This window comes from Sparus aurata, chromosome 24 (genome assembly GCF_900880675.1).
Source record: "Sparus aurata chromosome 24, fSpaAur1.1, whole genome shotgun sequence".
NCBI lineage: Eukaryota > Metazoa > Chordata > Actinopteri > Spariformes > Sparidae > Sparus > Sparus aurata.
Genome location: NC_044210.1, coordinates 20,865,228 through 21,009,406, shown reverse-complemented (window position 1 = coordinate 21,009,406; position 144,179 = coordinate 20,865,228). Strand labels below are relative to the sequence as shown.

General features: G+C 40.4%; 1 protein-coding gene and 1 long non-coding RNA gene across 7 annotated transcripts; one reads left to right on the top strand and one right to left on the bottom strand.

The window, feature by feature from the left end:
- The first annotated feature begins 25,903 nt into the window (after positions 1-25,903).
- On the top strand, positions 25,904-129,284 carry LOC115576612 (VPS10 domain-containing receptor SorCS1-like). 6 transcript variants are annotated; one of them, XR_003982897.1, is made up of 26 exons: positions 25,904-25,969; positions 36,952-37,051; positions 60,007-60,165; positions 69,666-69,739; positions 72,814-72,878; positions 75,101-75,219; positions 75,416-75,505; positions 77,464-77,643; positions 78,732-78,878; positions 80,579-80,681; positions 84,854-84,930; positions 87,355-87,446; positions 87,799-87,906; positions 91,687-91,804; positions 94,800-94,933; positions 97,767-97,880; positions 99,417-99,588; positions 102,899-103,085; positions 103,733-103,866; positions 105,572-105,698; positions 109,892-110,004; positions 112,556-112,690; positions 115,757-115,856; positions 116,325-116,430; positions 117,066-117,219; positions 124,694-129,284. XR_003982897.1 is itself a non-coding variant. In XM_030409151.1 (26 exons), exons 1-26 carry the CDS (start codon positions 25,911-25,913, stop codon positions 124,753-124,755), a joined length of 3,030 nt encoding a protein of 1,009 aa, XP_030265011.1. In that variant the 5' UTR covers positions 25,904-25,910; the 3' UTR covers positions 124,756-129,284. The 6 variants fall into 6 exon arrangements, 4 of the variants coding, with proteins under 4 accessions (XP_030265011.1, XP_030265010.1, XP_030265012.1 ...); XR_003982898.1 differs by lacking the exon at positions 124,694-129,284 and adding an exon at positions 117,348-118,404; XM_030409151.1 differs by having other exon boundaries at positions 105,575-105,698; positions 117,062-117,219.
- LOC115576722 (uncharacterized) lies at positions 42,933-44,215 on the bottom strand. Its single transcript, XR_003982929.1, has 3 exons — positions 44,015-44,215; positions 43,235-43,300; positions 42,933-43,145 (listed from the first exon to the last, which is right to left on the bottom strand). It is a non-coding gene; the product is annotated as an uncharacterized LOC115576722 (long non-coding RNA).
- Positions 129,285-144,179: the final 14,895 nt, after the last annotated feature.

Sequence of the window (144,179 nt, the reverse complement as noted above, 5' to 3'; positions counted from 1 at the left end):
GGATCGATCCAAAAGGATCAGTTTCAATTTCTCTCTTCTACTTTGTGCCCACATATTTAGATTTCATCAACTAGTAGAGCTGTCTAAAAACATTCCATTGTCTTGAACGCATGTAAGCCTTCTCTTTGTATCTCCATCTCTTAAAAAAAAAAAAAAAAAAATAGGAAAGAGAACTCAGAGCTGCAGCAGAGAAAAAGGGAGGAGGGGGAAGAGGGAAATGCTACGGCAACGAGGCCCCCCAGACAATTCGTTCTCTATCCAGGCATATACAGTGAAAAAAAAAATATCTTAATCAAACTGATTAAATATAGCACACTATAATATAGTTTGAAGTTTGATATCACAATATGTTTAGGCCATATCACAGTGTACCATAATATTTTGAAATCTTCTCAAAAGTTCTTCATGAATGTTAGGACTGGGTAACAAAATCAAACATCACAGTATTTTTGACCAAAAAGGCCTGACTTTGATATCGATATTGCAACAACATTATAGGGAAGACTATTTGTCTGTCTAACACTATAAGATAATAAGCCAATTTTTAATAGCAGAAGACAGTGAAGTTGGTTAGACAAAAGAACATCTGAGTACTTACAGGCACATTTGGTAAGAGAAGGGAAATAATTGTAATGTTGAGCCAGTCCCTTGCTCAAATGTAGGTTCTTGTGCATCATTTGCTTATCCCAATATCTCCCAATATATACACAACAGCAATTACATTACAACAGCAAGCAAACTGAAGCTAAAGTACAATAGAGTTGTTCACTCATTTTTCTCTAACCACAGAGAACATTTGAAAATGTCATTTCCATTTCAGAAATTTGCAGATTAACCATGGATTGTGAAAGCCTACAAATCAATCCGACCATAACAATTTCACAAATTAGTCAATGACCTTTCAAAGACTCATTTGATTTGATCGTTGCCTGGATATGTTCCTTTTCACCAAGTCTGTATTGAGAGCTCCACACCTGCAAATCCAGAGTATTAGTCAGACAAAGGCACACTGTCTTAATCAGAGTTTCCAGTCATTTTATTGAGAAGCCAGATTATTGTGGGCAACATACAGGTCTGCACTCTCTCCATATCCCTCCACTGTGTTGGTAAAACTGAAATCTCTGCAAGTTGTATCATGGATCTCAGACTTGATCGGTAAGTCAGTATTGATGTAAAACCAAAAACAACAACAACAACAAAAAAAACCCAAAACCTTGAAGCTGCTTATAAACATGTCAGTTGGTAATTCATCTCTTCCTAATCTGCATGTAGCCCTCTGAGGACTTATTCCCCGGTTTTAGCTGACCACAGAGAATGCCATTGGATCACACCACTGTTTTCTCGTGAACAGTGGTGAGCTCATCCTTTGTTTTGTGGCTATAGGAAGCCACAGTAAGCAATAAATATACTAGCAGATAACGGAGTGGAGAGTTATAGTTCACCAATAACTCTGCGGTTTATTGCTTTCTATGGTGGAGCTGTATTTAGAGTTTGCTACTGTGCCCAACACCCTGCAATAGACTCCACATCCCCCTCCCAGCCAGTCCTTTATTAATTTATGCATTAACTTGGAAAAGGTCCAGTTAGAAATTTCCAATGGCAACACTCATCGGTGCAAGCACAAATGATACCACAGTAAGTAATTGGGTGGTGTTAGGCATAACATTAAAAACTATAAAGCGGCTGGCAGAAGCAGGTTAACAATCAATCATTCTCGCACCACAACCAGCAGGCCTGTATCCAGACAATATCAAATTTAATTTCCTTTATGTTGTTTTTTTTTGTCAAAAAGTTCTCTCTGTTTGTTTCAAAGTCATGACTGTTAACAGTTTCTTAATTTCACATACCAGTTAAGCATTGCAAGTCCCATGAAGTCAAAATTGATGTTTTTATCAAATCTTGCTCTATATCTCACCTATACACCAGTGTCAGGCAAAAATAGCTGCAGAAAAAGTCATTTTGTAGGTATTCCTGGTGGTATTTTTAGAGTTTGAAACTTCCTGAAAAACAATAAATATTGTTGATGATTCATCCTGTACTCGGGGGCGTATACCGTTTTTTCATCCAAACTATGCTTACTCCACTTTTATGACACCGCCATGGCTGATTCAGAAGGAGGCTGCCAGGGCAGAGTCTTTTACAGGGCTGGCCTCTGTACAAAGATAAAAATGTGTAAGCAAAAAAACAAAACAACTCTACTTGTTGCTAAAGTAACTCCTGACTCTTTCCAATGAACACCTCCGGACTGGGACTGTATGCAGCCTCTGAAAAAGATGACGGAGGTCAGTTACAATACTGAGTTGATTTATGTAATTTTCTGATTGTTAAATACTGGTAACTTTGTTATTAACATGAACGCTAACTGCTACTTAATGTAGCTGCAGTTTGGTAGTTGGCTCTGTAAGCTGTGCAACATGGTCAGCGGTTCTATTTGCTGACTTAGACCTGGGGTGCCAGTAGTCAAGCCACCAAGTCCTCCTCGGTACTGGAGTCCCTGTTGTGTATTACTGTGATCAACATGGTTCAATCATTCCTGTGATAACATGAGAAGGAGCACAACGGTTAAAATCACAACGTAATTGCCTTCAGTATATTGTAGTGGTAGGCAAGGCCAGGATTTTACACACCCAAAGTATTGATACTTTGGGTGTGTAAAGGTTGAACTGATGTAAACTCTAAGACAACATACCGTAGCCAAAACAAAATAACAACCCAAACAGAATAACAAGCTAACACATGCTGTGACAGCTTTTAAATAATACGAGCAAGTAGTAAGCCACAAAAAACCAGGGGTCACAATATAATTCTCTGTTTTGTTTGTTTTGGCAACACCTGTGTTGATGATGGCCCAGGTTCCAATCAAAAATTCACATGTATGGGGGCGCTAAAGACACCTTCGTAATCTCCTCTCTAGTAAATGAAACAGAAGAAGAAAAACCTAATCCATGTAGTACACCCAGAGGAAAAAAAGAAAAATTAGGACAAGGATTACACAAGTCAAATCTTCTTTGTGTCATGTGACATCTTTGTCAAGTCGTTGTTATGTCTTTGTCATATCTTCATCTTATCTCTGTTACATCATTTGTCATGTCCTTATTATTGTCTTCATCATGATATGGCTGTCACATCTTTGTCCTATCCAATCATGTTAATTATTGAACCGAAGCAGTCAAAAAAAGAGTCTGTAACCATGTACATGATCTTCCACTTAACATGAACTGTGTGCATGTACAGGCTTTTGTCTTTCACATTATGCCCAGTACGTGGATGCGTCATTTCTTGTCAGTTCCTTGTGCATGGTAATTTGAAGAGCCATTCAGATTAAAATGTAGAAAGGTAACTGCAGAAAGCAAAAACTGCACATTTTAGCTGCTGTTGCAGAAAATTGCATGCTATAAATAAAATCAAACTAGGTTTTGATTTGATTGAAATCTTAAGCGTTATAACTTCAAAGACAACCTTGACAGGATAAGACCAATATGAAATCCCCCATATAATAACAGTAATGCCAAAGGGCCAGCAGTTCTATCGAACCAAGGTTCACATTAGCCCATTTCACACAGAGACACATGATGGCGGCAGCAAAGGCTCGCCTTTACGCCACCTTTCTTTTTTAACACCGAACCAAGCAGGGCTGGATTAAAGCCAATCCAGTGTGTGTCAGAGGCTTTTTCATGTATGGATGCAGTATTTTTTTCCTTATATAAGTTGCCAAAGACACTACCAGTTACCGCATTACTGTTGATTGGTCCTGTAACGTTGCTTTGTGGGTTGAAGTGTGGGATTTCAACATTTCTATTTTATCTGATGAGTGAAGATCTGTTTTGGTTGTCAGACTGTGAACACCATCAGACTGACACACCCCTGTTTCGCGCCTCCGGCTTTTCCATTCACACAGAAACTGCCTCGCCTCTGCTGCGGCTCTGACACTACCTCTGGAGGCGGATCAGAGCCACAGCTAAACTGTTCCCCCTCTATGCAGCTGTAACTTTCACACAGACGGCTAGGTGCATGATTACCGCACTGAAAGGGCAGTGTGAATGGGACTATTGAAGGCCACGGTCATCCACGTTGTTTTCATTGATAATGTTTACTCATGTCGTGTACTGTACATTAACCTGCAGGTAATGACTCTGAATAAGATCAGTGGTTCCGACTGCACAGTCTGCAGATGGATTCTGGTCAGCAGCTACTGAGCCTGTATGGATGATACTTGAAGAGAGAAATGAGACTCAATTCTTCTGATTTGCCTGTTTTCCTTTCACTTTCAGTCCTGCCAAGCTTGCTCGTTTGTCCTTGGATTTATTCCTCTAATAGGGGAGCCAGCATGCCTTCTTTCTCAGCTTGTACATACACATTGCAGCCAAAACCACGACTGGCCCAACAGCCTGGCCTTGAATGACTTCCTGGGTGGGCTGGGTTGAAGTCTTGGTCAGAATTGGTATCATGAGGAGACGGATCAAATGCCAACGGTAATTAGAGTAAAGTCTGACTTTTTTTGTCGACCTTTCTAACTAACAGGTGCAGGGCTGACCAAAATATTTCAAAGCTTCTACTGATGTCATTGACATCCAAATCCATGTTCCTGTACTTCAGGGTCTTTTGTTTTATTTTTTCAAAAGCCCTTTAAATCCTAGGAAAGTCATGCTGAATCTTCGAAGCCCTATAAATCGTATTAGGGACAGTCTTAAAAATGGTTTATAGACATTAGGTTATCCATGTTTTACTCTTTGCAGCATATGTTGTACAGTTTGAGTCTCTTAACAACTGTGTTGGTCTTGATACAGCTGTCTATGTTCATATGGAACAAAGGCTGCTTCCAGTCTTCTGGTGGACAACACTTGATCATCTCATTACCATGGCATTGACAAGGTCACTATCATTATGATCACAACTTACATTGATGTAGAATGCCTATGCCTTAAAAAAACATGACATAGAAAATCATATTTTGTGCAGTAAGCCAGAGACAAGAACAACTGGTTGTAACATTGTTCTGGCTTGAAATTTTCTGCCTTGGCCTTAGATCAAAAACTACTAGGTTGACAACTTGTCTTACACATCCAGAGATCAAACAAGTGAGAAAACACAAGCCTTAGCAAACTAACTGATACTACTTACTAGGCCGATAGCAACAAGGTCAGCTTGGTGTCTCTCTGCAGCCTGTTATTCTGCAAAGCTCTAGGCAAAGAGTAAAATCAAGTCTGAGATCTCGAGTTGTCTCTCACCTAGCTTCCTCTGTCATGCTGTCTATAGAAGCTGCTGAACTTCTATTGCCTGTTCCCACCTGGTTCTGTTTCTAGTGCCCATTCTGGCTCCGCACCTGAAATCCTCCTCCTCCCTGCGGTCCACAGCTTCTGTGATAACGATGTGAACACCAACACTCCGCGGTGGTGCTCCGAGCAGTCAGCTAGCAGAGCTAACTTGCTAGCTGACTGTTGAGGCAGAGCAGCTGGGGGACTTTAGAAGGATAACCAGAACATATTTTCTCCATAAAATATGATTCAGTTCCACCGCAATCACTGAAAGTTGGTGCTGTGTGTGATGTACTGTGATCTCACCCTCTCGGATAGTGCAGAAATAAGCAATGGGGGTTAAATGTGGATGTGAAACAAACCTGTTACAAGACACTGTGCCATCAAAATGATTTTGAGGCTGTTATTTTAAAGTGAATGAGTTACATAATGGTGCTTTAACTGCTGCTGCTGTTTGTCTTTTGTATTATCATCAATTGTATTTTGTATCTTCACTTTAAACACCGTCAGTATTTTTAGCACAGATATCACACTCAAATGAATTACATGTATAATGCTGGCATGTCAGAGTGTTATTTACACAGCGTCTGGATGATAAAAGGAGTGAGCAAATAACAAAAGAGGGTGAATGTCAGCTCTATATCGGTGTCTGTGTTGATTAAGACGTAGCTGAGGTAAGGTGAGCTGCTCTGGAGTGCTTCCTTTTTATCACAGTCTTGTCTAATCACCTTTAATATAATGCAAATGATGAGAATAGGGAATCTTTAATGCACAATAATGGGAACAAAGGGAGAGATGGAGGTAACATAAGAGCTTGTTAGTAACCACCTTTGGTTTGCTCTCCAGGCAGGTCCTAAGGGGACTTCTTTTAGTCTAGGCATTGCCTTGGGCAACAGTTACCCAGCCCTGAATTGTCTGAACTAGTTGAAATTAAGCACAATCAATGAGGCGTAATTCTCTTTGAGAAAGTTGACAAATTATTTTATTCCTCTGCCACAACAGCATCTTGGCTGGGGATGATGTTATTCTAAATCCTTTATAGGCATATTTAACAAGTAGCGAACCAGTGGTTTTCCAGACAATGCCAATTTGAATAATTATTCTACATTGGCAGTAAGATCCCTCTTGTTCAGTTCGTCACAGTCCTTATACTATACCTATAAGCTAACACTATTCAACGGAAGCTTAAATGATGACATGAGAGAGATCAATATAATATTCTACATTTATTTTGCAGCCTTTCCACAGCATGTGCCTTCTCCTCATTACATTAAACCACATTACATTGCTTGGCAATAAATGCATCTATCTCTGCCGTGAAGCAGTGCCTTCACCAGTTCTCACAAACTTCACAGAAGTGGATTGTCTTGCCAAGTGGCACTCGATTCATGCCTCTTATTTATCACAGCATATGAAAAACATCCTTGGGTAACAGCAAAATCAACACGTGATTAAAATGCATTTATTCCGTTTTTTTTGCTGAAATAATGCGACTAGGGAGACAATATTTCTCTCAAACATGATGGGTGAGTAACCCAGTTCTGCATTGTACCACAGGTTAGTTTTTCATTCAGTGTAGGAGATCATAACATACTTGGAGTGATGGTATGTGTTATCAGCAGGCGTGAAGTGTCCATGCATTTCTTTTCAATAACTGTGTTATTAACTATGTTATCTCCCCCCTGTGAAAAAGTGCTAAACAGTGATTCATTACCTAAATATGAATTGTATACAGGGATATCACTCTTTTAAAGCTGTAAGAGTATTTCACAGCAGTACGAAATAAACACATGAGAGACCTTTCACTCACTCTCAATTTAGGGAGCACGAGTGATTGTGAATCGAACGCTTTGGTGCAAATGAATGGTTCAGAGTGGAGAGGAAAAAGCAAGACAACCCTCCAGAAGGGAACCGTTTTGCATGTGGTGGCCACAAACAATTGCTCTCTCTCCTTACGCTTCCTGTTTGGTTCTTCTCTAGTTCTGTGTTATGAGAGTGTCCTTGTCGCTATTGAGTAGGCACATCCATACGTACGGACACAAAAAGGTTTGCTGTGTCTCCCAGCACAGTCTCAAGAGCATGGAGGAGATACCAGGAGACCTGTTGTTACTTGTACATTAGTTGGTATGTCAATATGTAATAGACTGTATGCATGTAAAAAAAGAATGACTATTTAAGTGAGAGGATAGTTTAAACAGACGACAAGCCATTTACCAAATTTTAATTGGTTGGAGAGCTGCTAAATGTTCATGTCGAGTTACTGTGCAGCATGGGAGGATGAGACAAAACATTGTTTACAGCATAACATAACATTGTAAGTAATTATTTGAAGGATTTTGAAAAACTGTATCAAGGTCTGTTGTGATGTCAAGAAAGATGAGAGCAACAGGGCATTCTGTCTGCTTTGTCTGCTTTCATAAGCATTCATCAAACAAATGACGAGATCCATACAAGGACCTCAGGCCTGTTATCCGAGTTCCCTTTTTTATTTGTATCCAATAGGTCTTGGTATTATCAGACATTCTGTAGCCCCCTGGTAGCTGAATGGTTATAGTCCATGCCACAAAACTCAACTCCTGTGGGCGATCTTTATTTCATGGTGTGCCCCTCTCTAGGTGCGTCACAATTATCTTATTCGTCCTTTCCTTGCTTGAACCGGAAGTGTCTGCTATCTTACAGACTGTCCAGATGCTCTTATTTGTGCTCCGAGCAGTGAGGATTGAGGAGCGATGTGCGAGAACACATGAGAGCAGCTTTCAAGGAGGTCTTTTCACCGGCCGACATGCCCCCTAAGACGCTGCAGCAGAATATCACTGAATACAGAGGGAAGTAATGAATAGATATATACATTCTGTCAGTTGAAATGGTTCATGTGCCTTGGGGCAGACACAATACACAGTATAAATACACAGTACACATTATAAATACACTGTACTCAGTATAGATACACAGTACATAGTATAGATACACAGGATAAATTCACAATGTATAAATCTGCAGCTGCAGCTTGTTCTTTATGCGCAGCTGTTTGTCAAACAGGTACCAGACACTAAATCGCAGGCGCATTTTGAAAAAATCCAGATAAAGTTTAATGAGTTTAACAGAAGCTTCATTTGCAGAAAATGAATAAGCAGGATAACAGCAGGTGTATCACATATCACATATCCTGACATGTCTGAGAAGAGATTAAATTGTGACAATGAAAACAAGAGCTGAACTCAAACAAACCACAAAACCAGACCGGAGAGCTGATACAAATACAAGCTGTTACAAGTGTCTCCAGAGATCAGCCTCTGAAAAAATAAAGTGAACGACATAAGCACGTCTCTCCTTTAAAAGAGCTGTGCGCAATTACGCTTGCGGTTCATCAGTTTGACTTAATTGATTATTTAAATCTCTCAACAGTTTTTAGGTCTTTGTTATTTACAATATGTATATAGAAAATAGCATGGCACAAATTCATCTAATGTCTTTACAGCTGTTAAAGCCAACTGATGTCATCAGAAACGAACACCGCTTTACACAACGCTACAGGTGAAAGGATGTCTTAATTTTTATTAAAACATATTGCCTAATTTCCTCTTTTCTCCTATGGTTTCCTCATGACTCTCCATGTATCCTTGATGGGGGGAGACACAAGAAAAAGACGCAAATGAAGGAATTGTGGATGCAGTTTTGGTGAAATGGGACATGCACTGCCTTACCTCTAATTCCAGTCTGCTGCTTTACTTCACTCTGTCAAGTCAAGATGGATAAATGGCAAAAAATTGGCAAAAAAATGCCAGTAATTCAGACAGTGAGTAGAATTATATATGTAAAGATTAAAATATGTGTATATGATGTTATAGTGCAGGGTTCAACAACCTTTCTGTCACTAATTGCAATTTTAGAAGGATCTTGTTAATCAGTCACATCAGCCTCAAGATTAACATTAAGTAGGATTATGAGAACCAAGTCAAAATTTAAATCTCCAGCACATCTGCACTTTTGTTTCATCAATATGACAGCCTGCAAAGCAACATAAAAAGAAAGCTACCATAATCAGGACATTGTAATTATATTTGAGAGCACCATAGGCTGCCATCCTTATCTAAACATCCACATCATCTTCAAATCACAAACCAGACAAACCTTCCATCAAAGCTGTTATCAGCAGTCTTTTACTTGCTGTGGTCACAATTTAAATGAACAGCTCACATGTCATCCGACTGCTTTCAGTGACTTTCTCTCATTTACAAAGTGTTGTACACTAAGCCAGCTTGGGCAGCTTCATATTTTTTTCTCCATCTGCTTTGTGCCAATCAGTAACGGAGTAGGGAGGATGGCCGTTAGGGGCAATCAAACTGCTGGAGGTAACAGACCGCACAACTGGCAATGGCTTAGAGAGAGTTAATTTGGCATGCTGATGAGAGGGCATATCAATATTTCCAAAAAAACTATCTTGCAGACTTATTGCTGGTGTGCCGCTGGCTAAGCGTGCCAAAGATTGCCTAGTGCTATTGTTGTGTATATTTATGAATGTCTAAATGATAGAGCTTTCACAATTCTCCTAATCAACAATTTATTTTGACTTGAGATATTAAGGTCAGGATCGGATTCAGATGGCCAAAGAGTACCCCGAGAGCTACAGAATATATATATATATATATATATATACATCTCTCTCTCTCTCTCTCTCTCTCTCGATCGATCGATGTATGTATATATATATATATATATATATATATATATATATATATATATATATATATATATACACACACACACACACACACTTGTAATGTACAGCATTTAATTCCAATAAATTCTTGTTTTTTCTTTGAATGAATGGAACACATGCTACTTTGTCACAAAAAACATTTATGAAATTTTGTTTATCATAGTACCTATGAAAATATGACGAAATCTGCTGGGTCAAAAATAGAAACACAGCAACTTCAATAATCAATTTAGGTGATTATAGAAAGTTGTGTGAATCAAATTTTCTTTGTAGCATGCGTCTTAACTTTTTCCTTATGATTGATAATGGCTGATTACTTTAAGACATTATCAATCATCAGCTGCTCTGGGATGGCTTTCTCTTTGGCTGTCTGGTTTGAAAAGTACTAGTGTAATCATCCAGATTTTAAATCATTAATATCAAACATGATTATCTGTGCCAAACACAAATCCCAGTTGGGCAGCCTACAGAAACAATGCCATTGGAACTCAAACTATGTAACTTTGCCAAACTATTGTATAACACTGATCACGTTACCGGCAAAATACCTTGGCTATTTAAAATCAAGTGTGGTGGTTATGCAAGCATCTAGTATGCCTTGAGGTTAATAACTTTGCTAACTGTATGCAGTTCACTTTAACAACTTGCAGTAATTTACTGAAGGTTAAATATAGGACATACACTGCCACTTGCGCGAAGAAAACATCATCTGAACGCACACTGCTCACCAAACTCAGATCCCGCTCTAGAGTTAGGCAGTGCTGATCAAGGCTTATTAAAGGTAACTGCATAGGCTCCCTATACTGCTACTGTTGCCTCAGATTTTTCAGAATCATATAAACAATATGTGTGTGTGCTGTTTGTCTGCAACGGAATGTTTATGACCAGATGGCCTCTTTGGCTGCTTTGCAACTTTCTCGGTGTTGTGTTGTTCAGGGGCTGATTACTGGAGTGTGGGCTCCAGGCAAATGTCTGGTCAAGGTGGATTCTAATGTCATGCTCAAGTTTAAGAAATAATAATGCATCATATGCTATATTCTTTAAAAAAGAATGTTGTGAACAGGCACTGCGCTGGTTTATGTTGAGGGATATGTAAATGTGAAAATAGTGTATGTGTGTGTGAAAGTCAAGATCATACACATAAATGGATGTGAATATATAGTCTGTGTGAATTCAAGTATGCGTTTGCTCATGTGGAAGTGGAATGACTTCTAATTTGCATGACCCTTTATACACATGGGCATATTTCACATGGACCATGCACTCACATATTTATACATTTCCATGCACATGTTCACAGATAAGTTTTTTAATGCACATGGATTATTAATAACAAAACGTGAAATGAAATAAAGAGCAGGGCTTCTAGCTCTGTCATACTGTGTCGTCATCACAAAAGAACTCACAATACACAATCACTATGTATAGTGAATCATCTCTCTGCATTTGTTCAGTGCATATTACCAGTAGGTACACCCTTAATGTCTTCCTTAAGCCTTTCAATGCATTCACGGCTCCACACTTGAAAGATCTGAGACTTAATTGCAACAATGTTAAACCCCTGAATCCCTCAAAGGTATGGCAGACAAAGACCTATACATTACAAAGTGGGTTAACAACCAATTAGGAGCAGCAAATAGGTAAAGATCAAGGAAAATTATGAGTCCTAAAACCACATCGGCATCAAAAAAAGAACAAAACAAAGGTGACAGGTACATGTGGATTAAACACTCAGCACTTGAAACTGCAGGCAGTCACAAACTCCTCCTCAGTATTCTTTGGGCATCTCTTCAAATATCCCATATCCAAAAATAATCTGCTGCAATGGAATCGAAAATAGCAAATGTATATGTTTCCTGTTATACTGGGAGAATATATTGGAGAAATTAGATTTGTATCGTTTGACAGCATAACACATCAGCTGCTAATGAAGACTGAAAGAAATCAGGCTAAATGGGCCACAGAAGGCTGATTATTTGCTGATTAATAAGCAGAGCCTGAACATTAGTATTCTATGGCATATACAGTATGGCATCCCAGAGCTATGCACCTCTGACAGGTCTTGATCAGTTTTGATGCCAATGAAGACATATTTTTAGATATGTGACAAGCACCTGAACACCCTGTTTCCAGCTATATTTCACTTTTATATTAGCAATAGGCACAAGTGGTGAATCTTCCAAAGGAACATGTGACAGACTAATCCACAGAGTGGAGCGCTCCTGGCTCAACGATCCCCCTTGAGTCTGACAGTTTGAAGTATTTGAAACTGTCGGCAGGTAAAACTTGTTTACATCAATGTCAGTGTGTATTGCAGTGTTTTCCCTCCCTGAATCTTCATTAATGAAGGAATATATTAACAAAGCTGCAAAACAGCTTTTGGTTTCATTAAATGAATCTGTGTGGCAAGAAACTTTATTTTTGTCCCTCTGATTACACATCATCTTCTGCGCTCACATCATTCCCCCCCCCCCGTAATGAAACAGTGCAAAAAGATCTGTCCCCTGGTGAAATCTGGTCTCACGTGATTACAAAAATGAGATGTGAGAAAAACAAATAGTTCATAATGCCCTGCAGACCATGAACCCAGCGCATTTTCCTGTTCTGGGAGTTTCAGAATGTGTGCCGATACGCATTTCATATTTGTTTATTTTGCCTCCATGTGCCCCAGGAAATGGTAATTGTTGTTTGCATATGCACGTTTGGGTATTTTGATCCATGATGATATTTTCTCTCCTCCATCCAAGGACAATTACCAAACAGTAAAGAAGATAACACTGTTTGCTAGCAGCAAAGGCATACTTTTGATTAAAAAGAAATAATGGGGACATATTTTAAACACCTAAAGCTTTGCACAGACACAGTTGTTACTGATCCCCACCCGGAGCTCAGGATTCCCTTTGCATGGCTAATATCACTGCACTTTTTCTTTAGACATTTGGAAACCTTGTCAAAGAACCTTCTGAGAAGCAAGTTCTTTCTTTGAACTGTTCTCTGTCTGCTCCAAAATCATGTCCAAAGTAGTGGGTAGCTTTAACAACGGATGATTTTGAAAGAAAGGATTATGTTCCAAAAAAGAAAGGGAAAAAAAGAAAAGTAGAGCTTCACCAAAGACATTCTTTAAAGGTACATTTTCTCTCTTTAAACTCATTCAGTTAGATGTATTAGCCTCTGCATAATCAGCAGCTTCATGTGTTTTTAACATACCAGACAGTTAGTTGGATCAGGCTCTTGTGTGGGTTGTGCTTACAAATACCACCATTAAAGTTGTAATGGTAATGCAATACTCCGCAAAGTGAATAAAGCACTCGGCTCACAGTGTACTAAAAAAGACCGTGATTGGTTCCTGAAGCATCCATAGTAAAGTCTGGTTGAAATGCCTCTGTGGGACTCAGGTGTCTTGGCTAGAACACAAGAACACAAAGTCAGAAGTGAGCCGAATGCAGTGATAGGACGTAATGCCGAGTTTACACATGCCCTCTGGACTTGACTTGAGTTGGATAGCATTTCGGAAAACTGAAGAAAGTTCCCACAGAGGTTTACGCTGTACCTGGAAGCTCTGGGCTACACTGAAAAAGAGGCTAAGGTACAGTCATCATTGCTCCTGCATGTGGCCTGTGAAGAAGCACAGGAATTTTTGCACGTTCTATTTTGCAAATGAGGAGGAACAACAACATTTGGCTGCCATAATGCAGAAGTTTGAAACATAACTCAATCTGAAAGAGAACTTGTCAAATGAATGATACATGTTTTTCATGTCTGTCCAGGGAGACTGAGACTGAAGTCTGTCAGTCCGTATGCAACTGAACTCAGAACAAAGGCAAAGTCTTTTGATTTCGGTGCTTTGGAGTCGTCCCCAATCAGAGACTGAATAGTGTGTGGGATTAATTCCAACTCCATGAGAGAGACATCGCTGAGAGAAGTTGACATATCTTTGGAGGAAACTAAGCATTTTTCAATCAGAAATGACCAAGGCACAGCTAAACAGATGCGTGGGGAAGATAAGCATGTCCAAAAGAGAAATTATGTTGATGCAGTAAAAGAAAGACACAAAGCACAAAGGAATGACAAAAGAAACATTTAAATGCCAAAGGTTTGGGAATAAACATGCACCATGAAGCTTTCCAGCTTCTGTGGAGAAATGAACTACTTTGCTCGGATGTGTAATGACAGTGATGAAGGAAAACAGCTTGCTATTGGAGCATTGCATTCAGAATAAGCAGATCAGAGTGACACAACATCAGAAACCAGAGGAGTGGACTGCAGATGTGACAACGGGGCTTTGACTGCCTAGCAGTAAAACACACCATAAGGCTTAGATAAACTCTGCATTGGAAATATACCATAGAGCACTGAAGGATGTTTCTAAAGGACTGAATGATGTAGAAACATACACTGATGGAGATTGGGATGACACTAAAGAACAATATGATAAGGGACTGAGGCCGTCTTTTGAATGAGCCAGGGTTCAGAACCTGAAACTAAATTGCAATGAATGCAAAGTAGGACTGGAGGAAAGCAAATATGTGGGATACATTCTTTTAGAAAATGGACCGAAACTAGATGATAGCAGCAAGCAGAAAAAGAATTATCTTTATCTGATCAAACATCATACAATGTTCAACAAGATGAAATTGGTACCCTGCATTTAACCCATCCTGAATGGGGAAATGCTTATACAAAGCTGATAACAATGCTCATAGAAGCACCTGTACTGAAAAACTGTGACCTCTGCCTACCTGTGTAACTGTCAGTTGATGTGTCTAAGAGTGGCTTTGGAGCAGTGCTTTGACAAGAAGAAAATAACAACAAATAAAGATAGTAACTTCCAAACACAGTTACCAAACCATTCAAGGACATACTGGAAAAAAACAAAAATAAGTTAAACAAAATCAGTATTATGTCGGTGGTGTAAAACTGCTGGACAAACACTCTACTGGAGACTGAGAAGGATTCTGGACTTTGGACTCTGGAAATGTGAAAGGACCTGCTGCACAACCAAGATCATACTCGGTACAGACTCCAAATGGACAAGTCTTCAGGAGGAACAGAGAATTCCTCTTGAATACAAGATAGCTGCAGGAAACATTGACACACAAATGCACACATGGGAGTCGAGATACTGACAAAGCGACACGTGTGTCACCTGTTAGGACATTGTAGTTTCTGGGCTGTCTTCATCAAAGGTGTTGGCGTGTAGTTTGTTAATTAAAGAATCTAAAAGGCTGGGTGGAATGATTGAGCAATCTTTTTTGAAACATATATCAAGCCTCCGTCCGAACCAGTGTGGCCACACTCTGGTATTCATAAATCTAGGGCAAAGTTATACTCAATGCTTTGCCCTCTGCTCCATCAAAAATCCACTGAAACCTTCAATATCAGAGATCTACAAGTAACCACCCCACTTTCTCTGCTTGTGCGGGCCTTTTTAGAGTCCCTTTGGTGGAGTGAACGTCCATCTATCCAATAAGCAAAATGAGAGTTGATCTATTTTCTCTATCCGGAATCGCTCATCTTCTATTAATAACCTACCCCTGCTGGTGTCACTTCTTACCCCCTAAAGTTGAACGTATCATCTTTCTGTCCCTCTATGGAAATGCATATGCATGAACATCTCCAACATCTGGCCTGAGGGCCAAACTCAGTTAACCTTTAAAGGAACTTAGGGCAGGATCAAGAAATAAGACTCAATAGCGACACGACGGCCGTTTGGGTAACTGCAGCCATCAGCCAAGCCGGCGCGGGAGCGTGCATGAACTGTTCACAGCAGTGCAGCTGATGCTGTGACACGGTTATTTGTTTGCTCGCTGTTCTCACAACCGTTTACTGCAAGACTTCCTCGCATACCTCCGCAACTACCTTGGTAGCCTACATCAGTGAACAGCATGATGTCAAGAGACGAAGTAAGTAAACTAAGTGTTTATTTTAGTGCAGCTTTAGTATATTTCTTTGACAACATTAGCGCATCAATTCAGCAAAATGACAGTTGTAATGTAAAGTACGCTTACCTTACACTAGCCAAATGGTTACTGAAGTTCAAATTTCACCAGCCACGGTGAATAACGAGCTAGCGAGAACCATTGTTTTGTGACTGAAGCTAATGTGACTGCTAACAATGTTATGGTGTTTGACGAGCATTTGGTTTGTGGCTGCAGCTAATTTCTGACTGTGGTAATTACCAACATAGCTAATATTTATAACATTGGATAAAGCTTGCTAACAAGCTGACATTAGTGTGCAGTCATTATCATGTAACAGCAATAGTATGATTCAATCTCTCAAGCCACGTGTTATGTGCCAGTGCCACTGAGATAATTTGTGAAATCATTTCCATTTTAAGACAATATAAATGGTATGAATAGCACTGCGCCATAACAATGTAAATTCAAGGAAAACACAAATGTCATTATGTCATAACTGGTATTATACTAAGTTGAATCAGAATAAAAATAACATCAAATAAAATCAAAACATCACTTTGAGGATTACTAAAGTTATTCTTAATAGTATTGTTCTCAATGTTTTTTGTTTCAGGATTTGGAATTGACTCTGGAAGGAGTGGCACACATGGAGATGTACTGCCTGGATGAGGGTACACTGCGTCTGGTAGGATGACGTGGAACAACATCTTTGCTCTGGAGGACAGCCAAGATGTGGGCAGCGATAACCGAGAGTTTCGGTTTGCTGCCTACCGGCGATTTACGATCTGGCAGGATGGGCGTCAGAGAAGAGGGAACTGAAGGCCAATACCGAGCTGCTGTGTTCTTCGTATCCGGTTAAACTTCCCTGACCCCTTTGCAAACTACACAGGTTACAAAGAAGCTCCATTTTGGGTGCCTGACTGATATTTTCTCCTGTTTTGTGTCCCTGTGACCACAATACCTTAAAAAAGATTCCACTTTCATCCAAAAATAAAAACTATTTATGTACATTATATATTTTTATATTTATTTTCAAAGTTTACAGTATTTTTCAAATTTGCAGTATGTACAACATTTTATTTTTACATGTTTATAATAAAATAAATGTGTGGTAAACAAGACGGTCTTGTCTTCTCTCTTTTCTTGCTCACATCTCTGGATCATGTAGCTGAGGCCTTTATGGAGAGAAGAGAACAGTAGCGTTAGAACACATACCAATGCTCCATAATCAAATCTGGTAATTATTATTTTATAACATTTTACAATGTTTTGTCTATATTCTGAAAAGATTGAAATTCCTAATGACCAAAACTTAGAAAGTGAAAACATACTAACCCCTCAGACACTGGTTCAATTGGTGATAACAGATGAGAGAGTTTTACAGCTGTTCGCTTGCTGGGTGTTGATGCTCTCATCTCCTTACTTCCCCCAGTAGCAGCTTCAGGAGTCTGCTTCTTCTGATAGCTGGAAAACAGCAATATTTTAAAAAGTTAGAGTCTCAGTCAGCAAGCTGGCTTTGACTTTGCTACCTTTGTGTCTTTTCTCTCTGTCAGAACAACTATGGCCATGCAATGTTTGCCTGTAACAATAATAATATCAAAATACATGTCTCAGTCAGTACATTTTTTCACTTTTACAAACAATTTCTTCTGCTTTACTTACAACGTAATGTATAATGTCTGGAGCAATCTTGTGTGGAAGGTACAACACAAGTTAAATTAGAAAAATAAAGGCTAAAAGCTCTAGTGATGGGTTGAGACCTCTCTTTTAGCTCAGCCCACCCCAAAGGACTCAACCACACAGACATGCTTCACAAGCAAGGTCGTAATAATAATAACAACAACAACAATAATAATAACTTTATCAGACCGGTAGACACGCACAATATCAATTATTATATAGCACCACCTGAGCTCGTTTACATTGTGCACTTCACGGTTAGCTCTAAACTGCCTTTTATTCAGCTACATCACAACAGTATCATCAACTCGTCAACACAATATCCCCCAACCCATAACCTGTAAATACCGTTACTGTACACCCCAAATACTGTATTTACCAGGGACAGGAACGAGGCGGGAGCCGGTGCTGTGTGTATGATATATTTCACTGTACAGATTGTAAAGCGCACTGAGGCAATGTGATTGTGATTTTGGGCTATATAAATAAAATTTATTTGATAGCCTTATCCCCTACACTCACGAAGCAGCCGGGAAGCCGGCTCGCTTTGTGTAGCTAGCGGCTAATATGACTACACAGACCCAAACAAACCGTTAGCCTGTTGCTACAGCCAGCTGCTAACGTCACCTCCCGGATAAAAGTTGGGCTTTCGGTCCCACATATAAAAGGGCATATTTCTAACTATTCGATTTCAGACTGAAGGACCGTGGAAAATGCGCAGACTAAGTTACATGTTAGCCGCTAGCCACGTTGCACGTTAGCGGCTAGCGCTACGTTAGAAGCTGATGCTACTTTGCACTTTAGCTCACTCCGAGTCCTCGGTGATCTCATGAGATTTTCAAATCAAGCTCTAAAAATGACCTGTAATGTATTCTTACCTGGTTACAGTAAAAATTAGCCATGTCAGCATCCGTTTTCAGTCCCAGTTCAAGCTGAAGCTGCCTCCATGAGTCGAAGGCATATCCAATGTATATTCGCGTGCCAGCCCGGCTTTGGTCATAACTTCTTTTAGACTAACGACTTGCCGCTGATAAAAAAAAAAAAAAAACCTTCGTTTTCTGCTTCGTATTACTTTTTAGAGGACTTTGTGTGGTGGTGGGTCGTTTTCTGGCCGTGGCAGAGTCCATAACACAAACAGTTTTTCCGGTCCACCGCGCTTGTCTTCTTCCGGTCTCCAAGCCGTCGAGGACGCGCATTCAGCGTCAAATAATGTCACATCCGCAGGGCTGCGCGGGAAATTCGGACCCCGAATAGCAGTACATCATGCAGCACACAGCCTGTTCAAGGCAATGGGAGATATGTGTGTGGGCTCATTCTTTTTGGTTTTGAACGTTTCATCACCCATTAGCATTAAAATACTTATAATGAATGTTTATTTTTTCACAAATCCTGCCCTAAGTTCCTTTAAAGCACACGCAGATCAGATTAATGGCTCCGAGGGCTCCTAGACGTGTAAACCCAAACATTGTCACAGTCCCACACTCACCATCAAGAAAACAACTTGTCACTATTAAATCATAGCACAGAAGGTGGAGCTGAACAGACACCTCAACATCAAGTGGGAGAATAGTTAAGAAACCAATAAGATATAGAGAGATCTATGTGTTTGAGATTACAGAATATAAGGGGGAAATGCTGTTTATCGGGCATTTTTTTTATTGTTATGTTGTAAAATGTACTGATGGACAATTGTCACATTTCTGTTTTGCCCTGAATGTAGGATGATGTGATTTATACTCCTTTGTAAGAAAGAGGAAAAGAGGCTGTCATGATAATGTAACAGCGAAGGGTCCTAAGTAAAGTTTAGTTGGAATGCATCTTTGGGACTCAGGTGTCTTGGCTAAAATAAGAACGCACAAATCACCCGCGTGCTGAACTAAGAAGTTGACTGGCTTTTGAGCTAAATCTAGACCTGTTTTCACCTTGTGTCAAAAAACTCACCCCAGCAACGGGTTTCCATGCAGTTTCCTAGTACAGTCAACTAATTTGGGATAAGGGTGTACAGTAAACTAGTTGAGCAACTTGTGTGCGAGTTAATCACACATGCATCAAAGGTTGTATTTTTTATCTTGATGTCTCTGGTTGATATGCTGTTGTCCATATGGAGAAATGTATAGCAGGATTGATGAAGCGATTGGGTCCAGATTTAAATGACAAACCAGACATGGAACAAACAAAAAGATCTTTCGCTTTTTTGGTTTCACCAGATCCTGAGAAAAAAAAAATGGATCCTGAGCTGTACTTTGCTATTCCCACCAGCTAATTGATACTGTAACTTTGTCTGTCTGTTTTTTGGTAAAAGTTAGGTGACAGAGGTGTGTTTATGAGAGCTTTTCTGAAGACAGGTGCCTACTCCAGTTTGATAAGGAGTCAATGCTAGCGCTTACCAATCCAAAACAGTAAGCTGAAAGACGCTAAAACACACTGCAGAGCTGAGGGGAGTTGGTGACAGTTCTCTGTGGGCTGGTCACTACAGTGACACCTTCCTTTGATCCATTGTCAACTTAAAAATATGATTTATTTATTTAGAATCACGGAGGTTGATGTAATGATAAGCTTGTGTGTGTGTGTGTGTGTGTGTGTGGGTGTGTGTGTGTGTAGAGCAGCATCTTATTCATTGTCACTTAGTGCATTTTTTTTGTATGAATTTTTCATTTGTTTTTCTTCACTTTTAAGGTTGTTATTACTTCTAAAGCCTTCCTAAAATGTCCTGACATTTGGCATAGATCTGACAGATACATCGGTAGACAGATGTTATCATGCCATATTGGCTTATCAGCCTATTGAGTTAATAACTATCAAATTTCCAATGAAATACACACTGTTTTAGTGTCATTTTAGACAGTAATGTTAAACTGTAAAATATCCTGATGCTATTAACTATCGTTTTGCACAAGTGTTTGATAAACATATTTGACAAACATTGTAAATAATATGGGCAATTTTGGTCTTTTTTAAATAAATGCTTCAGCTTTAGCCCCCAAATTGATCAGGCTTTATTTCATGTTAGCCTGTCAGTTAGTGACATTTTCACCACAGACCAACAACAACAAGGTGCAATCACACATGCAACACTAGCTGCTCTGTCATCTTAGCTGTAGTTTGAATGTGCAGAAAGTTGCACATTGTAGCATGAACTTTTTACTAAGCCAAGAAGATAACAATGTTCCTCCTGTCTGCCTGTCTTGTTATGTTGACTGTAGCAGGTAGGGATGACTGGCGAACCTGAAGCTACTGTTTTCACGTTGGATGTCTTTGACACTGTGGCACCACTGCTACAATAGCGGATTTCGACGGTTACTGTTTGGGGCATCAACATCAACAACATCATCTGCTCTCTTTTAATCAGTGCGGCCCTTATACAAACACACACAAATGCAGCTGCTCACAGGTCCAGTACAATCTTTTGAAAACCCAATACTGCATTCTTGTAACAGCAGTTTCTTTTTAAAACATCCGGTAATCACTGCATGTCTATTCTCGAACTGTTAAGCACAGCCACCAGTTATGTCCCATGTCAATCTGATGCCTTCATGCTCCTCTGCACACCCCTAAACTGTCAGAACCGAGTGTGTGTCTGTCCAGAGGCTGTGTCTGCTGGCCTTGGCAGAAGGGAATCTTGCCTCATCTTCGTATTTACAGTAGGATAAGCCCACAGGCCTAATTGGCATGGTCAGTGGTGAAGCATATGCACTTTCCAGTGGGAGCCCATCTGACAGGGCCACTTGCTGATGGTTGCCTACATAGTCTCCATATGTGGCAGACAGAAGGGCCAGTACGCACATTGCCCTTCAACTAGTGAATCCAAGGCCAGCTTATACCTCAGCCTTTTAAAGGACTTTTTCCATAATCTGAAGCCAAAGCAACACCTTTCACGCCATGCACAGAGACAAATATACACACAAAAACAGCCTTACGGGGCAACTCAGAGCTTTAAAAGCATAACTGCCCCCCCACCTTCACCTATATCCAGAGGGATACAGTGACACATAGGCAGAGGCACACACACACAGAGTGGAATGACTCAGTGATGCTAAAAACATAATTGTACCATTACCCTCACCTTCACCCCTCTCTCTCACACACACGCACACACACACACATGCAGCCTTGCAGTAGAAAATGGTGTTGCAATTTGACCAGAGAGAGAGAGAAACAAGGAGGGGAATGGGCAAAAACTGAGAAAGGGAGAAGCTGCGTGGTGCGAGTGTGAATTCAGCCTCCAGCTGGGCAGCTAAATGGACTTGGTCAGTCATTAGCATGCTAAGGTCTAGTCCGGACATTTAAGGTTATTCATTCCCCAGGCTAATCCTTCCTGAATTGCTCTTAATCAATGCCTTTTTGCTACTGGTTGTTGGCCTGCTGGTTATTTTCCACAACATCCCCAACAACACTCCAAAACCCTGCCAGCTACACCCTGGCTGAGTGCACCACACGTTTTCAGTGTTTTGGGGGCTGCAGATGTTAGTGCATACATAATAAGCTTGATCACAGGAGCCCCAACCTGGCAATGTAATTCCACTACCCAAGGTGCATCTGTTCTGCTTGTACTCACAGGAACCCCATGCTGGCGGAACTGTTTCACAAAGTCACACAAGTCATACAGAGGCTTGGTTGCTGCTGGAGTAACAGAAATCAAAAGGCAGATGGGCCAAGGGGAAACAGTTGGATATTGGCCGTGCACAGCGTGGCACATGACTTAAAGGCAGCAAATGAAAAGTAGACACGGTTGTTTATAGTACTCCATACACAGGGAATTAGTTTCAGTTTCCCCGATAGCAATGTTGGAGATAAGCATATTCCAGAGCACCACAAGTGTATGTGGATAGATGTGTCTCCATTGGCAGCATCTCCTCTTCGCCCACACCATGTCACCTGACCACTGTGCCGTGGGTTACCCACAATGCATAAGGGTCATCAGTTAACTGAGTCAGAATCAACACAATAATATCCTTGGGGATTTTCACAGTGTTATCAACATGAAACATCACTCGTGTGCTAGAGAGGTTAGAACACTACTGTTGAATATGACTACAGTCTAGGTCAAAAGACATACACTTGTAAAGAACATGTATACAATGGCAGTCCTGAGCTCTAGTGATTCCTACAGCTCTCATTTTTCCTGTGATAGAATGAGTGGAACACAACCTATTTTGTCACAAAAACATCCATGAAGTTTGGTTCAATAAATTATCTATTATAGGTCTTCTGAAAATGTGACCAAATCTGCTGGGTCAACAATACAGATACAATAATTTTAGTGTCTGGTTAAATGTCTCTTGGGCATTCACAGCTAATTAGGTGCTTTTGATTCACATCCACAATCTTCTGGTGGTCCTCTGGCTTAATTTTTAACCACTCCTCTTGAAAGACTCAGTGAAGTTCAACTGAATTTGTTAGCCTTCTGGTACAGACTTGTTTCTTTTTGCATAGTCCATATGATCTCAATGGGGTCTTTGGAAAGACCATTCTTATACCTCAATTCTAGCCTGAAGGCTTCACCATCTCTCCTCCAAACATATAGCTACTCATTGTGGGCAAACACCTCATTTTTAGTTTCATCCAACCAGTTTTCCTCCAGGTGTTTTTTGTGTGATCAGTAGCAAACTTCAGTCAAGCTTTAAGGCGCCACATCTGGAGCAAGGGCTTTGTGCATGGCAGCCTCTCAGCCCATGTTGTAAAACACACTTGACTTTATAAACTGACACTGGTCTTCCAGTAGCTTCTAATTCATTGCTTTTTGGTGGTTTTTGGTTGACTCTTGACCATCCTGACCAGTTTTATCTCAGCAGCAGGTGATTATTTGCATTTTCTTCCTGATGATTGCAGTGGCCAAACTGAGTCAACTCCAAGTGTCTTTTCCTGACTTGTTCAAATCAATAATGCACTCTTCCAGATCAGTGCTGAGGTCCTTAGACTTTCCCATTGTAGTGTTTGTTGATGAGTATAATGGATAATATCAAACAAGTCTTATTAACATGGGCCTTGAAAAGTCATCAACTGTTATCAAATCATAATCTTTCAGAAGAAGTTAAGTGGCCATGCTACAAGTAAAAGTTTGATTCCGGCAGCTTTTTAAAATCACCAAAATTGATCATTCAAGTTGCTGTATGTGTATTTTTAACGCAGCAGATTTGGTCACGTTTCCAGATGATCTTTAATAAATGTATCATTGAACCAAACTTCATGAGAGTTTTTGTGACAAGTAGCATGTGTTCCACTCATTCCATAAAAAAATGAGGGCCTGAGAAATTATTGGAACTCAAGATTGACATGATATGCAATCGGTACAAGTCTATGTTTTTAAACATGACTGTATATTAAACTGAAACTGCAGCATTCCCTGTAAAGACATTTTTGACTCCTCTGCTTCTTTGGAATTTTATCCATTTCAAATACACCTCCAGTCACAAAGTAAATAGATTGTGAGTTTCCGTGCTGCTTTACTTCTTTTATGCTCAGAGCAAAATGTGATGTTTCTGCCTCTGTTTTCCCCCCCAAGACTTTGGCTGACCCACTTTACCTCATCGCGTGCACCACAAGGGTGTTAACAGAATAAGGAATATTTACAGTGGAGTGTTTAGAATCAGTTTGATATGATTAAGTAATGCGTTTGAAGCAATTAGAGGAGATCACTCTAAGTAATGCAAAGTATATATGGTGGATGGTGTGGGTGGAGATCCCTGGTGTTGACTGAATGAGTTTTACTCTGGCAGAGACATTTTAGAAGAAGAATGTCTTGTCTGACATGGTGATGAGTGTCACAGAATTGAAACTAATCAAGATCCCTAAAAAAATAAATCCATGGTTTTAAAGACAGTGTAATGACAGTAGCCAAGTGCACCTTATATGATTGGTAGGGTATTGCTGGTTATTTGAAAATCCCACTTGATTGGATACATTTCTGTTAAGGAAATTTATTTTATGTTTCACAGAGACACACAATAACAAAATGTCTACTTTTTAGTCTACAGAGTCTACTTTTTATGCATATAGTCAGTGGTAAACATACCTCAAAACTACACGTCTGAACAAGTGCAAAATGAGCTGATGCGGACAGCCCCAAGGAAAATCTGATGCGATCCAACATGCGGTCAACCAGAGCAGCCAGCAGCATACTGTACGGACAGCTGCCATAAAGGGAAGCAGTATGCCATTTTGTCTGCTTTTCACTGGTCACACTCTCTCTCCCTCACATGAAAAACTGCATTTTTCTCCTGTGATATTTATTACATTTCACAGTCTAGTGAGTGTACTCTTTATATGTCAGTTCAGTCCTATTCAGTATAACGTTGTGAAACTTCTTAAATAGTAGAAGAAATACTGTGCCTTTGACTTTAGACCAGATTGTTGTCGATCTATGGCGTAATCACTTTCGGCTGCCTGAAGATGTGCTCATTTTAAAGACCTACTCACCCAGGGGTGCGCATATTGGTACATTTGCTAATTACACACTGTGGGTGCTGAAATTACAACTGCATCGGTGAGTCAATGACACTTGTGCTGCGTATTGACAATTTTTTTTTTCACTCAAGCGAAAAATAGCAGCAGATGGAAACCTCAGACCCATGTGCATCAATGAGAATACTGTAACCTCCATCAAATCAACACACAACCCACTTTCCTGCCCTCTTCTTCTGTAAAATTGAAAATGGCGATGGCAGCGGTTTATCTTGATACCCTCCTAATATTCATATAACAGCGCTGGATTGACACGCACATTTTCATTAGTAGTTTTTCAGAAAATCCTGTTGAGATTTGCATTACATTTGGTTGAAAACCTGATTATTTACACTCAGACTGGTAAAATGATAAAATAACACTATGTGGAACGACCTGGACTAAATTCGATGAGTCCCTTTACACTATATAACAGCAAAAAATGGGAAAAGCAAACTATTTTATACGATGCCATGTAGAGGAGGTGTTCAGGAGTCTCCAAGCCTGAGGAGTGAAGCTGCTCTGTAGTCTGGTGATACAGCTGAGGATATTCCTGTTTCTTTTTCCAGATGGCAGCAGGGGGAACAGACTGTGGCTTGGGTAGGTGTTGTCCTTCAGTGTCTTTCCGGCTCTGTCGAGACATCTCACCTTACAGTTGTCACTGATGATCTGTAGATGGGTACAAATGATGTTCCGGGCAGTTTTAATCACATTAATTGCATTTAAAAAAACAAAACAAAACAACGCTTCTACCATAATGGATACTCTGGTCTCTTGAATGATCGCTGTTTGTTGTCAGTTTTGCACTGATACTGTTTAACTTGCTAATGAGACATTTCATCAATAGGCCTTTATATTGATTGCAGTGCTTTTCTTGATCTGCAGGTGATTCTGATGCTGACCAAACTATTTGACTTCAACCTCAACAGCGTGACTGAAAGTTCATTATGGAGGTAAGCTTATCCCACTACATGAGCTCGTAACATTTCTAGAAAACCCTGGAGCAACCACGAGTCTGACAAAATAAATTGGTCAAAAGGGAGTGTAGAGTTTAGTTCTATATATTTCTTGTCTGATCTTTTCTTAATCCTGTGTTTGAACTGCTCCCAGCTCTGCTCTTGGAAATAAAGAATACCAATACTGACAAGGATCCCATAATGTGAATTAATGAGACATTTAAAGCTTGAGAAAGAGGCAACAGTCTAAAAAACATCTCTCATATGACAAGCCTGAATAGCCACCAGAAATCGCTCACATGAAAGTCACTAATCAACACCACTAGAGCTGCCAGTGTTATCCAGCAAATTACCTTGACCAGCCTTGAACACAGCGTAGCCTTGCTTGGAGCGCCGACCTCATTTCTGACTCGATTCTGATGTAACTTTTGTAGAAGCCATTTAGGAAGGAGTGGGCTACATTTAAACAAAAAAGCCATAACCAAAGCAGATAAAATGTGGTTTTCATCATTGTTCCCTGTGAAATATAGTAGCACAGACGTTTTCTCTCTAGGAAAGCAGAATTAATAAAGATTGACAACATCAATTAGTTTAAAGAAGTAAAGAGAGATCTTACTAAATATTTAAACTGAAACATTTATGAAATGCACAGATGCCCCCAGAGCTCAATACACTGGAGAAAACATAAACAAACAGCCAAAATGCAAGCAATTAAAAAAAAAAAAAAAACATTGTTGTCAGCTGAATAAAAACAAAAATCTTCTACTGACTGCAGAAAACATGCTGCAAATACAGAATACACCACCACATTCTTGAAGTCTGAAGTGACGGTATGTGGACCTTTGTGGAAGATCATTGAAAATGAGTTTCTGAAGACTTTGCAGACATTTTAGAACTAAACATTTTCATGTACCGTGGTCGAAGAGTCTAAGACCACATTGAAATTATGTAGTAATTAATTATTATTTAAATTAAAGATGGTCTTTCTCAGTGTCAAATCATGGCCAGACTCAAGGTTTCTCAGGGGGTACTGTCCAACACACTGTCGCAACTGGATTGTTGCATTAAAAGAACAATCCTGCTGACTCAAAGAGACCACACCTTGAGAGGATCAATAGATTAAGTTTGCTCCCTGAGAGATAGAACAGCAGCTTCATTACAGACACAGATTTTTCCAAAGATAAAAATGCAAGGCTCCAATCAGAAAAAGTCCTGTCAAGAAGGCTGTCTCGTAGCCTCTCAGGGGACGAGTAGCAGTTTCTAAACCGCATCTCAGAATGGAAACAAGACCTGATGCCTGAGGTTGGAGAAGAAATACCAGAATTACAGTGGGTCACTGTAGAAAATGCTATTTACTGATGAATCCCAGTTAATGATTAATAGCAGTAACAGAAGGTTTGTATGCAAGGAGAAGAACAAGAGAGAAAATGATACCACACTATTTCAAACCCACCGTGAAACATGTGGTGGGAATATATTCACGTCTGGGGCTGTTTTGTCTCATCTGGAAATAGACAGCTGCACATAATTGACTCTACCCTGACCAAGAAGGAGTACCACTCCATTCTTAAGACATATGCTACACTCTCAGGTTTGTAGAGAAGGATTCATACTGCAGCAGGATAATGAACAAACACACCTTGCACCTTACCTAGTCAGAACCACTTGAAGACCAAAGAAGGCCATGGGGTCCTGACTGTCATGGACTTCCCTCCACATTCACCTGAGATCATCCCCACTGAACATTTGAAGGAGCACTTGGAGACCGAGAAAACTAAGCATTCCATGACATTACAAGAGGGTTTGTGGGACACGGTCAAATCGTGCTTGGATAACATGAGTCAACAGATTTTGCATCAAACTTCTGGAGTCAGTATCGCCTCGAGTGCAACGCTGTCAGTAAAGCCAAACGGGGGACATATTTAAAACATCTAACTTCTCACTCAAACTGTATAGCTGATATTATCATTTCCAATGAAAAATAAAGTATTGCAATCAAAAATGAAAACAAATGAAGAAGTATATTGACTAGTGGTATCAGACTTTTGGATCCCACTGTATTCTGTGCAGCCCGTCTCGCTCCCAATGCATCAGTTACAGCAGCCTGGTTGCCCCTGGCTCTACTCTCCAAATGGATCAAACTCAGGACTTAACCCCTGGAGACTGTGGTTCTCGTCCCATGTGTGACCAAGACTCAAAATTGATTTGCTTTTAAGTTATGTTATGTAAGTAATTTAACTAGCAAGAATGACGTGATGACAGATGGGCCAGTTCGTTTTTTTTTTCTTTTTTTTTTCATGTGCCTGTGGTATGGCCTTCTTGTGGCTCAGATATGGCAAACAGTAGCAGACTGCCAAAGTGCCATCATTTCATGTGGTACGTGGGCTGGATGAACGTGCCCGGTACAATTTTGCTATGTGGGGAGCAGCTTCATGTTTATTGTGCTGTATTATATGCTATTCTGCGTTGCAGGGCTTATTAAAATCAGCTGAATAGGGTTGAAATTTTTGGGGAGATCACAAAGTTTGAAAATATCCGATATGTCAGACAGAAGTATGAGGGAGACACTTAAAAAAAAAAAAATCCTCAATACATCTAGATGAATTCTATTTGATGCAATGGTGCAGCTGAAAAGCGTGGCATCTAGACTTTGAGTGTATCACTTGGTATAAGCATCATGTAGCTTCAATAGAGTGACGAAAACAAGCTGATACTGATACTGCATATATGATGCTAAATATGGAAATGTATTTTTGTTCTTAAGATTTGAAAATGAGGGACGGGGTTATATGAAGGTAAAAACAAGAGTTTTAGAGTTTATACCAATTATCACTGGATATTTATATGTTGCCTATATGTTAAGAAATAGCTTATGAATATCAAATTCAGTGCATGGACCATTGGCAGTGTGGCCAAGGCAACCTGTAGCATTCCATTTACTTTCCATCAGTTTCACCAACTCTTTGAATAAGTCTGCTGTCAGAATGGATAAAGCAGTTCTGATTATATAAAATGTAAAATGTGTCGAAGAGCTCTTCCTGTGTACTGAGGTTTATACCTGTCAGCTTAATTTTTGACATTAATGTTTGAGGCAGTAGATTCCTTTTCAAGTTTGAACACTTAGTGCCCTGCTTCCAAGGGTATTTTTTAAGCTGGAGGGGCAGAAAAAAAGAAAGGAAAATCCTGTATGTGTGTTTTCACCCTGGCAGACTTATGACACATTTTACAGTATTTAAGATTAAAAGGAGCTAAAATACGGATACCTTCATCTTTTGATTGACAAGTTTTAGGCAGAATAAACATGGGGTGGGGGATCATATGAGTACTACCTTATACTAACTATTTAATGAGATGCTGCACAACAATCTGAAATACATCATGGATATAAAGTAAAAAATAATCACTCTATAAAGTCGATATGTGCGATCACATTTGCAACAGTAGCTCATTTGTTGCCTCATGTATTGGCAGCTGTGTTTGTGTCCACCTGTTAAATAGAAGTTTAATATCTATTCTTTTTCAGATTTGTTTTGGTCTTTACCTTAGCCGCTAAATGTTCCACTATTCTCATAATTTAATTGCTTACTTTGGCTGCTGTTGCTAAGCTTTTGGCAATGGTTGTTTAGTTTTTTTTCTTGCAGTTTGCCATACAGCATTTATTTAAAGCAGCCCTCCCTCTCATCAATACGTGTCATGTGTTTCCCACACATACACTTTGCTGTTTATGTACCTGGGCAGATTGCCCAAGTAAGTCATCATGGTGGACCGTTTTGACATGTTTGATTTAAATGATTTTTGTCAGTTCAAGAGTAAAATGCCATCCTCTATCGGCCACCTAGTGGAAAATCTCCCCTCTCTCTACCACTTTCGTCACTAAGAATTGTGCATGTGCCGCAGAGGAAGAGAGATATAATGTCCATCTGTAATACATAATATATAAAAGGTTTACTATTAGTACTGGTAGGAGATGGTAAGAGACAGGCTAGCTAGCTAGGCTGTTTCCTCCTGCTTCTAGGATTTTTTTTAGTGTGCCTAACATGCAAGAGTGGTATCAATCTCTCAATGACCGAGTGTATTTCCCAAAATGTCAAATTATGTCTTAAAAACATTATACACAACACAATATCAATAATAATATAATAAATATAAGTTCTAATAAAAAATACACATGTGCAATATATTGTATATTTTATATAGTATTTACATTTACACTTTTTATTTATTTATTTTTATGTAAATACATGCCGCTGTTTTTATCCTACAGTATGCTGCGCCATCTGCAGCAACATTTCGTTCCAATTGCACTGTAAATGGTAAATGGTAAATTCCACCTTACAATTGCATTGTAAGGTGAAATTAGAATGACAAATAAAGTTAGTCTAAGTCTAAGTCTTTTACTCTAAAAAGGAAATTGAGTTAAATCTAATATCTGAATACAATCATAATGCCTCTGGTGTAGCAATAAAAAGCACCTTTACCTTTCAAATTTTTGACTAATGGTGCCCCCACATTTTCCCTGTTGTTGTTTTGAAACTAGACAAAGCTTTGCTTGAGTTTTTGGAAACATAGGTATCGAGTTAGAGAGACAAAATGACATTTCATTATCAACAATTTTGTAAAGACTATGCTTTAATACATAATACATAAACCTTTGGGTTTTGGAACACATTAATATGATTGTTGTCCATCCCTCTATCTGTCTCTATATTTTCATTTAGCCCTGAAAGGTTAACAAATTATTTCCAGATTCCTTGCTCTCTGCTGTTTATATGGTAAAAAGACTTCAAGTTCACAGAGCAAACAACACACAGTTTTCCACAGAGGCTGCCTAAAGGCTTAAGCGCTCACCCAGAGCTATGGTAAATGTACCATTATATGACTGTTCTTACCTCATAGAGGCCCAAGTGAAGCTATTGCTCTGTGTCGCTGAAGTCATTACCCTCGTAATGGTGCATCTACTGATGATGTTTCACTCACATTATTATAAATCTGATGCCTTGAGAAAACAGAGCTTCTATTAATGGATGGATGATTGAAGGTGCACATGGCTAAGCTGATGTATTGACTGAAAGACAGAGGAATGAAGAGTTGATAGATATTTGAGAGAGCAAAGAGGATAATGACAGCACAGAACATTAGCAGGCAATACACAGGCACAAAGACAGAGCAGCAAAATTACAGATAACTGCGTTTAAGATAGCCAATTGGTCTGCCAGAAATGCAGCGCTCCTCAGGGAGAGTTTGAAGCTATACTAGGCATCTCTGCCTGTTGTGGCCCCAAATAGCAGCATGAGGTAACAGCTTGAAACTTTTATACAGAGAAATCACATGGCATTATGTGTGCAGGCAAAAGCTGTCTGTCATCGCTTAATGCCAAAGGACATATAAAGGAAAAGAGCTCACACAAACAAGCTTTGATACAATGTGTTTTTGTCAGCCTTCACCCCCTTTATTTACAGTACAAGAAAAAAAGGTTCATTTATCATTGTACAACACAGGATCATACAAAGGAATGCAAGGTGAAATCTGTTTAATTCTAAAGAATTCAAATATCATCAAAAATCATAATAGTGGATAGAACAGTTTTGCAGGGATGTAAGAACCACATTAATGGGACATTGTACACCTTATATTTGATGACCCGAGAATGAGACTCAAAGGTCATCTTTCTTTAGAATCACTGTATGAGTTTGACTGCATTAATCCCTCACAGTGTTGATTTATTTGCCCACCTTAATGAACGCACACTGGCTTGCCTTGACTTTCTGTTTTCTTTCCACCAGCAACGTTATCTGCGTACTTTGTCAACAGTTTCATAAAGCCCACCAAAAAACACATACCATGCTTAGGATTTGTTCCAGTGTCATGACGCGTGTTATGTAGCCGATCAAGACCAACGTGGTACTGAATGACATTGCAACAACCAGGTGCACTTACAAGCTGTATAGACAAGAAGTAGGCTTGCATTAAATAGGAGAGGTTGCCTCACATTCAGTGTGTTTACAGGAGGTAGGTATACCAGAGAGCGTCTCTCTCTGACAAGTCATGTACATGGTAGTCCACTAACACTCTGTAACCACCAAACAATCGACTCCATTACAGGAGAACAATTAATTGATGGCTGTGAGGCAAGAGACATTATAAGGGTTAATGGATGGTTATCCTCAATGGATGGTCTCAGTGGATCAGTGTGAAAGATAAGCTGATTACAGTAGTATGTGTATTAAATACCAACATGTTCAAAGTCCCATCGTTGGCCTTAAAGTTGCTCTTTGTACGAAAATGTATTTTGAGTCTCATTCCCAACTTGTCAAAAACTGACACTCAAAAATCAACTTTTCTTACAAATAGCACGTTTAAACTTTAAACAACCAACTACCTACCGCCATGTTTTGCATGTTAAGGGTTCCACAGTCAATTTAGCACTAATACATAATATGGAATGTTAATTTACACTTTCAAAATAAAGCTCGCTGTCAAACAGCTCACAAATACGACTTTTGGATTGCTATTCACATTGTGACGGTGGCGGTTCGGTTAGGTTAAGGCACCAAAACTACTAAAAAGAGAAAAAGATCTTTCTCTGGGTTAAAATATCTCAGTCTTGTCACGTCACATCACATGATGTAAGTTATATCACTAATATACATTAACTTACTTACATTATATAAATTAACAACAAATCCCTCTTTAGTCTTTTTCACAAACCAGACGTGAACCATCAGGGCCACTGATCATGCTGCTGTATGTGACACAAAGGGAAGTGAGAACAGGCTGGGCATACTGTATTTACCCTCAGAATGGATTGATTTATGAAACTCCAACAGAAAGTAGCTTGTTATTTCAGGCTGTTAGGATTCCCCTATTTCTTCTTTTCCGTTGTGAAACAAACTCCTCAGTAGTGTAGCACTTGCGATGCTGGCCCCGCTGCTGCACAGAGTAGACACCTCCGGTCATAGCGTCCATCGTTAGACTATCGATTTGTTAAAAAGCAAAACTACGGTGTGGGGGGGAGTAATGTAATTGGTTCAAGCTCGACTGCAGTGTAACAACGGGATAACAGACTATGACTGCAAGCCTAGTGCAAGGTTTAAATGAGTTCCTTATTAGGAAAAATTCAGTCAGATTTGCACTGTTAGAAACTAATGTGCATTCGTAGGTTACTTCTGTCTTCTAATTTTTCTTGTTAAATATGAAGAAAAGATGAGCACCGCTGCTACTATTGGAAAAACTAGTCATATACAAATTTATACAAACTGTTGTTTGCATTTTTGTATTAATATGTTAATAATGGATATAAAAAATACATTTCTAGAAGTATTGCACCTTCCTACAAGAAGACAGATACTACACTAGACGATACAAGATAATACTGTTATTTATCTATTAAGTGTCCTGCAGCATCAAATGGCACATCAACTGTCTAAGATACAAGGGGCACCAGCTAAAATCTTGCCAAGGGCACCAGATTGGTCAGTGCCGGCTCTGAGTGTAGCTTTGATAATAGAAGTTTGCCATGAAACCTGAAGGGCAGGGATTTGATGGAAAGGGATTGCGAATGTGGTGGAGAGAGAGGGGGAAAGGTATGATTTAGCCTGCTACTCAGGAGATATACTGTACTGTCTGAGTGAGCTAAGGGGTCCCATAAATTCATCCTGGAACACTCAGCTCGGCTGCCATTTGTCCACTGTCTCAAGCTGTTGGTGTTTTGTCAGTGCTCTAATGCAGTGAGTGACCTCATGTTAACTACCCTAAGATGTATGCAGCTCTCATCCTCCAAACCATGATTAATCCAACCCCTATGGAAAATGTGAAAAAGCTTTGTAGCAGGGGCCTATCAATGTATAGTAGACCCTTGAAATTATAATTGAAACTCTATCTAATAATGAGTGTTCATAGACATTATTTTAATCTATTTCAGAGAAAGTAAGAAGTGGGGTTGAATTAAGCAGGTTTTTTGATATCGTGTATGTGTGTGAAAAGAGTGTGTTTCATGGATGTAATTGGGAACAGCTCAATCATCCTCCGAGCATATACAGAATCAATTTTCCTCAGTGAGGCATATCTCTGTAATAGGACTCGGTCATTCTTTCATTTATTTCCTTCTTGTTTAATCCAACGTATGGACAGTGCGAGGCATTGGCTTACCTATAGTGCCTGTGGAGCCAACATCCTCACGACTGATGGAATCACGGCTGTGTGGTCGGAGTTGCATTTTATGCCCACGTATGAATAGCCTTTCAAGAGCCACTAACAAGGCAGAGAAGTTTCACTCTGAATGGTCGTCCTTGAGAAAGTATCATGTTCCATTTAATTTAACTTTTCATCTTTGTTGGATGTGCTGGGGTTGGACCTTTTTTTATTGGTCCATGTTGAAAGGTACTGTGGCACTAAAAATATGTCATTGTCCCCTAAATCAAGTAATTCCGTGACAGCGGCCTCAGAGGAGTCGATCAATAGCCTGATGATGTCATTGTCCGATGGTCCTAGCTGTTGATGGATTCGTATGAATTATGGTGGACTCATCCAGGAGAGTTCGCCTTGTGGCAAAGTATTTGCTCACCATGGAATCCAGCCCGTATTAAACCTCAAAGGGTTAGTTAAATGAGGGAAAATTGCCAGTGTTCCATAAATATTCCTGCATTTTCACAGTTGTTTGTAAACGTCAAGCGTGAAACTCAGAAAACTCTTCAAACAAGACTTTAGAGTGGATTTAACAGCTTCACGGAAAGAAAGTGAAGGGAATAAACACATCAGTCGATGTGAGTGATTGCTTCATTTGAAATCACACAAGGCATTCTGCGGTGTCTTTGCTGCATTTTAAAGATTTGCATGCTTTGGGCTTTTTATCTAACTTCATGTGAAATTTTAGTAGCCCCTTGATTGAGCCTCAAGCCTCTGAAAATAAATCAGACCTGACGACTCAAATAACTCGCTCAAACTTCCCAAGACAGACTGAAAGGCAAAGTTTCAACCGAACACAAATTTTGCATTTGCACTTTGAGTATAACATTTCAATATTTCAGCACCTATTCAAAGCTGCTCTTGATTTAACTGTTCAAATCTCAGTCTCTTTCTGTGGAAATAAACTCTGTCATGACAGCCAGCGTTGTGATCATGTCAACATAAAGTCTTTACATTTATTTTAAAAACCCACAGTTTCTGTGATTGTATTTATTTAATGACATTAAGGATCATTTCTCTTATCTATGTGTTTTATTATGTGTTTAGCTTTTATGGGGTTTAGCTTTGCAGGACTTTGTAACTGTGTCTTGAAATCTGACATGAGTACTCTTGGATCATAAACAATCGTGGACAAAATTTGATACGCTTGTAAAGAAAGAATAAATATCATGCAATCTTCAGATCCAATGATTTCTACAGCTCTCATTTGTCTGTGATGGAATGTGTGGAACACATAGTCGGCGTCTGAAAATATGACCAAATCTGCTGGGACCAAATATACATGAAACAAACTAAATTACCATTTTTGGTCAGTGTCCACAGTCAAGTGTGTTCTGCATCAACATGAGCTGAGAGGCTGCCGTACAAGAAAGATACCCCTGATCCAGACCTGGCACATTAAAGCTCGACTGAAGTTTGCTGCCTGTCATGTGGACAAAGAAAAAATCTTCTGGAGGAAAACTTTGTGGTCAGATGAAACAAAAACTGAGTTGTTTGGCCACAATGAGCAGCAATATGTTAGGAGAGAAGGTGAGGCCTTTAACCCCAAGAACACCACACCTACTGTCAAGCATGGTGCTGGTAGTGTTATGCTGTGGGGCTGTTTTGCTGCCAGTGGATCTGCTGTTTTAAAGAAAGTAAATGGAATAATAAAGAAGAAGGATTATCTCCAAATCCTAAAATCATCAGCCAGAAGATTGGGTCTTGGGTGCAGATGGGTGTTCCAACAGGACAGTGAACCCAAACATAAATCAAAAGTGGTAAATGAATGGCTAAATCAGGCTAAAGATGAGTTTTTGGAATGACTTTCTCAAAGTCCTGACTTGAACCCCATCGAGAACATGTGGACACGTTCTAAGTCAGATTAAAAATGACACTAAAAGGGGGGCTCTGTGTAACCATTTGTGGCATTCACTAATCACTTTTTTACTGGCAATAAATGTCCCTGTTGGTTGCCTTTATAAGCGTGTGTCTCTTTTTAGTGCCTCTCTCCACTCACCCCCTTTAAGTTGTATGCAGACTACTGAGTGATTGTTACAAGTAGCTGTCATACGCAGCTGTGTTTAATCTTAATGAAAGACTCTTTTAGCTCATTAAATCAGCTATCTGACAGATAGATGTGTTGTATCTGTTGCCTCTAATGGAAAACTTCGAGTCGCACGCAATGATCCATCATTATATCACAATCCAGACTGCTGTAAAATAACCACACAAACCTCTGTTTTTGCTTCACACTGGTCAGTCTAACAATATTCTCTCATGTTTCACAAGGCAAACAACTGGGTGTTGGATATGGTGACATCCCGTGAACACACTGGCACATTACCAGTATATCAAATAATACAATTTCTTTTGAGCCACACTGATATTGGACATTTGAGACAAAAAACACAAACGAAAAAAAAAAACAATACAATCATACAAAAAAACAAAACATACAATCTGTGTTTGTCTGTGGACGGCTGTTGACGTGTGTAGTGTGCCAAACAGCAGCTAAAAATGAACTTTCCTGAACTTTTTTTCATTTTTCACCTTTGTTACTCTGTGTAAACCGGGACATTTTTTTGTGTTAGGATGTGTTGTTTGTTTGCAGCTGCAACTCAAGTCACCACAGAGTGACTGTAATGAAGTGGCCCCTGTCTTCCCACCGGGCTTCATGTCGCTGTGTTGATCACAAAAGGGACTTAATTTACGTCTGTGCTTATTCGCCTCTCACACTGAATTCTTGAGGGGAACTTTTAATTGCAACAAGTAATTCATCAAGTGTTCATCAGACCTTTTTGATTAAATTTCAGGTCAACTGACTACGGAGCAACGTACCAGAAGCTGAATGACAAAGTAGGAGCAAAGACAATACTCAGCTATCTATATGTGAGCCCTAACAACAAAAGAAAGGTAATGTAATTCTTCTGTTATTTCTTTAAATTTGATATTTGTCTTGATTGTGTGAGTTTTGTTCCCTCCTCCGTTTTGGTCTGATACAGTGTGTAAAGTCAGGCTGGGGCAGACATATTGATGTCCTGCTCATTGTTTGATGTCTGTCTCTCGCCTTGTCACTTTCTACATACAGTGAATAAACATATGAACAAACATAGGGACAGATAGTTCATTCATTCAGATATCCATTCTCACAATTAATGTCATCATGTTCACGTGTGATTGCAAACATACTTAGTCCCTCTAGGGTCACATGTAGGGTTTAAAAGAAAAAAAAATTCCTCGTTGTCGCACATTCACCGATGGATTTTGCCCTGTTCTATTATTCAGACCCGCCCTGCATGGACAGTGATGACAATGTCCACCCAGTAAATTCAATTGCCAAATAAGCACAGTAATAAAACAAAAGCATTAAACCGAGGTTAGGAATTTGCCTTGTTTGACGGATGCAGTCGCCTTCAGAATGCTCCGTGGAGAATGCATGCATGTATGTTGGAAAAAACTAAATGGATTACAAAACCGTCCACAGGAATGTTTAAGAAGGACCATTCCAATTTAATGTTTTTCTGATTCCTTTCCTGATGATGTCTGCCAAATCATTTTGATAAATAACTCAAGTTGGTTCTCAAAGTTACACAATTGATCCTGGTTCTAGATTGGAGGGGCAATACGTAGTGTATGAGTCGTTGAGTGACAGAAAGAGAGAGATCATTGGTGGCTGTGCTCGGAGCAGGGGGAAAGTTAAGCAGTGAAGTTGTCAAGTTGTCTGTCTATAAACCACACCCCCATTCTCTGTTTAAGAAAAAACATTGACCGTTAGATGGGGAGAAGCATGCAAATATACACTATCATCATCATCATCATCATCATCATCATCATCATCATCATCATCATCACGCAAAGACATAATTGGGGACTGTACAGTTGTAGTTTAACTATCAATTATTCAATTATATCAATGAATCAGTTATGACCCTCAGTTTACTTGCTTTAATTTGAGAGTAAGTTCGGTATCAAGCCAGAGTATCAAGTATCTATAACATCCAGCTGTTTCAATGTCAAAACCGTGATATGGGCAGTAGGCTGGAGACCTGAAATGTTTCAGCAGCAGATTATAGATTCGTAATGGCCAAATGAAGAGAAGATCCAGTGGCATATAACTTCATTATATCATCTACGTCATCTGCATAAAGAATGTACTTAACAATTGTAGATGTCTGAGATGATATTGGTTATGTATATGGTGAATAAAAGAGGACAGCGAATGGACCCCGAGTTATACCTGAGAGATAGAACTGAACCCATTTTATGGACCGATCATCTTCTAGTCCAATCAAGCATAGCACTGATCAAGCAGCTTTTTCCCCAAAAATACCAGGATTAACCTAATAAAATGCTTTAAATGGGTCTGGAATGGAAAGTATAGCACATTGTAGATAATTGTCCAAGGTTTCAATAATATTGTAAAGTACACATAATGCAGTTGTTATTCTATGTCTTGATCTAAATCTTGTTGACTGTAATATGTTCACTTTATGTCAGAAACACATCAGATAATTTGTATGTGTGTCCATGATTTCTAAGGTAGTTAACTATTTGTTCAATATTTTGCCAGATTAGATTAAATGATGGTGAAGAGCCTGACACACATTTAATTTATCATGATTTGGTTTTCAAAACAGACTCCAGAAGGGATTCAGGCAGGGGAAATATTTCCCAGGGATTTGATAATGTTCCAAAACTTGGATGCATTGCCAGAGTTATTTGCAAGTGAGGACAAGTATAAGTCAGATTTGGCTTATACTAAGACAGTTAACTGGCAGCAAAGTATATACTGTACAATTTCTAAAACGAATGGCTTGGCTATAGTTTCATTTTTCCTTTCTGTCTTTCTAAAGCTAATTCAACATCCATTCCCTTAGGTGGTGACCTTGTATTTTCCTGGGTTTGGGTCAATTGATAGTTAGAACAATCTGGCAGGGTTGTTTTCCCTGAGTCAATTATTCTCTGATAATAAAGATGAAATGCAACCCCACCTACAGTCCAGTTAGTTGGTCTGTCAGTGACTGGGACATCCAAGAGGTCAGTTAAAGGTGCTAATATGGTCAATTAGGCCCTTGGCTACACACAGATGCTGGAATGTCTTTAAGTTTTTATCTGGGAAGGGATAAGATGCAGTCTAGCTAGCATGTCATTCTGTACCAAACCAATCTAACTGAATTTTACTTTTTTAAGACATATCCTCACGTGCATGATGTATTGTAGTCCAAGGTCTGAAGAATCAACCTTAAAGAAGAATCCCTCACACCAAGGTGAACCAGGGAAAATGTCTGTTTTGAATGTAATGTTTAACTGCCAATTGTTGAGGCATACTCAGGTATAAGTTCTTTGCTACCATTTGTTGTCATTGCTTGGAAGTTGGATAAACAGTGCATATTCTGTGGGACCTTGGCAAAGGCAGTGAAGACATTTGGAGGCTTTTCTAATGAGGCAGTACTTCATAGGAAACAACTGGAGAGAACAGTAGCCTTGGAGTCCAGGAAACCACTTAGCTTGACAACAGCAGGCCCTAGTTTAAACACACAGAACAGCAAGAAGTGAAGACCTGCAAACAACTTGGCGGGTTGTTAATATCCCTTCACACACGCAGGGGAAACAGAGATGGCTTAAAAACACTCTCTCACAGATTCACATGCACACCATCAGGCTCGCAGATAAACACATACATGTTGTATCTATTTTTGTATGCTATCCTCGTGTCTATCTCCTGTCACCTTCACTTACAGTCACATATTCTAATTATCTTTGTCTCACACATGTTCACACTGCCTCTCTGGGTCTTATTTCTCTCTCACACTGATAGTATTCCCATGTTGCCAAAGCATTGCATTAATTTAGAAAAGGTAAAGCAGACTCATAGTCTATAGCTACAGCAGCTGCCCCATGCAGTAAAACAATCATATGCAACTAAAAACTGAGAGACACGTGAAAATTGGACACAAATTTACTTTTCTCAGATCCCTGCCACACCTCTGATGAAAAATGTAACGCTGGCCTTGGAGTGCCAAAAAAGGAAGGGTTTAAGGTGTTGGGGTACATTTTAGCAATTCATAATTACATATAGTGACTATTGAAATTAATGATAAGCATTATTAATTTAAATCAATAAAATGGAGGACCACCCTAGAATCAGAGACCAATAACCAGACTGGAAAACTGTCTCAAAAGAAAGGAAGTAAATATTTGTAAAATATGTTAAATTAAGGGACCATGAAGATACTGAATCCAAGCACTAGCCATCACAAACAGCTGGTACCACAAAGCATAGGGCTGATCAATGGAGGTGAGCGTGTGAGGCTTGAACAAACAATGGCAGAACACTGTCTGTCGAACTAATACGTGCCTTTAATCACAGTGTGGTTTGGACAGAGCCAGACTATGATGTTCCGAATTTGCTGAATTTGCATGTCGCAGGTGTTTCTGCTGCGTCCATGTCCGGTGTTATAATGGGGTCATTAACAATTAGTTTTCAACAAGCTGCTCCTTAAACTATGTGTGTGTGTTTACCCGAACATACGCATGTTTGTACGCGTGTGTTAGAGGAAGAAGAGAAAGAGAAAAAGAGCTTGGAGCACAGCAAGGAGGGGGCAACAGCCATGGGGAGCAATACTCGCCTTTCTATCCCTAAAGGCTGATGAACGAACTCAGGCTTCGAATCACCTTCGGCTGGTCCTCAATAGAAATGCGGCTTATTGTACGAGCACATGACGGCAAAGATAATACTTAGCACCACAGAGTGGAGAGGCTCAAATCAGCTTGTGACAAGCACAAAGAAAGAGTACCAAGCACAGTGTTTTACAGTGTAAAACTAAAAGTGTCCACTTTTGGACTTCTCAGACTTGAGTCACTTGAGGATGGATCCAAAAGCAAGTCAGTCCCCATGAGACCCCGTGTTAAAATGCCAACATTTAGAGCTGAAATAAACAGCCTTGAACAAAAAATGATTTTGGTCTCGCTAATTTCCCTATTTATGACAACTGTATGAGGGTACAATTTTATATAGCCTAACTCACTCATTTACATTATATTAAAGCATAAAGTTATGCATGATTAAGAGAGTGGCAGCTTTGAGTGACAGCTAGCCGCATGCTGTCTGCTTGGTTTCACCCCAGTCAATTCCAGTGATTGATCCCGACCTCTCTGCTGTGTTTGTGGTGTTAATGTCTTTTGGAGGATTTTTCATGCAAATATCAGACAAATAATATGGCTTGATATGTCTATAACTACAGACCAGAATGGAGGGTAAGACGCTGGTGTTTCGGATTAATAAGAGCTCCTAAACCAGCAGGCAGCTGCTGGAGCTGGTGAGCTTTGGAGGAGACAGCCATGGGCAGGGTTTGGAGCTCTGTCGAGGAGAGCATTCCCTTTTTTTAAGCTATAGCATTCAAAAGTGGATTTATCTTCACTCTCGCTTCTCAACCTGTCTGCAGCAATGAGCCATAGAGGTGCTGATATAATAATAAAAACAACACACTAAAAACAGAATAAGGAGACACAAGTTATACATTAAAAGCAGTTTTAAAAAGGTGAGGATTGTGGAGCTTTGTGAGTGATGCGATGTGGTCACGGTTGCACGTGACCAGGCGAGCAGCAGAGTTCTGGACATACTGAAATTCATTAAAGAGTTTGGATGCCGTGCCGCAGAGGATGCTGTTGCAATAGTCAATCCTGGACATGATGAAGGCGTGGATCAGGGTTTCTGCAGCGGAAGAGCAATTGAAGAAACACAAATGATCCTGCAATCATCTCGAGTGAATAACGTGAGGTGAGAGTCAGTTTTCCTCGTGAACACAGAATGCCCGTTAGCCTTGGTTAGCTTGCTAGCTTTCAGCCGGTGGGTTTGTTTAATTAACCACGCTTGCTTCAGCTGTAACCACACTCTGCCTCTCTCCCATTTTTGATCAGCTGGGAGTTAGGCACTACCCACTGCGCAGAGACGTCCAAACGAAGTCTTTTCCAAGTCATTTTTGCACGTCTTATTTTGGTCACCTCAAGGTGCAGACTGTTACTCCAGATGACGTCTTTTTTTCACATATACTTTACGTCCATTTATGATGTCCACTCCACCTGCGCAGAGAGACGTCCAAACGACGTCTTTTCCAAGTAATTTTTGCACGTCTAATTTCGGTCACCTCAAGGTGCAGACTGTTACTCCAGACGACGTCTTTTTTTCGACGTACACTTAACGTCCATTTATGACATCCACAGTACCTCTGTACAGGAGCTATTTCTAGTCCAAATATGGTCTTTGTGGACGTCATTTTGACGTCAAATTAGAACTCATATTAGACATTGTTTTTATACTGTACTGCTTCTAGTTTCTATGCATAAATGTAGTCCCATTTCAGAAGGTGGCATGCTGTTAAAAATAATAAATCACAATCAAATCTCCAGGATTCAGTTGAGAAATACTAGGCTACTACTTCTTAACAGCAGGCAGCATAACCCTCAATTAAGTTTGAAAAAAACAAAGTGGTAAAATACAATAAATAAAATAAAAAAATACATATATATATTTTTATTCATGTATTTATTTATTTATTTTTTAAGTGTGAACACTTGGGTAAAAATCAAACTGAACACAAAAAAATTAAAGGGCTTACCAGATTCATCTTGTGAAAATAAACAAAAATCTGGCTTTTTTTTTCTCCACACATAAATGGTTAATTTTCAAACACACATTCCCTTTGTCTGTAGCCCAGTGTCTCAGGTCATCTTCAAGGCTGCTGATCACTTCGGCTTCATCATCATTTGGTTCAAATTCAGAGTCAGTGGACAAACAGTCCACATCAGTGTCAAAATCAAAACCATGTGATGTCTCAGGAACGCTGTCACTTGTTAAACTGCGTGGGGTCCCAGGCACACTGCTACAACTCCCAGCCACAACTTCGATATTAATGTCAATGCTCTGATGTCCATCTTCGCTGTCATAACGTAGAAGTTCATCCATGTCTCTTCGGTGTTTTCGCCATTCTCTCATTTTCATAGCCATCTGTAGACACAGATGCAGTATAAGTCAGTTTAGTCTTATAATTTATTTGACTGGGTGTGTGCAAAGGAGCATGAGGTCACAATCTGTACCTTGTTTAGGTGGCTTCCAAAGGGCAGGACACCCCACTCCACTTTCAAAAGAGGACCAAACACCATCTGACAAAAGGATAAGACTGATTTAGAAACACCCAACTAAAGCTTTACAATACTGAACTCAGAACTCCATTGCACTAAATTGTTATGCATTTGGCTGCGAACCCCCACGTGGTTGTGTCTGAAGCTCCCCCTCCTCCCGCCTGTATATTAGTATTTTGCTTTGTTTTGTTTTGTTGTGCTGCTAGCCCCATTAGCTGTCCCGGATGTTAGCAAGTGCAGGCACGTCTCTGTCAGCAGCAGCACCGCAAAGAAAAATAACTACAGTCTGAGTGAAGCGCTGGAGCCACGGACCCATACACGGCCGTCACCGACAAAAAAGCCTTGACCGGTAACTTAACAAGTATGATGGCCGTTGTGATGAGGTAGCTTTATGCTAACTTCGACGAGCGGTAGCGGTTAACATCCGCTGCTAACACCCGCTTCCCAGCTCACCACAATGGCCCTCCTGCTCGTTAACACTGGAGGCTCCTGTTGCCGATGATGGTTGGGTAACAGCCCACAACTCAAGCGCGTCACTCTATGTATTGATTTTTCGCCGGCTTCGTTGTAAACAAAGTTGGTTGTGTTCAAAAGCTAACATTAGCAGGTGTAATGCTAATTATAGCGACAACAGATTTGAAGTAGATTAACACAACAAAGCTAAAACGGCAAATGCTATAAATGCATAAATGAACATAAAATTAACTTATGGGTCTATGAGCTGACTGAACTTACCTGCAATTTAGTGGACGCTGATTTTCGGACTGCTGTAAGTTGTTGTATAGGTCAACGGTGCACAGAGCCGAGCGGCCAATTGCTTCAAACGAAGACAAACACCTGGGCCAATGGGAATGGCTATTAGGATGTACGTTGTAATGACGCAATGCCTCAGCCAATCAAAATGGCGTTGACTGTATGTATATATATATTTTTGTATTAAACAGAATTACACTGTTTTAGAAAAGAACAACAGGAAAATGTAAACAAACAAAAACATTACTTTTATTCAAAAAAAATGTTTAATCACAAAATAATCATGTCCATACTACTAGTACTACTCCTATAATAATAATAATGATAATAATAATATATAAATAAATTACTTACATCATGTCAATTCCCTGCACCTGTCTTAGACGTCCAAAAAAGTGACCTAGCCCGACGTTCAAATGTTCAACTGCATATTGACGTCCAAGTGGGGTCATGATTAGACGTCCAAATTGTGGACCTAGTTTGCACGTTGTGAAGAGGTCCAGAATTGGTCTTGGACTGATGGACGCAATATAGACATGATCTGCACGTCCATAAGACGTCTAATGTTTAGTTGGTAGAGTCAGGCACGGATGAGATGGCAACAGCCAGTAGCACCCATTGGGAGCTTTATTCCTGCTCTTCAGAAACCTATGTTGATGTCCTACTGGCTCTGTCCACTATCTGCTCCCACCCACTGACAAAGGACAGATCCATGATTCTTTTTGCAATATTTTATGTTCATTTCTAAGACATGGATGCATGGATCGTGATGAAAAAGGCCAGGTGTATTTAGGAGGCTAGTGTCTATGTGTGAGTTCTACAGTGGACTGTCGGGCCTTGTCAGAAGGAGCTTGCATGAAAAAAGCCTATTTCTCTGGAATACAGAGAAAAGTCAAAAATTGTTTGTACTTGTTCAGTATTGCACCCCGGAATATAGTGCTTAGATGGACAGGCATTGTCATCCATCCTGTTAGTGGGGCCAAAATATAATACAAGTACACATAATATAGAAAAACAGACTTTGGAACAAACATGGAGGGAGGAATTTTCTCACATACCCACACAAACACACACACACACACACACATACACATAATCTCTGTCTTTCCCATCCACATGTAGTCACCCACTCTCACATGCATGCTTGTAAGGGAGAGTAGCAGATACTGAAGGTTTGTCGGTCTTGCTGTCATCCCCGGCATGGTGCCATGTGACCACTGCTGGTAGTCGACAAAAGCCCCTTTCTTCAACCAGTAGTGGAAGTAAATCAGGCCTCTGTGGCTGCAGGGGATAGAGGGAGTAAAGCACTGAAGGATGGAGAGTTGGTTGGAGAGACAAATGGCACAGAGAGCAAAAGAAAAGACAGTGAGCAGGAGATAGGAGAGGGGGAAAGAGACAGCAAATAAACTGACAGAGAGCAATTGAGCATGGACGAGTGGAGAGGGGATGCAGAGGAAAAAAAAAAAAAAAGAATGACAGAGCAAAACAAAAAACGGAGAGATGGCCCAGGGGTCACCCATGGAGAAAACAGACTGACAACACAGCAATTACATCAATTTTCATATTGTGGCTTCATACTGAGCCTGTACATGAGAGAACACATCTCGAGGACACATTAGGGGAATGATTTTAGGGTTCTAGCCTGAGATTTTGTGAGAGCACATTATTACAGTAGATGGCAGGGGATGGTGAGTGCTGGTTAAAAAGAAAAAAAAAACAAAACACAGCCTCACAGATTGCACTCTCATACAAATGGGTAATGCCTCTAATGGTTTGAAAACAAAGAGGAATTTTTCGAGAGGAAGTGTCTGAGTGACAGATGGATTCAGTCTCTGCTACTTTACACTCAGTGTGCGTTGTCTTAAAGGAATACATGACCGCTTTTTTTCTATGAACGTATTGACTGAAACAACAATCGCTGGGCTCGGCGGTTTTCACAGCAAAAATCGCGTCTGTGTGTGTCTGCCGGCTTTGTGTGTGCATGCATGTGTTTGCATGCACAGCGTTCAAAAACAATTACGGCCTTGTGTGGCTCAGACGGCAACAACAGGCAGGTGGGTGGAATACGAATTCACCTCAGATGAGACCTCTCCCACTGTCAGGCTTCAAAGACTTTTGTTTATTGTCTCACTTTTGGATACAAGCTCAGACTTAAAAGTGAACTTTAATATTTCATATCCAATCCAGAAAAAAAAAAAAAAACAGGGAAAACGGGGGGTCCACAGACTAACTGTATGATGCAAAAAAACCTTAGAAGAATGTCATACATAAATACTCAGCGCTATTTAATATTTATGCATTTCTCTGCAGTAGCCATGAGTGTCACCTTACGTGATAGGTTATTCATGAAGTGTGAGAGCAAAAGAAACCACCCGAAAATCTCTATTCTTACTTTTTTAATTGACTTAACAATCGACAATACGATTTGACATGTTTGCCTTCGCCTGGAAAATGTCTGCATGTATGCATGTACAGATTATCATGTTACTCACTTGTAATTTATATCAAAAATAAATAAGGCCACGCCCACTAAGCACATTAGTCCGATGATAGGACATTTGGGTCATGGACAAGTCAGAATGGTTTAGCTGATGAGTTGTTTTAATGGTCTTGGAATGTAGACATGGGTAGGACCAAAAGCAGTAGCAGAGCAACAAATGGATATCAATGGTGGACGAAACAACAATCATAAAACACACAATAAATTCGAAACAAATAATGATAATAATGAATAATGCGCCTAATGAGCCAAAAAGAGAAAATAAAACATTAAAGCAACATCATGAAGCAATTACATTTTGTGAGAACACGGAGAGCACAGAATTCATTATTTACATGCTGTGGATTGTGAAAAGTAGATGTTTGGCACAAATAGAATTGCTGCCGTGTAAAGTGTGCACCGCACTGTATAACCGATACCACAACTGAAGAATTGAACAAAATGCAAATTGTGCACGTCATTTAATCTACTCACTGATGCCAACACGTTCATGTAGTTCTCTGGCTGAAAATTGAAGTAGTCCTATTATGCATTTTTCTGTTTTTTCCTTTCCTTTGTTCTTTTACAAAGGTTCTTGAGCACGTAAAAGATCTTGGAGTTGAAAAGACCAAAGTCCACACCAACAGGAGCTCCTCTCTCCCACAGACAGCACTGCTCCAGACAGAGGAGGAACACATGGCTGCAACACTAACCATGAGAAACATGATGTATTTTTTTTTGAGCATTAAAGCATGTAAAAACTATTCCAGTAGTAACCCAAAATACAATTGTGGACCTGAAAATGACCACAACATGTCTCCTTTAAATTAATAGCACATGATCGGATTCTCAGTCATTCACATACAGAGTGCTAACATTAGCATGCTGACAAGTCAGGCACAGATACATGATGAATTGTTTGTCCTTCAAAAGTAAGAGTGAAGAAATGAAAGTAATTACCTGGTATTTATTTTTTTATTGTCAGCCATGTAGAGAATGCAATATGAAACCTCGATCGTCTTTCAGATGTACAGTAGATTAAAGCTTGGCAGCCACACGCTGCTGGTGAAGATGACTGATGATTTTTGGCAGTGCTGTGTAAATGCTTTTTAGGGTAGTGAATATCAAATTCATATCATTTTGGCAACCGACATTCAGCCAGGTGTGAGGAGTGTGAAGGACGGACAGATCTCCCTTTGCTAGGAGAGAGAACTCTGAAATTATGTAAAGTTGATAATTTATTAAGTCCAGAAGCTGTGTTCTGCCAGTTAATTATATAGTAATGAATGAAACATTATTGTCACCTGCTTTGGTCTTTAATAAGCACAATGTTATAAAAGATCTGCATGAGTATGTCTGTCGAGAAAAGAACAACCCAGATTTCTCCGTTACATCAGCTAATGAATTACTTTATTCAGCTGAGATCTGTTCCAAACTGAACACATGTTACTGCTATTTCAATGGCAGCAAAAGAAGAGATTTCCTCCTTTCTGACTAAAGCCATCATAAGAGTTTCAGTTTATTTATAGAAAATAAAACGCAACAGATGCACATTTTTACATAAAACACAGCGTTAGCTTGTCCGCGGCAAACTTCGTGCTGCAGTGAAATCATGGAGATGTTCCTAATGAAACAGGTCAAGTGTCAGTACGACACATGCTTGCTTACACCAGACATACCTGGAGCAATACCACCTGGTACAGAGCAGCATACTCACATCTCCTTCAAATGCACATAGCGTCGAGATAAAGCAGGGGAAAAGGAAAGTGAAGTGTTTTTTTTTTCTGTCAACTGGCTTTTTAAGAACACAAAGCATGCCAAATGAATCACAGCAAATCAGCCTTCCTTTGCTGGCTGGAATGTCACGCATCCAGCGGTGGTAACGCAATCGAGTACAAGTTAACGGATGATGGTTTCGTTTGAGGTGGTGTGGTGGGGGTTGGTGGCGCTGGGAGGGAATGCAACATCTGTCAGCCCCGAGGCGCAATCTCCAAATGGCTGCGACGAGCGGAGAGGCGAGCGCTCTGGAGCCCCGCAAGACGACACAGAGACAGAAGAGGAGAGACAGGCTGAGAGACACAAATACAGATGGATGGAGAGACGGAGGGAGATGAAGACAGGTTGACTGTGCGCGAGACTCTCGGCAAGAGAAGAGGGAGAGAGAAGTGGAGTGGTAAAGAAGATGGGATGGGTAAATCTAGGTGAGCTGTGGTGTTCCATCAATATTGTTTTACTTCCCTTCACAGAACATTGCCCACTTTCTCAGCATGGGAGTGCAAAGCTTATTCAATGCACCTGACACTGCCGGGATAAGGGCCCTGGATTCCCCTCTAAAAGCTTTAACCCGTGCTAAGTGTGAACCAAATGCCACATGCTGTTGTGTTATCTATTAACGGCGACTGTGAAGAATTATATTATTTCAGCAGCTAAAAACAGATCAAGATGTCTTAAGCGCGTCTGCTGATGGTTAACCATCTAATCTGATTTTGTTTGTCAGCCCTCTCTCTGTTCATTCCCGCGTAATTAATCCGTAGCTCTGTGTTTCCACCAACTGCTCGCACGCCTCACAACTTATAAGGGGCAGATAGCTCGCTAGCCGCGAAGCAAGCCCAATTAAAGTGAAGGGCGGAAGCTGACATGTTACTGTTTGTCAGGTCTAGCGGAGGGTCTGGGGCAAGCTGAAATGTCAGGCAGTGTTCAATTAGTCCAGCCTTAAATGCCTCCGATCAAGAGACAGGAATTGCGCTTAATAAGATGGATCAAACACTTGAAAGCACCTGGTCGATGCAGCGGGGGAAGCAGAAGTAATAATTATGAATATGTGCACCAACTGTTTCTGCTTTCATGTCCTGCTCTTGGAGCCACGCAGTTCCTTGGAGTTTGATAGTGTCTGTCCAGAATTTTCATTAATAGATGTGGCAAGATTGATTGGTTCCACTACGTGCCGCAAAAGCAGACAGCTTGAGACGTTAGCGTGGTTTCACATGAGTACACAGAGGGCCCGTCGTTTACTTGAAAGGTAGAGTTCAACTCATTAGTGGGCTGTGCTCACCAGCCCACTATGGACACCTCTATAGCAGAGCTATAGGTGTCCATAGTGGGCTGTGCGGAGCACAGCCCACTATTGTTATTGCTCGCGCCTCTTTTTCTTATTATTATTCTTCCTCCCACTTTTTTCTGTCGCTAACTCGCCCCGCACCATTGGGCGCATACAGACAAAAAATACATCGAAACGTGCGGCTCGGGCGGACTCGGGTTGCTATTATTTTTCTCACCAAAATATAAATTTTTCGCGACATAAGTCGCGAAAAACTGCGACAAATTTCCCATAAGGAATGAATGGGACGAGGTCAAAAAACTCGCAAATCTGCGATGTTTTTCAAACATCTCCTGCTCGGGCATACGTTCACGTGGAAACACCATTCCAGCTTTAAAATGTAGGCACAAGTCCTGAGTATTTTTGTTGTATTTGAACTTTTTTCCTACGATGTGTAGTTTTTGAACTGTGACCCTTGAATGGCGGTGAGTGATTTTGGAGAAATTCAGGGTTTTCAATGAGTGTGTATGGCGGAATGTTCGTGCAGCACAGTGGAGAGGACCAACTGACAGAGTGAGCGAGATTCAAAAATTCGATCAGCGATTTTCTCTTTCCGTGACGATCCTGGCCACAAATCAGGCTCAAAAACAGTGATACTTTCCAGAGTTGTAGCCACACTTGTCTTCTTTCTCCCAATGTGTCCACTTTATCGGTAGGATTTACGGTTTTTGAATTATCGACCGCTAACCGACAAGAGTAGCTCTGAAATGCTCCATTTACTCCAATGTAAATCGGGAGAAGGATTTCCAAAACTGCACGCTTTTTTAATTCGCTGACATTTCCACATTTCTGAAGCTAGGACCACAAAACTTAATGAGTGTGTTCTTTAAGGCCTTTCTGGCTCGATCGTGAAAAAAAATTGTTGATATCATGTAAGATTTTGACCAAATAGCACTAGTTTGACGTCCTAGATGTGAGGCATAAATTGCTCTCAAATCAGCTCCCTCACAGGCCGTTGCTACGGCCCTTGCCAACGGTCACCTAGCAACCAAAAACAGCTGGGCCAAGAGAGAGAGTGACAGACAGACAGACACTAGACACACATCAGACAGACAGACAGACAGACAGACAGACACACAGGAGACACACATCAGACAGACAGAAAGACAGACAGGAGACACACATCAAACAGACAGACGGACAGACAGACAGAGCGACATGTAGACACACACATAGAGCTGCTTGAGCGTGCTCTCATATGCACACAGACGCACACACACAGTATATTTCCCAGCATTTAAACGACATTAAACGATCATTTTTTCACTCATTCAATGTGCGGCTTGATCGGATTCTGTATGCTCTAATTCAGTTCTCTAGAATATTAATCTTTCGCGTCGTAAGACGCGAACAGCTGCGAGACACTTCCCATAAGGAATGAATGGGATGAGGTCAAAAAACTCGGAAGTCTGCGATGTTTTTCAAACATCTCCTGCTCTGGCATACATTCAGCTAGAAACACCATTCCAGCTTTATGTAGGCACAGGTCTTGAGTAGTTTTGTTGTATTTGAACTTTTTTCCTATGATGTGTAGTTTTTGAACTGTGATCCTTGAACGATGGTGAGTGATTTTGGAGAAATTCTGGGTTTTCAATGATTGTGTAAGGGGGAATGTTCGTGCAGCAGAGTGGAGAGGGCCAACTGACTCCATCACAGTCCGTTGCTACGGCCCCTGCCAACTGTCACCTAGCAACCGAAATCAGCTGGGCAAAGAGAGAGAGTGACAGACATACAGACAGGAGACATACATCAGACAGACAGACAGACAGACAGACAGGAGACACACATCGGACAGACAGACAGACAGGAGACACACATGAGACAGACAGACAGGCAGAGAGACATGTACACACACACACACACACAGCCATGCTTAAGCTTGCACTCACATACATGCAAACGCACACACAGTATATTTCCCAACATTTAAACTACATTAATGATTATTTTTTCGCTCATTCAATGTGCGGCTCGATCGGACTCGGGTTGCCAATATTCAGCTTTACGAAATATTAATCTTTCGCGACATAAGTCGCGAAAAACTGCGATAAATTTCCCATAAGGAATGAATGGGGCGAGTTCAAAAAACTCGCAAATCTGCGACGTTTTTCAAACATCTCCTACTCTGGCATACGTTCACGTGGAAACACCATTTCAGCTTTAAAATGTAGGCACAAGTCCTGAGTATTTAAGTTGTATTTGAACTTTTTTCCTATGATGTGTAGTTTTTGAACTGTGATCCTTGAATGACAGTGAGTGATTTTGGAAAATTTCAGGGTTTTCGATGATTGTGTATGGCGGAATGTTCATGCAGCAGAGTGGAGAGGGCCAACTGACCGAGTGAGAGAGACTCAAAAATTTGCTCAGAAATGTTCTCTTTCCGTGACGATCCTGGCCACAAATTAGGCTCAAAAACAGTGATATTTTCCAGAGTTGTAGCCACACTTGTCTTCTTTCTCCCAGTGTGTCTACTTTATCGGTAGGATTTACTGTTTTTGAATTATCGACCGCTAACCAACAAGAGTAGCTCTCAAATGCTCCATTTACTCCAATGTAAATCGGGAGGAAGAATCTCAAAACAGCACCCTTTTTTTAACTTGCTGCCATTTCCACATTTCTGAAACTTGGACCAAAAAACTTGGTGTGTGTGTTCCTTAAGGCCTTTCCCGCTTGATGGTGAGGAAACTTTGCTGATGCCATGTTTGCTTTTTCTTCACGGGGCAAAGCGCACAGCCCACTCTCGCGATTTCCCGGCGGGGAATTGTCTAGTTAGTAATACTGCCAGTCTCCCCTTACTGTATGTCTGTTAGCATTAGCCTTGTAATAATTAACATCTTATTAAGTGGCAAGTGACAGTGAAGGGTAATCTACAGGTGTGCCACTGATTGACGATGTGTCATGAGAGTCTTCTGAAAAGGTTAAAATTCACATATTTATAGTCGCATTAAATACTTTTTAGTACAAATACTGTACTGAAAACAAAAAACTTCACTCAGTCCATCTACTCTTGTTGACTTCCAGTGAGTCTTACCTGAAAGTGCACGTATGTTTTTAAAGTCCCATTAAAAATGGACATGTCACAATTACAACAGTAAGTCCAGGATGATCTGGCATGAATCTCGGCTCACATTTAGTGCATGGGTATCAGAATGAATGGATAATTACTGCTACTTACCCTTTTAAAAGCTTGTAAGAGAAGGAAAGATGTCCTTGACAAGATTTTTCTGAAGAAAAAGTAGGTGAGCAGTACATTTTTAACATACTAAAAACGAACTAATGGGGGCGAGTCAGACAGTGAGGAAGGAAGTCTGCTAATGACACCAAATGTTACCTGAACAAAACTTTTAAACATCACCTCACCCATAAAACATTTCTGCCCTATCTTGGTTGTTTTTTTGGTGCGCGCACCACCAGCAAAGCAAATGTTTGCTGTGAAATAAACTCGATACTCGCTCGAGTTTGACCATGGGAATATTTTTGTTATTCAAATTACTTGCACAAGTGTTCATTTTGCCCCAGACACCCAGACCTCTTCACTCTATATTAACTTAAACGTTAAAAAGTCATCTCTGGGCTCTCGACCGGGTGGTAAAAAAGTGCATGCAATTTGGTTCCTGATTTTTTTTTTTCTTAGGAAATGATGGCTACAGAGCTACCACACCGAGACCACACAATCTGTGAGTGGTCAGCACAGGCTGCTCTTGTTTCCTCATGTTTGAAATCCTGGAGCAGACAGCCCATGAGTGCTGCCCATGCAGTCAGGTGCAGCCAGTAAGTGGGTGGTTCTGGACGGTGTAGCCTGTGTTGGTCAAGCATGCAAAACCGTAAGGCGGGACAAGCCCTCAAAAAAAAAACAAAAAAAAAAAACATGGACAGGTACTATAACAAATAAAACCACAGGCGACACAACCACCTCTCTCTCTCACCGTGAATGAATGTTTGGTTTGGTTTTTTGTGAGTGAAGTGTGTTTTTTTAAGTTTTCTCTGGGTTCTTGACTTGTTGCACTTTTGGCCAAAGGGGTTCGCAGTGATGGCAGGAGATGCTGAGACCTTTAGCCGCTCCAGCACATCTTTACAACTGACATTTATCAACCTCTTGTGAATACTTCACTCTCTCCTGGCTAGACCTGCTCCCCTTTCACTGCCCTTTGGCTTCAATTATCAGACTCAATACCTCTGGCTTATAAGTACAACCCGCAGCTAACGTTTCCCTTTTTCCCCCAGTCTGCGCTGATACGGATGTGAAATAATCCACAGCGGCTTCTGTTGCTTGGAGGAACATCCGTACAACCAGAGAATCCTCTCCCTTTTATAAATGCATTGTGCTTCAGCCCACCCGGTGAAGTGATAAGTAGGTTAAAGAAGTTTTGCAGTGATTTGTACTTGGTTCTTTGAAACAGAAGTGAATCAGAGTAGATTGGAACATTTAAGACAATCATAAAAACTAGAATAAGACAGGTGAAAGAACTGGTAGAAGTGTTATACTTACAGAGCATAGTGTGCAGAGGCTGACAAACACGGAGAAAGCACTTCTCAGATACCAGGATAGATGTGAACTGTCCTTGATCCCTCACCTCATTCCACAGGTGGAACATCCTGTTTCTACAAGTTGTTTTTCTGCTCCAAAAACAAGCCAGAATCGGGTGAAGTTCATTAAACTCTATTAAGTCACCCCCGACCACATCGCTGTCACTGTACAGCTAGAAAATTGACTTGCCCCAGAGCGACTCAAGCTCTGTCATTTGATCCCCTCTTTCACTGCTTTTCTAATCTGAACCCGATTAAAGTCTGACAGCAGCACAAAAACTATTTATTGCAGGGTATTGCGAGAAATTAGGCACATATTTGTAGAGAGGATTCACAATCCAATTAATAGATGACTGAGTGAAATACCAAATGAGAGGTTAATTTCAATAATAGTGTATCTCCGAGTATTTACAGTGCTGAGGTGATGGAATTAACTCAAGAATTCCTTACTAATATCTTAAATGTCCTCCAGCCAGCACATACACTTCATTAACCTTTGTCATTTTCAACCTTTTTGGCTTCATAATTTACAGTCTTTCATGCATAGACAGGCATGCACACACGCACACACACACACACACACGTGGATACGTGGATTCTTTTGAATTAAAGAGTTTGATTGCTAGCTAAGCTTCCAATTAAAGCATTTCTTTTTTAGCAAATTGTTGTGCTTCCATAAAGCATTTGTATTATTTTTTTTTCACTAAGGTTTATTCTTTTGGACCAAGAGTAATTTGGTGTTATGTAAAAGTTCAACCTGTATCAAAAGAGGCTGTTTTAGGTTAATTGATGAACAAACATTGGTCATGACAAACAGGCTGGCATCAACAGGAAGGGCTGTCACACCACCCCCTCTGTCAATTTGACTATTTGTCTTGGTCACTGGGCCGGCAGAAAGTGCATGTGAGCCCCTCTCACACGCTCTAACATGCAATATCCTGTAGTTGCACCCTATAAATGTTGAAACAACAAACCACTTATATTGGTCTGAGATGCTGGTGCTCCAGTGCGATATCAAGTTGCAGTGAAAATTTCATCAGTTGGGGGTAGAGAAAGTTCAAAACAAGCCCCAAAGCTTATAGCTCATAATGTGTTAGCAAACTACTGCCAACTCATCCAACGCGGAGCAACATTAGCATATAGTTCACATCTTGTCTGGCAATCTGAGGATTCTAAGTGCTATGTTTACTCTGCTTTTAGCTCTGTTTTTAGGCCTTTTATTTTGCTCCCTAAATATTTAACCAGCTAGTTACCAGCTTTCTCCATCTGTCGTTGGGTGCTATGCAGCTAGCTTATAGTGGGTGCATAGCAACGTTTTTACTGAAAAGGCCAGCCTGATGCTATAAAAACAGATTTAGAGTGGTTAAGCAGTGCGTGAAGCATTTAGTAAATGTCTTGAAAAGCAAACTTAAAAGGTTTAAAAGCATGTTGGTTTCCCTTTGTCATTATGACAAATATTACATAGAACAGCTTTATACACTTCTTTAAAAAAGTGAGGCTTAAAAATATTGAGAGGCTTTTTCATGAGATGGTGAACTACCATTAGTCAAGCCTGTTATATGTTTGTATTAGCATGCTGTGTAAACTGGGAGGAGCCCATGTAAAATCCAGTTATGGGATTTAATGTAAACATCAACATGCAAAAGTTTTATTATGAGCTAATTCTGAATGTGGGAAGGCTTTGTGTGGAGCAACTGAAGGAAAGGAATGACTGAAGAATGCAATCAAGGCAAAACCTCCATATTTTCACACCATCATAGGATTGAATAACATTATGCTACAGGACTCCTTTCTATACCGTGGCATTCATCCTCCAGTATTTCCCCCTATATAATTGAAAGGTTACCTAAGGTTCTCTATACAGAAGTAAAAAACAAAGCCTCTTCCATCAGAGCAGGTAATCTCCATATTCTATCTACACATCTCTCCAGGGTAAATTGATCTCCATATTCTGATGTATGCTTGTGGAATACACATTACTGTTAGCCCGCTAAATCTTAAAATGTTCTTGTAATCTCCTGTTTATTAGAATTACATCAGACAATTATGAAGTTGTCTATTAACTTTTAGTGAGCGAAAAGTTAATTGGGATTTGTAGTACAGACGGTGTTTGAGTACATTTGATCGGGTTGTTCATCATGAGGCTCACGTATGTGGCATTATACTGTATCCGCCTTGTGATTAATGAACCGGTGTTAGTGGGTCCGCCCACCATGCCTGCTGTTACCCCACTGGGTGCTGACAAATGACTCACCGGCATATGAACACAGAGTTTGGTGTACAGTGCCATACTGAGAAGGATATTGACTGTGAAAGCAGTGTGTATTCTCTTTCTCACTGCTGTCTGATGACATAATGGGCATAAAAAGATTGTCATGCCAAAGGCCACCTCTGCGAGAGACACAGGGACAGTGCCTTCCTTGCACTTACGTAACTATTATTGACCTGTTGGCGACAGGCTCATAGTGTGAACTTCAACAGGGTTCTGGTACTTGCTGCAGCCTTTGGCTTTGCAAAGACAAATCTCCATTTATAACATGGAAATGAACACGTTTATTTGTTGAAACATCAGTCAGTTTCTACTGCTGTGATGCCTTCGCAGTCAATTTTCACGTTAAGTCAACACCTGGGTGACGTGCATCATCCGTTATTATTTACTCAGATGCAAACTCGTAAAATATGCTGTGGGAATTGTATGATGTCATCAGCAGCAACATGACTGATCTGGATAGAATTTCCATTGTAGCACGTCCTCAGCCCTATCCGCTTCACCCTTCACCCTCCCACAAAGGCAACACCATCCTAAAGTTCGAGGACAACAACGCAGTGATAGGATGCGTCACTGGCAGGGGCGAAGTTGCCTACAGGAGGGAGGTGGCAGGTCTGGTGTCATGGTGTGAGGACAACAACCTCACCCTCAAACACGGATAAGACGAAGGAGATGATAGTGGACATGAGGAAGAAGAGTAGGCCTCCTCGGCCACTGTACATCCAGGAGCTTGAAGTAGAGAGGGTGAACAGCTTTAAATACCTGGGCATCTGCAACGCCTTCACTTGGTCACTCAACACAACACAGCTGCTAAAGAGGGCCCTACAGCAGCTGTATTGAGGAGGTTGAGGAAGTTTGGCATGTCGCCTGAGATCCTCAGCAACTTCTACAGCTGCATTGTTGAGAGCATCTGGACCGGCTGTATCACCATCTGGTACGGCAGCACTTCTGCTTTGCACCGCAAACACCTGCATCAAGAGGTAAAGTCTGCAGAGAAGATCACCAGAACTCCACTGCCCTCTCTGCAGAGCATCTACAACCGCAGAGTCCACAGGAGAGCTGCCTCCATCCTCAACGACCCCACCCACCCTCAGCACAGACTGTTCACGCTTCTACCCTCAGGCCGGAGGTGCAGGAGTGTCAAATCCAAGACAACCAGACTAAAGAAACCTAGAATCTTGAATCTTGACGTAAGAACTGTTTTGCTTTAATTCCAGTAGCATGTTCAGATCCTCACCAGCGGAAGAAATTTCCCAGACCATGTGTATCCCAATATTCCTGGCAGCTACAAAGACTTCCTATGTCCTCATTGTGGCCTATCAGATCAAATGTATCTGCCTTTTCTGCTCACTTACTCACAGTTTATAGTGACCTTCTATATCAACTCTTGATATAGTTTTATCCATCAGGTAAAACTGTGAAACTTGACAGATGAAGCTAAGCAGCCATAAAGGACACAGGCAAATGTTCAGTGATTTTATAACATCAGTCCCGAGGAATGTACACCTTCAGTGACATCATATATCAAGATATGTGTCGGTGACCTGATGATCATAAAGACAGTAAGATCATTTCCCAACCAGAATGAAGAGATGGGGGCTGTAAAAAAGAAAGCCTTCTGGTCAGGTGACAAGGAAGCATACAACACCACCAGAGCAAGACTGAAAGCTGGCATCAAAGGGACCAACAGCATTTAAGATATGTGCCAGGTGATCCAAAATGTCACGGGCTACAACAGTAGCTCATCATGTGTGAGGCCACTCCTGCTGAGGGTGAATATGAAGAAGGCTGCTGGTCCAGATAATTCTCACATGAGACTGTTCCCTCTCGCCTCAAGACAGCCACCATTGCTCCTGTACCTAAGAAGTCTACTGTGTCTTGTCTTAATGACTACCACCTTATGTCTCTCATCCCCATCCCCAGACTGTTTTGAGAAAATGGTTCTCCAGCACATCACAGACAACATCAGTGCTAACCTGGACCCTCACCAGTATGCTTTCAGAACCAACAGATCCACAGAGGATGCCATATCTACTGCCCTCCACGCAGTCTTCATGTACCTGGAGAATAAGAACAGTTACATTGGGACTGTATTTGTTGACTTCAGTTCATCACTCAACACAATCTCACCCATGAAGCTGATTGGAAAACTAAACACTCTGGCTTGAGTACAGCACTTTGCTACTGGATATTGGACGTCCTCGCAAGCACACCCCAGGGAGTGAAGATTGGCAGTCGCACCTCCTCCATGTTAGTGCTCAACGCCTGAGCCCACCAAGGCTGTGGGCTCAGCCCCCTCCTTTTCACACTGTACACCCACAACTGTACTACCAGACATGAAGAGAACCTTATTGTTAAGTATGTGGATATCGCCGCCATCATTGGCTGCATTAAAAACAACAATAGGAGTTAATATTGGGAGGAAATCAACAATCTTGCAGCACGGTTTCACGGAGAACAACTAAACGTCAGTGAATCCAAGGAGCTGATTGTTCATTTTAGAATAAATGAGGCAAAGACACACATCCCTGTCTACATCAATGGAGCTGAGGTGGAGCAGTGTTTGTTCCTTTGAAATACCATCATTGAGAACCTGCCTTCATCATCACACCTCACCAGCCTGATTGAAAAAGCCCAGAAAAAGGCTCGTTGTCTTTTGAATACTTAGGCGGGTTAAATTCCAGAGCCAGATTCTTGTCAACTTTTAGAAGCAATTAAAAACACATAGACATTTTTAATCAATGTTACACCAGGGGTGATTAACACTTATAGACTTGCAGAACCATATAGACTTACATGCACAAGCCCACACGTCCGCAAGTGTGCCCTTTCCAAACTCTCTGCTACTGTACACTCTAATAATGATGATGAGAATGCTTGGGTGTCTTCAGCTTCATTGATTCAATTATATTTGCATATGATATTCTCTGCGGATTTCTTTGTGATTTTTTTCCGGGGACCGTGCCAGAATGTGGCAAAAAAAACGTTGGACCTCTAAGAAAAGAGAGGCGCTCATGGGAAATTAGAGCTTTCAAGGCCTGACTGAGCATAGAGAGAGGCAACCAGCAGATATCTGAATGATGAGGCACACACAGTCACTCCACTTAAACAGAGAAAAAAAAATACACACACGCACACACACACGCACACACACACCTACACACACACACGCACGCACACACACAAACGTTTGCAGCGAGATGTATCATAGTGATTATATCATCAAGCTTAACGATGCAAATTATTATTTGAGATATGGCATCATCAGTGGAAAACTGACTGTAGATGACAAGTTTTTAACGTGCTCATCTGCAGCAGCACTTGCAATAATACACTTAATATGTCAGATATGGTAATCAGTCTTGATTGACAGACATTCTCCAGTTGATGAAGTGCGGACAAATGACAGGACTTCAGCAAATCAAAGAATGAGTGTCACATGCTCTTGCATATTTTTTTTCAAGTATATCTATTAGTTTATAGAGCTAGGTTTAGTGGCATTGTACCAGTGTTTGACATGGAACATGCCTTGCTGTGAATGCCATTTTCCCGCTTTTCTGTTCAAGCTGCTAACATTGTTCTCATCCATCTGTCGTCTACAGATCATGCTGCTAACTGATCCAGAGGTGGAGAGCAGTCTACTTATCAGCTCTGATGAAGGAGCCACCTACCAGAAGTACAGACTGAATTTCTACATCCTCAGCTTGCTCTTCCACCCTGAGCAGGAGGACTGGATTCTGGCATACAGCCACGACCAAAAGGTTAGAGAACAAGAAAGGCATGCTTAGCACTCGTTCAAAGTATGAAAGAAGCTGAGTGTTAAGTCAGATAAGAAACAATGGTCAAGGTTTTGAGTTGCTCACAGCATGAATGTAAGATCTTGTTATACAAGAGTTTGGCTCAAAGTGCACAGAAAGGTGATGAGCTCGGGTTGTATAATCCAGGTTTTTTTTTATTCACTGATGCCTATCTTTGACTTTCTACATCGACATTTTAAGATGAAAAAAAAAATCTCAACATTCAGAGATTATATTCAAGATATTTTGTATAATTTTGAGCCTTTAATTCAATGCTGAATGAAGGTGATGAAGTAAAGAATAGGAGGCAGTAAGTCAGTCGTCTCGGCACCTTTCACAGAGCAAAGTGCTTCACAGGTAAAATAACCCAAACATCAGACTATGAAAAAATTCAAACTAATAAGCAATGAAGCATAATTGTAATTCAATATGTCATATATTTTTAAGTTTCATATGAATTCAAAATTGTTTTGAAAGTGTTATTATCACATTTCTTGCTCTGCGTGTCACCTACAAGAGCATAGGTCTGGTTGCGATGTTGGTGAGGACAGAGGAAATCACAGATATTGCAATGGAAGTGTTTGCAAAGCGTGCCCTGCTGGGAGGTTTCTAGGTGTCTGTTGGCACCAGAAGAAGCAAAAAGAGAGCGAGGAGAGCAGTTACACAGGTTACATTACCAGCGGTGCAGTGCTATTTTTTTTTGTACTGGTGCGCAGCTAAGATGCGGTCATGTGCGCATACATACATACGCATGCATGTGCAGGCCACTGACATGCAATGTCAGAATTAACAATGTTAGAATTAACAATTCACAAAGACTACTAGCATCTTTTTAGGGTGGAACATTTTCTTGCATGCATGGTTGTCGCCATGAATACTGATGTCATGCATTCTACAAGGAGCAGCATTAAAATGGAATTAAACAATTACAATTTTGACATAATTCCTTTTACCCATGTCTTATAACTCAGATTTTTCATCTCATAATTTATACCGTTTATGTCAAGATTATGGATGCTTCTCTCATAATTTTGATTTACCATGGAAATATTTAATTCATCAAGCCTAGTTGTCATCTTAACCTTCTCTTTAATGGGTGCTAATGGGTACCTGCAGCAGGTAAGCTTGTTTATACAAAGCTGCTGCTGTGCACTGTAGCTTTTGTCATAATGATTGTCCCCCTGTAAATCTGTTTGCCACTGAAAATGTCAGAGTAGCAACTTGTAATTGACCTGGACATGTCACGTTTTAAATGAATATAGGTTCATAGTTTGGGTCAGGTACCAAATGCAGTTGCTGATGGTGTACTCTTAGTTAGCCGTTTTGACAGTGTAGGTCACTGAAATGCAGCCACTCGACCCTCACAAACAGAGAGAATGACAGGACAATACTACGTGTTAAGGTGAGGTTATATCTCAGGACCCAAATGCTGACACATGCACAGGAGGCAGAACATGGTGGAAACAAAAAGCAAGCTTTATTAACAAAAGCTGAACAAATACAAAACCAAAGGACCCTAGACACACAAGCAAACAAGACAAAATACAGTCTTGCTACAAGTAGCAACTGAAAGGCTCAAAAAACGTTCAAAAGTGCAAAGAAAAAGCAGTTCAAATGAAAACGAGAAGTAGGAAACCAAAAACATACCAAATGAGAGACACAAGGAACGAAAGACCAAGACGGGGTAACCAGGAACAGACAGACGGAGTAACGGGGAACATCACAGGGGACATCACAAAACAAACTAAAAAAGATAAGAGGGAGGACAAAGACTATATACAGACACACTTATGACAAGATGAGGAACAGGTGAGGTGAGTGAGGAGAGAAGATGACAGGTGAGGTAACAAAGGGAAAAACACAGATGGAAGAACACACAGGAGATACTGAAAAGGAAGAAGAGACACACCAGGGCCTGATTTCAAAATAAAACACGACAAAAAGACACTGAATCATAACATTATGTGTTAGATTGTTACATCTTTGTCACATACTGTAACAAGTTGGGCATGAAAAGCTGTTCAGCTTTGCTAATGAAAAGATGCCAACCTTGGTTGAAAGCATGCCATACAACCAAGTTAGTTTTAGCAACGTAATTTCCTCACTTGGTGATAGAACAAAGTGGTAGAGCGACGCTCTGGCAGCACTACACCTACGTACATTACCACTGTCACAAGCCAAGATTAACCAAGCTCAGAACGCACTTTCTCATCATGCCTTTAATTGCTTCAGATGTTCTTCTGATATCATTTATCCAGGATCACGAGCCAGCCTACCACACGTTAGCAAGAAAATGCATAGCCAGTCCTATTGTCGATATTGGTTAAGGGAGGGTGGACTAGTAGAGAACCGTTTGAGTACCATATTATTACCGGGGACGATTTATTACTCCCTGAATATTGGTGGAGGATATGTCTCTGGTGTCCATACCAAATCCTATGCCCATGGTCACCTAAACGCCACTATCAGGATGGCAACAATGGCAAGTTTTTTAAAAATTGCAGTTTTGTGGAAAATTATAATCAAAAATGTAAATGACTCTTCCTATTCCCTGGGGCGTATAGTAATTTTGCGTCCAATAGACACTTTACGTTTGTAAATCATGTTCATGCATGTATAAATTGAGGTACACCCTGGTGCGAAAGCCAGGCCTCATGCAGCGCGTTTACATGACACTCAATCTTTAAGATGCATGTATACACCTTAGTCTGATTAAAATCGGACCGGATCGGATTTCTCATAGTCGCATTAAAGCACCCAGATTATTCGATTGATAGTCGCATTACTCCTGCATGTATACGTTCCAGCAGATCGGATCGGATTTTGCGTTCTGCGCAGGTGCGAGATTTTTTCCCGGGGCCGGGAGCCGGAAGTAGACGGACGGCGACGGCAGCGTCTTATACTCGGATAATTGCAGTTGTATGATTGAGCAGCACAGTCGAACTATGGCTGTAATCCAACTAAACTGTGCATGTAAACGCACTGATGGATTACAGTATAAAGACACGACTTTATAACTTTATTCACTGATTTTGGTATCGAAATATTTTCTAGTTTTCCCTCTGCTGTCTTGCCTAAACTCAAGACAGATAGCCATGTTCTAAAAGCAACTAATGCTGACCAGCAGCCTCTCAAAGAACAGGGCCGTACACAGCCATAATAGAGGCCAGTTACAGTTAAGAGGTGGTTTATGGAGTTACCTCATTGACAGATACATTGATTATGGCTAGACTACTGTGACATGATTTTCAAAATGAAAGGTTTTTGGCATCATTTTTATTTCAATGAGTAACAATTATTAAGTATTTATTTCTTAAAAATTCTAAATCAGTATGACTCATGATTTTGACTTACTTCATATGATTATAGTCACATACTTTTCACTTGCGTATCTAAGTTATTCTGCCCTTCTTTTTTTGCCACTTTTTTTTACTCATTCCTAATATTTAATGTACGTCTTCACTTCTCCTGTGCTTCTGGGCACAGGGATCTGGGCTTCCTTACACCGTGGCTTTAGGCTTTTAGTTCACGGAGTGTTCCATGATAACTATCTCAGACGCTCAATAATACAATATCAGTAATTTAGAAGGTACTCTGAATATCCCAGCTCATGAATCAAGGCCTAGTGCTGCATAGTGAGGACGAAAAAATCTCAAAGCTTCTTGGCTGTTTGTGTGTTTCCTGCTCTAGATGTATTTTTACATTCGACAAGTACAATTGTCAGAAAAGGTTTTTTTCTTTCTGTACAAAACACACATTTTTGACATCCTATACATACAACCGGACGGCTTATTTTGTACTTTTTAATGTTTCAGTTTCAATAACCTTATGGAACTGACTGACCGACTGTGTCTGTTGCACTGGGTATTTAAAACTGTAATTTTGGGGATGCTGATACTGGACGTCTGGTCAGATTCATAATACTTTTTGTGCTAAATAATGATCAAATGAAGGAAGATAAGTGAGGGCACGGTATATGTGAACTTAAAATAACACTTTGCATTAATAAAATGCTTTTTTCTGAGGAGCAGCCCATTTGGTTTTAATGTTTCAGTCGAGATGAATAATGAAGGCATTCTCCTTTGCTGAGGAGACGTGGATATGTGAGAGCATGCCTCTCTCTCTGTCCCTGTCTCTCTGAGTCCCTTCTGGAACAAAAATCACACTTTTAATGTGCAGGGAGCACAATCCCTCATACACCCTCACACACATATACCCACCTTTAGCATAAATTTAGTCATACGAGTTGCTGTGATTCTGAAATGCCTGAAACACATAAACAACATGCCATTTTTAAAGAGTTCCGTTTGTACTCGATCTACCTGCACTGCCTCCAGAAAATAACCATACGCTTGCACTCTCAGTCCAACGCTGGCAAAATCTCTCGTCCTCTTACTGTGAGTGTTTTTTTCTGCTTTTTCACTAATGAAACACACACACATTTGGGAGGGGCAGTGTGGCAGGATTAATGCTTTATGAACATATATAGTTAGGTTTTTCAGTTATTGTGAACACTTTAGCATTTATTAACAATGGTTATCAAAATGTGTTATGATCTTATTTTTAAATGTTTGGTCCCATCCCAAAAAATTGAGGCAGGTGGTCTGTTAATATTAATAGCAAGGTTGGTGGTTCAGTCCCTGACTTCTCTTGTCTACATGTTGGAGACACTGACTATTGTGATTACATGTACATTTGCCTAGTTCAGTGGATAGGGCAATGTGTTGAGTCAATGTGATGTGTATGTTCACAACTCACACAAAATATATAACAACTAGTTGGTTTTAGACATTATAGAGCCACATTCTTACTCTTTTTTTAACTATTGCATTGTGATAAAATCGGGGGAAAAATCAGATGGTGAGCGAGAGAGACAAATTGCGAAGGACTTTGTTAAAAAGGGTGAGATAAGAGCGATCCATAATTTATTTTTTTATTTATTTTTTTCCTCTACAATGATATGCTCGCTTGTGTCAGTGTTTCTTTTTACTCTGTTAAACGGCTTGGCACGTAAAGCTACCTCACTTAGCTAATGTTTCAGTTAAAGACAATAACAAAGAAATGCTTAGAGCTGTTTCCTTACACTCTCAAGTAATCCAACATTCCTGCAAGCAGTATACAAGAAAGGCAGTGGTGCCCTGAGTACTTGTATTTCAAGCAACCCCTCCTATTCTAACTGGCTGTGCAAAAAGATCAAAGACTGACGGATTCTAACCAGCAACAACAGCCTTCAGATGACCTTAATCACCTACACATACGCCTTACACTGGTGGACCTTACAGAACCTTTAGGTCAGGGGTCTCAAACTCAAATTATCTCAGGGCCCCTGCCAGTATTGTTATCTTGTAGGAGGGCCACCACAGCATTCACGTATTAACAGAAATTGAAATATTTCGATACATTTTGCTTTTATTTCCATTTTTAACATAATAATACACATATGCAAACAGCAGTTTGTATGCATTTTTATCATTAGTTAAGCATCAGTAAGTACAAACCCTTTTTTCCCTAATACTTATTGAAACCTTGCACCTAACCAACAAATGAAATACAGTTGTATTTTATTTCTGGCCAGACACATGGCAGAACTTTTAGCTCATATTTTCTTCATGGTGACAGGATGCACATATAGAGAAATGAGAAGACAGAACAGATGTCATATTTAACATTTAGCGTGGAGAGAGTTAGGAGAGCTGATTGACAAGACGAGGATTGTTGTCAAATTGAAAGGCTAACGCGCCTGTCGGATTTCAACTCATAACAAGTAACCTGATAACATTAATGAGGGAAAAGGAGTTGCTACCGCTCTGATAAGTCGGATGTGTGCATCCTGTCACCTGCAGCTGTTCATCAAACAGCTCCTTCCTGTCCATTACTCCCACAGACTGAATAAAACTACTCCCAGACATATTTAAAATTGATCCGCTGTCAGCGGTGCTTACTGAAGCCATTGCATTTCCCGTGACTAGTCTACTTCAAAATTAAACGTCATTCGCATAAAAAAAAAATACAAATATAATTGTGTTTACATTTCAATTGCATATGAAGGTTTAGTTTAAATTAGTGTGACACACCTAAAACAAATTATTAAAATTAAGAAATGTTTTACATTTGACATCAGGTCACGGGCAGGATGGAGGGGGGGGGGGTGTGGGCCAGAAGTGGCCGGGGGACCGGCAGTTCGGGACCCCTGCTGTAGGTACTTGAGAAGCTTAATTCAGAGCAGCCCTTTGCAGAATATCTAAAATATCCAAACTTTTGAGCATGTTTTATTAATAATTATGCTACTATATTCATATATTCTGAATCTAAACACTTTAATTTTGTACAGAATACAATGTCATTAACACATGAACTACACTGATCACTATGTTTAATAAAACAGTTTTATTTAAATGTTACTTGATTTTTAAAGAAACAGAGACACTATACTATTTTAATGTAGGAAAACATTTAATTGAATGGTAATTAAGCCCTACATCAGTGATCACTGATCTTTTCCTATTGTGACCACTAAGAATATATCTTTCTCTATACCTTTAGTCTTGGCTAGTTTCCCTCTTAAATATATAATAATATCTGATGATATAATTATCCATGATAAATAACAAATGTTAATCTCAGCACACCCACAAATACACTTTATGTTTTGACCCTTTAGGGATCCAAGTCCCTAGGTTGGAGAACATAACCCTATGTGACATGATTAACAACGCAGATAACAATTTGTCAATGAAATAAAATGAACAATAGTTGTACATTTATTGGACTAAAGCAGTTGTTGTAGGGCCAGCTGAAACTGTTTGCAGGACACAATTTGACATATTCTTCGGACATCTTTAGGGGGTTTTGTTAAAGTTTGACTGAAACAGGCTGTGGTTCTTGGAGTGTGTTTGTGCTGTGTCTTCACTCCTCATGTGTCAGGTGCCGACTCGCTCGCCCACCCAATCCCTCACCCGTGCCCTAACTCGCACACATTGTCTCCACCCCAAAAACTGCTTCTCTTTCAGTTTCCTCACCTCCCTCTGGCAGTGTTGCTGCATTTGTTGATTGAGAGACCCTTGGAGGTTGTGAAGGCTGCGTCAATCCCTCCAACCCCTCCTCACTTTCTCCCGTCTCCTGCTCTCTGCCTCTTCACTGTCACTTGCTTGGCTACATACTAACTTGCTGTGGGAGGATAATTAGTCAAAGTGATTTCCCACATCCCCACCCCCACCTCCTCCCCGAACCACATCCCCTTTGCATCTGCTTAGCACAGCTTGGCAGGGGAGTCATGGAAATCTCAACACCGACGCTGTTTGCCTCTCCCTGTTTGGAATGAGAATATACACTCGCCAGATGCAGTAGTCACAGTGAATATATAGTTTGTGATACAATAAAATATCATGAAGCAAGTCAGGAATTGAAATAATAGCTCTCTTGTTAGCAGGGTGATAATCTGACGGTCCCCACGGACGCTTTTTAAATGCAGGCCCACACGCCACCCGTCAGGATAGAATAAATACATATAATTAGAAAATAAATTAATAAACAACAAACAGCGTCACATTTTTGTTATCCGCTAATAAATGATTGTTTACACATTATGCATGGCTGCCCATGCTTAAAATGGAAAAAAAAAGTTCAGCTTAAACCATTGAAATGACTTTCTGCGCCTCGTTAAATCCCAGCTGTAAGCTATAAAGTCAACGGATTTGCCATTGTGCTTTGTCAGAGGATGTAGGTGTGTTTGGAGACAAAAGGACTTTAGCGACTATATCAGCTTGATTGTTGACCTACTGAGCAACCAACAGAATACGTAGGCAGAATGCAAACTAAGAAATGCTTGTATGGGGCACAGGGGGCTAAGACACAGAGCATTTCCTGATGTCTCTCTACCGGCAGCTTAGTCTGTAGACATTTTTATCATTTCTTTCTGAATAAGAACATATGAATTATGCACCGCACCAAAAAAAAATGGTGCAGAGACATTTTACTACATTATTTAGTTTTCTGTTTGTTTGTGTGTTTGATGTCAGTTTGTAGCATAGCTGCAAACATGTTAACATGTAAAACATCCAGCGGTAAGAGAAACACTAACATTCATGTTGTTGGCCAGTTACCAATTATAAAAGTCCAATAACCGCTCTCTATTTGCTCTGTTTTGGCACCCACCAATTCCAGAGAAATATTACCATGTCGACATGCTCCACAATGTTCACCAGTGAGTCGCTAACTTGGACAAGCAGGTAGCATTTACTGAATAGTAAATTACATTTGTTTTAATATTTAACTGAAGTAAATCATCAAGCCCTTTGTCACTGAAAACATCTGCCCGTTGCATCTAGAAATGAGGTTGATAAAAGCATTTGAGTAATTTGCTGAAATACCAAAACAATGAGCTACAAGTGGCTCTATTCCAACTGCATATGAAAATATTGGTTGATGCAGTTAAAAAAAGACCTTCTTTTTTGTGGGAAGCAGGTCCATTAAAAAAAGGGAAAATCACTTCTGGAAAGACACTTAGCTGTATCAGTTATTAGATATAATTTTCAGCGTTGTGAGCTCCACAAATTAAATTCCTTTCACTTTCATTTGGAGGAAGACATCTCAGTTGGAAATAAAACCCCAAAAATATTCAGTAAATATCAAAATATGTTATTATACTGCGGATGGACCATTTAACGTTGACCTAATTCATTAGTCTGGTTAACAGAAATACTACTTTAACCAGCTAAAACAGCTACCTCTGAAATGGAACAATCACAGGAACAAATTAAGTTGCTGGAGGGTTCGTATTTCTACTCTATGTTAGTTCCATTACACAGAGATTTCACATGCATTCTCCACCCTTTCTGTGTAGCATGGGAAAATCTCAGCAGTCCAGTGATTTACTGACTAGTGAACAATGGCTGTATTGAGACCACCCGCAATGCTCGGTCTCCTCTCCCCATCTCCGATTTCCATTCACAGCCTTGTTACAGCAAGCTGCATTTCGTCAGTGCGAGTACCCTGTGCCAAGTACATTTTCTTTATAGAACCAATTTTAATTTGCAGTCCATCGTGCGTGTGGCAAAAATCTCTCATGCTGTGTTCTTTATCTGCAGGGTTCAAATCTTATGTAAATACTCATCTGATTTAGAGGATTCAAATAAAGAACTTGTATATACAGTAGGTTTGTGTGTGTGTGTGTAGGTGTGTGTGTGTGTGTGTGTGTGTGTGTGTGTGTGTGTGTGGCAGTGTGGCAGTGTGAGAGTTCATCTCCCACTTGTCGTTACATTGCTTCTATTATAAGGATCACTGAGCCACTTAGTAAATCAATGTGTGAAAACAAACCAAGAGAAAAATCATTTGCGAATGCACATCGTATTGAGGGCAAACACGGCATTTGATAGTAGTAAGGCTTGTGTTGCACAAAATTGGTGAATTTTGATGAAGATGGTATGTGTATAAACACTCACTGGTGCTCGGTTTTCTTGCTACAGCTCTACAGCTCGGTGGAGTTTGGGAGGAGATGGCAAGTCGTGCATGAAAGAGTGGCTCCCAATCGTTTCTACTGGTAAGTGCAGAGATCTGGATATTGTTAAACATGTTAAACAAGTATGAACACATTAAGAACTAGATCTGAAATCATCACCATCATATAGCGAGGTAGTTTGTTATTCAGGATTTATTGAAAAGATGGCTGCTTCACATCAACCTCTAAGCTACATCACAGCCACTCTACAAAAATTAAGGGAAGGCGAAAACAACACCAAGTCACATAAACTTCAGAGATAACAATCGGTTCATTTAGGATGCACAAAAGATTGTGAATCAATTTCACCTGGTTTGTTAAAGTGACATGACTGGGTGCATGATCCGATCCAATATCCAAATAATGCACCTTTGACTTCAGACCAGCTTTTTGTTGGTCTCTGGCACAGTCATTCTCCCCTACCTCGAGATAGCAATGCGCCTGGCCTCACCGCACTTTAAGACCAACACACCCAGATGAGCACAAGTACATTTGCAATTAACACAATCTTGGCACTGGGCATGAAAATGCCAACTGTGCCAGTCTGAAACCAGAAATATGACTGTGCTATTCTGTGCCCTGCGTCTTGATGTGGTTTGCGCCAAGTGTAAGATAGAGCCCCCTGTCTTTAGGAACAGCAAAACCACATTATCCACTCTCTACTTTTCAAAACATCAAAATGACTTAGTGATGTTTCCTTTCCTTTACTTGAGGAGACAATCTTTGTGCAATTTCAATGGAATTTAAAATGCTGCAGTGAGGACAGCCGACAGAAAGAATGTTCATCACAAGTTTTACACATTCAAAATTTTACTTTTCACAACTTGTTTAGTCTGTATGAAAATTAGCCTACATGAAGGCCGGTTGGGTCCCAACCCACAAGTGGCCCTAACAACTCTGAACCTCAGAGCTCACTGAAATCCTTAACAACTCTGTAAGGACACTCCCACACAGGTTTTAAAAGCCTGCAACTCCCCTCCAGTTAGTTAGAACTGTGAGAAGCCTCTTGGATGAGAGGTGAAACATCTTCAAGAAACTGAAACAAGTCCAGCTGCCTACGACTTAGCACTTATAATTACTATGGATGACTGAAAACCTTCATCAACATCTTCTAGCAAATCTATTGAATTGTAACAAACAGTTATTCTGTGATAATCAGCAAAATGTGAACTCAAAGTCATGTAAAGAGCAGTTATGGCTTTGTAAATGTCCTGGACAGACTATATCGTTGCCTGTCCACAAAGTGAAGAGCAGCGAGGAGCTAGAGAGGTTTTTAAGGTTTTCATTATTCATATGTCTGACATGCCTGATCATCCTCTGTCGCAGAGAGTTACATTATGTGACTGACAGTGTTCAGCTGTGGAGAGAGGCTTTGCAATCATATTTGGGTGCAATCAAAGCATTGCTATCCATTGAGATGAAATAAAATATAAGATTAAGTGGTTCCAGTCAGCAAAGCTTTTCACGCAAATTTTGAAATTCTGCGTCTGAAATTGTTGCATATTGATTGTTCAGGTTTCAGATGAATATTTAGCAGGCAATCTTTAATTGTTACATTTCACATTATCAATCCCTGGTCTCCCACTTTTTTCTTTAGTTCAATTGTCTCACTGTCACGACACAGCTGTCCAACTCAGTAGTATCTATCATGTCTGGCCTTTGTACGATAACTAACACCTAACAAAAAGCTTTCACCTTAACAAACTGTGGCGGAACTGTCAGGGCAGTAACAAGCTGGGCAGTCAGGAGTGAAGGGAGCCTAGAGGGCTGATGCTGCAGAAGCTGTCAGAGTTCTATTTTGGGACGCACACTGTTCGGTAGTTTCGGTGGTAGCCCTGGTAATGAGGCTGCCGAGGGAGCTTATGCCTGCTGTACATGGGACCAGACATGTTAAGAAGATGAAGAGTCATAAGCTCATTTGTGTGGGGCTTGCTCACACAGCACAGGTCGGGTGTGTACGGTGCAAACTTGAACAAACGGCACTCTAAATGCCACCGCTATAGTCAGCTAATCAGTTTGTGAGGTTTTTGAGTGCAGCAATTAAATGTGTTGCACATCTGCAGCTGCCTCTATGGGATATTTTGGCAGGCGGCAGCTCCATCTCATGACTATGTCCGTTTTTCTTCCACCTGTTCCGACATAAAAACTACTCAAAGAGCATGCAGCTTTCCAAACTGTTATCATTCAAACAACAACTGTGGGCCAGCAACTTAGAAGGTCTCATCGCAGAGTCTCGAATAAATACAAGTTAAAACAAACCACACAAGTCCTTTAAGTCAAAGACTTATTCTTACCTCGCACTGTTCTTGGGTACCTGAATGGATTATTCAATGAAAATGGAAATGCATTTTGGGTAAGTAGGCCAGCGTATTCACAGTTGTGATTCATCTGTGGAATCACCAATAATACCAATAATTATAATGGTTTGAAGCCATGGTGGCTTCTCATTCCCCTCACACACACAAACACACGCACACACACACACGCACTTGCACGCACAAGAACGCACGCACGCACACACCCACCCACCCACACACCTTTTATTTCTTTTTCCATTTAAGTGTGTCCTATGTGTCCACACATTTTCTCTTTCTCTTTCTCTTCCCCATCTCTCTCCAGCGCTCATTCTCTCTCCCTCCGTGTGTGCTGCCTTTGCCTCTCCTCTGATCCCCCAGTCTTTTTAATACATATTTAATGGCATAATGATTATACGCTATTCCATCTGCGGACATCCCTACAGTAGCAAGAAAATCAATGGCTTCTCCTCTCCTAATGATGTCAGGAAACGTCTTCCTCCATCCGTCCAGGGGAAAGAGGACCTTCTGGGGGCTCTAAACATTTAGATCACACAGTAAACCTGAAGTTCTTTTTCCCTTACACTTAAAACTGTCAACCACAATGAAGACAAATACACGGTTATTTCCTGTGGCCAAATCCTGTTCATGTTTACCACAACTGTCATATCGCTTTGCTTAACCTCTCTGTAGTAATAAATTTGTCTGACTTTGCAGCATACAATCTCTCAGGTCAGACAGCAGCTATACGGTAGGTGGCATCTGCCCAAAGGCAGAAAGACCAATGGTGATGTTCCTGAAACACATTTGTCTACCTTTCAGGTCGAAAATGGGTTTGGACAAAGAGCCGGGCCTAATTCACCTGGAAACCAGCATCTCTGAAGGACGTGAGTAATTGAATTCCAAGTTCAGCGCTCCATTTTTCTCGTGTCTTTGTAGTGTATCCGGAGCATTGTGTTAAAGTACAGAGGAATTGGGAGTTGTGTGGACAATTCTGCTGAAGGGTAATGCACAGGGACAGCAGAAATGGACAAGTCTGGGGACGCACAGTGACAATGGAGAGAAAAGTAATGCATATATTAGAATACTTTTAAAAGCAAGTGATTTTACTCAGTGATGCTGTTGTGGGTATGGAGAACTATCACTCATCCTCCTGATTGACACTGGGAAATTGTGGATTAATGTAGTATTTGACTTAACTTCCTCACTCAGTATGGAGTCGGTCAAGTCGGCAAGTCAATTATTTTCACATAATTTTTTCATTTTATTGCTTTAACATTATCTACCCAAGACATGACTTACTTGCATATATACCAATCAGCCACAACATTCAAACCACCTACTTAATATTGTGCAGGTTTCCCCTGTAAAGCCAGAACAGCTCTGATCCATAAATGGTATGGTCATAAGACTTTGGGGGTGTCCTCTGGTGTCAGGCACAGCACAGGGACGTTTGCAGTGGGACCTTCGGGTCCTGTTTGTTGGGGGGTGGGACCTCCATGGATTGGACTTGTTCGACATGTCCGACAGATGCTCAATGAGATTGGACATGAGGGAGTGATGTTGCCTATAGATAAATAGATAGATATATAGATAGATAGGTTGTAGCACATCTATCTATCTAACAGGCTGGACACACTGGATGCCTGTGTGCTGTGTGGCGGCTGTGTTACTGAGCTGCTGCTGCTCACTCACATTTTTTTTGTCTTCACATTAGGCTGTGTGGCAGCTGCTGCTAGATTGCCCGCCATTGTCTTTGATAATGATCGATAAATATGATCACGTGATTTTCCTTTACCCTGCTGAAAGAGTGAGAAACCTGGAGGGGAACAAGAATAACTTTTGCTGAGAACCCTGCATGTGCCGGCGAGTCTCTGAATCTCTAGATCATGTCACACAGCAGCCACGTTCGACACGTGCGTGAGAAGCATGTCCTATGCATCCGGCGTGAACAGTCTGACCTGTTGACATGGATGCTGAAATGAAAAGTGAGAGGTAATGCCACGCTGCAGCGCTGCACATGCATCCAGTTTGTCCAGCCTGGGAGGGAATGGAGTTTTAAAAACATGAATCTTAACAGGAAGAGTGGGCCTAAGGAATATTCAGTAGGTGCCCCAGTAGTTAGTCTGGAACAGCGTGAGCCCCCGTACAAAGGCCTTGTATAGCTCAGATTATCTGGCAATGTGTATGGGGTTTAAGGATCTAGTCTTAACTCTCCCAAACTGCTCAAGGACTCATCAGGCTGACCTGATGTTTGATATCTGGATGATCACATCGGTACCTTCCACGCAGGACCACAGTAGAAAATGAGAGAGACAACCTGAAACAGTCTTGCCAAAAAATATGATATCTATAAGAACATTCCAGCCCTTGAGGCTAACGTTAGCTAGCATATGACTGTTTGACATCTTCTATCTGAGTGGGATATAGATTTATATCACGCCTCCCTGACTTGTTTCTCCTGCTTTCTGCTTTCTTACTGAAAAGTATATACATAACTGTCGCAAGCTGTTGCACTTTTGTTAAGTCAGCTTCCACGTGAGTGTGTGCTGTGCCAATATTTTTAATTTGATCTTGCTCTGGTTGAGAGAGAAGAACATCTGTATTGATTCTCGTAATGACACGATATCAGAATAGGTACGCCTTTGAAACGTCTGTAGTCTGAGCCTAGCCTTAGGTTTCAAAAGACGCGTCAATGCCACCTTTCTGTCAGAGCGCTCTCTTTGAGGCCAACACAATAGAGAAAAGCCAATCATACAAGTACACATAGCAAAGATCAGTCGTGTCAGATGACTATTACTATTGATCAGATGCATATGGTGGAAGCTGACACATTTTGGCACTGGCTAACACGTGGAGACAGGCTCTCTCCCAGCGCTGCAATAGAAGGTAAAGAAAGCAATTCGCCTTGCTGGTCATCTGTCTTCCTCTCCGCACAGCTCTTCCCTTACTGGGACCACTTTACTGACACGAGTAATGTAGGAGGCCAAAAGAGGCTGTGTGGCCTGGTTGAAGGCTGCCTCTCTTCATTGGCTAATACCATCACTGATGCCATGGCCTGACGTGCTGGTATGTGTGTGTCTTTGTGTGTGTGTGTTTGTGGGAGCAGAGGCGCTGTATGTCACCTGCAAGCTGCAGAACTGCACAGATGCCAACAAGGGCAAACCATTCCCCGGCTACATTGACCCCAATTCTCTGGTGGTGCAAGATGAGTATGTTTTTGTCCAGGTAGGTAATTGTCCAGTTTTCTCACTGAAAAGCATCAGACACAGAAAGTGTGGCGATTTTGAAGGAATTGTTCAAGGTCATTCTTAGAAAGGTGCTATTAGTGCAGTTTTATTTCTCCCTGTAGTGGTGAAAAATGCTTTATCTGTTTTTTTATGTGACTCCAAAATGTTTTCACTAACGGTTTCGTCACCTTAAGGTGTCAACGGCAGGGAGGCCAATCTACTACGTGTCTGCTAAAAGAGATGTCTTCACACCCATGAAGCTGCCCAAGTACACTCTGCCTAAGGTGACAAGTATATTGTTGAATTTATTTAAATGGACATGAACAGATACTCATGAGCTCTTAAGGATTAACAAAAACTAAATTGACCCTTAGCAAGAGTCCGTAACTTATCATGTGTCAACAACAACAATAAGACAAATTTCAAATTTAGCTGGTATTGCAGCGATTCGTCAAACTGATCTGCATTCAATTACACAGAGTATGCTTCCAGCACTGTTTGGTATGTGGACTAAAGTTGCATTAAAGCAGAAGTTCATTGCTGGCTCTGCATGACACTCTCTTTGTTATTTATGGGCAAATCAAGGCCGAAAGTAACCCCTAACAGTGTTTCCAGAATTGTTATTCTGCGCTGCTCCGTGGGCTCATGGCCTCGCCTGTCACGTCCCCATTGACAATTAAACATGTTTTATTCAATCAAGCCCTAGGCGCTTCAGTTGCTGTCGGCTCACTGCAAGGTGTTATTGGCACAGTCAGAGGTAGATGAAGCACACAACCAAACAGCATGGCCTCAGCAGCATAATCTCTGCCCAATAGGCCTGGCATAGTGTAAATGATTGTAGTATCCTCTTAGTTCAAATAAGTGAATACAGAAGAGAAGTGAGACTGATTATTGAATATGATTAAACCCAGCAGGGGTGAATGAACAGTATACAGGGGAAAAGTTTTCACGACTCTCAATGAGACTTAAGAGATGTAAATTCAACACTTGTCAAATTAGTCAATTAATTTAGATGTTGGGACTTTCTTTTTTTTTTTAGGATGTGTATTCAAAGAGCATATTCAAGAGAAGGTTTTGCCTTGTATTCTAAATAACAATGAATGCTATAGTGAAAAATACAATACACTATGGAATTAAAGTTCATGTCATAGAGTTTCTTGAAAAAAATCGTGTTGAATCTTCTATTGTTCCACCTATCCATGGCTTTGTGCCACATACTTTTTTAGTTATGAGTTTTTGAAGTTTGGCCCTTCTTTGTGATTTAATGATTTTGTGATTGCTCTTACCATTTGACAATAGCTATTTAAATTAATGAATGTTGCCAAAATTCCTTAGGGTCTCTTGGATGTTCAGGACATTTTTTCCAGTGAACGATTATCGATTGGTGAGGCCGAGAATACACATACAACGAATCACAAAAATGCTGAAATTTGGCTCAAAGGGCCAAACTTCTAAAATTCAAAACTGAAAAGTATTTCATGACATGAACTGAGAAAAGCTCCGGATTTTGGGTGAGTTGGCTTGGAGTGGTCCCTTAATTAAACATTACATCATCCCCAAAAAAACCCCAAAAACATTACATTATCCATTAACATTTCGAATGAGTCACATCAGATAGACTTTATCAGCATAGTAGCTGTTTAAAGGTCAGTTTGACCTCTGTGTCATTTTATAATTATTTGAGAACACCCGACAATGGAGGTCACTTCCATGGATTGCTGCTGCAGTCAAGTTGATAAACAGGAGTGATGATAAAGCCACTATAGTCCCAGAAGTTAAAAAGTAACCTCTGAGCTCTCCTCTTGTCAGTAAACGGCCCTGGATCAGAGCAGAACCTGGGTGTTTACTTCTGCTCTGGTGTTTAGTCCTCCAGAATGTCTGGCTCTGCACCTGACTCTCCTCCAGAGCTGGCAGCTGAGCAGAGGTCTTGCCCTCCCACTATGCCACGCCCACTGAACACATTACTCTGCAAACTTCCTTTGTTCTGTTTTGAAAGATGAGTGTATTGCATGTTTGGCGAGAAACTTTTTTGACAAAATGTTGTGACACTACACATTACACCACAGCACAAAAGTAAGGTTAAATATAATCACACAAAGCAATAGCAAAATCAAAACAATGGATAAAAGATTATTATTAGAAATATAAATTCATATATTATAGAATATAATTTATATTAAAAAGCATCGCAAAACACTGGTAACCTGACATGATGTATCTTTGATATTTGCCTCTCTGCCAGAACTTGCATGTGATCAGTACGGATGAAAACCGTGTGGTTGCAGCTGTGCAGGAGTGGAACCAGAATGAAACCTACAACCTGTACGTGTCGGACACATCGGGGGTCTACTACACCCTGGCTCTGGAGAATGTGGTCAGCAGTATGGGCCCAGAGGGCAACGTTATGGTCGATCTCTACGAGGTAAACAAACATCGACCTGGCAGGAATTATATCAAATCTGTTCTTCATGTATCATGCGGAGCTGAAAGTGCTCTCCTCTCTTCTTTAGTTTGAGATTTGTACGCTGCGCATGAGGCCCATCCCCCAACAAGGCCTACCTCCCCCTGAGTCTGCAGCATTCATTTTATAAAAGCAGCATCACATAAAGGCCTGCCTGATGAGTGCCCAGCCTGAAAGTGTACAATAAACACTGATCAATATTTTAGAGCTGGAAGGGAGAGATGCTGAAATATACTTGTTTAGTCATTTTGTAAAGGAACTCTGCTGGTGTAGGCCTACAGTCTTCAGATCACATCATGTGAATACGAAGCAGCTTCCATGTGCTGACATCGACAAAGGGGATTGTGCGAGGGATATAGATTTTTGGGAGGCAGAGATTATTTCTTTCTTGGATGAATAATAGCAGATTACTTCACAAAATGCACCTAATCCAAAAAGGAAGCAAAAAGTGTGTCAAAGGCTATTGTTGAGGCTCGGGAATGCAGGCATGATTTTTAGACACATATGAACCCCAAACGTAGAATAGACATATATCTATGAATAAGATAATGAGGCTGCTGATGATGCTGTTCATGTCTTGCTGTGGCCTCGCTGATAGAATCAAATTTACTGTCTTGATTGAGGTCGCCACCCAAGACAAAGGATATACTAAATCTCCCCTTCAAACAGGATTGAGGTATCTGTCAATTACTAATAAGAGGCGTTTCATTGTCTTATGTGGCTGTCACTGGCTCAATTCAGTATGCCTGAGATATTCCTGGGGGCCTCGAACAAGGAGTCAGATTCATTTAAGACACACATTGATTACTCAGAAGTCCCCTGCCAGTCGATCATTTCCCACTCAGTGTGTGTAGCTGTGTCTGGTTTTGTTGGGAATACAGAAGAGGTAAGTGTGCGTGCCCAAGGGTATTTGATTTGCTTTGCAGTGCATTGATTCATTTTCTGCAATGTGACTTGAAGATATGGAACTGCCTAAAATCCTAAAGACATGTGAAGTGTGCTTCTGTTTTCATTAGGAGCTGTGAGTTGCTCTCTTTCTAATTTCCCAGGTGGCGGGAATAAAGGGGATGTTTCTAGCCAACAGAAAAACGGACAACCAAGTGAAGACGTACATCACCTACAACAGAGGCAGAGACTGGAGGCTACTGCAGGCCCCGGGCAAAGACCTGAGGGCCAACAGTATCCACTGTGAACTAGTGAGTGTCTGCATATCTGCAAACGAGCCACAGTCATATGTGTTTTTATATGTGTGCACTTCCATCAAAGAGAGGCCTTGACAGAGGTTGACTGATCTTTGCAGCCAAGAGAGGCCAAGCTCGGAAAGAGTAGCGCCCGTCAAAGCTGAGTGCTCTGAGGCTGCTGAGCTGAAAGGTCAGCCGTTTTGATTCAGTCCAATAAGCTGACCTCCCATTTAAGAAACACAGACAGAACGAGGTGTCAGACAGAAGCCGACGCTTCTTTTTTCTGTCTGTCTTCCAGAAAGCCTCTGTAAGTTGAGTGCTTCTTATGGTCCAGTCGTGTCGAGTTTACTGTCAAAAGCCAAAGTTGTGAAGTAAAAGTGAGGAAACTAGCAGCATGTGGTGCTCATCGATGAAGTGCACCCACGTCGGTCACCCTCCTCGAGATGTGTGCTTTATTGAAAAAGTACAATGACAGCGTAGATGTGATTGATTGTGTCAGGATCAGAATCGGAATCCGAATTCCTTCATTGTCACGCAAACAGTGACATTTCTTTGCCACAGCAGCCAAAGGACCGTAATATTACAAAAAAACAATAATTATATTAGTGAACAGTAAACAATATAATAAGAAGTTAAGAAATATAATAGACTTGTATAAACATATAAACATAATATTGTACAATATGAATATGTCATTATAAACACTACTGCATACTGCACATTGTCTGCATGGAACATGAGCAGATCTTCTCTTAATATTGCTTTACATCGAAAATAATTTGATGAACCACTTAGCAATGCAGATACGTCTCCCATCTCCTCTGCCCATAGTATACAGTCATTTGTCAGGAAACGTCTGAGGTTTTGATTAACCTCTAAATAGCCTGTCACAACATGGCCTGCACCACCGGCATTTTGCTGGATCATAATGAGAACTGTGTCGGTAAAGGTTATCCCAATCAAAATTAATGGTGGGAGCCGCCGATGGGGAAATGGTGTTTGTGATAAAACTTGTGAGTTGGGAGCGGGAGCGCCGCCATGAAAACATATCACATTGGGCCCCATCACCACTGCGAACCCTGCACAGCTTCTCTAACCACATCTCCAAGACCCAATGGACCCATTGAAAGCTTTACATCACTCTACCTTTGCACCTTACTTGTCTGTTGTAGACAATACTTATAGTATGTTTACTGTCAGTGAACTGTGCAAATATAACATTACTTGATGCGAGACTAATATGCTCTATAGGAAATGTGCTAAAGGCCATCTTTTACAGTCTAAATGGAATCTGTATTGTAGTATTATTAAATGGAAAAATTAGGTTTAAAATATTGTCATAACTGTGAACAAACAAATACAAAATAAAAACAATAGGTATCAGTACATCACATATAAAAAAAAAACATAAAAGGTAGAGTTACTTAGTATGACTGAACAAAAGACTCCTAACAATATGGATGTTTACTTTTTGCCAAAAAACAAGTAAAGACAAAGAGACAGTTATTTGTATGTTATATTGTATATTACATTAATTAGGATGGGTTAATGATTTAAAATGTTTTTTTAAACCTAATTTTTGGGGCCCGGTGTCAGTCATTCCGCAGGAGGGATATGCATCCAGTCACTTTATTCAGGAGATTCTTTTCAAGGATTTTTGGTGTTGGCTCAGTTTGAAAGTTGTGATAATTGAGTTTGTGATTTCTCTTCTGCAGCCATACTGTTCGTTACATCTCCATCTTCATGTGTCTGCAAATCCCTACACATCTGGAAACATAGCCAGCAGGGAGTCAGCGCCGGGGATCATTGTCGCATCAGGTGGGTGAGAGGGAATCTGCACTGAGTGACATGTTGTTTCTCTTTTCTCTTTCTTCTTGGAGTTCAGAGGAGTTGTCATGAAAAAAACAAAAAACAAAGTTCTTTTGAAACTCTTGGAGATTTTTTTTTTTTTTTTTGGTAATTAGAAAATAGTTCTACTCCATGTGTTTTCTGTCTTGTGGACTGAAACCTCTGCCAGTTTCTGAAATGTCTGTAGCACTGTTTCTTCTTGGAATTGTGAGGGGTTTTCTTGCCCCAGTTAGCATCCTTTATGTCATGACCATTCTGAACTGAAATGTTACCTCTGCCTCCTCCTAACAGTTCTTTCCTAAATAATTGTTAAAGCTACTGGATTAAAAAGAGTCACATGTTCTGTTCTGTTTAGTAAACTAACATGTATTGATGTATGTACATATGATAAATGATCAAATCAATTAGCTTGTAAGTATACAACTAGTTTATACTAGTAAGTATAAACAGACGGGCGGAGCTCTCCGTTGGTAGGTTGGTTTGTCAGCAGGAATACACAAACACTATTGAACAGATTTCAATGAAACATGGATGGAGGATGTCTGTCAGCCCAGAATAGACCCCATTAACTTATTTAGGGTTGTGTTTCTCAACATTTTCTTTATTTCTCAGGGAATAATGCATGTACTTGACGATAAAAATCAGGCATATTTAGGTGGATGGTATTTATGTGAGAGTATAATTTGATGCATTTGATGCATACTTTAATTTTAATTTGCATTTAGTCCTAATAAAAGTGCCATTCGGATTAAAATTTAAACCATTATTGAATGAATGAATGACTTTAGTTCAAACCAACAATTAAAACAACAAAATAAAAACAAACCTAGCAAAAGTAACAGTGTCCAAAAGGAGTCGGTAGAAGTAAAACAGATTTTATCTCATAGGATTTCAATAAATTCTTCAGTTTATTTATAATAAATACCCTAACAGCTATCCCCAGTTGAGTTCAGTTTAATAAATAAATAAAAATCCCAGTTTACTTGCAATCCAAATATCCACCCAGTGTTGCAAAATGATAAGAAAACCCCCTAACACAACCTTTCCTCTTCCATGTACCTGCCAACGATATATCTTTTGTGTTGTATGTTTAATTGGTTTATATTGGTTTTGCTTTGTTATTATTTAAACAAGTTTAAAAATGAACACTTGTTGGTGCGATTTCAAAAGCCATTTCAAAAATGAAACCTCCTCCAGTGTAATTTAAAGTTAATACTGGAGCACAGTTTAAATTGAATTTCAAAGTTTTTGTGCAACACAATTGAATTGAATATAGGTTTTAAAATAAAAAGTTTAAAAAGTTTTGTATTTGATATTTCTTAATTTAAGCTAGTTTTAACCTCAACCATGGTTTAATCAGACATGTGAAAGTTAACACTTGTTGGTTTAAGAGAATGCATCCGATTGAGATGGTGAAATGAATTCTGTATTGCATGATGTGTTTAAATTTCATTCGGCACAAGGCAACAAAGGAGAAATGAAACACCTGTCTGAGACTTTTTTGTACTTGTTTATTTCTTATTGGCATTCAAAATTGAGAAGCACATCTCCTGTTTCTGGGGTTTCTTTTTTCCATTACATAGTGTTATGCTAACTTGAAGAGACGAAGACCACGAAAGACAAAGCCCAAAGAAATGTGCCTCTTTCAGTTAGTTTAAAATCTTGGTTTCAGTTAAGTGATGATTCCAATATGGCAATGCAACTCCCAAAACCGTGCTCTTCTATTCATTGTTTTGACTGTTGATTTTTGCTCCACTGTTTCATGTTTTGTCCCTGTCAAGTATTAGTACAACATGCATGTGTCACCTCACCTTTGAAAAGGGCCAAATGACAGAGCAGAAAGCCAACACACTAGAAACTACATAATCCTCACGGTTCAGCCCTCAGAGCATTGTGTTCCCTGAGATCACAGGGGAGAAAGCATGCAGTCTCATTGACTCAGTGGGGAGAAAACAAAGAAATGGAGGAATATGACTTCAGCAGCCCCCCAGGTGAATTCACACCTCAGTGATATTTACTCCCGCATGGACCGGCACTGTCAATAACACATCGGCACACGCCTCAGGTGTCTGGAGAAGGCCAAGCTCGCACAAAAAGCATTGGTGTCTGAAACATTGTTTGTGTACGCAGAGTTTACTAAAAAGAAGGTTTTTGAACAACTCACGTTAGCAGTTGCTTGTTCTGCTAGCCGCCATCCTGCCAGCTGAGAAGTATCGATCTCAGAATGTGACGTAACATGGAGGACAGTTAAGGTGGAACGCTCCTAAAGCTTAGTTCCATTTAAATGCACGGATAATTTGTTGTTTTGTCATAAGCGAAAAAGGAGCCTCACTAAAAACAAATCAAAAGCCAGAAAAGTCACGTGAGATATCGTGTCGATAGTTGTTGCTGGAAGACAGTAGCGGCCCATCTTAACTCTCTCTCTGGACTGCAGTGTCTTTTTGGACATTTGTATGAAATGATATACATCCATGATGATAAATCTATCTGGACATCATCAATTTCCCTCATTGAAAGCCAAAACAGCTGTTGATATGTAATGAATTGCATACAAGTTGAGCTATGATGCATAGAATACTCAATATGAAACATCACCCCCTTCCATTTTATCTTGCCTGATTGTACTTATAAGCGTTCACTCTTGCGAAGCCCGTTCACGTTCATTAGTTGCTTTCAGTTCACCGTCCAAGAATATGTGCATGTTTAATGAACGTGCCCTTTCAGAGCGTTCATGCACAACACAGATAGGCAATTTTGGTGGATTGAGGACTCAACATTTTCACAAACTGAGATTGTGGGTGTTTATGTTTGTGTGTGTCTGCCCTCTCATAGACTGCATTTCTAACCTAATGTAAGCAGCTGTAAGCAGTTTTTCTATGTAATAAGTGGATGGACTTGACAGTTGCAGCTGCCACTCTGCACAGAATAAGCAGATGTAGATAATGGAAGAATGGGATGAACATTTCAACTTTTAACTTGGTAAAATGTTACTGTGACATAACAATGGGAATAGCCACTGGAACACAAACAGTGTTTGGTGAAGAAAGAATCATCAGCTCTGCCATCATGAAAGTGAAACCGAGACTTTTTTTTTTTTTTTACCCAACTCCCTCATTCATGTCTCCTTCTTTGTCCCTCTCCATTGCCTTTGCTGCAAGTGCTGAAGCCTCCCATGAGTAATTCAGACAAATTGCTCTCAATTTAGGTTGGATAAAAGACACAGAGCCATGAAGTGCAAGAAAATATGAGTTTGTATGAAGCTACCACTCAATGAAATTTGGCAAGGAGATATATTATATTTGCTAAGGGTAGACAGTCAGGGACGAAGAAGCTGGAGCAACCTTCTGACAGAGCTGTACAATGTTTTTGTCTTTGTTAAAGGGCTCTTCGGGCTCAAGCTGTTAGGTTGAGTCTCTCATTATAGACCACTTTAACACAAATCTGCAGAGCAATGTTTGACTGATGTCACCTGGTGGAAGGTTTGTTGGGCTTTAACCAAACCCAGCATTACTGTTGCGTCTTAGCTGAGTGGTACGTGTATACACACAGCACATGTCTGCATCACTGCAGCAAGATGAGAACATCAACCGGTGGAGGTCAGCAAAAATGTTAGGTTACACTACAGGGACTGTAAGCAATCCTTTCTCAAGGAGTGTTTCGACAAGGGGATAACCATAGCTCCGAAATGCTCACAGTACTTTACAGCCTTGTGTTTAACCACCTGGCACCAATTACAGGCTAAATTAAAGCAATTACAACAGTCTGCACACGCCTGGCATCAGGAAAGCTTGTCTTAATATGGCCAGAACTGCTGAAAGATGAATACAGTAATCTGGATTTATTGGTTAATTTAGGGGTGTGGGTAAATGTCGCACTGCAACATTTGCCCACACTCCTAAGAGATCTACAGTAACAGTAGATTTCATGGAGTGCTATAATTACTTCCCCAGTCTGCAGCTGCAGGCTCTAGCCCCCTTCTGTATCCCTATTGCTGGTCTAAAGGATCTTTATAGAATTTGGGTTCTTATTTGATTACAAATAGACTTCATTTCCTGTGTCTGCATTATGCAGTTCCCCCATTTCCAAACTACTTACTGAAGCTTGTCGTGTGTCTCTTCTGTGAATGGTGTCTGTCTTTCAAGGCTCCATTGGCTCGGAGCTGACCACCAGCAATTGTCAGCGTGTTTATCACCTCGGATGCAGGAACACATGGCGACAGGTGAGGGGACCCTTTTTTTTTTTTTAATGTAGTACTGTGAAAGTTCAGACTGAAACTGAAACTCAACCTCACTTTATTTGGGAAATATGGAAACTGTAATACCACTGCAGCTGCAAGTTTTGTCATATTTCATAAGATTATAAATAGCTAACTTCAAGTTCTGGGTGGATATATCCCATGAAAGCCGTTGAGAGACTTTAAAGGGGGCCGGTGATGTTAGGAGACACACTGTCAACTTCAGTGGTGCGCTACTGACTGACTGAACACATTGATACCAGCAGGGTTTTAATTGGGCCATGGCTGTCCAAGGCTTTGATTATGCACTTAATTAGTTAATCTTGCAAGCCACTTTGCCACACTGACTGGTAAAAATGTTGTACCGAAATACTCATGTGATGCAAAACTATGTGAAGAGTCTCTGCAGGGTTTTGGCGTAATTGTTCTGTTTATTCAACTTCATGGTGACCAGTGCACAGAAATGTATGAATAGGCACGAAGGTTGGGTCAGAGTATAAAAAAATCTAATTCTTCTTTCTTATTTGTTGAATACATATGCCTACATCTAGTATTAATGTCTTCTTTCACTACAGATTTTCAGATTAGATGCTAAAATCAGTAAGGTATCCCATTAATTTCTATATAGGCAGAATTTGAATTTTCTATTAAAAGCCAAACGTTCTCAGCAAACTCAACCATATTCTTGCTCCTTAAGTACATCTTTGATAAATGACAGTTGGAAAATAAAAAAAACACTATGTTTGAAACAATTTCGGGATGAGATGCAACAATCAGCTATCTTTCTCTAGAATGTTACATGTTGTTGCTTTAAATAATAAAGTAACTATGCATTATGTCGGAGAAAAAAATATTCTTGGCCAATCTCATCCAGTCTCCCTCTTCCAAGAAAGGTCCAGCTGTAGCCTTGCAGATGGTACAACCACGGCCCCTGCAAAACAATTGAAATAGGTATTTATTTGTATCTATTGAGCAGAAATAATGAGGGTAAACTATGATACTGATACTACATAACCTAACTGCTGAAAAATGTTATCCATAAATGTTGATATTGTAAGCTTTTTTATTTAGGGGTTTATTAGTAAAATGTTTTTTTTTTTTGTTTTATTTAATCTAATTTAATCTAAAAGTTAAATCCGCCACTGACAAACAGTTTTGAAATTTATATTGTAGGGCTTTTATTGTGAAATGTACAAAAACAGAAAAGAGTGTCTGCATTTGCTGGATCTGAAAGCACAATACAAGTTTGCCATCTTGGTTCAGACTGAGGAGCTTCATATTACTATTTATATCTCCATAAGTATAGGTGCAACCCTTTGCTACAGTATTTAGAAAAATTAGAATAGCATCCATATTTTTATAAACTGCCAGCGGATAACTGTTTAGATTAACAGGTGTAAACCAGTTACAGTAAACCAGTGGAAACACATTATCTCAAAGTTATGAAGTGTATTGCGATGCCTCATTTGGTTCTGCAATGCTGACAGACTGACAAAATGACACACTGGTGCAGCTTTATGCCGGAGCTGCTTTGTTCAGTCTGAAAACACAGTGTAGAAGCAAGCCTTTGTTTCAGCATTATTGCAGAATCTCTGTCCTAAAAAAGCTAATGTTTTGCCACTCTTCATAGCTCACATGGTGGTAGCTTTTAACAGTTAAGCGTTAGCTGTTTCTCTTTGATAAATGTGGTGATGGCAAGTAATCAGACTAAAGTGGGGAGTTCCCAAATCACAAACTGGATGAAGCAGTGGCTAATAATGCTGGCCACTAGCTTGTCAGCAGCATGTGTCAGTAACTGACAAAATCTTTACACGGATAATGCAAAAATACTGACTTTTGAAGTGACAGCTGTTGGCAGCAGCATATATATGTCATATTATGAATATCACAGACTCACACCTGGTAATTAATGTTTCCAATGAAGTGCCCAGTCTAATCACAGCATGCCATATGGAGCAGCATGGGTTTGACTGACCTTCTATCCTCTCATGGAAAATATCCTCCTCCTCCTCTTCCTCCTCCCCCTCCTCCTCCTCACTCGCTCACTCTGTGATTTTATCATATAGGCTTTTAATCTGCAAACACTAGCCAGTGTTCTTTTAAGATCCATCATCAAATGTAATCTTAAGGGTTATTTGAGTCCCTGCATTCAGTGCTGATGGGTGGGCCTTACCTCACTTGATCCTGATGATTTCAATTTATGGGGCCTGTTTTTGATTAAACACCGCAATGAAAAATAATCATTACAAGCGTATCCACATTGTATGCTGTGTGTGTGTGTGTGTGCGTGTGTGTGCGTGGTGTAATATTACTTTGCTCACTTGATTGAGACAGCGTGGGTGTGTTGGACATGCAAACGGGTAACAAGCCGCTGCAGAGGGAGCACTCTGTTTTTTTGTGTCCCTGCAGATCTTCAATGAGGAGTACGCAGTGCTGTATCTCGACCAAGGAGGTGCCTTAGTCGCAATAAGACACACGCCGCTTCCCATCCGGCACCTGTGGTGAGTCGTTATGACAGAGACACCGTTTGTCACAGCATGACTAATTCCCATCGGAGGAAGCAAGTCTTAAGTTAGTCAAACAAAGGTAAATTAGTTTGTCTTGGAACCGAGGGACGATATTGTTCTGTGCAGAAAACCCACCAGCCATGGAGAATTCTGCTTTGACAATTGTCATTCCATTTCACCATTCTGTGAAGCCATAATGAGTGTGGTATCTACTGATCAGTGACTCAGCCCCGTGCCAAATATGAAATAAAGTTGTCAGACAATTGTCTGGGTCATTTACTTTCGCATATAGTTGGGGCGAAGGGTGAGCAACGATGCGTTGTGCCACAGCTGTTTGTGTTCCCAGGTTGAGCTTTGATGAAGGACGGCAGTGGAACAAGTACAGCTTCACCAGCTCTCCTCTGTTTGTGGACGGGGTGCTGGGAGAGCCTGGGGAGGAGACGCTCATCATGACGTAAGTGACAGATTCGTCAAAACTTTAATTAAAGCAACAAAACAAAAAATAACCCTTTTATGTGTGTATGTATGTGTATGGGTATGATTTAGACTTTTTTCAGGGAAACATTTCACACTCCAGACCAGTTAATTTGGGATATCTAGTGTAAGAAACATTTAAGAAAATAGCTAAATTTGAGTCAGTAGTGAAGGTTAGGTAAATTTAACCCTAACCCTAACCCTACATTTAGATTGAGGTAGGGATCTATCATCAGCAATCTATGAGCGATGAATTTGTACTGGCTATTATCTATTGAGTGTTCTAGTGTTCTTTCTTGTACATTATTGGGCGTAATTCCCTATTACATTCAGGTTTGAGTTAGAAGGTAATCCTCAGGGTAAGGTGTTAATTTAATCTCAAATATTTACAATAGAGTTTGTAATATTATGATGCGTGTAATTATGGCAAGCAAACTATTGTTCTGAGTCAAAAGCCATTCAACAACATACACAAGGGCAACAAACTGCAGTCCAAATATTTGTAAAGTGACACAAAGTCATGTATAGTTGCTAGTTATTAGTGGTTTTATAAAAACACTATTAAATGTTGCACAGTAAAATATATATATATTGTCATTGATACGAAGAAATAGATTCGATACAAAATGAAATGTTGTGAAGCTGTAAACTTTAATGAAGAAAATGTAAATAGCTGTAACATTTAGAACACACATTTTGGACAAATTCTGTGTCTCAGTCTCTGACAGTAGTCTGATAAAAATGTACAAAAGTGTCTTTAACTGAAACTCAACGTACTTTTACCTTCAAACTGTATATTTACATTTGGCAGATGCCTTTTGTCCAAAGTGCCTTACAGTAATTTATACATACACTGATGGTGGTGGCTGCCATGCAAGGTGCTGACCAGCACATCAGGAGCAGTTTTTGGGGTTCAGTATGCCCAAGGACACTTGGACATGCAGACCAGGGAAATCGAACCATTGACCAAGGAGCTGGCTCTACCCCTGAGCCACAGCCACAAACTGTACTTATCAGTCATTCGGACACCCTAACCTATCAATACTGCACCTGCCCTCAATTCCTTAAACACACAGGATATTGAGGTTGTGAGTGCAGAGAGGTTTGTGTATTATATTTAGGATTAGTCAGGTAGTGGTTATAATTAGGGTCACGGTAAGTCTCCAGGCGAAATAAATTAAAACCTATATATTTTTACCTCCAAGTGGCTTAAGAAAGGTTTTTGTGCATGTGTGTGTGTGTCCGTGTGTGTATATATATACACACACACACACTAGTCTCTTCTGCTTTAACCCAAGTCAGTGCTGGTTGCATCTATATGCAAGCCTCCTCGATTCAGCATTCCTGACTGTCTGTTTTCCTTTTCATGAATAAGAAAGATTTCTCTCAAGGTCTACCCAACATCAAAACTGTCTGTCTCCAGATTATGATCACAGGAGATCAATGCTTGAGCGGCGAGCGACAGCGTGACTGTCCATTTGAAGAACATGAAGGAAAATGATCAAAATAATGAAAAAAAAAAAGAATTCCTGAGAAAACAGACCAGAAGCTTTATTTAAAAAAAAAATGTTTGAGCAGCATTTAAAATTGTGAAAGTGCACTGTATGAATTAGTGTGTCTTCAGAAACCTGATTTATGAAGATTCCTTCTGTGTTCTTTCACATCTCTTATTAGAATAGCCCAGAGCTGGAGTGCGTACATATGCTATGACACTGCACTATTCCCTTATTGCAGCAGAGATTTAGGTATTTGGCACATGTTACCAAAGGGTTTCCACAGCCACTTCATCAATGTTTCATGACACCTGCCATGAATGACAGACTGACAGTCGGCTCTGTTGTCGACTCTACAGGACAGAGATAGAGCACAGCTGGAGAGACAGAGAAGGAGAGAGAGAATAGGAAAGTGCAAAGCAATAGTCTCGACAAAAAGAAAAGATTTTGGATGGGAAAGGGACACTGCAAGGACAATACTCGAAGGTTTGCATTGAGAATAAGTTCCTGAGCACAAAGCCTCTCAGCTGGCAGACACACCATTAGTTTTCATAAGACCATCATACACCATTTTTTTTTTTACTTACTTACTTACTTATTTATTTATTCATTTATTTATTTATTTATTTTATCAATTTGTACTCATTTTAACAGTAAGTGCCTGTCATGGTCGGGTGCCCCCAGAGCTCATTGACAGATTGATTGTGATAAATATGTTGCGGTATGAATGGTGAGGGGAGTCACTGCATAGAAACACATCTGTTCAATTTCGTTTGAGATGGAATATTTATCTGGTTAGCTCCAAGTGCTATGTTGTAGGCAACTGGACTTGCCTGAACTTGTTTGAGTTTTTTTTTTAAACGTTTCACCTCTCACCCAAGAGGCTTCTTCGGTTCTAACTAACTGGAGGGAGTTGCAGGCTTTTAAACTTTGTGTGAGAGTGTCCTTACAGAGTCCTTAAGGACACGTGTGAGCTCTGTTGATAGGGCCACTGAAACAGGCCTTCATGTGGGATGTTAGGGCTAAGTGAACCGAGGTGTGAATGAATGTAAAGCTGTCTGGGGAGGGTACTGCATTGTAGGTGGGTGATGTAGGTCTGTTCAAAGACATCTTTCCAGTTTGATACAGATGGATTATTATACTCCTCTTTCACACCATCTGTGCAAACGATACAACACATAGAATTACCATGCCCTGGATCACTGAGAACCTTCATCCACATTATCTGGTTAGTCTTATAACCTTGGATTCTGTTTTGTTTTTGACCTTTTAAAAAATGTGGATATTCATCTGGCTTTCAGATGAAATACGCTGAGGTTTTCAACAACATCATCTGTGTATCATCAGTTGAACCGATTGCAGCAGACAGTAATAATAGTTTGTAAATCACTTTGCTAGCACTAGCTAGCTCGACAGGACGGGCAACTACACTGACATTTGTGTGCAGACTGACAGCCCATCCCTCGTCTCTCTCCATTGAAAATTAGGGGCTATTGGGAGCATATAGTACAACCATAACCAGATTTTACATTGCACACTTTAATGATAAATATATATTGATAACTATAACGTAATAATGTAATATATATGTAATACCTAATACGTTATCGAAACAGGGAGTATTACAACAATTTATTTTGTATTAAAGTAGACCTGCACTAGCTCTTACAATAAAACTGAATAAATCAAGTCAAATTAAAAGATTAAACCTCACAAATTCATACTTGGGGATTGCTTTAATCTCTGGTCTATTACAACGTTTTAAACATACAACCAACAAAACCCTTCACTACAGTGATCATGTAATGAGAAAGAAGAAGATAAGCAAATTGTAGTTACTGTCTGGTGCCAGCTGTGCCACTATTTATAATCTCCTGAAACAGCTGGACACTGTAGTTTGTGGCAAATGTGAACCAAACAGGAGTAAATAATGCACTTGTAGGGTTCAGTACCCATATGATGTGTGAAAGGTATGCTGCATGCATTCTATGTTGTAACTACAATGCCTGTGTTCATAGTAATAAAGGAACATGTCACTCAGTGCAACAGTGTGATTCACCAGTGTATTTCTAATGGTTTAACAATAGAGGTGTTTTGCAGAGAAGAATAAGACTCAATGTATCATTGCTTTTGGTCCTCTCATGGAATGTGTTGACAGTGAAGAAAACTCGGAATATCATCAGCTGAATGCTTTCACACCAGTTCTGCTGATCGTTATCTGCACCCTGTTTTGTCTGTAACGAACAACATGCTTGGCTATTTTCCAGGATATTCGGCCACGTCAGTCATCGCTCGGAGTGGCAGCTGGTAAAAATAGACTTCAGGTCCATCTTCAACAGGAGGTGTACGGAGGCGGATTATCAGACGTGGCACCTACACAACCAGGTACGCTCCATGCCAGCACAGAAATAAAGGCAGTTTTATCACACATCCTAAAAAAAAGTTGGTTGAGAAATGTAGATGCAGAAGGAACTACATTCATCCCTTAATATAGGATGATATTTGCAAATTGCCAAGAAAGCAAGTAAAGTATCAACATTTTTGTTATCTTTATTATTTTATCATGATTCGATTTCAAATTTAAAAGATAGTTCAGCTGAAAATATTATATAGTTACAACCTATCTAGAGTTGTGATATAGGTGGGTATATAGATATAAGAGTCAAATATTAAATTGTTACAAGATATTAAAAGTTACAAGAAATCATGATAAATCCAATTAAAAAAAAGGTTCACAAAAGAAAAATAATAACAAATGTGCACCATGATGGACATGGACGGGTTATGAGGCAGTGGTGAAAGTAATTACTGAAACAGCAGGCCCAGCCCCTAAAATGTGAATGTCCGTGAACAACACGGTTACGGGATTGTCAAGACAGTAGAGAAGCGTTAGCTTATTCACTATTGCTCATTTCTGTGCAAATGGTTATAACGTCTCCGGGAGCTTTTCCCACTCAGCTGCTGCACATAGGTCACAGTGCTGAGGCCCTCCCCTCCCCACACACAGAGGTTCACTGACCGTGAAAACATGAAGAGTGACCAAACTGGTAGAAATGAGATGGAGCTGGAAGATGATGCATTCTGTTATCATTGGTTTGTTTAGTTTAGAGGCATACTGTTCAGGATTTGTTGGTCCCCGTTCATTGAAGCTCTATTTGAATTTGGCACGACTCCCCACCTCAATGAGGGGGACAGCGAGAGACAGGGCAGCAGTGGTCGAGCAAGCTAGAGAATGAATGAAGGCGGCATAAAGGAATACAACATTATTGTCTGATTTAATGAAAACTCTGTGAAGGAAATGCCCAAACTGAAAGCATTTGTAAAGATGAAATTGTACATGGTTATGAAATAAGACAAGGCAAACATGAAATGTGTAAAATTCAGAACAGGGAATAGTTAAGCTTAAATGGAAATGTGTTATTTAAATTTGTCTTAATAATGAGTTACATATAAAGGGCTAAAAAAAAGGGATCAATTAATGTAAATTGTGAATGTAATAACAACTCAACTCATTCCTAAATTACCTTGTCTTCGCAAAGGAATATTCTGCAGTTTTTGAGCATTTCCAATCCAGGAAATAATATTAAAGCTCTACCACTGACTCCCCCAGGAATTAATTGGCGCATGTTTGCACCTTGACAACACATGGTCCAGCCAAACATTACATTTTAACCTAGTCTTGTTTGAATTTTAGCTTCCAGTGCTCAGTATCAGAACATCCAGATCAGGATGAGGAACATAAGAATGTGTCTACTTTGACCCCAGCCTGACTTTCAAACAACAGTCCAAAGAAAGGCTCTGGTTTAGGGGCCCCTCTGGGACCTACAGCCTGCACCCAATGCTAAATAACTTTTTAGCTGTCTCCGAAATGACTCCCTTGTTTACTTATTCTCATCTTCCACTAGATCAGACACTCAGTAGTTGAGGTGAATTTTGGCACGACTGTAATTTCTACATCTATAAAGAGTTTGCACTATATAGTACAACCAAAGTCATTTCAGATACAGCCTTTGATGTGCACCTCTATCAAAAGCATTATATTGTGGGAATGTTTCAGGGTGCACAAAGAATTTGGGACACTCAAATGCAACAGAGACAGAGAGAGTAAAACAGTGTCAAGGTAACATAGAGGAAGTGATTCCAAGCAGCTTATGTATCTTATGTCAGAACTCTGAGCCGATGGATGCAACTCTATTCTGCTGCATAAACAAAATCCCTAACGAGGATTCAAGTTTTGACTTAATGGGCCATTATTACAAAATAAGATGCCAATTACTTCATGGAAAATTCAATCTACAGCCTGTAGTCTGTTTGGTTGAAATGCAGGTTAGTTTGAGCGGGGCCACTTGATCAAATGCCAGTAATGTGAAATCAATTGCTGACCGTCTCTGCTTTTAGCTTGGCTGCGCAGTTAGTAGACTAAAGCCGGATGTCTCTCAGGTCCCAGAGCACTTATGCAGATTCCTGCTGATGCTCTGAGTGAACCAACCCTACCTCCCTACCCCCTGCATAGATTAAACCTGCCCGAAAAACCCCTCAACCTGGTCAGGCCTGATCCTGAGCCAGAGAGTTAGAGCACACCTTTATTTATGGCCCAGTTCTGTAATTGGTTTAGACACCCATATGCTCAGAGCAGGCTAATGATCAGAACTTATAGTATGGAAGTCGACGAGAGTCCAAGCCAATTACTGGGCTAACTGTCCTAAAATAGGTGCAGTAAGTCCGGGTCGGCTGCAAAACACTACCTAAAAACAGAGGACAATGTTTGTGTTTTCAGTCCATTGGGAAAGTTAAGGCCATTTTCAGGAGCTGGAAGTCTATTTGTGGATACAGCCTGAGTTTTTAAGCATCTCACTACTGACACCTAATGCACAAAGGCAGAATGTTCTGCTGAAAAAAAAACCCCACAAAAACTGAGGAGCAGTGTAGTGAAGGATGTAGTGAAACATTCTGGTGTTATCATATTTTTTGTACCCGGCCTGATTTTATATTCACTTCCTACGCATTGGTACGTGGCTAAAAATGGAACGGGTGCTGGCAGCTTTTTGCAACTGTAGCTGCTTCTTATTCGTTCATCTCAATATCACAAAAAAATAGAAAAAAAATCTCTAAAAAAAGAGCTCAAGCAGCACACTCACCAGTGTGACACATGCAAGGGGGAACAGTTGTTAAGTTAAGCACACCAAACAGCACAAGCCTGTAAAAATTCACTGAACAGGGATGCACAACACGCTCAAGTAAGGCACCAGTGCTTCTCACACACAGTGAGAGGCACACACGGTTGGCTGCACCGTGTAAATTATTTATGAAGGCAAGTTCCAAGAGTAGCTAATTTTTTAAACTCTCTCCTCTTGGTTCTCTCCTGGAATCGGGCCCACAGGGAGAGCCGTGCCTCATGGGAGTGAAAAGAATCTACCGAAAGCTGAAGCCCACATCCAGGTGTGTTATGGGAAAGACATACTCTGTGTCCATGACGTCGGGCCCCTGTGAATGCACGGAGGCTGATTTTGAATGGTGAGTGTACATTTCTTTTTTTTAACCATAATACTGTCCTATTTGTACTCCCTTCTGTGTTGTTGTTACAGGGGAACTCCACCACAGTCAATTTACTTACACAGGCTGTGAAAACATAATGTTTTCTTTGGCTAATGATGCCATCAGGGTTATTTTAGCTTGCAGGTGGAGACTACACATTTCGAACCTAAAGCCAGGGTTACAAATGAGGGCATGAAGTTTGAAGTATGTGGGTGTTGACAAGGCCTTAAAAGTCTTATATAAAGACTTATGGTGGCTGCATTCTGCAAAATGTGTTGTTTTGTATTTTCACGTGAAATTAAGCAAGGTCCAAAATGTCCAACTCCTTAATATGGAACTTAATATTCCACTAATAATCAGAACAAGAATGCTTCATGTAACCACCTCAATCTGAAGAGTCTGATCCAATCTTAATTGGTGGAAACCCTTGATAATCCATCCAATAGGAAAATATAAGTGCCTAATTACCATGCAAACGCTTAATCTGATTGTTTCTCTTAGGCTGAAATAAATCTATTCTCACTGGTTGAAAGACTTGTGGTTTTTTGATATCACATATATATATATATATATATATATATATATATATATATATATATATATATATATAGATATATATATAGATATAGATATAGATATAGATTTAATTTTTTTTCACACTTCTGTCTGTGGCACTCAAATCTGATCCTGTTGGTTCCTAATGAGTTTGTACTGGAAATCCTTATAAATAGCTCATAAATAAGTGGGCTAAATTATTTCCTACACAGCTGGGCAACGTAGTTTTTAATAAATGTTTCTCGAACAGGCAACAATAATACGCACATGTTTGGAACTACCTCCAACTGTGAATGTTTACCCATTTGTCACACTGGTAACAATCTAATTTGTGAGTTGCACTGCGGGACAATGTACAAGAACACAGTAAAGACTGTATTTGGTCTGCATACTGACATGTTGGTAACACTCTGTAATCATCGTTACACCCTGTTTGTGGAAACACTAATTCATTGTATTGAATACAAGCCTCAGAAGAAAGTAATAACAAAAAAGGTGCCTTTGGAGGCCAGATGTGAGAGCAACAAATAACAAAAGTTAAGTGTTAAAGGAACAGTTCACCCAAAAACATACACTCTGTCATTATGTACTCAACCTCATACAGATGGTAAATTGGGTTAAGTTTCACAGTATACAAAACATTTGGACTACTTAATACATTGCAACTCAAGTAAATGGGGGAAAAAAGGCTTCATCGAAGTCTCATCAAAAACCAAAGACCACGCTGTTGGAAAATGTATGATTTACACCCATTTTTAAGTTAAAATCTTCACTGTAGCTGCAAAGCTAAAACTGTCCAGTGTGGGTGCACAGGCTCAACCATTAGTCAAGTGTGTAAATAACGTATTATTAAATCAATACCTTGGGTATTCTGGAGTCTTTGATAACATCCGATGAGCTGTATGGACCCACTTTATTAAGATTAATTTTTTTTAAGGTGGTATTTGTTAAGTCCCCATCTACTTCAGTTGTTTAGGAGAATGCTGCAGTTCTGTTTTGCTGTAAAGCTCCAATAATGTACTGTGGACTACAAAACTTCACCCAACTTTCATCATAGCGGTGGGTAGATAATGACTGAACTTAGATTCTTGGGTGAATTTATCCTTTAAGGAAGCTATTTCTAATGCATTTGGCACTGAAAAACATCCTTATTAATAGTGTGAATACATACTGTCATATGTCCCCAGGTTTAAGGAAACTGGCTTTAAGTGATGGATTAAAAGATATGACATCAATGTCATGCATAACCTCCAGATTATAATTATAGAGGAGCTCTGGCTACTGCTGCTGCTATATGGAACCCATTCAACTGCCTAAACCTGTATCTGTAGATGTCTGTTTGTGTGTGGGCGTGTGTTTACGTATGTTTGGATGGTTACCTGAATGTGTGCCATCGTGCATGTGCCAAAGTGGTCGGAGGAAAAATAAAAATTCACAGCTGCTCTTGTAGCTACTGTAGTGACTCTACATCACAGCTACAGTCACACGGAATGTGTTCCCACAGCCTCACAACTGCCGTTCTTTGAACAATCAGCAGTATTAGTGTTGCTTTTTTTTCCTTTCACTTTGGTCCCAAATCAGCACGTCTCTTGAGTGAGGCAGCTCTTGGAATAAGCACCATCAAAATCATAAATCACCAAGCCTAATAGCTTTCATTAACAATCACAACACTTCTGCATCTGTGTGCATGTTGTACTAATTGGGGCAATTTGTCCCTATCATTTTGGGGACACAACGCTGCTCTGCCTTTTCATTTGTAGGACAAACAGCTCGTGGGCTGTGTTTATAAAGCGCCAAGGAGGCACACAGCAATTGCTGTAACTACTTTGAAGTCAATACTAAAACGACATCAAGTTTATACAATGTTTTTTTTTTTTTTTTTTACAATTGTGTCTTACAATTTTAATAAGACTCCAATAAACCTAAACTACAGCGCAGATTATGTTTTTTCAGCTTTGAATATTTAATTAATTTTTCATTGACTTTTTCCTGTGAGTAATATCAGTCATTTTGGGAGTGTTATTCTAACCTGAAATAATCTTTAATCAAATTTTCCAAACACAGCCTCAGGAATGAAAAAAAAAAAAATCAATATGCTGGCTCACACAGGCATTTGGTGGACCAGGAAACGTGTGGTTTTCATCTTGTTGTCTTTAATGGAAATGTAAATAGTGTCAATTGTATCCTGTGTGGGCTGGTATCTGAGGATAACTGCTTAACTTAACTGCTGTGCTTGTGTCTACTCGGATCATAACAGCGATTACGGCTATGAGAGACGGACGAACGGCAAGTGCACCCCCGCCTTTTGGTTCCATCCATCATCGATGTCCAGGAGTTGCACCATGGGGATGACATTCCTTAACAGCACTGGGTAAAAGCACAGACCTGAGAGCAGAGCAGAATCGACACACACATTCTTATGAATAGCTCAGGGTACATTAATTAGTTTCCGAGGGACAAAAAGGACAAGCTCACGAACATGTGGGCTATATGATCAAACGTTCACTTTTATAAAACAATCATTACCCACTGATGCAATCTAGTGTAGGAGAAAAATAGCTTGTGAGTCATGTCAAGGCTTTGAAAATAGTGTAAATGAAAGATTCAATACCCTCTTCAGTGTGAAATATGACTGTAAACAATCCAGATTAGGCCTTCATGGTCACATGGTTACCGTGGCAAAACAGTTGGCACAAAAACTACCTGGTTAGGTTAAGGAAAAGATCGAGGTTGGGGTGAAAATTTGCTAATGTGTCCAGACCACCAACCCAATTCTTCTCCTTGCACGAGCTCGTACACTTTTTTAAAGATTTTGTAAGCTCCTCGTTTACTCCAAACTGCAAAAGACAAAACCAAACATGTACAATAATACGTTGGGAAAAACCTAGATTTCCTGGGTGAACGACCTGTATAGCCACAAGAGCTTGCTCTGAAGTTGACTGTCACTTTTGCATAAGCTGCTGTTATGTCTCCTAGAGCAACAGGAACAACGCCAACACTGCGACATCAGCTGCACTGATGAGCTATAGAGCCATTTCTTCAGTTGAGCAATGGCTCATGGTAGTATTTAAACTTTTAAGAGGTGGGTAAGAGGTCTTTAAAGTGCTTGCAAAAAAGTAAAATTGAACATTTACATTTCACCGACAAATGCTTATGAAAACATTGTCCTTTGAACAAACACTACTTTCTGCAAGTAATGGATATGTTTTTGTCCTCTGACTGTGGAGTATTTGAGGGTGCCCTCGAGTACACACATTTCAGCACACAAATTTGGTTAATATAGTAAATATGGGGTCATTTCAGAAGCAACCGTTCTCTTACACAGTTTAGATTCCTTGCCAAATGGCACCCGGGTTATACTCCTGTTTATGCCCAGTCACCACGCTAACAACACTACAGACACGAAGTGAGTCAGACATTTTCAATTGTATGTGTTTGGTGTAGAGTCTACAGTGTATGGACTGTTTATGAAACACGGCAGACAGAGAAACATGCAGCTCTCTAGACTCACTTGTAACTTTGGTGGTCAGATTTTCTATTTGAAATGGTGCAGAATACATTTTTAAGGCGTGACCCTCCATCTCATCCATTTAGTCTTTTACTCCTCATGATTTGCAGCCATGCAGATAGCTGTTATTCGTCCAGCTTCTGAGATTTCCACCTTTATCTATCCGTGCCTCCATGCAGTCAAGTGATTCGCACAGCTTTGACAAACAAACATGTAATCAGCAGTGTCTCTTTCCAAACACAGTACCCCTGCTACTCTGGATAATTGAAATCAAAGCGCACTGCTGTTTTTTTTTTTTTTGTTCCTGCTACAATTGCTTTGTTTTATTCACATCAGGGTGACAGAGATTTTGCTCTCCTGCAGTCAGTCACACAAGCTTTTTGTGTTTTCCAACCCCAGCTACAGAAAAGTGGTGTCTAATAACTGTACAGCTGGAGTCAGCATGGAGTACACAGCCAGAAGGCAGCAGTGTCCCATCCAAGCACCCAGAGGTCTCCACCTGGTCACCAGTGAGGGCACGCTGACAGCCACACTGGGAACAAATGTCACCTTCCTTGTTTTTCTTGAGGAGGTAAGCTGTTTTATGTGCTTCTCAAAATGAACTGTCACCCCAAGAACATCTCATTATATTTACAATGTATAGACGGTTTAAGCAACATTAAGAAGCATTTTGTGCGATTTGGGACCCCCACAGATTCTGTGTGCAACAGCACTGTCATAAATACATAGCCCAGGGCTGTAACGATTTGTCATATATAAAGTAGGTGCTAACTACAACTGAAGCTCATTACATCATAACAGTGTTATGTGTCAAAACTTGTATCTTACCTTAAACATGTATGTAATGCTGTGAATATACCCTGTGTGAAGTGAGAGCAGAGCAGAAACAAGTGCTAAGGAGAGTGGCTGTGAAGGAGACACCATCCATACTATTACATGACACTGTACCATCAAAATGATTTTGAAGCTGTTATTTTATGGTAACAAAAAAATTGTTACATCAAGTCTGAGATATTTTCCACATAAGCCAACTTTACAAAGTGTAAGTTAGTACTCTAGGAAGCAGTATTCCCTTCAGACATACTGTATCAAAGCGGAAGTGACACTAGAAACACTTGTCATATTCTTGTTTATCTCTCCTGCCAAGTGACAACCACGTTTCACAGTCAAATTGTTAAAAATGTGGAGTAGGACTCGTAGTTGGCTGATGCTGGCAGCTGTGTTTCCTGCTTGCCACTACAGACAATATCCCCTGGCTGGATCGTTTCTATGGGGACAAAGAACTATGCTCAGCTCCGATCATGTCATGTCATCATCATCCTGTTACTGACTTGATTTGCATGATGAAATAAAACAAACACAGTGTTTTGTGTCAGTATCGAATACGAAGATTTAGGACACAGTTTACACTGTAAAGCCTTCACTAACAGCCCTAATAGCCTTTGCTGCTCTTCTCAACCAAAAGTGATTTGACATAGTGACACAGCCACACCGCCATAGAGCCATGAATGGATTAAGAGAGCTTGGAGCTGCCACTCAGTCTTGCTGCCAATTTGTGACAGGAGCTACTCGCAGTATTGCAGTGAAAAAATACCCTGTGGCCCAAAAAACATTTCCCCACAGAGCACCATTATAAAAGATATGTCTTTAAAACCCGGAGCTTTAAAACTGCATATCAAAACTCTTTGAACTGCGTGTGTGAGGGCTTCATCCATTATATCTGTGTACAAGTATGTGACATCCCAGTGTAAAGTAATGGGCTGTGCATGCTACACAACATGAAGATGGATGAACCCTTTTTTTGGTTTTTGCACTGGGTGAGCAATGAATGGAATTTTGTCCAGTTGAAATAACACATCCGTGCTCACCACTCTAGACCTTCACCTGGAGCTGGTTGTACCCCAAAAAGCTGCACCCAGACATTCTCAAAAATCTATATTTTTACAGCACACAGAATATTAACAGTACTGGTAAAATCATGAATGAATGAAATCAATGAAAGTACAGACATAAATGAATCAAACCATCATAAAAATATCCCCTTACACTATCATTTTTGGAGTTGCGCTAACTTGTGTTGTTACACCAGATGTCCCGTTTATATCGCCTATTGCTTTTAATCAAATGCAGTTACACACATCCTAGTAATCAACTTTTACATGACAAAAGTTTAAGTTAGCTTAGATATTTCTTGATTTCTTGCAATTTAGTAAATCACTCGTTTGAAACTAACTAGTATTACAGTAATTCACAAATTAATATACAGGGTACAGTGATAAACATCGATACAGATCTTCTTGGGCTAGGGTGAATAGACTGTCCCGAATTATGGTCAGTTGTCCAGAATCCTCAATGTTGTCTTTTCTTTCCTGAAAATTAAATTAAATGCAGGTTCTGATTGGTTATAGCCTTAGTAAGCATGTGAAGTATTCTTTTGGTGATGCCCACTGAAGGGCACTGTTGTGGCTCTCCATTGGCTACAGCAGGGACTCCAACTCCAATTGTTGTGCAATTGTCAAACTCCAAATGTTTGACAATTGCACAACAATTCATATAATAATTAGGACACAATTACACTAATGTCTAACAGGAAAAAATGAAGGTATGACATTTATATATCCAGAAGGTCAGCTTCACTGTGACATGCTGATGATCTGCAAAAAAAAAGTTCCGGTCATTATTAATTCTAGTTTTCTTCTCACGTAAAGTAGTTCTGCATGCAGTCAGGCAGTTATGTTACATGGACAGGTGTGATAGGCACCAGACTGCTTAAATTAAAAAAATACAAATAATTTTATGAAACAGATAATAATATACACACTGTTGCATAAAACACAGTCATTGTGCTTCTTTTTCCTCATGAAGGACAGTTGAGTTAATGAATAATAAGTTGTTTTTTTTGACTCATGGGTTTCACCCTAACCCTAATCTGGTAACCCTGACTATGGCTCTTAAAGCAAAACTCTCGCCAAAAAGCAACCGAGGCTTTATTTGGGAGTGAATATGAGTCAAACCTTCTCTACTCATGAACACGAGCATTGAGAACATTGTTTGTGTACACAGAGTTTATGAAAAGAAGGTTTTTGAACTACTCACATTAGCTGCTGCACCTCCTGCGCGTCGCCGTCATGGCAGACAAAAAGTGTCGATACCTGAGTGCGACCTAACAGGCAGGAGAGTAATGGTGAACCGCTCCTCAAGCGTGCCTGTCAGGTCGCACTAAGGGATCGACACTTTTTGTCTGGCATGACGGCGACGCGCAGGAGGTGCAGCAGCTAATGTGAGTAGTTCAAAAACCTTCTTTTTCATAAACTCTGTGTACACAAACAATGTTCTCAATGCTCGTGTTCATGAGTAGAGACCCTGGTAATGCTACGAGCAAAGTTTCATGTTGTGTCGAGCCTTCTTAGTGTTCTAAAAATAGCGATTTTGATGCTAGCATGTCTTGCCCCATGCACTCCCGTTCAAAATTAACGTGCCCAAAACCGAAACTACGGTAAATCTTAAAAGTCCCTCTTTTGTCGTAATTATGCTTTTACACAAAGGTTTGACTCATATTCAATCCCAAATAAAGCCTCGGTTGCTTTTTGGAGAGAGTTTCGCTTTAAGGGAGTAGCAATTCATCACACATTAATGTTCTACATGAGATACAGTAAACAATTCACAAGAATCCAAGATTTCAGACTACAGACACCCTTTGGTGTACCTTTACATCTAAAGTACGCAATGACCAGAACATAACTTTTTTGACCATTACGCACCTTTTTCCCAGAAGTCTTCTGTTTTAGTGAAGTGTGACACAACAAGTTAGTTGAAACCTGAGTGAATGCGTTGGCGATTAGGGGACCTGCGGATTCCCTGAGAATGTTTGTTCCCTGCAGGGCGACGGGGCGAGGACGAGCATCACGCTGGACTTTGGAGACGGCCACGCTGTGACCTACTCCAACGTGAGCTCCATTGAGGACGGAATCAAACACATCTACAAAACCGTGGGGATCTACCGTGTGACCGCCACCGGGGAGAACAGCCTCGGCTCTGAGACTACCATGCTCTACCTGCATGTAACATGTGAGCTACTGAGGAGTTTGTTTGAATACATGTGTATTTATTTAGATAGGAGTTTTTTGTCAGTTTTTTGCACTCACACTTTCGGCTCTCTCTGCTTCACACTTTTTATCACATTCTGTTGAAATGAGCCTTGTCAGCTTACACACACTAAACAGCACGTTCTGTGCTTTATTTCTGCACAGAACACACTCTCCTCCCATAACCAAACAAGCAAGCGAGATGGAACAAACCCCACTACATTTATACTCAAGGCAGCTTATGCTTCACAGACGCTCAGCCCATGGAAGCCTATGCAGCCTCACATGTAATGGCGCTGACCACCCCTGGTGTATTCAGGGGATGACAGATGTAACAGAGCTGACTTATTGATCAGGGAGCGACGCTGCCCCCGCCAATCTGTCAATTCTATGTGCCAGCCAAACAAATAGAGCCACCGCAGGCTCAGGAGTGCCACGGATGAAAAATAACACACAGATGGCATCCAACGGTCCCAGCGCAGGAGATAATTCTGCACAAACTCATCCACACCTATAAAGCCACTCTTTTTTTCTCCATTTGAAACGATAACGTTGTTTTTTCTTCCCCTTTTTGCACATTGCGCGCAGTGCATCGAGTTCACCATGTGATGTATATGTGTGCCTGAGTAGGTCAGCTGGAGTATATCCATCTCTCAGCTCCCTTTGTGGCGGTGAGGAATAAGGAAGTGAACCTGACTGCTGTTCTGTGGCCCAGCCAAGTGGGAACGGTCACCTACATATGGTGGATTGGAAATAACACAGAGGTACTGTGAACTCAAGACTTTACTTCTCTCTGAGCTTTTACTTTGTTACGCCTTTGCCCGATTGCAATTAAGTAGGATGCTGACTCTTCTGCTCCAAAACGTGAGAATCATTATTTTGTTAAGCTATTTTTGTGCAACTAGCTTGCAAGAACTGCGGCCTCGTTAATCAGGTTCAATATAAATTGTGGAGCATGCTGATGTAATAGAACTCAAAGCAGCTAAATCACTAATAGTCAGTGAAGTGTATCCATCCTTTATTTTTACTCTTAATTCCTTCAGCTAAGGTCTGAAAGTGCTTTGCAGAGCTGATCAATCCCACAGTTGAAGGGTCAGAAAAGACATATTTTTCTACTAATCCCTGGTGGCATCAAGCCATGCAGATAGTTCGATTTTTTTGCACACAGATTTTGAGATCTCTGCCTTTGAAATGTCTTCCCATTTACATAATGCAGGAAAGCGAGATTTCTTTTGTGCACATTAAAGCACAGAATGATTATATGTTAAAAGCAACCAAAAAAATAAGTCTCTCTTGAAAAATTGTCGCGGTTACTCAGAAGCAGCGGATATTTATAAAATGTAATTAATTTGTCATTTGATTACATACTGTAATTGCATTACTTAATTAATCACCTAACAGCAGAAGTCAAATTATGTATTATCATGTTTGAACAGAGAGGAAGTACAGTTTTCACACAAATTTACCTGCTAAATTATCTTTAGATACTAGCAGTAAGCTACGTGTGGCTTCTTCCCTCACACTTTGCCTGGGTCTTGTTCAGCCTGGACAAAATCTAGAAGAACATAGGTGCAATGAACACCTATATGGTGGGCTTTATGCCAATCCTGCTGATAGGCTATCCACCAGTACCAACGCAGCACAGCATTGATCTGTCTGGCTAAAGGTGCGTAATGGCTACGCACCCACCAAACATACCTCAAAGATATGATACCTGACGGGAATAAATGCATTTTTGTCACCGTTTATATTTAACTTGTGTAATACAATTATATGGAAAATTAACATGTACGTAATTGAAAAATTATATATTCTTTGTTGTGCAATCATGTGTTTCATGAAGTGGTGAACCAACCTCACCTGTTACCTGTGACCCTGTTTGAATATACAGTATTTCTTATTATTTTTGTGAACTAACACTTTAAATGTGTACATAGAAAATAGGCCAGCTTCTAAATTGTTGGTTGAATCTTAGTAAGATGTTATTTTCTTGGTAAGAAGAGACTAAGATGTCAAGTCGCTTAAAAGAGTGAACCTCCATCTCACTGCATGCTGGAAGCCCTGTATGGAGCAAAGCTCCCCTCTCATTATCTGTCTTCGTAATTGCAGCTATGTAAATGTGTTTGTTCGGCTCCATCAGGGGCCTTCCACAAGGACAGCCAGTTATGTCGGTTTGTATCAAAGCGCGGCAGGATTAGCATCTTATAGCTTTTTGAAGAACAAATGGAGACGTGAGTGATGACAGGAAGGAGCTGCTGGTGTCACACAGGGAACTCTCTGTGGACCCCGACACTGTGCGAGGCAGGGCACAGATTGTTGCAGCTCTCACAGTGTGCTTGTATGTGTGTGAACGTGTGTGTTTTCACAGTGCACTAGCAGGCTGACACCTCTATAGTGTAAATAACAGCAGTGTGAGACTCTCCTCATCTCCCCCTACCTCCTCTATGTCTCTCTCTCTCTCTCCCCCAGCAGCCAGTAATCACCCTAGAGGGAAGTGTGTCATGCACGTTCCCCCGGGAAGGCATCAGTACAGTTACTGTGCAGGTGTCTGTAGGGAATTCCATTCTGCAGGACAGGAAATCCATCGCCGTCCACGGTGAGGCAACTCTGTGACTGTGCTGCTCTGTAAACTCACAAATACATGTCTCACGATAGTTTACTGTATGATGATTATTTAGGGATAACTTGGGTCTCATTTTGTTGCTTTGGCTATGACCCTCATAGCTAATAATATTGTAATATTGTTCCCAAGAGTTGCCACCCTCCATCAAGTTGTCTTTTTATCACAATTGTATTTGATTTTTTATTTTTTTTTTAACTAGTGCAGTTCCCGTTCAAAACATTCTGTTCAACAATGTAACATATGAGGCATTATTATTCATTTAACTCTTCAGCATTACATCAAAATGAATGCTCCACCTTGAATAAACCGTTGCCTGGGGCCCACACTTTTATAATCGGCCCCTTAACAATCCACCCCAGAGAGTTACAAAGCAGCCAAAGTGGCTGGTCATAATCTGTTTTTAGAGTACGCTAAAATATCATCCAAAAAACATTTTAAAGGACAGCTGCAGTATAGTGAGGCTGTGTGTAACAAAATCTTTATTCATATTTGATCAGCACTGCCTACATTTAAAGTGTGATCAGAGTTAGTTGCGTGTCCGATGCTGTTTTCTTCTCCAGTGATTCGCCCCACATATTCACACTCGTAAATGTAATGTTGTTGAAGTGAACTGCATGCAGTAAGCAAAGCTATTCATTTCAAAACAGGCATATTAGTCGCTTGTGTTGACGTAAATACCGTGGTTATATATTAAAGCGTGGATTTAATTAGCAGAGGTAGTTTTCTGATAACATTATTATGATTTATAAGACAGCATGGCAACGTTAAATATTTTTCAACTCCAATGTTTGTGGTCCAGTTGTAATACTGGTACCGATAGTTCAGCACAGACTATATGGTGATGTGAGGGGTTTACAGATCCATTGTTGTGGTGTGTTCAGACCAAATGCTAAGAAATATTCACGTTGCATTGCTCATTTTGATTGTGGGGTTATTCATTTTTAAATCATGTCTACTCGCGTGACACCGTAAAAATGACTGCAAACGCGTTGGACGCAGCGCGCTGAAGTTCACCGCACCGTGTCTAGATGACTACAGATTCTGGAGCTGATGATAAGATGAGCTGCAGGTGTAGGCAGCCTCAGCTGTCAGGGAAGCCACATCCAGCCTCTGCAGAGCGACAATGAACTCCAAACAAAGGGATTTATCTGTGATCCGACTGCAATAAATGAATCAAAAGGACGTCAAATTAACAACATAATAATACAGTCTTGCATAAAGCCTGAACTCATGCTTGCTCAATGCTTCTTCCCTGTATGGAGTTCGAATCAATCAGAGCTATGATGTGCAAACATATTTCCAAAACTTACCAGGTAGTCTGAAAGGCAAATCCTTTCTTGTCCCATCTCTGTACGAGCAGATTTCTTATGGTACAGTTCTGGTTGTCCGCAAATGGCCCCCTCAGCGACATGAATAGGCTTTGTCTGATAGCCTGAAGTCTGATAGGCTTTTGCGACATAGCATCACGCAAAATTGATGCTTGAGTCAAATATGTTCAGCTCGCGTGACTGTCGCTTGACTTGAAAAATGTTGCGTCTTATCATTGACCTTGAACGCAATCCAATCACGAGAATGATTTGCGCCACATTTGGAGGGAACATGGCATTACACCTCCTGAACAGCAGCGGATAGTTCTGCCAAGCAAAGGTAAACATTCCAGCCCTTGGAGCTAACATAAGCTGGCGTACAACTGTTGACAGAATCTAGGAATCTCACGGCCAGTTCAAGCCGAAGAACAGAAGACCTGTGTTGCCCGCATCTCCCAACTCGTCTGAATTAACTTGATGCTTTTGTTTTTTCTCCCTGCAGCGTGTTTCTATAGCAAGTTGCTGCACCGTGCTAATTCCCATTTTGCTTACGTCTGCTCTCTCGCCATGAGATTACGTGTGAGCGCGGTTTCAGTATGCAGGGCCGTGAAGGCAGCGAGTGCTGTAGCTCTGCCCCCACCGACACACAGAGCAGTATTCGCTGTTTATTCCAAAAAATGTGTTAGTATTGAATTTGTTGCAGGTCCAGACTGCACCAGATATGACACTGCACTTCCTCAGCAACCGCTCAAGCGTAAAGCAGATCAGATGATATTGCTGTTTTGTTAGTGGAGCAGAGAGAGGCACTGAGATGAGGCACTCGAGAACGCGTATAAAGTCACATTCTTACGGACTGTAACGGAAGATTCAGCCTGAGTCCTTCACAAGAAAGCCGCATTCCAGCCGCGTTAAACTACTTAAACTAATCATCCACAGACTTGCATAGGCAACCAAGAGACAGGGAAGGGCAATCCACTCACATATGGCCATAATGTGTTTTAATTGTCACAAATTGTTACACAGAGCCCCTTTAATGAATCGGGTAGTTTCCATGTCTGCCAGCTGTTGCGGAACTCTCTCCTAACCAATACATGAAAAACCAAACCCAAAAGCCACAGTGATGTTTGAGCTAACTCTACGGCAGCTTTGTGCTGCTTCGTCATTATCACAGCCTTGATATATGTTTCTGTTATTTAGAAAAGTGTGTTTATACGGTTAAGATTATCTCTGAATGCCTCATGAATAATGTATTATTTCTAAATTGTTGTTATTAACCATCAGGGAGGCTGTTAAAGGAAATGGCACCTCCTAATTGCTGAGATCTGGGAACACTAAATACATTTGCTCAGATATTCAGATGGGTTTTCAACTATCCACCCGGTTTCCCAAACATCTTTGAAAGAGAAAGTAAATAGTCAAATTAAATCCCCAGATGTAAACACCCATCGCAAATTACAGATGGACTTCTTTATCTACAATAGACCAGTTGTACACAGAATTCCTGTCCAATAAAGTATTACAATTATTCACAACCATTAGAGCTCGCCATTAGAGATTTAGTGCACCGTTATGTCACCGACAGGTCTCTAAGGCCCTCTGATCAGGGTTTGTTGATTGTTCCTCACTCCAGGCTTGAGGCTAAAGGAGTCCGTTCTCTTGAAGTTGTTCCTCCTAAACTTTGAAACTCACTCCTTTTGGGCTTAAGATCTGCGGCTCCTCCAGACATCTTTATGAAGCAGCTGAAGAACCACCTGCTCCTTTTTAACTCAGTCTACTATTTAGAGATGCACTGGATCGATAGAGGCATCGATATAATTTATTAAGCAGGCTGGTTGTGAACAGACGGGACTGTTCCAATTTAAATACAGTTTATTTGTAATAATGATAATAATAATAATAATGCATTTAATTTGTATAGCGACTTTCAGGGTACCCAATGACACTTAACAAAGTGGAACAAACAAAACAGCACAACAACAAAACAAGAATAAATGGATAAACAACAAAAAACACAAGATAAAGAAATAGAAAAGTTGATTGATGTGGCTGGATTTAGAGCTGATAGGCCTTATTAAAAAGATGGGTTTTTAAGTTATTTGTCGATGTTATTATAAACCTCAGTGTTACTACTGTCAGTAACCTTCATCCAGTCGGTCATGATTGATCAGACACTGTGCCACAGCAGTCCCGATGTATAACATTGCCTTTTCTATCACCATAGTGGATATTGGACATCAAGCCTTTGTATCCTCTTTACTAACTATTACCAACATTACACACACTTTTGGTTTTATTGACTGGTGAAGTGGTTTAGATGATCCAGTTGAACTGTTGGTTTGGTTACAACCTGTGTGAATGACTGACCTGTTGTGTTTTCTGTAACATTGCTGTGTTCCCATTGCACTGCCGTTACTTTGACGAAATTTAAACTGAGCTACAGAGTTTAGATATGAAAACAAGACACAGGTTGAAATAGACTGGGGCTGTCAAAATAAAACGTTCATTTTGATGACTTAATTACACGCTTTCCACTCAGTCTATCTATCTATCTGCTCTGTTCTTAAAGGAGCCACGCCACTCTTATAAACACCAGAAGTCAAGTTTGGTGGATAACATGAAAGCCCTAGATTCTACCGCAGTCTGTCACAGTTTAGGCTTAAAAAACACTTGATGGAAGTGTTGACTGGAGCACCATTTGTACAATTTATGTAGCAAGGAATTTTCTAGATTATTGGATTAGATTATTTTTCGATGCTTTACAGCACCCCCAAAATACATAAATAAAATACATTAAATGACAAATCAAAGGTAAAAAAAAAAAAAAAAAAATCTCACATGCATTTATTTTACTCCTGGCAGAATATTTCCGATCTCATCTGCTTGCCTTTTCGTCCAACCTGGACGACCACAACCCTGATGTTGCCGAATGGAGGCTGGATGTGAGCCGAGTCATCAGGAACTCTCTGATCCAGGTGAAGCTCTCTCTCTCTCTCCCTCTCTCTCTCTCTCTCTCAGGTCCTTTCATAGAAACCGTTGGTTTACTCTGGTAAATACTGTGCTCGCCTGACAGGACCTCTGACGGTCTGTAAGTGCATCGTGACCTCCCCGAGGCTTTGAGACATGAATCTGACTCTTATGATGATAAATGACAAGGCAAGAGGGAGGAGAGGGGTAAAAATGCAGTTCAAGAGCACGCTGATTGCAGTGGCCTGCACACACACACACACACTGCGAGTTCAGGGCTGTTGCAGTAACAAGGTTATGGATGAAGCATACAGAAGAATAAATGTCAGTATGTGCTTAATGTCCGTGCAGCACTGACCTGAAGGGACGCCGGAACTCCCGTGCTTTGCGCCCTGTCAAATGTGAGACATGATTCAAACCCACACACGGCATTGTCAGCTGCAGGTTGTACCTTATTAACTTCCTGATTTCTTTTTACAACACCTTCAGAATGTCAATACTTCTGTGATTCTCAGGAAAAAAGCAATCTGGGCCTTGCATCATATTTTCACACTTTTTTGATCCTGCAAAATCAAAATTGATGCCAAAAATATACCCGGCTCCTCAGTCTTCAGTGAACATGTCTGTTTTGTTATCTGTTACTGCCATCATTTCTTCATGACAACCCCAGCCTGGAAGGCAGTGAAGGAAAAAAAAAAAAAAAAAAAAACGAATAAAAAAACTTTCAGATGGAAATATGACACGATAGCTTAAAAAATTCACATTCACCGAGATTCAATGCAGCGAGTCTATGCGAGAGCTGGAACGACAACAGAGGCTCCTGCAGGAATGAAGACATTCAGTAAATTACTATGCATCAAAATTCATCCACATTCTCCTAATAAAGCATCTGAATAGAGAAGGTTTAAATGTTGTGTTAGTGCATGCATAATCATCATCATCATCGTCCCTCATTTCCCTAATAGAGACCTCACACATTTGACATAGTTCTTCTTCATTGCTATAAAGAGTCACTTATCTCCAACTGATAATCCGTTTTAGGATCTCTTGTAAAAAAAAAAAAAAAAAACTCTGACTGACTACGCTGACTTCAGCCTCAACAACCTATTCCAATAAAATAGGGCAGCCTGTGTGGTACCAGAAGGGTGAAACTATTTCTTTGATTTTAATCAGAGGCAACCTAAATGAGAATATTACTTGACCCAGTCATTGCCTCTCCTATCTTGATTTTTGGTGGCAGACAGTTAAGAGATATTTTGCTGTGTAAAATCTGGGTTTCTAATAAGGGGGTCCACGTCCCCAGAGTCAGTGCATGGTGGTCGCCAACTTTGATAATATGGTTTTGAAAGTTTAAATATTTTGGAAAAAAAAGTAAAGGTATCTGAAAATACACATCAACATACGTACACATCAACATGAATCTGGGAAACTGGGAAAAAAGAAATAAAATGTACACAACGCTGATGACGGGCGATCCACAATTCTTTGTGCAATCATGCAAGCAAGCCAACCCAATGTTATGCTTTATCAATGTGCAGTGACTTTCCATAACAGCCATCTGGTCATCAACATTTTGGCCCAGTATGCTATGTTCTGAACAACTCAGAGCTCTGAAACTTCTCAGCTCCTATGAGAAAAAGTACAATGAAACGCCACTTGAAGTTCCCACTTTGTTCAACTTCCACTTGAACTGCACTACCACTTCACAGGGGGACAGTTGTCTGATGTCGCACAACAGTGGCAGCACCCATGAGGAGGGGGTAGGATGTATTTGCTGACAGCAGTTTGAGCATTTGGCGAGTGAACGGAATATTACGGTATTTTTCAAATATAAAAGTGCATAAAACAAAATCTATAATGGTGTCTATTATCTTGTGTCATTTTCCCTCCTCTGTTTATTTTATACATGCATGGAGACCCAACTGCTGAGGGTTCACTCATATTCAAACATGCTAAAGACACACCATTTTGGTAGACAAGTTTTTTGATAACTTGTTGTTGAGGACCGGGAACAGTTGGAAAGTTTGACTAGGAATTTTCAACCTCTGACTGAAACATAGCTTTATCTGTAATATTAATCCCAAGTGTACGGACATTCTTGTGAGCTTCTCGTGTGACTTAGTCATTATGGCCACATAACACACCACACTGTGTTTATATTTTGTAAAAGTACCAATAGTCATCCCTACAATATTGCCGCAGCATTAAGCTATCATTATCCTACTTAGCCATGTCACCCAGTCCAATTGACTTAACGTGTCATGCAGTCTAATACAAATTTGGCAAATTGTTTAAAGGAGGAACTATCTGTTCGAAGATTTAGTACAAATACTTATGAATATAATCAAGCCATTTGAAATGGTTTATAAAGCATTTCATTGTTAGTTAACAGTGAAATAACTAATTAACTTGACATTTTCATACATATGTGGATATTATAAAATATTGTAGCCAGTTTCCAATACTCACTAGCACATCATGTGCAGGTTTGATATCGAGGATGCATGCGCCTCTTTTATTAAACACTTTGTTCCCTCTTTCCCTCTCGTTCCCCACCAGGCCACAGGCGTGAGAGAGGATCAGCTTCTGGTCACCGTCCTGCCAGGTTTACCCACTGCAGCAGAGTTTTTCCTCCTCCCTGACAAGCAGTTAACTGAGGGGAAACCAGACAAGAGCTCTGTTCATTTAGATCAGGTAAACTATAACCGCTGCTCTGTCTGGGTCTGCAACATAATCATGCCTTTTTATAGCTCTTGACAGTGTTTGTGTAGGTGGATAGATTTTCACCTTGTTATCCTCACTTTAATTCAACCATAACCCCACAGTTATGTTTGAAACATTCTTTCCTTTTGTCTGTTTATGTGAGTCATGGTTCAGCTTCTCTCTAAAGGCAGCTTTTCCAGTAATTGCTCGCTGAAAAAAGAAAAAAAAAAAAAACACTCAAATTTAAGTTCCTCCTTCCTCCAGCAGATGCCAGTATAGATCCACTGAAGCATGTCCGGGTCTTTCCATGAGTCTAATTCTAGAACACGCCTGAGGAATCTCTGCAATAGACTCATCAATAAGCCTGACAAGTATTAACAAGTTATCAAGGGGAATGACTCTCAGACTCCCTCAAGTCTCATCCAGGGGGGTGTCGAGGTGAGGGGGGTGCTGGGGTGGAGTGGAGTGGGTGGGATTCTCAAAAGAGCCTGAAAAGCCAGACAAAGAAATTGTCACGGTTGATTAGTTCACTAAATCACCAGTGCATCAAGATGGACCGAATTAGCTTTGAGCCTCATGTAATAGATACTGATTGATAAAAAAATTTGATCCGTGGGAAGAATTCCACGAGCACCGTCGAGGAGGAAAAACTGGGAAGGAAATCAATTTTTCCCCTTCCATCCCTACTCACACCTCGATCGCCTGGAAAGATTCTCTCCCCTTCAAGTCAGCAATAAATCTTCATTCAAGGTTGGCATCTTAAAAGTGTAGAGCGTGCTCTACCTATTAGGATGTATGATAGATTTACTGACCCTGGTATACAGTGGGAAAAAAGAAATTAGTCAAAGCATAGTCTAAATTTAAACTGCTAGGAAATATAAAGGGAGGGATGAAGCCCCACAGAAGCTACTCATCATTCATATCACAATTAATTTGGCAAATGAGGCAGATAAGATAAATGAAGCCTCTGCAGAGGAACAAATGGGATCTGCACAGAGAGAATTGAGGATTTTGTTTAGCTTTGTGCCCTCCGTTTGCAGCCCCGTATATGCTTGTTTCACGAGTGGGGATTAAATAGAATTAGACAAAAGTGTTTTCATGGTATTGGAATATCATTTTAGGTTGCTTGTAAGGATTAGAACCTCGACGACTGAAGGAAGAATCTCTGCCGACAAACAGATTGAAAGCGAATGCGATTGGACCGTGGCTTTCTATAGTTTACCTTGGGGTAAGGGTAATCTGCCTGATTTATATCAAAGTTAGATGTTCTCAGCGCAGAAGGTTACGTGGCAGTTTGGAAAGCAGAGATCAAGTGAGGCTGCATCCTATGCATTATGCATCACAGTGGAACGGTCCCACAGACAAAGACTCTTACATAAACAGGAACACTCAGACCGGGTTGTTGGCGAGGCAGTGAGGTTTCTTTGGGCCAGGGGCCCTCACTAATAATGTTCAGCGTTGAAAGTGAATTAAGAGTTGTGTCAAATCAATTCTGTTGCCGTTTTTTCAGCTCTTTTATGCTTGTCCTCTGTTTGTCTGACACTAATGTTATTTTAAGATGTATCACATGTTAAAGTAAGACTAGTCTGTATAAGCCCTCAAAAAATGTCTTTTTAAATGTTTTGTTGTTTTTAAACTGAAACCATATTTAGTCATCTCTTTTCGTAGTCAAGAATGGTGTCAACATGTCAATTGCATAGTTTTTTTTTTTTTCATTGTTAAAAGAAAAACAAGCTCCTTGGGGAAACACCAGAAATGCTCCTTTTTGTCTCCACCAGAAGGAGGGGCGGGTCGGTGTCAGGGTTTGACTGACAGCAGCTGGCACGCCTCCAGAAACACAACACCAAACGAATGCTAATGCGGCTCCATCTGTTGGACGCGTAAATAGGCAGCTGTTTGTGTCGTATCAACTTTACAAGATGAAAATATAAACGTCAGCGTTGTGGTTACGGTCTGGTCTGCTGTCCCCAAGTGGCCAAAAAACAAATCTGCTTTAATCCGACTAAGTTGTGTATCCGCTGGTTCCCAACCTGTAAATGCCCATCTATATTTCTTATTCAACAAGAAAAAAATCAGTTCACAAAAAACAAGAGACCAAATCAGGTGAACTCTGCCAGATATATATTCAATGTACATAACCATCCTTTTAACCAACTTTTAACCCGTGTTACTGTGTGTTTTTGCGGAAACATTCCATTGTTTGATACAAGAAATCTCCATTAAACAGGGTTCAGTTCACCTGTTCACCAAACTCACTTCTCTCATGTTGTGTTCCATTCACTACTTGCCCAATGTAGTGTGACATATATCTGTTTAACAAACTGCACATGTAATTATCTCCTGCGTCGAGGCTACAGCAACATTTCACGCCTCCTACCTGATTGATGTGAGTGCCTATTCATCCTTATTTCACCTGTTAGCATATTGTTAACAGCAGTTTAATTTTTGGCAACAAGCATGAGTGAGAGCGAATTCCAAAAGACATGAGAGAGAGGCACATCTCAAATGTCCGTGTCAGGGAGGACAAATTACTCACATCGTCTTGTTTATTTGGCTATCATCACAAAGGATAAAACGCTAACGCATTTTGGCGCATTCAAAATATCCAGCTTCAATTTAGTAATATTTACAAGGGCAGAGTTAATGGACCCATCCCTGCTTCCTAGCCTCCTCTGTTACCTTGATTTAAGCTAACATTTTATTTTATTTTTTTCATGGCGGGCCACTACCTTGGCAATCACTCACAGAATGACTAGGCAGACGTTTAAACCATAACACCTTCAGAAGTGTTGTCAAGGGCAAAGTGGTGTTTGGCTTCCAATTATTTTTCTGTCCAACATAAAAAATCGAATTAATCTGTGGAAAGTTTGATCATGACAACAAACTGATTTGCTCTTAAATGTCAGAACAGTGGTAATAAATGAGGTGTGAATACCTGGGATGGATGAGGCTGAGGTCTGATGATCTTGGCGACGACCTCTCTCGATGTATAAACATTTTGTTTTTTACGAAAATCAATCGGTTATCCAAGTCACGTCTCCCTCTGTGTGCCGACAGCTCTCCGAGGTGCTGCTTGGCGCTTTAAATCAAAACCTCGTCCAGTTCACGTTGCGGCCAGGGGTCCAAGTCACCGTGTATGCAGCACACCTATCAGCAGGTAAAGCAACACAGCTGCATGAATATGTTTCGAGCTTCCCAGGAGGGCCTTTGTACTTCTGTAGTTAGTGGGACAGAACACAAAGCATGTAGACTATCAGGACACCTAGATACAGGACACTCAGATATACTTTTATTATTTTTGCTCCCCATCTCATCTAATAACCCCACCCCTGTGTCTGATTGGCTCCCACCATGTAGCTACACAGAGACATTCAGAGAGTGAGCATCGTTACAAGTTTGTGTGCCTCTTCCTATTGGGGATGCTGCTACTGTCCTAAAAGGTCTAATAAGATAAAGAGTAAGAGAAGTCCATACTACTGTATATTGTATATTGATTATCTATAATTAACATAGGTGTCTGTAATCCTGTTAAGTGCTCAGTGCATGATTCAGCTGGGTGGAAATACAGCTCGTGTGAGTTGTTACCTGCTGACACTCTGTGGCTCTTGTCTCCTTGTCTCTGCAGCACCCCTAGTGGACACAAGCGAAAACCACAGTGGCTCTGCCATGCTAATGCTGCTATCGGTAGTGGTTGTGGGTTTAGCTGTGTTTGTCATCTACAAATTCAAGAGGTAAAGTGTTCATGAAATGTCATGTCTATATAGTCATCTCGCCGTGCATGATAGGGAGGTGCTGAAAGGTGTCACGGAGTCCTGACAGCTTTGTAAACAAAAGCTGGCTGTGAGGCTACAGAGAAGGTTGATAGCTGCCTGTCAAACGTCTTCACAGGCACTTGGCAGTGCTCCTTGGTGGAGAATTGGCTTTTCCCTCACACATCTGTAGGGATCCTGTGGAAATTCTTTTGTCAGGTCATTCTTTGCAAAAGAAATGTCAGTCAGCCATCAGCCGCTATCAATATTAAGCCCTTTGAGCGAAGGCATTTGACCTTTCTGAAATGTTAAATTATGTCTCCTCACCAAGGTGCAGTTTCGAGGGAAAAGGGCACACACGATTGTGAAGATGTGCAGACAAGCAGAGACAGAATAAAACTTCACTTTTACAGACCTTATTACTTTTAGGTTGTTGAACTAGCATTTACATGCAAATGTGCTTTATCGCATACGCAAAAGTTACAAAGAAGTTGAGTAAACAAGTGAAGTTGTCTTGCTGAAGATGGTTATACATAATGTACTCCCAATCCCCTGGTTGTTTCTGTAGGCTCTTGTCTTTATCCCTGTGCCTCACTGTAAATCTTTCCTCAAGGAAGATCCCAGGCCTCAACGTCTATGCGCAGATGCAGAACGAAAAAGAACAAGAAATGATGAGTCCAGCTAATCCAACAGAGGCCCCGTCCAGCTCGCAGCGGGACTTGGTGCATTCTTTGGAGATTCTGGACACAGAGTTTAACTCACGGCCCATCGGTGAATATCCACTCTTACTGACTCTTACCTTTGGCTTGCATTTTAATTTGCTTTTCCTTCATTGCTTATGTCATTCCATCGAGCATTGTTTCATGAGACTCATCCTGTGCTCTTTCTTTGTTTCTCAGAGGTGAAATGGTCCGGTCGAGGTGGGAACGAGAGCTAAAGACATGTATGATACAAAATATAGTCCAGCTGCTTCTCAGTAGCGCAATAACACACTTCTCTCTTCCTAATGTCGCCCTTTTAACCACCTGTGAATACAGATGGGTGACAAATGACAGAAGAATCTTTCTATGGTCCTGTTCCCATTCCAAGCTTTCAGCTTCAGTTCCATTGAGGAAACCCTGCATGTTGCGACTCCACCATTGACTGTATATCCAAAAGTGAAGCCAAAATATCCTGATCACTCTTTGGTGGCTGGCTGCAGTTACAGGTCATAGCCCCGCCCCCTCTTAACTAAGTTTATATTTAATTTGTTAGGTGATGCTGTTGAATACGTTGAAAAATCATGATTGACAGCTGAGCCCCGTTTGCGATTGAGACAGGGGGATGTAAGGAAAAGAACTCAACGCCGCAGCTCCTCAGCATCCATAGGATGTCACCAGCACAAGATGGAAGCACTCCAGTCCAGGGTATTTTGGCTTCATTTTTGTACAGAGGACGTGGAGAAGCATCATCCAGTTTTTTTTTGTCTCCATTCATTCAGTCGTGTTTTTGCTGTAAATTGTCATCCATCTGTAGATTCTGATATGACTTTTGACTGCGATGGCCTAACATAATGTCTGTTGTTAACCAAAGTATTGTGCAATTCTTCTTTCAGGAGTAGATAATTTTTGCTTAAATTCTATGGCTCTACAAATGTCAAATTTCAATGATTAATGCCTGTACCTGATGTTCTTAGTGCATATTCATTATTTGTGTTTTGTTCAATTTCCTTTGAAATGAGACTTACTAACATGTTTTTTTTTTATAATAATAGTACATTGGACTTATATGGTGAATACTCAAAGACGCATAACAAAGCAACAACAACAAAACAAAGAAAAACTAAACAAAGAAAACAATAGCATACAAAAATAAAATAGTCCATGAGAAAGAGAACAAAGCAGAGAAAGAGGATGAGAACAGGGTTTGTTAGTGGTTGTAGGCCGTCTTGAAGAGGTGTGTTTTTAGGGATTTCTTGGTGGTGGGAGGCATGAGGGTGAGATTTTTGGGAGTGAGCTCCAGTGGTTAGAAGTGTCAATGGAGGTTTGCACACCTGAGAGCGTGGGTGGGATTATGCCTGTGGAGGAGCTCAGATAGGTAGGTATAGTTTTGTAGGTGATAAGTAGTTTGAAGTGGATACGCGCTGGTATGGGGAGTCAGTGGAGGTAATAAAGGCCAGGGATGATGTGGTCATGGCCCAGCTGGCACCCAACGTCAGTTTAATGTCAGTTTGGTTGACCCCAACATCCAACATTGGACGGACACCGGTTTGTGGTAGGAAATGAAAATCTGGTCGATGCGAAAACCCAATGTTTGGTTGACATCAGCCTCCAACATTGGACAGACGTTGAATTTTGGTTTGAAAATTAACATCGAGTTGATGTCAGTATCTAACGTTGGATTGACACCAAAGCTCCGATGTTGGACAGCATTACATTTTGGTTGGAAATCAAAATCATATATCCATCCAATTAAGTTTGGAATTTTGGTAAGTACAGGTTTTGTTGGCATGACATCAGACTTTTAACAGAGCTGTGTTTTTGTTGTAAATGAAAAATCTATATACAGAGCAGCTCAGATGACATGAGCAGAAAAAAGTTAAAATTATGTTGGATAAATGACAAAGACATGCCATGAGTTAGGACAACCTGTCTATTGAAAAAACTCGACTTGCTAATGTTGTTTTTTTTTAAGAGGTTTATTCACAAAAACCCCAAATGTTCGAAAAAATGTTCACAAAATCCAAGAAACTGTATCAAACTTTGACCACACTTTGAAATTAGTTAAAATAACCTCTTTTGTGTAAATCTTTCTCTGCTTACCTTGTTTTTTTTTTGTTTTGTTTTTTAAAAGGTGTTTTCACAAAACCTTTTCAATTTTTTTTTTTTTAAATAACAAAATTCACATAACTGACCAGAACTCAGACCCTACTTTTGGGATAAAACATTTAAACTTCAGCGAAGTTTTGCTTTTCAGAAAAGTTATTTTTTTCTGCTATCTCAGCCCACTCCGCGTGTTTGCCTCAGATTCCACCTAAGTCTTCTGGACACTATGTAAGGAATATTTGAAACTGTAAATCTATGGGGCACATAGAATATAATGGCCAAAAAACATGAAAGCCAGTAACTCTCTTTGTTTTAAAGACACATCGCAAATGTATGATGAAGCGTCTGTGAAACGGTGGATTAATTTACTGTCACATCTTTAAGCATTCAGTATACTGACATTTAGACAGTCTGGAAGAGCCGAACGATTAAATGACTTTATCCCCAGTCAAGTTTGCCGGGCACTAAACCGGAAGTTAGCCAGTTCGGTCGGCAATCCAGGTATTTCCATAGCCGGGAAGTCAAACTTTTTTGGCTTCAAAATGTCACTGAGCAGCTTTCAGAGGAATGAATGGGGCTCCACCTCCAACACTGTGTCCAGTGATTAAACATCCTTGATAGACCATATCCCAAATTCTGTCCTTATTGACGCATCACCACTGGGTGTTAATATCGACTAATGACTTTGCACCGTCAAATTTAGCGCGTTCACCCGCCTCTTACGTATATGTCAAAGCTGGGCCGAGGTGATAAAAACCTGTGTGTACTGCACAGTTAATTGACTTGGTGTACATGCCGACTGTATACATTCCCATTGCACACTTCACTTTGGTTAGTTTTTTTCGGAGAAGCACCCCACCAGGGAGGGGGTGACTCAGTTGAGGTAAAACGGGCAACAAGCAAGGGCACATCGATGCATGCTGCCATGCCAACATATGCTGGGTGACAGCTCACGTCCTCAGTGATGTTTGTCTTTACTCCAGGTGAGTCATTTCCGCCATTTTTTCATAGATAATAGTGATGCGCAGGTTGACCGGTAACCTGTGGTACCCGGGAACGCCAAGGATCACCTTTGTGCATACCCACTCCTCTCCATGCTGGCTCGAGCGCTGCTGTACGCTCAGTTCCACTGGTCGTGTACTGGAAGCGCGTCAAAACAGATTAAATCCTCGGACTGTGAGCTCTGTCGTTTTTTTTGCAGAGTACAGCCAAACAGTAGGTTAAAACACTGAGTAGTTTGACGCATCAGACAACTTTTTTTGTAACAGTTCACTGTTACAATTTGACGAATGCTTTGTTCATTCGTGAGAGAGAGGATAAAAAAGTTGACGTTCAAAGTTTAAACTTGTTGAAATGTTCCGTCCTCTTTTGTTGCTTTATTCAACAATGAATACCAAAGTCTGGAATAAATACTTTATTCTTTAAATTTTTGATTTACTTTTTTTTTTTTTGGCTTAGATCCTCTCTCTTCTGAGAGCGGGTGACAGAGAGGAAAAGAGCAAAGAGAGACAGCTCTGATCTCCTCTGCTCCCAGCAGCACACTCTGCAACACGGACAACGGCTGTCAGGACCACAGTCTGGTCCTCTGTCTCATTTATCACTCTAGTGCAATCATGTTGTTTGCGTTTTGGGCTGGGTATGAGTTGTTGACGAGCATATATTTTAAGGGGTTTGGCGGAGTAGGTTGGCTCTCAAAACAGACTGGGTGGGTGGGGGTATTACAAGGTTATAACCTTTCCTGCTTCAGCTCACAAACGCAGCTATCTCTCAGAAGTACAACCATGTTGGCCAAGGCAAGATGCAAGTCCATTGAAGACTTCATGGCAGAGTCAGACATTCAGTTGGAAAAAATGTAAAGGCTCTGTCCGTTTATGGTCAAATGTTGTGAATAAGGAGGATGGTTGCCGGAGAGTGACACTCAGATGTGAAGCACTTTATTTTATGAAAAGAGGGATGCTTGGTTGTATAACGGTATTGAAGCACATTCTCTAAATAACTGTGACAGGTTCAGGCAGCACATCAGCACACCGCACACACGACTCTCGTGAGGTCATGCAGCCTCCTACGTCTTCACTGTATATTTCTGTCTATCACCATGTTTATCACACAGTATATGCACGCATGTTAGCCTACTTTATATGACACTTTCTTTGTTAAAAAAATGGTGTTGCATCAAATTGAATTTCAATATCAAATCAATCAATGATAAATATTGAATTATTAAAATTGTATTCAACCCCCACATGACTAGGCATGCTTTCTGAAAAAAAGGGCTTAAATCGTAAAATAGAGAATTCAGAAAAAATATGAAAAAAAAACATGTAATTTGAGAAAACATTAAATGCAATCTGGAAAAATGTAGAACTGGTATTCCTTATAAGGCCCTATATGACGTATCATTACATTTGAGTGTTTCTGCTGCGGGCCGCTGTTTGTGTTTCTTTACTACTGCGTCCTCTTGTATTCCTCATATAACAGTTGTTCCACACTGTCAAAAGCTAAGAAGCTGCGAGTGTGTGAATTTAATTTTACTGCTTCGACACAGTACAGTCAGCCTGATCGCACTTACCAGAAATCCCTTCTATCTCTGACATCTGTGGCCACGATACATAAACCAGGACAGATCATTCAGTTTGTAAAAAAGCACCGGTCAGACCGTGAGAAACAAAATTCTTCAGTCTTATGAAAGTGTTTGGCGTTTGGCAGAATGGAGCAAAGTACAGAGATACATAATGTTAATGAAAACCTGATCAAGAGCCCTCAGGACCTCAGACTTGACTGACCTTCAGTCAAGTTACCTTCCAACAGGAAAACAACTCTTGCACTCACAGATTGACGGTCCACGTCAGCACTCTTTTGGGAGATGTTGGATTTTGGTTTCCTAACACCACAGACTTAAAGCCAAGAAAACACATCAATGTCTAATGATGTTATAATTTCACGTTGTGTGGACATTAACCTTGTGTTGTTTAGCAGGAGTTGGGGTGTGGTTTCCTTACCTCACAACTAAAGTCTGTATTCTATGTCAGTATGAGTTTGGCAGGTGACATCTGATTTTAGTTTCTTGGTAAATGGACTTGCATTTATTAAAGCACTTTACAACAGTCACGTTCACCATTCACACACACAGTCATACACTGATGGCAGAGGCTGTGCAAGGTGCCAACTGCTAATTGCTCATCAAGAGCAATTTATGGTTCAGTATCTTGCTTAAGGATACTTTGACATGCAGCAAACCAGTGACTGTCCAATTACCTGATGACCCGCTCTACCTCCTGAGCTACAGACACCCTAACCTACAGACACCCCTACCTACCCCCTTTTTTAACAACATGACTTAAAACCAACAAAATATCAGTGTCTAAGGATGTTAGAATTTCACGTTGTGTGGATGTTAACATTATGTCATTTAGCAGATGTTGGATTTTGGTTCCCGTACCTCACAACTAAATGTCCGTAGTTCGTACGTCAAGATTACGTTTAGCAGACATTGGGTTTTGGTTCATAGTTAAATTTGAGGAAGTTGGGTTGAAGCCAGGATTTTATTTCAATGATGCAGTCAGTGAGGATACAGTGAGTGGCAAGAGGGATGGGTTTGGTGGCTCCTGGCGCGAATGTCAACGGCAAAGGAGTGAAATATCCAATATTAAATGTATTACAGTCATATTATGTGTTTTAATAGTGGTAAAAAGTGTTTTGGTAATATTATTACAGTTTCTATGTCCACTTACCCATAGACATTAGGTGTTGTCTTAAGAATGTATCCAAACCATACAATTTCTGCTAGTGCATGTCTAGAAAGCATAGGCCCCCCAAAGAACAATAATGTTCCAGCATCAGACTGTACATTTTCAAAAGGGTTGCCATTACTTTAAGTTTATTAGAGAAAATATCTGCTGGCCTGTCCCCGTATCCTGGGCTATTCATTTCTTTAAAAAGCTCAAGGCTATTTAATTGTTCTATAAAATCATCATTCTGTTGTACTGTAAGTAATCCACTTTAATACACCGAGGTAACCACAGCATGTGAATGCATGAATAGGCCAGATCTGTGCTCCAGAAGAGGGCCTTCATCAGGTTATGGGATATTGCAATAAACTTGAGCTTTGGTTCTTTGATTTCCCAACATGGAAAATTACAGCCTCACAGTCTCATATGAACAATGGCCGATGGCACCTCATATCAATTCATGGTAGCAACATTTGAATTTATATTACTTTGCAACACACATTACTGCTACCTCTCAGCATCCGGAAGCAAATAATACAAAGTTAGCTGTGACCTGGTCAGAACAGCGGTGCCTTTTTCCAGTGTTCCATTTTTCCTCCACATCTTGAATCAAATCAATTACCCAGCCCTGTTACCTGAGTTCTTCCCCAGTCTGCTTTCCCTCTACACCTGCACTGCATCTTCCTCATTAGCCTTTCCCTCCTACCAGTGTTTTCCTCACCTGTGTTTCTCCACCTCACTCCACCTTCACCTCATCCCCTTGTTAGTTTGGTTTTTATTTAGGCCTGTGTTGGTGCGTCTGATCAGTGCTCATCTTCACATCACTCCTGTTGTCATCTTGCCTCTGTCCTGCATTCCTGTGTCGTTTCCCCTGTCTTCATGTGCTCTCTGTGTCTTTTTGTTTGCCGTTTTTGTTTAACTGTTGTCTGGATTCTCTTTGTTTGTCATCTTTTTGGTACCTGCTTTTTTTGCTTATCTTCTTTGGGATTTTGGATTTTCTGGAATCGTTATCAGCTTTTACCAAAGCTTGTCTTTGAGGTGAATCTGCCTGCTTCTGTGTCTGCATTTGAATCATGCTTGCGTACATCTAACGAAGGCTATAGGGCCAGATATTGTTTTCAGAAGTAGGTCATACTGATGATTCATCAGGGTGACCAAAACACAGTAACCAAATGAATGCTATTTTTTCTCTATACATGCTAAAGGTATAAATAAGCAACTGCTTGCTAACATGTTTTCCATGTCAATATGGCAGATGTTGTGTTTTCAGCTTGTTCCACAAAAAAGCAATGAGTGTGTAGGATCTAGGAGCATCTTTTGGCAGAAATGGAAAATAGAATTTACAATTATGTTTTTAATCAATGTACAATCACTTGAAACTACAAATCATTTTATTACCTTAAAATGAGTCTTGTATATCTATAGAAGGAGCATGACTTCCACAGAGTCCACCATGGACGAACCAAACACTGGCTCTTGAGAGGGCCTTTTTGCATATTTTGTTTTTTAGCAGGAACAAAGGGTTGAGGGTTGGATGGAGGTGTTCAGTTGGTTGCAAATCAGCAATTGTCCAGAAGAGGCCACTACATCCTACACACTGGCCCTTTTAAAGTATTGCTAACTATAATGGGACCAGTTAGATTTTCTAGATTTACTTCTTTTACCAAATGTTCTAACACAATTGTCTCTTTCCCTGTCTTGTTTGCCCCACAGGATGTGTAAAACCTCATGTACATGTGAAATTCTCCACAGAACTCCCCACGTACATCGTCTAAATTCTGGACTGGATTCCCACTCCAGCTGCATCATTGATATTTTTTACCATTTGGGACACAATGGTTTTGAGCTTTATACCTGTGCATGTTGGACCCTGCTTACACATACTGTGCTCTGTTCAAACCAGAAGAAACTGTGTACAGGTTTTTTAGTTTTCTTTTAACATGCTGTATGTCGGATAAATTCAACATTTTAAGAATTCTATTTATTTATACAAGTCAGATACATAATTTAGAGGGAGTGCTCGCATGAAATAGAGAAGGGAAAAAAGAAATAAGCAACAATGTTTTGGTTTCGCTGACATCTCTGAGATTGTTTTGCTGTTCTATAAAGCTAACAGCAGTAGAGTATTATTTATTCATATGAATATACTTTTATGAAGTATGTTATTGAAGTGAATTACACATTCATTTTGTAAATCATGAATGTCTGTTGTAAATTTGTGTATTTTAATAACAAATGTCATACTAAACAGAAACGCTGTTATAAAATATGAATAGGGTACTTCAAAGCTTTTGGCCCATTGTCTCTTGGAAAGCTGATTTATGGCACAATACGCATTTTCTACTTAAATGTTTTTTTTTGTTTTTTTTTTCTGATTTTTTTCTGAACAGAAATACAGGGTTTGGTTTTCTGGATAAATTTAACCTTTGCTGTTAATCTTAAGCTTCTGCTACTATAATGATACATACCGGTTTGTAAAAAATTTTCTGTGCTTCAGGTTAAGACCACTCAATAGTTGAGGTGTTACAGCACCCTCTGACTGCAAGCGATCCCCAAATATCACCAGACATCACACCTTTCAGGAGTTGAAGAGGAAACGGGAGGAATACTCTACAGAGAAAAGTAATCCAAAGTTGTTAAAAGTCATACCCTGGTCACAGCCAACATCCCTACTAGAGGCAGAATATAATTTGTCAAGGCTCAGATTTACGGAGGCAGTTGGGATGAGATACAACTACTTTGTGGGGGAATCCAAAGAGCATGGCTGCATGAAAGAGAGAGACAGAGAGATGGAAGAGTGCTTTTCAGGGTTGTAAGAGGGTTCTGTTGGATAGAATAACAAGAGGTTGACTTGTTGAATACTTAATGTGGCCAGTCAAGCTCAAGGCCGGCCAAGGTTGGTGACACATTTAGGCTATTGTCCTGACTCGCTCTCCAGTCTTCATCCCAGCTCATTAGAAGGCGCTGCAGAGGCAGGAGAACTAGAGCGCAGATGCTACCAGGCTACACGGACAGTTAGCTTGTTCAGAGGACTGTTGAGCCCTGTGGTACATTGCGTGTGAAATCTGACAGATGTAAATGCCGGATTGATGCCTTTCAAATCTTCATAGGCAACTTTACCAGATTTGTTTAACCTCTTTTTACTTTTCAGAGATTTGGAAACGCAGGGGATGAGTGGTTTTTTCGGTTTGGATGATATTTTCTACAAATTGCCACAGTAGATACACCTGAAACCCAGTTAGTCAAGACTGACAAGGGCAATTTAGAAGAGTGACAGTTCGACATGGGCATGCACCGCACACCGGCTGCTCAGTGTAGTGTTGATTTGTTTGACATCCTTAACAAAGAAGGCCCTCTGCACTCTATGCCAAGTAAGGAGGAGTTGTCATTTTATATATATTGAAGTAAACTGCTTCTCGTTCCATTGCAGCATATCAAGGGAAGTGGAAAACTTGATCCAAATGAGAATGGAGTGAAGAAAAAAGGATTTAGTGGTGAGCTAGCAATTTTTTTTGTTTTTATTTTACCTGCTGTGGGAGAATTCCAAACCCTGGGATTGCTCTTTAGTCAGACTCTTGCCTTTAGGATTATAGTTACCAATACATGGAAATGAAGTGATGCTTTTGGCACAGTTGTTGAAGGTACTGCACTACCAACAGGGCAATTTGGCCCACAGAACCTCAGATGACCCAAAGGCACCTGATTCACTGTGGATAAATACGCTTGTGATAATCCAATTAATTGCAGATATGTTTGGAGTGCTGTATGTACAATTAAAATGCATTGTTAATCAAAAAAACGAGGGCCTTAGGCAATATTTGCATTATTACCTAATTTTGAGGCCCTGTGATAATATCTTGTCCACCCTTTACACTATGATTTTAGTTCATATCATAATACATGATATATTTTGAAGATGGCACAAACTAATTACAAACCACATACACCATTTACCAAGGTTGAGAAAATGAAAGGGTTATGAGGGACTCATAACTCATTTTTGGCCCAGGGCCCCTAAGTTGGTTATTCCATCCATGGTTGCTTTTACAAATCTTTTGGTTGTTAGCTAGAGTAATGTAACTCTAGCTAACAACCAAAAGATTTGTAAAATTTGCAAGTTCTTGATCACAGTAAGTAGCAAACTGTTGCATAGGCAGTGTTACTAGATAGTTCTGCTTCTAGTCGCTCTCCACTGTAACACATACAGTGAAGGTTAAAAAGGTAGGGTGTGTCAGTCCAAGGAGGGAATGTGATAAAATTGTTGATCAACAATTTTGATGAATAGCATTGTCTGTATGCATCAATGCTAACAAAGAATGGATACATATAGGCCTACTTCTCATCTGTTCACACATGGAAATACAAAGAGCCTGAAGCTCATTAGTTAAATACTGAGGTCGGAATGTTCTCACGACAAGCAGCCATGCAATGTTTCTCTTATTCAAGCTCCTGTTGCTTGTCAAAGGTGCAGTTTATAGGGTTTAGGGGGAATCCACTATGTTGCAACACACTGTTAAGACTTAACACATTCTCATTCCTAAACCACTGTATAGGTCGATTGCCAGTGACTCTCAAAGCAACACAAATCAGGTTCCTAAAAGACCATAACCATTGCAACATTCCAGTGACTGTTGTCCCGGACCTTCTTTGTATCCTGGCAGTTTGGTTGGGTTTAGGCACTAAAATTACTTGGTAAGCTTTAACAAAACATTGTGGATTGGGTTAAAGATAGCATGTTACCTATGTATAACATCAGTTAAATCAATTATGTAATACATATAACGTAAGTCGCTTTATGAGCGTGACTAAACAATGTGAGTAAGGCAAAATAACTCACTGTTGACCTTTTTGGTTTCCCAATGGCCATGACCATCAATCTCCTAGGTGAAAGTCCTATGCTTGTTTAACTGAACTGTCTACCACAAGCTCCTGCATATGCATCCTTCTTTATACTACTTAACCTGACTTCCTCCTTTGCTTCAGTAATACTTACTATGACCATTAGAGGTTGCTGCCCCACAACAAACGTCAGTATGGTCTGTCACGTTTTTCTGATGTGGGCAGGCAGCCCTATGGTAGCCCAGGACTGACAAACCAAACACTGGCTGCGGAGAGAGTCTTGGTGTCTTTTGATGCCACCGTAGGGTAGGGTGAGGAAAGGAGTATTCATCTTTTTTTGCAATCTGTACCTTCACCACAAGATGCAACTAGATATATATAACATTCTATTGTAGAGAATTGGGAGGCCTGTGACCATGCTGATCACATTTTCCTCCATTTTATTTTAAGCTTTTTTTGTATTTGAGTGGAGTAAAAGACAACTTTGTGCTTCTGGTAAAAGAGGATATCTAAACAAGCACATTTGGTTGCTGCATGCTAAGAGGATTTTGATAACAATTCTGCGTCTATATTCATTTCGATTGTCGCTGTCTGTTCCATCTGAGGTTGCAGGAAAGATTTTGCACTCAGCTCTTAGGTGATTTATCTCGTTCCACTGCATGGTGTATAAGGGTATTTTTACACAGTGGTGGTTGGATTTTTGTAAAGCAGCAACATCAATGAAATGTCAAGGAATGCAGCAATATAGTAATAATTGGATTTTCTATGCTTAGGTTTTGCAAAGTAAGGATGTAAAGTTGTATGCAAAGATTTAGCTTACACTCAGATTTAGGTGTATTTGCTCTGGTCCTAACAGCCTGAGGGAGACTGTAGCCGGAACTCCAGAACTACAGTCAGAAACAGCAGAGTACTAATAGTAACCTCCGCCTGAGGGAATAGGAAATGACTGGCCAGACAGGATCAGGAGGTCCGTCTCCTTTCAGTTTCACAGGGAGGAGGACAGGTTGAATGGACAGGAAGTCCCGCTAACACGAGCGATCCCTGGCCTTCTGGGTAGGACGAGCCACGATGTGACAGCTCCCAAGGGTGTGGGGAAGAGTATCAAGTTGTAGACTAGCTCTGAGCTACACTTTCGTCCCCTCTCTCTCTCTCTCCTTCTCTCCATGTCCACCTCTCTGCAGAATCAGCAAGATTATTATTTTTGTAGAGAAATATTAATAATAATAATAAAAAAAGAGTTTTATTACTGTACAGCTTTTGTATAAGAACAGACGGTAAGGTGTTACAGTGTTTTTGTTTGACCTCAACTGTGCTGTGTGTAATTGTTTTATGCATTTATAATCATATTTATTAAATAGAAAGGAGTCTGTTAACTGTGTTCTCATTTTCTTACAATATTTGTAAAGAAATACTATGTATTTGCTGAAGTAATATTATACCTATATAAAAAAAGAAAAAAAACTAAGCAAGCATGTGTTGGTAATTTTCTTCGACACACACATCTGTTTATTTACTGTCTTTTAGACAGAGCTGATATGCATTGGATCAGAGGAGGGAACTTCTTTTCGACATTTGTGCCACAAAATAAGTAAGCTCAGATGTCCAATCGGTTTGTTGAGCTTTGATTGACAAAGAACCAGCACTGTACTATGTACATTTTTCTGTCAGAATCCTCAGTGGCCTTACAACAAGTACCCATAGATGCCCATGGGAGACAGCACCCTCCAAATTCTGGGAAAAAATGATTTGTCCTCCACGATATGTAACTGTTAACACAACTATATAATTTAACAAATAATTGAAACATCACATTTTTATGTTTCATTTTGCATTTTAATCTTGCACAAATCTCTCCTTGGGATGAAACCAAATTCCTTATAATTATCTTCTCCAAAGTCGATTCTGCATTGCAACTACTCAAACATTGTGACCACTGGAACAAGTAACAAGCCTTAGTTTGTAACTGGAATTACCACTTATTGTAAAGAGGTAACTTTGGGATTAAGATTTACAAAAAACATTTTTAAGGCTGATCTCAACACAAGAGAACAGACAGTGCTCACCAAGAAAGTTACAAAACATCCAAAGCAGCCATCCTGTCATAAACGTTCAGTTTTTGAAATCTGTCAGGATTTCTATTTTAAATCAAATTTGACAATCAAATAAAATCAAATGCTGCAGCTGCATTTTGTACTGTAATGAAAAAAAAACCTCTGCTGAACATCTGCTGCATTTTGGTGTCATTTATCTCCATAGATTTATATATGCTTCTCTCCTCTGCTGTCTGTGCCAGAGTTTGACACACACTTGCATTCAGGCATGCGTCTTAAACTCTGAAATTGTAATCGCTTGGTATGACGAAGGATACATGTACTGACAGGGACCTAAAGGTGAGTCAAGTGCACCTCGTGAGAAATGTAAATATTATTATTGTTATAAGATAGCGTGGAATTTGAATTCCAATGGCACTGTTCATGTAGGCTGCCCAATTGTAATACCAGTACTGGTGTTAAGCAAAGATTATCTGACCATTTGAGGGGTTTACAGATTCGGTCTTAAGCCAGATTCATTGTGCTGCCCCAATAATATCATCAGTGTTTGGTATTTGGGATTTAAAATCAGAGTGATTACATTGGTACATTCCAAGCGGGACCACAACAGCCAATGAGAAAGGCATCCCGGAGTAGCTGACGGTGCTGACAAGCAACAATAAACATTCTAGCCCTTGAGGTTTATGTTAGCATACTAATATGGACATACACAGTCAGTTCTAACTGAAGAACAGAAAGCCTGTGTGGACTGCGTCTCTCCACTCATCTACACTCTTTAAACCTTCTACTCTAGGTTATTTTTCTCCCAGCAAGGCGTTGCAACAGCAAGTTGCTGCACCATCATTTTGTTAAACTCTGCTTCCCCACAAGATCACGTGAGAGGGATCACATTTGAGTCCAGCTTCAGCCTGCAGAACCATGAAGCCAAAACACTGTGGCAACGCTGCTGCACAGAGTGGTGTTGCTGTTTATTCAAAAATGTGCACTTCCTTGAGTCCTCAGCAACAAACCCGCCAAGTGTGAGGTAGATGAGCGGTTCTAGAGACATATGAATGACAAGCAGACAGGCAGACAGAGATAGTTGTCACTGTCCGACAAAGTAGAGGAAATGGTCTTAAAGGATGACCCTTCACTTTTTAGGTCAAACGGAACAGGTGATGCTCTGCTCACAGTTTGAGTTTGTGCTCAGGGGATTCAGACTGTCAAATGTTAGCACCAGCAGCTTTGATCATCACCAGTTTGATAATCCCTGCTGACTCACATGCTATTACACAAGCCCTCTACTGCTGAAATCATCTGAGTTGTGTTTGAACTTTTTATTTTGTATATGTTGTCATCAATATACTTCCATATGTTTGATCAACGCCATTGCCTTGTGTGTCATGACTGTTTCACTCTGACTGCCTCCTACTTTCAGGTAGTAGTATTGGAAGCTGGTGAAATAAAAGCTCACAAAGTTTGGATGTTCTCTGGAAGTACTCAAACATTTTATATGGGCTTTTTGAATATTTCCCTCTAAATTATTCCCAAACAGTTTACTTTGGAGAAACCTCAGCAACCTAACCGTTACTTGACTTTAAAAAAAGAAAAAGTTCTATGCTCACTTTCCCTTTGCTGCTGAGGGCAGTTTAGACCCGTTTGTCAAGCAAAGAGGACACTCTCATGAATAGGCATGAGTAACTAAGATGCAGTCATTAAAGATGAAAATGTTAATTTCAGCATGAATATAACCTTAACAAGTTACAGTGCAGATTATAATGATGCTGCAGTAAGTGATAGTGCATAAAGGATAGCAGTAATTACAGCTGGCTCTTCTACGCTTATTTATGCGGTTCTTAAAATAGCTGTGGTTGCAGCGGCAGTGGTGATAATGATGATGGCCACAGCAATGGCAAAACTAACACGGGCTGAATGTTCCACTGATTCATATGGATGTTGCCGGTGCATATCTCGGCGGAGGCATTCAGGGAACACATATCATCCAACTAACAATAATGATGAGTGTGTTACTCATGGGCAAGAATCATCATATTCAAAACATATCCACAGGCCGCCATTGTCCTTAAAGAAAGCGATGACAGAAAGGCCACAGAGTGGTGTCATTTCTGATGTGTACTGATGCTATTGCTGCTGACGAGAGTTGAGGGGGCCAAGACAGAGCGGCCGGGATCCGATTGCAGGGACGGGAAGGAGGGATTGATGGGCTCTTAATCGTTCTTAGCCAGAAGACGCTTTGGCGCCCCAGGGAGAGGGGAGATTACCAAGGGATCAATTCCAAAACAGGGCTGGCTCTGCTGACATCTCAAGGTAGTGCACTGCAATGGCCCCACGGGAACGGCTGCCAATACAGGCTGGTATTACTGAGGATGTAGTGTGAAGGAGAGTCAGATAGAGACGATGAGAGGCTTTTGGTTGAAGTAAATAGCAGGAGGATTACATAAAGTGTTGCAGTGTTAGCAAGGGTGAGACTTTAATACTAGGTTACAGCAGCACCAGGGAGAAAAAAAACTCCAAAAAACATGAACACAATAGGGCTGCAGCAGAAAGGAAATGAGAATAATTGAGATATCGATGGACACAATGCATTAAATCTTCTTGGCACTCAAGATGTAAAGACGTCAAACTAAAGAGCGTATGAAATAGAGGAGAAAGCTTCACTGTGTAGTAGTGCAGTGTTTCCTACAGAATCAGACTTTAATTGTGGCTGTCCAGCTGGGGTGCCAAAAAGCATGCGCCTTCAAGACTTCCGCTGAGTGAGTCAGCAAATATCCTCTTTGGCATTGAGTTAACTTGAATGAGGATAAAATGTTTTAATCGGATGGCTCTGACCATAAAACGAGTCATTTTGCGGGGGTTGTGAGGCCTTTATTACCGTTTTACAGACGCATCTTTCACAATGTTAGCTTTTAGAAAAAAGTCCCCAGTGCAACACATGAAGATGTAATTACACGGCTTGGCCATGACAAAAACTTGCTTCAAAACCTGGCGCTCTTTGTGGGGGTTTGATTTCGACGATGAGGCCAGCCCTCTTCTTTGCAAAGGAAGTTATGGTCAAACCAACTTCATTAAATAGTCCTCCTCCTCTTCTTAATTGTTTTTTCTGGCAGACTAAAATCTGCAGTGCCATCCACTGTATCGGAGCATAAAACATCATGCTGTTCATTGACGGGTGCACTGTCTTTAGTAAATGAGAAAGGGACGCGCAGCTCCAAAAATAGAAAAACAATATGTGGCGGCCAATGTTGATATTGGGGTGGACCGCCACAAATAAATCAATGTGTGGGAAACACTTTAGTGATGGATTATAAGAGTTGTTTTCTTCATTGTTGAACAACCACTATCACACGTAAAATTCTACCTGACATGACTGATGTTCACGGAGGAGGTAATGATTGGCAGCTTCTTCACTCTCAGGCATATCAACAAATGTTTTCCCTGAAAGTTATTGCCACAGGCGACAAAATGAAAGGCACTGTTGCCTTAAGTAAAATTCAGCCCAGTCACCAGAATGAAGTGTTGGCAGTTAAGAAGTTTGCAAACCACTAACAGGTTCACATTTGCACATGTCATTGGATACCTTCCATTTTGATATTTTTACAGTACCTGTCATATTTCATTTATGGGACAAGTATGTTTATAACTTGACTTTTATGTTAAGATATTGAAGGGATGATGGTGAAGTTGCAGGTGAGAAGGCTGTCAAGTCAGAGACTACATTTCAACATTCATAAGCATTAAACCACTGGCTTTTTTTAACGAGAGTTCAAGCCGAGTTTGTGGCAACCAAACCAGGTGCTCTAGGCTAAAATAGAATCACAACATAAAATACGAAATTGAACCTAAAGATACATAAGTTGCAACATGTACAAATGTCAAGCCTCAAAATATCTATGATTGAGATTGTCAACATTTATTCTGGCAATTAGTTTGGTAAAAATATTTCATTAAGTGATTTAAATTATGAAACTTTTAAAGAAATATTTAAGAAATAATCCTATAAGTGGATTACCCAAGACAATCCTCTTAAAGATTTTTTGAAAGCTTTTAACTAGATCAATCCTGGTTCAATAGTTGTGGGGTTGGCTCATTTTTAAAGACACAACACAACTATGAATGATGATATTCATGCCAACTCCTGATGACAATAGTGACATGTGGTTACGAGAGAAAAAAGCTAATAGTTTCACTGTGAATTTTTTTTGTCAAACTGTTGTTCATAAATTCAAGAATGTCAAACTGAAATATTGAAGAAACTGAAAAAATTTTCATGAGTACTACATAGTCATTGGTAGGAACATCAACATGTTGACGGGTGTTGCGGCTAGTGCAATTGCATTGCAAGATTTTCTCTAGTATCTTCTAGTCAATAAATATTTTCATAAAGAGCACATGGAATGCTTTCACTAGTGCCTGACCTGAATAGCTCAATGTAGAACATAATGAGACTGCAGGGGGACACAGTAACAAAAGGGATTTGTTTCAGGGTAAGAGGGAAAAAAAAATCGTCCAAATGCACAAAATGAAAACCACCCTTTCACCTCAAACTACTTTACATTACATAACTGTTCCCTCCTGCATGGGTCTGTGCACCTGCGATGCCAGGCTTATCGGAGTGTTTGATTTCAAAACTGTGTATGAAATTATTCTAAGGTTAGAAGGGGAAAATCTTTAACTTTCCTGAGTATTATATCCTTCTTGGACAAAGTGTTTCACATTTTATGTAGATCGGTGTCACATCAGGGTGAGGCAATTCCCCTCCATTTGTCTTAAAATGCCTCAAAGTAGTTACATTACTGTTAGACTTTGCTGCAAGAATACCACAATGAATGCTGAGTGGTGTACTGTAGGACTATGTCTCCTTTTAGATCAAATTACATTAGTTGAACTGTCTAGATGTAGCACACTTGATGCCTTTTAGAAAGCTTTATATGCAGATATGTATATGGAATAACCGTTTGGTAATGGTTAGTTTTCCTGCAAATCAAAACCTGTGTTCATAAGCCACAATGAGGGGGCCCAGCATTACAATAGCTCTAACCTGGATAGTGGACAGGTAGTTGCCTTCAGCTTATAATGAACACATTGCCTAGGCCACCTCTAGTAATGACAGATTCAATGGTCCATGACGTCATGTTCAATTAAAAGCTGAACATAATGACGAGGGCCTGAGCTCTGCAGGAAGTAGACCTAATTGCTTCAAGAGGGAAAACTCTGAGAGGGAAGGGCAGGAGGAGGACAGGCTGTTACTTGGGTTCAGGGTTGTGTGAGCAAGTGCACTATGTGTCACTGAGTGTGTGTGTGTGTGTGTGTGTGTGTGTGTGCGGGTGTGTGTGTGCGTGTGTGTGTGTGTGTGACTGTGGTGTGCATTTGTATACACCTACTGCATCTGAATGTGGAGACAACTGACAAGCCTGTTACTTTTGTTCAGTCTGCAAGTGTTGGTGTGTGATTGTGCCATCTGGATTTGCAGCACTTTTCAGGCCTCAATTCAGGAGAAAGTGTCATTTCTAAACCGTTCAAAATAGATCGGGGGAACGGTTTCTGTCTTTTCTGAGGTTAGCCAAAGTCAGATTAAGTGTCAGAGCTAACTGCATATCAGTAATAGTGAGCTTAAAGCCACACTGACCAACATTTTTATATTGGGTCAAATAACAATGGGTTATTTGAAGGGTGTTGCTTGTAGCGTAAATCCAGCCAATTATGTGGTTCCCTTTTATATAGCATTTTAGCATCTTTCCCTTTTTGTTTTTTTTCAGCCCACAACTGCACTGCTGTGATTCACCACTGTCATCGCTGTCTTCACCACATACAGCAAGCTGTATGGCGATGACCTGACCAGGCATCAAAGCAGACAGCCTGTTAGTGAACAGCTGTTGCAGAACGTGCAGGATTCAACAGCACTGTAAGCGGCAGATATTTTCTCGGTTATCATTGAAAGCTAACCAGAATTATCCTTGTCCATTTGTGATCTTTCTACATATAGACAGTGTAGCATAAATTCAGTCAATGTACAAATTCAAATACTCAAGACATGACAAAATACATACTCTGATTTCACATTTGCTATGATGCTACATTAATAACATGTTTGTCTCCATCAGCGGTTCTAAAAACCAAAAAATTGTATATGTTGTTAAGCAGTGTAATGACACTAATGACAGACGAGGAGGCTGTGTAATAACGATGTCTGAACTTTACATCAGTCATAGTGCATTACATTACATTATAGTGCAAACCACTGCATTAAACTTTGCATTATACATAGATTAACTACAGCTGTCTACAGCTGGACCAGTTTCCTTAGAAATAGACCACACTATATAATTAACCACTCTTTATGACTGCATGTGAAATATGTAGGCAGGCAACATCACATTTATAAAGTTAATAATTACCCATTTTATATTTTGTGTAAAAACAAATTTACGTTTGGATTACATTACAGTGTTGTAGCCTATGTTGAGGTCTCACCTGTAACTCCACCTGGCCTCTCCATGAACCAGGCCTACAACCAGGCAAGATTGCTGCAGCACCCTAATGAAATAACACATGATACCAGCCTGACATTAACATTGTACGATGCATTACCTACTGTACATAAGCAGTCAAACTTATGCAGTAAAACATTTAGTATAGCACCATGGCAAATTTACCTGTAGCTCTGAATCTTCCCTATATGAGCTACAACCTGGCCGGGGTTCCTCTGTCACCTGATAAATACAACTGCCACTCCACCGCTGCCTGATAAATGGGACGGCTGTGTTGCTTCTTCTGTCACCTGACAAAGGAACAAATCAATCGCCATTAAGAGTGAGGTGGAACGGCTGGAAACAATGTTTTGCATTCAATCGTGGGAGCCTATGAGGGGGGACTATTTTCCTCAGGTGACTTACACTTTGTTTTGTGAAATAGCTTCTAGTGTTTTACACCTTTTATTTCTTGCCCGTCATCCTCGGACATGTGTTGCGCGAGAACAGTGTGGACCTCCTCTCGTCAACACTGGCAAAGCCTGCAAGTGAAACAACTTTGACAACCTACAGGGAGCTGAGCCAATCAAAAAACAGACCTGTCCCAGGTATTGTGGAGGCGGTGCTTAAGTGGGAAAGGATTTAACCCTTTGTGTGCTGCATGAGGCGCATTTTTTTTTCCTTCAACCTCAATATTGGTTTGGACATTTCAGCCATCGCTTGAGATTGGTGTGGACACGTCCATACGGTCCATAAGCAATGCTACGCCTATGCTGTCCAGTCACACCCAGCTGCATCTGTTTTCTCACCTGAGCCCCTGCTCTGGACTTTCAGCTTTGGACTTCCTGGGAACTTCTGCTGCCTCATTTTGAACTCCTTGATTTTAAACAGTTTTCTCGACTGACTTCTGTCTACATTGTGGGTCTAGTTTTGAACACTGCTAGAGTATAACAATCCCATTGTTTCGTTATGCTAAAAGCTGTTACCTGGGGGTCAGGGCACACTTAACAGCAAGTTTAAGTTATTATCATTCCCACAAGATGATTTAATAAAATAAATAAAATCTAGAAATGGTATTTCGAAATGGTCCCAATGTTTTTGGACCTATTAAGAGCTACATAAACCATGTCACCACATGGCTACAAGAGCAGAGAGTGTTGCAACCCTCATGTTCAACAGCTCTGTGTAAAACTACTGCAGTCTATTCATGCAATAAATCCAACCTTCATCAAGGTTATAATGTTTCGTTTTTGTTTTAACTTTTTGAAGGTACTTCATGGACATGTTGGAGGCTGTTTGTGGAGCGTGCCTGAATAATGTATAAGTGTACTGTACACTTTACACATTTGCATTGGAATGGTTTTATGCGGTCTTTCTTTTATTGTTTTATAGATAGATAGATAGATAGATTTTATTTTATTTACAGAGGTAACAATGTGAAGCATAATAAATGATGTGTGTGTTTTTGAGTGAGCGTTATAGAGTCTGATGGCACCAGGTAAGAATGATTTCCTGTGCCGTTACTTCAGGCAGCAGGTTGAATGAGTCTGTTGCTGAAGCTGCTCTTAAGCTTGTCCAGATCATTGTCCGTGATTGCCAGCAGTTCTGCCAGCATCCTTACCTCCACCAGCTCCTCCAGGGTGACAAGATCAGAGCCAACAACAGACCCTTCCTTTTTAATGAGTTTATTCAGTTTTGATGCATTATGTATGATACTTTGAACTGCCCTTGTGTATGAAATGTGTTATACAAATACACTTGCCTTGTTGTTCTCACCTGCATCTTATCAAGGCTACAACATCAAGACAGTCTCTACCTTTCCTCGTAATGTAAATATACTGATAGTTAGACTGGAAATCTATGTTTCCAGCTGTAATACATTCTGCTTAGTGTTTATCTTGGTCACAACTCTTTATGGGCAGTCCTCTGATTTCAGTCAATTTACTTGTCACAGGGAGTTTTATATAGACACTGAGAACAAATTGGCCTGCATTACAGACAGGGAATGTTAGAAAGGCATAGAGGCAGTGTCCAGTGTCTGTTTATTATAACCATGCACAACAGCAATGAGCTTAACAAGCATGAGTAAGTAGTGCATCCATTGCTGCACTTGGGAAAGAGCTTAGATTTGGTATTTACCAGTCAGGAGGGATATCATGGAATGGGGCAGCTGTGGCTCAGGAGGCAAAGCCAGTTGTCCACTTATCACAACGTTGGCAGTTTTATGCTTTGGTCCACATGTTAGACACTGTCCACAGGCAAGAGACTGGACCCCAAATTGCTCCCGATGGGCATGGTAGCAAGGTGTCATTGTTGTGTGTGTGTGTGTGTGTGTGTGTGTGTTTAATAGTGGGTGAATACGAGGCAAATTGCTTTGGAAAAAAAAAACACTATACTGTATAAATGCAGTCCATCTCTCATTTACTATGGGAGCAACAAAAGCCTAGATTATGGGAGGTGTTGGATACGTTTTTTTGTCGCTTTGACGTATTTTGTGTCAGGAAATGTTGGTCTCCTCTGCTTCAGTATTGACCACTGTGAATCTGTCTTTCCCAAAAGTCCCCAGACTTTATTCATGTGTAATACTACCTTGCTTTAAAGGAGTTATTTGTAAGAAATGGCCAGCCTGCTGCTCACTATACTTCATGCTGTAGCTATCTTTGGCTGCACTGGCTAACTGCCTTAAGCAAGTAACTCAGTTATCTGTGGAGCTAAGTAACCCAATTAGCTGACAGGAGTCCGCCCGCACCACAAACTCAGATCACGGGGGATTCTCAGTGGTCAATAGGGATCACTTCAACCGGTCTCAGCTGCCTCCCAGTGAACACGGCAGGATACCAGACTGGATCCAGGACTATGACTGTGGCGAATGGAGTGGCATGAAGGAGCAGAGGAGAGAGCTAGCGTTATGCTGTGTTAAGATGGATTATTTTCACAACTTACACTGTGAATTGAGGTTTGATTTTGACCAAACCATAAGAGATTGTGGAAAGACAAATCAAGACTGGTTTGGGGGTCTTTATTTTGTTTGTCAAGTTTGGATTTAGTTTGTTTTAGGATGAGTTAAGCAATTAAACTTATCTCAGTTCGGTAAAACAGAGAATTCAGGTGATATACAGTTTCATTATTTTTTTACCAAGGACATTTGTTTTAATAATGTTTCCTTTCTTGACATTTTGTGAGTATATTTTACTTACATATTAGACAAAGTAGCAAATGTTGTGATTGACAAGCGCCCACTTAATAGGGGTGCAAAATCGAATCTACTCTTGATGGCAGAGAATACAAAAGGGTTTCTGCCCTTCCTGACCTAGATTACCCCTAAAAAAACCTTGTACTGCTAACAGGTAGCATAGCATGGACCCCAGGATTGAATGTGGATCACAGTGACCATCTGGAGGTTTAATGAGCAGGTGAGGCGCTGTAACCTACCTTGTATACCCCTCCTATGCAACCCTACACAGGTAAGTGAAACAGCCCTACCTCAGAGAAGGTAGCTTAATATTAAGGCAAAGGACAATAAAGAAATTATGATAGTCCTCATCAATACTGTATATCAATACTTACGATATTGTGACAGTGTGTGCTACATTCTGTGCAGAGTCGGTGTTCCTTCGGCAGGCAAAATACAGGCAATTGTGTATAATGAAACTAAGCATTTTCAATAGCCATGTGATTGTGAGAGTTCACCCAGTGATGTGGATGTAAGCTATCCGGGGTGGAGCCCAGTCAATACAATTCACTGTCCACTCATCCAAGTCAGCCCCTGAGCTCTCCTCCCCACATCATGTCACAGCTGCTACAGCTCATCTGTTAATACAGACACAATGATTCAGTATATCTGGTGGAGTAGGACATACCTGTGTCAATCATCAAGGCCTTTGTCATGTCCAGCCTCATGCAGTCCACACCCTGCTGATCCAGTGGGTAGCTGATTGCTTCCCCCTGCAGGATCTGCTCTGCAAGCTAAAAAGTGACTGCTCAGGATCAGAAGATTTACTTTTCCAAACAATGGATTGGCGAAGACATAATCAAACTGTTACCTTGAATATGAACACACATGATGTAGAGTTTTGCTGCTTAGGGTAGTTCACTGATTAGCATATCTGCGGACCAATGCTCTACACAGACAAGCCACTGATCACAGCTCATTAAGTCTAGCCTCAGGCCATTTAAGGTCCTCACCAGTTCAACGGCAGTTAACTGATGTTGAAACAACTTCACAAGGACATGCTCGTGGTAGCTAAGTTAGGCACCGGTCACACAGGAAATTATGTAATGTGTTGTGTTGCTGCCACAACATCATCCAAGGTGCAGGAATACATTATTATTAGAGTTGACACTTTGCTCAACTTGTGACATCCCAGTAGTGGTCAAGCTGCTCTTTTGTGGCCCCAGATGGAGCCACATACAGAGTCCTGTACAATGGTATTCCGCCTCTGAAGGCCGTCACATGAAAAACAGGCTGGTGAGTCCACTTCCTTGACCTGCCAAAAATCATGTGTAGTAGTTCTATACAAATAAGCAAACAAATGTACATACTGTATATACACATAGCTAATGGTGAGAAAATTCATCAATCATATTGTTGTTGCGTCACCTCTGAGGGGTACCTCACCTCTGTTCCAAACATCAGGTAGTACAGAAATTATGAGTACTACCTAATAGTAGCTCACAGTAGTGTGCCACATTTCTGTCACAAAGAGGAGGGAACTAAAAAGCAACACCAGACACATGATGGCACAATTTCAAAATAAAACAAGAAATAAGAGTACAACAAAAACAAGGATCATGACAGTTGGTCTGCAGATGGTAAGGTTATCAGAGGCTTCGTTCAATGACTAGCCTCTCACCCAATTCATAGTTGGCCTTCAAATGATTAGTTGGATGAAGATGACATAAGTCAGCACAGCAGTAGTTGCATACTGGGGACACAAAAGGCATCATTACTGTACCTTCTTACAGAACTCCGTGCCCTGGTCTGTCTTTTAGGTGCACCATATTGTAAAAGAAATCAAGTATGTAATTTGTCACCTCGACTGCTGTCTTGCTCTCCATTGGGTACGCATCTGCCCATTTAGTGTAATAATCAACCATGACACATATGTATTGGTTGCCACCACCCGTCAGTGTGAGTTTACCTACCAAGTCCAGCCAGCCAGTTTCGAGAGGCTCAGTTACCTGAAAGGAAAAGAAAAAAAATAGGACATGAGAATGTGAACAGTGATGTGTTTGAAAGCTGACTGTCTGCCATCGCTGCCTCTACCTCTATTAGTTTGTATTGCATCTTTCTCTTTTTTTATAATCACCCTCTTGGACTGGCACAGAGGACACTGATCAACCTAGAAAAGACCCGTAGTAGTATTTGACCAATAGTCAAATTTGTGATGAATGGACACATAAGTTCAGTGTTACATCCACAGATAGCCCTACTACGTTTGCAAGAATACACATTACACTCCCCAGTGCACCAGGACAGAACTGGTAGGTGGATGAACAACAGGTTCCCAACACAACAGTGTTGAGAGTAACGCGTTACAAAAGTAATACAATTACTGTAATGCATTACTTTTTGCTGTAACGCAGTAATGTAAGGCATTACAAAATAAAAGGTAATATTTTACTCAGTACATATCTCAGTAACGCGCGTTACAATGCATTTTAAACCCAAAATTAAGTGGTGTGTTGTTTTTATACAAATTCGCCAACACCGCGAGATGAGTTAAGTGCATTTCGTGTGCGAAACCAGAGGATCTCTCTACCTCGCGAAATAGCACAAGTAATTTAACGAATCATCTAGAGCGGTGCCACACTAACATTAAGCTAGTGACCAAAAGAAAGCAAACTGAGGATGAGAGCGGAGAAAAAACATTCTCCCGTTCTGCGATGCTTGAACCTCGAGAAGTGAGGAGACTGGTGGCAGAGTATGTTGTCGAAGATATGCTGCCACTTTCAACAGTGGATTCTCCATCTTTTACAAAAATTGTGAGCAAGACTCCCGTCCAGGTTAGCAACAACAAGGTAAGCTATCATTGCCTCAACAGGTTAGTGCTGCTGGGCTACTGACTGTAATATAAATATAGCAACATAATGTCAATCTGTTTCACGTCAGTCTGTATCCAGAGAAAACATACAAAAACGTCTGTTAAAGACAATAAACATTAACTAAAGGGCCTTACAATGTAGGCTCCCCTCCGAAAACACACACACACACACACACACACACACACACACAGACATACACACACACAAAACCAACTGTTTTTGAAAGGTCTGCCCATACTGAATTTTAGTGTTTACATCAAATATTTTGGGATGCACGGCCGGTTTCTGCCCCATGAACAGATTAAGGCTACATTGAAAATCAATGTGTGTGTTTCAAAAACTTTCAATACAGTGTAGATGCATTATTGGAATTTGTACTGTCCCTGATATATAGTGGAAGTGTCCAGGCATCATGCATGTTTAATCACATCTAGAGGACATAAGCTTTTAGAAAATGCTCTCCCTTATATTAATAGAGACCAAGGTGTTGACATTCAAAAAGTTTTGACACATATTGATTGTTCGATGTAAATCTTCTCATGGGACTGAAACAGGTAGATATGTAGTGCAGCTCCCCAACTGAGGTTTCAGTGGTAAAGTGTTAGTTTTCTAGGGAGTAGAACCATAGCAGATAATCATTTTATTCTAGGGTTGAATGTGCGTGCATCCTTACCCTTAACCTTAAGGTGTCAGCTCCTCTCCATATTATGAATCCCTCCTTGCTGGTCAAACCTTCAGGATATCTCTAATGGAGCTTGAGGTCCAAGACCTCCTGAATTATTGTTGGATCCTTTTCAAAATTCCCTAGCCTTCCCCAGCTACCTCCAATTATCTCACATGTATCTTCCTCTCACTTCCTCTTACTCCCCTCTCTACTGGCCTGCCCTTGCCTCTTCTCACACTAACAAAATGATGATGAAACAAATGTAGACGAATAAACATAAAACAGACTGCCACAATGGACTTACAACTTTCAATTACACAAGGGCTATCACTTAATAGGACAACTACTCTGTCACAATTAACACTCAGTTGCTCTTTTCACACAGAGACTCAGCATTATTCCAGCAGCAAAGGCTTGCCATTTCCCTGCTGATTGTTCACCCTGAACCAAGCAGCCGCACCAGTGTGTCAGTTCATACAGCACTACGGATCCAATGGAGGCGTGATGGTACATGTCATGATGTTGAGATCTGTGTGGTTTGATTCAACATGTGTCCTTCGGTGTCTCCCTGGAAATCTAAACATACCGACTGACCTTTTCGAATCATATGGATTCAGTTATAATGTGTTGTGGTTGATATCCTGACTCACCATGTATCATGGAAAGTGTAAAAGTTATGGTTTACACTTTCCATGATGTGTAAAACATAACTGTTTTCCATGATGTTTAAAAAAGGTTTATGTTTTTCCAAAAGAAAAATAAAAGTTCACTGAAGTTTCGGCAGGGAGGGATGACTGTCGCAGTAGTTTTATTTAATACTAGTTTCCAAAGATAGTATCTACACCAACACAACAGTGGAAGGGTACAAAGAAATTGTGAACTAAAGTTTTTTGTTTTGAATCATGTCACATAATCACAATTGTCATTCAACTGCAGGAGCAGCCTGGCTCTGCTGCCGATGACAGACACTGTTTTTCGGGCAGAAATGTGAGAGTCAGTAGGACAGACAGGATGAAAGAGTCTTTTTCACGTATAACTGTGGTATGTATTTGATGAGTGAAGGACCTGTTCAGTAGTCAGACTGTGACAGTCAGACATCAGATCGACACACCCCCACTCCATGCCTCCGGCTT

Excerpts from the sequence above, each read along its gene's own strand:
- LOC115576612 (XM_030409150.1), top strand. The coding sequence starts at position 25,911 with ATGCTGACCAAACTATTTGACTTCAACCTCAACAGCGTGACTGAAAGT. Across the intron at positions 77,644-78,731 it reads TTATGGTCGATCTCTACGAG|GTGGCGGGAATAAAGGGGAT; the intron begins GTAAACAAACAT and ends CTAATTTCCCAG. Across the intron at positions 105,699-109,891 it reads GAAATCCATCGCCGTCCACG|AATATTTCCGATCTCATCTG; the intron begins GTGAGGCAACTC and ends TACTCCTGGCAG.